The sequence below is a fragment of the Suricata suricatta genome, chromosome 4 (assembly GCF_006229205.1).
Source record: "Suricata suricatta isolate VVHF042 chromosome 4, meerkat_22Aug2017_6uvM2_HiC, whole genome shotgun sequence".
Lineage (NCBI taxonomy): Eukaryota > Metazoa > Chordata > Mammalia > Carnivora > Herpestidae > Suricata > Suricata suricatta.
Genome location: NC_043703.1, coordinates 38,717,301 through 38,861,479, shown reverse-complemented (window position 1 = coordinate 38,861,479; position 144,179 = coordinate 38,717,301).

Here is a 144,179-nt window from a genome sequence, read left to right as displayed (position 1 = left end):
CCAGTAACTTTCTACAGTTGAGTAAACTGCCCTGATTTACATTGACATTCAATAGCTTCCCCCAGGCAAATACCTGCAGACAATCAGCTGTTGATGCCTGTCTATAGGCAGAGGAAATCTCTGTAAAATCAATTATTCCCTTGACTGTTACATGAAGGACACTAGAGAACACAGAAGAATATTAGCTCTCATATATACAGTTCTTTTCAATCCAAAGACTTTTGCAAACATGTCATTGATTTTTAATATAATTTAGAAGACAAACTAGTCAATATATTACTAAACTCTAAGTTGAAAATTCTTCTTCTTGGTATATATGACTTGCTCAGTTCTAGCAAACCAAACTCCATTTATTAGGCACTCAGCATGCACTGAGCACTGTGCTTGGTCCAAAGGGTCTACACAACATACATTTTTATGAATAGCTTTGAAGTTAGAAAGAATTGCAATAGAATCCTATCTGTTTTTTGGCTGCATTCCTTTTGTCAAACAAAGTACATAATCTCTTTAGGAGTTAGATAGTTTAGCATAAAGTGGAGGCATATTGTCTAATTTGTTGAGTGGTTATGACAATTAAATTTTATAATCTATTTTAAGGTCTCAATTCAGTGACCCAGTAATCACTTTAGAAAAGGCACTGAATGAATGTAAGTCATTACTTTTACTGAACTATCAAAAATCTTTTAGTATCAACTGTGAAGATACAATAAGTATTACTATTCTTCTCACCCAGCAGATTCTTAAAATATTTCAAAGGAAAACCTCAGAGAAACGTATCTCAATAGTTCCTTAGTAAATATTAAAATAGATTACAAAATTGGACTGAGATTGATAAAGAATTTATGAATAGATTTTTGTATGATTCCTTTATTAGATGGTATTTATGAGCTATTGAACCATTTATGGAAAAGTATGCTTAAGAGTAGAAGTTTTGAATGAGACAGGAAACTACACACACTTACATTTCTGAAATTAGGACTTTCTTTTAAGGGAGAAAAATATACATATTTTTTAAATGTTTACTTATTTTTGAAAGAGAGGGAGACAGAGTGTTAGCCGGGGAGGGGCAGAGAGAGAGGGAGACATAGAATCAGCACGGAGCCTGACGCAGGTTGGAACCATAAACTGTGAGATCATGATCTAAGCTGAAGACGGATGCTTAACTGATTGAGTCACCCAGAAGTCCCCAAAATATACATATTAAAAAAAGATATTTCACATTCATGATATACCCAGAAAAGGAGAAAATTATTATAGTTATTAAGAGTCACGAAATTAGTAGCACATTATTACCAAAAGCTAGTTTACATCAGACCTAAAGATTCTCCAGGGTGAAAATGATACCATTAGCTATGTGCAATATTGATCCTATACAGTCTCCAGAAACAGACTTGGAAAATGTTTATTAAAAATTAACTGAAGTACTAGATCGAGATACTGGTAAAACTCATAAAAACATACTATATGGTGCTTATAGTATTTAAATTTTGTTTAAGTGTTATTTTCCTTATATACAAATACATTTTTCATCAAAATTATACTATAGTTAATAACAGTAATTTATCAGAAAGTCACAAAATAATTTCTTTAACATGTATAAATTATTTTTACTTTTCCAATACTCCTTGTGAATAATGAAAATAATGAGCCTAATGTACCGTAACATTCAAAAATTTCTACCTGTCAAAAAATTTCCAATAAGATAGACATGCTTCAAAGTAGTTTAACCAGCCTTGAGGGGACATTACTAACAAAATCATCCTTATTAGATACAAAAGTAAAATTTAACATCTTTGGAATATAACATAAGTAACTAACATTGATGAGATTTTAGGAGATAAACATTTACTATTTCTTTCATTCTCAGTTTAGAATTGTGACCAATAAGGTGTGTAGGAGACACATAGAGATGGAGATGTCAACTTTTAACTGATAAGTGCATTTTTTAATGTTTTTTTTATTTATTTTTGGGAGACAAAGAGAGACAGCACGAGCAGGGGAGGGACAGAGAGAGAGGGAGATACAGAATCTGAAGCAGGTTCCAGGCTCTGAGCCAGCACAGAGCCCAATGTGGGGCTCGAACCCATGAACCATGAGATCATGACTTGAGCCGAAGCTGAACATTCATTCAACCGACTGAACCACCTAGGCGCCCCTGATAAGTGCATTTGAACATGCGGCGTTAGACCTATTGCTCAAATGGCTTGATAACAAAACCACGTTCTATAGAAAATACTCTCACCCATTATTCTGCCATTATCCGCTATCTTTTAACAGTTTAACGCCACTAAATCAAGAAATTTAGACCAATATAAAATAAGCATAGAACGCCAGATAGCCTCCACAAAGGCACATTTCTGAAAAGTCATCCTAGTTGTTAGCAAGAGAGATAATACAAAAGAAAGAACCTGCCAGAGGCTGGGGCCAAGGGTCACAGAGACCAGTGGGCAAGGGGCTCTCTCACAGAGAGCAGAATCAGGGCTTAATCAAAGCACCTACCTCCTCCCTTGTGCAATGTTTTCCCAGTGGGATTGAAAAGTTACTACGGATTTATGACTGTGGAATGTTTTCTGTTCTTCCTGAGTGAGAGTTTTCCTTGCAATCTTCCTATCCTTGTTTCACTACTGAATGCTTGGTGTACAAAGGGAGATAAAATGATGGAGCTACATTTGACTTGACGTAGAGACCACTGTGTCTCACCAGAGTTTCTGGACTTCTGAGCCTGATGCAGTGATGGGATGAAACCTTAGAATTATCTCTCATGGGGAGGAGATGAGGGTTTTCATTGATGGTGATAAGGTAGGAAAGGCATATTGAATGGTCACAGTTGTTACTAGTTCTGGCCAATGGATCATGAGTGGAAGTAATAAGTGTCACTTCAGGCTGAAGCAATGAAAAGATGCACCAATGTACCAGGTTCTGTGCTCCTTTCCTTAAACAAGTCTAGACCACTGTGGAAGCACAAGATAGACAAATTCTTTAATTGCAACTAGGAGCCATCCTAGAGAGTCTCAGACTCTTTCAGAATTTCTTTGAATGCAAAACAAATTTTAAAAATTTTAATATTTAAATAAAGTATGCTTACATTTGTGTGAAAGATCCATTAATTTTAAGTTAAAAAAATAGACATGTTTCTATAATTAGTTGGCCGTATAATTTATTCTCTAAACCCTGGCATTTTTTTAATGTTAAGCAAGACATAATTAATAATTATGCCAGAATAATGGATGTAAACTGGGGCTCTTCTGGGAAAACTAGGACATATGGTCACTCTACCTAGAAACTTAATTTCAAAGTCCTACAAGTTCCTTACACCTCCCTCTCCTCTTCCTCCTACTGAGAAACAAAACAAAACAAAAATCTTTCTTCCTTCTCTTAAAATACATTGGCTAAAACGATAGACTGTCATTCCACGAATGGAGTCTAGACCTAAAAAGCAACTATTCTTGGAGACCGTATGGATTAGTACACACATGCTCAGGTGACAGTGGAAGGTTGTCACTGGTAAGACAGAGGGGAATGAGAAAGGGCACAGTGACTTCCCCAGACTAAAACAAAAGGCAATGAGTAATGACTGAATGCACCCAAGATAAACTTCACTTACTTTAGTCCTGTGAAGTGTCAGCCATGTCTGAATATATAGTTCCTAAAACGGAATTATCATTAACCTTGAGATAAATTTCATGGTGCATGTTTTATTGTTCTCATTTTATTCCTAATTTCAAACTGAGATCTACTGCCAAGCAACTTTTCTTTCTCCTTCAATAATTACCTGAAATCCAAACTTCTACATGAAGTTTTCCAGTGATTAAGTCATTTAAAGAAATTAAACAGTCTTGAGCAATAATCAGTCAGAGCAGTTATCCATTTTAGATGAGTCATCTGAATAATAAAGGTTTAAAAAAATTCTCTTCAATTGCACTTTTAGCCTGCATTTTTTCTATAATTGCCTTAGTCCCTCAGCACAATTACTAAATGTCCACACACTTCTTTTATGATTTTACTACCCAAATCACTTGCTCTTTCTCATCAGCTTTGCAAATTAATAGTATATTAAATGCATGAGGGTAGCTTACTTGAAAGGAATGCTAAAGTGAATTTTTCTAAGTGGCTAATAAATGTGACTTAAATGACATTTAGTAAGTTTTAAGATTTCTTATTCTACAGTAAACCGGTATTTCTTTCTAAATTGCATTTTTCTTATGACACTGAAATTCATTAATGCCAACAATTGTATTAATAATGATAACAATAACTACCCATTCATTCAGTCCCAAGTATGAGACAGGTGCTGTGCTAGGTATTTTATGTGCATTATCTCATATTCAGCTCTTAAAATAAGGCTGTACACTATTTTTATCCCTATTTTAACCTTCAGACTTTATACACAAATCAGGAATCTCCTACAATAGTGTACTTTTACATATTTCCTTTCAAAATTCATAACATATACACAACAATCTCTATGGAGGCATAAAACATGTCTGTTCATTGCTCTGTACATTTTCTACCTTGCTCAAGGATTGTAAAGGTGTTATGTATCAGGAAATTTTTTAATCACAAATGTTAAAATTGCAGGAAATTACTTTCTATGAAAAAGCATAAAAAATCAAATGTAGAGCAACAGAGCTAACTCAAAATAAGCAAAATTATGCCTGTTTTAATTTGGTAATAAGTGTTGTGCGACTTCAGTTACTTATATATCTCCATGTTTGTTTTTCCTCATCTGCAAAAACATGAGATTACTACTCAATTTTCATTTCACTCCATATGGGAAAAAAGTAAACTAGAGGAGGATGCACAGACTTACAAATGCAGAAGATAATTCTATGACAGATACTAACATGGACTACCAGCAGACATTTCACACTCCAATTTCTTGCTAATAGTACCCCGGGTTTGTTCTGTAACATTATGACTGGTTGCAAGGAATAAGCCTGCCTGGATATGAGCCAGTCTTAGCAAATAGGTTTTCTTTGACAGCTCTTTACTTTCTCAGTCTCCCTTGCCAGTCCGAATCGCTCTGGGACCCATCCCTAGTGAATTATATGTTGTCATGTGGGAAATCACCTTGATGCAATGGTAGCCTCTACACACACTCCAGGTAGGTTACTCTGGAAGCCTTGGAACCAAAAGATATATAAACCAAGTCAAAATGCTTCAGTCTCAGGGATTATCAAACACGAGCAAAGCAGAGTGACCATATTATCTGAATCCTATATATCCAAAGTTTGTATGTCTTGTCTTTTTCTCTACCACATCAATCTTCTCGGCCGATGGGATAGCTATGAAGACCAGAGTGGAGACTCTAGCAGCTGCACCAAAAGACAGAAGGTGGCCTGAGCCCGGGATACTGGCTCCGTTGGAGATCTAGAGAAAAAGTACACTTGGATACTGGGCCAAAGCAGTAGCTTGACAAACATCCTGAAGAATAGCATAGGTTGTATTTGTGTTTCTTTTAGCAAAGAACTTGTGGGGCTAGGATGAGCTTTACCAGTATAAGGCCAAATAAGACCTCATAAATATTTAGTGTCTGAATAGTTTGAGAAGCTTGTATATCGAGTCACATATGTATTTAGTATATCATAAATATTTAGTCTGCAGGTGCCTCATGAAGATTAGGTATCTCTTGGTCCTTCCATCCTTTTCTATCTATGTTTAACACACACCTGCTGTACTTATTAACTACTTATCTTGTAAGTAACATATCTTATGAATTCTGCCTATGTCTAACAAACTCTGCTTACCAGTTACTTATCTATAATGAAAATGCCTCAAAGAGTTTTACCTATGTTTATAAACTACAGACTTATTCATCTGAGAGAATTGAATATTTTCCAAAGGACATGCATATTTCAGATGTAAGGGAAAATTGCTTGAGGGCATATAGGGAATGTGGTTCCTTCAAAGGATAATATCAGATCTCACTTTTCCCGTCTGCCCACTTCCTTTCTGCTTGGGATGCTGGAATAAAGGCATGATTCTAGGAACTGTGAGGGCCAGGCTGCTTCTATGATGTTGAAAGCCAACATGCTGAAGAACAGTTGTTGCCAGTTGGAAAAACATTTTCTGTGCCCTTAACATGTTTGAGCCATTGAATGAATGAAACTTAGGAGTGCTACCTGTAACATTCTGTAGCATAGCAACACGTGCCCTCGGGATCTAAGACACCTTTAGAGTTTCTGTGTTTGCACTCAAACACGCCAAACTGATTCAAAGGCCCATCATCACCCTTCACACAAAAGTTTATCAGGGAAACCACAGCTATAAGGAACAGTGTTTTGAGCTTAAAAAAAAAGACAAGCAAGCAAGGTGTGAAGGAAAATGCAAAGGTGTTTTTCAAGACATTTCTCATAAATTCATCACTATACATAAAGCTTTTAGAAGCATCCAGTTCATCCTTTCTAATCAAATATAGAAGAAAAGAAAAATTGTTTTACTATTTGGTTTTACATATACACGTGTGTGTGTGTGTGTGTGTGTGTGTGTGTGTGTGTGTGCCCTCATGGCATATTAAAACAATCCCTGTCATTTCTTTGTCATACACATACACACACACACACACACACACACACACACACACACACACCATATTTTTAAAAATAAATAAATATATATTTTTATATAATTTGCAATAAAGATGTAACCTCTCTTCAATTCTTTGGAGATATATACATATATATATATACACATATATATTTGCAATCAAGATGTAACCTCTCTTCAATTCTTTGGAGATATATACAGATATATACAGATATATACAGTGATATATATACACACACTAACACTGTTTCAACTGTTTTTTTCACATATGTATCTATATCTATATCAATATCTATCTCAATTAATATATATTTCATATATTATGTGCATATATCTCTAAAGAACAGTAAATATGTGTCTGAATATATGTGCATGTTTATCCATTTACCACTGGAGATATAGAGATACTGATATAATAAACGCACATACATATACATTCATGTGTGGGTGTGTGTTTGTGTATCTCCTCATGGAAAGCTAATACTATACCAATTATTTATTTCATACATGTATGTATGTGTGTGTAGTGTTAATGAAATAAATAATTAAAGTAGTGTTCACTTACACAAAGGAAATATGCTTTCTTGTCTTTTATCCTGGAACACAGTACTTGATATAGTAGGTATTCAGTTAAGGGCATATTTGAGTGATATCTTTGGGTTTTTAAGGAAATATCAAATTCAATTTAAGTATAATTATTAAGAAAAGGTAACAAAGAATTTGAACCAAAAATAAACCTATATAAAAATTCAGAAAATAAACTATAAAGAAAAGTATCCCCAGTTACCTATAAAAGGTGGTAAATGTTTATTTTAGCTTTTTTTACAAACAGTGCTGTGTAACACTAAAAACATAATATTGAAATAATGACAGCTGGTTCCACAAACAAGTAGCTATAACAGAAGGATATCATCATTGTAGAAACTCAAAGTGGTCTTCCAAATGTTCAAATGTTCTCTTTACTTGTGTTTGAAAATTGTGCCAAAAATTCAGAAATGCCAATGGAGGTAGAAAAAGAACTATTTTTTGTAACCAAAGGAAAGGAAAGAAATAGCCTCAAAAGGCAGAAAACTGGGGCTCCTGGGTAGCTCAGTCAGTTAAAGGTCTGCTCTTGATTTTGCCTCAAGTCATGATCTCACAGTTTGTAAGTTCAAATCCCACATTAGACTCCACACTGAGAGCGCAAAGCCTTTTTGGGATTCTCTCTCTCCTTTCTCTGCCCCCCCCCCTCAAAACAAATACATAAACTTAAAAAAAAAGACAGTAAACGTTCAGACAATACTACTCTGCATTGGCCAATACCACAGAAAAATACTGTGGCCTCAGCCTCACCCATACCAGGAAATTCTGAATGGTTGCCTAGAACTCAATCCTGCAGAGGCTGTAGGGGAGGGATCACAAGCCATCTGCCAGGGTGGTATCAAGAAAGGCTAAGTAGAGTCGGGAAAACTTCCTCCCCTCAAATGTTAACAAGCCCCCTTCCACAATTTAAGGCATGAATGGAGACCACGTGAGAATCTTGGACTTCCAACTTCACCCTTTAGTACTGAGGTAACCCTTCTCCTGCCTGCAGGCATGGTGTCAGAGGAGACCGATTCAAGAGTTAGGACTCTCAGCATCTTAGCAGTAACAGGGCCACATCCTTACCATGGTGTCAGCGGGGTCACATGGAGAGCAGGAGCAGGGCCTTCTTACCTCTCAGAGCCTGAGGCCTCAGAGACACCCGGGTACTTCAGGTATTTCATGCTGTTAAAGCAAATTTTTTTAAGTGCTGAGGTATAATCTAAGGGAACTATCAAATGTAATAGGGCTATTTTTTCTATTCTTCAGAAGTTTTCATCCTTCCTTCAATTCAGTGAACTTCCTATTCATTTTCTGAGTAAATCTTTCTTATGGATGCTACAATGCTCTACATGTCCTAGACACACTAACAGTTATTTTTTTCTCATGTGACCTAAGTTTCACCAAACAGTCATTCACACAGGATGTAAGAGACAAAAATGAGCAAGTTTTAAACCTTCCTTAAGGAAATCAAGGTCAAAGAAATAGGCATTTAGCCATTATATATATGTAAATATACATATCCTTAAACCTGAGTTCAGAATATATATATTCTTTTACGCTCAGGTTCAAGATGTTGTAAAACATTAGTGACATAAGATCCACTGTCAACCTCCTAAGGACATTGGTGTAAAAAGGAGGGCAGATGTCAGTGTAGATGGAAAGATACCTTTCAGAGAGATGCCAAATTCTTTTCTTGCCCAATATGAACGATCCTGTGCTGTGAATGGACATTTATTCTAGGTGTATTATCTTATGTTATCATTCAAATTCTAGCACACGCCTAGAAATTCTGTATGCTGCCTATTATTTTCGTCAAGATTGTATCTTAAGGGAATTCTGTTGCCTACAACTCACAGTGACCAATATAGTAATTGGTGAAAGAAATGGTTGCAAGAAAAATAAACTAAAATAAATGAGACTCTAAAGTATTTTTCTGACCTAGAGTATGAAGGCAATGAAAATCTGGTTAACGTAATCTGAAGAAACACTGATAATCTCTGGCACACAATAATGGTACATTATTTAAATGATTAAATATGGGAACTTGGAATGAAAGTCTATTGAAAGCAAACTTTGTTATAATAGACACACTCTTGAAAGACTATGATGTGAGCTGGCTGCTTCCAAGCTTGATGGAGAGCTTAAAGAAAATGACTCACTTAATTAAATTGTTGAACAAAGCATGGTCAGAGAACCACTGGGCTTCTTCTTGTAGAAGCAGAGTTCAATGGCTGAATATCAGATATTGAATCTGCACTTCAGTGTTACTGAAATACACCCTGAGATATACTCACAGCATTTCCAGCATTTTTATAGGAAAATGGAAACACTGTTTAGGAAGGAGTAGAAACTAAAAGAGACTGGAGATATTCAGTTGCCTCTGAATACACTAAATGAACACATTTACTGAGACTCCCTTCCCTATAGAAATGGCCCTTCTTCAATTATTAGATGATTCTCTTGCTGAAAACTCTGTAATGACCATACCTGTTATTTCACAAAGGGATATAAATTTTTCTCATGTCCCACTTACACCCTTCTGCATAGTCACCAAGCTCATAACCATGCCTGGCTGCACATTAGAATTACCTGTGGCCATTTAAAATATCCTGCTGTCTTGACCATTTAAACCAGATTCTCTGAGGCAAAGTTCATGGATCTGCCTCTTTTAAATGTTCCCCAGAAGAATCTTACTTATCCCTTCCTTCAAAATTTTATATTTAGAACATACACAAATATGTTTTGTGTATTATATATCTGAATATATATTATATACACATATATACATATTATGTACCTATGTATTTTACATGGATATAATATGTATACACACTTCTCTTTATTAATATTGTTAAAACATGAGGAAATGCATGGGCATATATTCTAAGGATGCTGATGTTAAATTAGGAAATAAAGAATGTAAATTTAGATCTGAATGAATTTCTTGATATGAATACACTTCGAGGTTCTGGATTTCACGTATTAAATAGATTATTTGAGAATAGTTTTAACCATTTGCTTAAATGGCTATTTTGTGTAACATGGATGAAAATAAGTCTCGATTTCAGTGTTTTTGGTAGTATTATGAATTCACAATGATCAAAAAAGCAGTACTTAATCACCAGAGCAAAATTAGTAGCAGAACTGGAGTGTTACTGGGGACGGTTGGTTATGTAAAGATCTTGGGTGGTAGCTAACTCCTTACAGTGTCTCTGTATTAAAAATACACGGGCATCCCATTAAGATTTGATTTTCATTGGAAAAAACTATATGACTAGAAAAAAATGACAGCTTTACTTAACCCCCAAAATACAGATACATGGACTTCCATGCAATTACAGTATTTGAGTTTAAACTCATAGAGTATATTAAGTGAAATGACTGTTAAAGTGCCTTGAGGCAGGTGTCAGTAATGACCTCTCAAGAATATCTTATAAATCCCACTTCTAGTTCTCCCAAATAATCTCTAGTGTTATGTTAAGAGTAGCTGTTCATTGGGAAAAGAAAATATCCAGAACTCTGCAAGATGATTGGATACCTGCTCTGATTTTATCCTAATCAATCATGATCACAAATGCCTATGTTGATCTTTTGGTCAGAGTGGGGATTTCTGGATGTCAGGTTACTCACTCAGTTTCACAGGGTCTATAAAACAATATATATATATATATATATATATATATACACACACACATACATATATATGATTTACTATATTTATTGTATATAAATATATATATATGATTTACTATATTTATTGTATATTATCTATATAATCTGTAATAGCAAATGTGTGTATATATATATACAATTTATGTATATGTCACATATAAACACACCCTCAACACTGAAAGAGTCCTCACTTTTACCTCCCTGACCTGTGTGGTAAAAAGAGTAGATTTGAGTCTTCACACTGAACAGTAAACTAAAAGCAATGCAGTAACATTGTTAAGACAATTAAAGTTCATGTCACCCTTGAAGATTTGAAATAAATAGTAGTACTGATTCCTATCACATTTTATATAAAACTTTGTCTTGACTTCTACTAAAGACAAATGAATTTAGAAAATGACAGTGAATTATTATAGGTTTAATCAGGTAGCGACTTCTGATGAAGCTGCCATTAGAGATGTGATTTACTTTTTTTCAGGGGTAAAAACACAGAGTGCCTAGAACCAAAAATTTTCTTCATCTAACAGATTCTATATACTTTATTACAAAAAGAGAAACGTCGAAAGGTGTGTGCTTTCACCTGGAGGACTCAACAATATATCTGTATCATATCTCTGGACCATGTTAGATCTCTGACGCTATGATATAATTCCTTTTGCCAAGATGCTGATCATCTACAATTTCATGGTCCATCAATATGGTTCAATATAGTTGGTATCCTGTTTATAAGATCACATAAGCATGAAGCTGCTGATGATCACGCCTTGCACAAAAAAGATAAACCTTGAAACTTGAAGAGTCTGACATCTTGGGAAAAGTTCTGAGTCAAATAGAGTGTTGCATGTTGGAATGAATACTTTAAAGACTGAAATAAGACAAGTTGTTGCATCATGTAACCCACTTTCCATGAAGATCCCAGAAGTGCAGGTAGAAATGAGATTATAAAGCTTCTGCCTATCTAAAAGTCAGTGTGCCTTTTGAATTCCTAGGTCACATTTTGATTTAAAACTCATGTAAAATGTAATGAATCCTCATCTCATATAAAAGCAGGAATAAATATCCTTCCCTAGCTTCACTCACTATGATCCTTCAAAAATTATCTCAATTCAGTTTGGAAAAAAAAGAATTTTTTTTCTTTTTCTGGCTCTTTACAGGTCCCAGAGTCTTAGAGTTTTGTTCATTTGTTTGTTTTTCTGCTAACTGAGTCCGTGTTACCGCTCTGTGTACAAGCTTAGCCTTCCACTTTCTTTCCTGAAGGTAACCACAGAGAATTCCCAGGCTACCAACTTCTTTCGTTATTCCCCCAAAGTACCACAAAAATAAGAATTTGGGGGAAAATATATTTGATTAAAGACTAAGGGTAATGGCAAATGTGTTACAACTTTATGATGTTAACTCTAATTGTTGTGACAACCTTAATCTCAGTGGTTTTACACAATAAGCCTCACTTCTCTTCACAATTATACGAGTTACGTGCCTCTTCCTAGTGGCTCTCCACCAAGCAGTAACTCTGAAAGTCAAGTTCCATTTACATCATCACTCCATTGTCTCCTGGACCCCCATCCACATCATCAAGCACACAATTCAGGGAACCCTTTGCAGTCAACTGCCAAGAAAGCAAATTAAGTATGGAAGGTGACATAAACCACTTTATAGCCAGGATAAGAAGGGCTATATTTGACTTACAACTACATTATACAACCAGTGACACACCTCATCTTATGTCAAAAGATGACTGGAAAATGTAGTTATCACATGTTCCCAGGAAGAAAAAAAAGATTGATAGGCATCCAACTAGAACATACCCTGGAGAGTAACTATAGTAAATACATGGAAAGAGAGAATGTAATCTTAGATGCATTATTCTATAAAATAAGGCTCTCATTATCCCTGATTGCCCCTCATATATTTGGGACCTTTGTCTTTTTACCTTCTTTTCCTTACAATACCAGCAGGCACTTGCAAAACTCATGTATCTATATTTTACAAATTTTTTAACTCTTATTTTTGCTTAAACATTTCCCATCTACACATGGTTCTCACACCAAGCCTTTGTTAAATAAATAAAATTTTTCTGAGACAAAAAGAGACATTCTCCCACAGAAGTATTTTTTTTCCTAAGCCACCCAGCTCAAAATGTAGATAGCTTTTAAAAGAAACAATTTTTCTTGCTGTCATCGAATTTTTCAAAATCCCTATACCTTCTCTTCATATAGGAAAAGCTGTCATCAACATTAAAAGGTGGCCTGCCAAATGAAAGCTTTTGCTAGAAAGACAAACTCATAACAGTTGTATCTGCTCTTCAGTGATGCTGTGTGAATTATGGGAGAAAATATATGTAAGTGCTATGTCACAAAATATGTGCTCAGTAGATTTTTTTTTTCTCTTCTTTCTTCTCATCCTGTTCTTACCACTTTAGAGCCTTTCCTCTTGGATCTGACCTCCACACCATGCACTTCTATGGTTGGCTTCTTCAACCTCATATTTATTACCTTCTCTGGGATATAAGTGGTCTGAAGTTCTAAGAACACTGCAAATAAATAGGTAAACCTTAGAGGTAATGCTTTACCATGTCTGCTCCTATCTTAGGGAAAGGTGACCACTTTTAAAAGATCTATTCCATATGACGGCTCCTTAAATACATTTGCCTTCCTGACTTAATTTGTCGTTGTTGTTGTTCCTTGAGTGGTAAAAGACACTAGAAACATACCCCAATGTGACTTTTTAGGCAATGAAATAATTTCCTAAGATTAATATGATATATAATATTGAGCAGTCTGATTGCTTTTCATCACATCTTCATACTAGTTGAGAAACAAAAGGTTGAATCTATAATTTAACATTTTACTACTATTATCTATATCTTTAAAAAAACTACTTAAGGGGAACCTGGGTGGCTCAGTCATTTGAAGCATTCAACTCTTGATTTTGGCTCAGGTAATGATCTCACGGTTCATGTGTTCGAGCCCCAAACCAGGCTCTGTGCTGACGGTAAGGAGCCTGCTTAGGATTCTTTTACCTCTCTCTCTCTCTGTCCTTCCCATGCCTTCTCTCTCTCTCAAAAGAAATAAAACCTAATTTTCTAAAATAAAATAATTACTTAAAATAAAGGCCTTAATTTTCTTTAATTGAGTATGGCCTCAGCAGCTTACATAAAAGTGGCTGGCAATGATCACGGATGCCTTTTTTCTTATCTATCCTGCATTTATTTAATACATGTTTACAAAAAAGTAAAATGCTGCAAAATTATACTACAAAGAACATTGGTAGGGGTTGTTAGGGGGTGCTGTCTACAAAGCTCTGCTTATAATTAGTCATGATAGCAATCGCTCAAAATCTGTACGAACAGCTCAAATTGTGCACATACTTCACTTACAGAATTTCTCCCTGAATAGCAAACATTTCCCTTTTCTAGCTTCACAAAAGTGCTTACCTTTTTCTTGAAAGACGATCTCCAGCTGTATTCAAAGATTAAACAAGCACATGTTAAGCCTGCCTACCCAACACCAAATTTCTAAAAATAATTTTTTAAAATGCTGAAACACCTACTTGCATTGGAAAACAACAAGAAAAGTTAGTGTCTCATAAACTACACATAATCCTTCCTACAGAGAATTGGGCAAAATTAATATAAAGAAGATATCCAGAAATTAAAGCATGTGCCAAAGCATTACTTCTGTAAGTAAAGGCTGATGGAGAGTAACTGCAGCAAAGACAGGAGGTGATGCAGTGGCAGCCAGAGTTGTCATTAGCTTGATTACCCCCACAGAGGTGGCCAGGAAGAATCTCCCCTGTCCATTGCTAACTTGTGTCCGGCAATAACCAGAGGCAGACACCTACAGGCAAAAGCACAGGGTTTAGGAATTTAAGCAAAAATGGGGTACTCACTCCCAGATAATTTGGTTCTAATCTACTGTGCCCACAGCCTCTCCCACCCCTCTGCCACACTCTGGGAAAACAGATTAAGCAAAAGCTACAGCCCTTGATTCCAGGTCTTCACCTGCAAGCAGGTGGTATAAAGAATACTACAGGCAAGACAGCCTAATGAATGGATGTCTCACCTCGGAAAATAAGTATACCGGATAGCCAGCCCTGAGAAACAACTCAACCTACATAAGAACTAACACTTGAGGAATCAAAATTAATAGAGCAAGAAGAAAAGACAATGATTTCCTCAAATTATAGTACTTAGAGGAATTAATGATGTTGGGTAGTGGTCTAGTTTTATAAAAGAAACACACAGAATCAGGATTTGGAAATCTCAGGTTATACAATCAATTGTATGGTAAATTTAAATATATATTTAAAAGAAATCGGTTAGCAAGAATAAAATTTAAGTACCCTCCTGTCATGACCTATTAAAAAATGTGCCACTTTCTGAGGAAAGAAAAGTTTCTGTAATTTAATCTGATCCAGTTTTTCTAAATTATAGATGTACAGCCAAGGCCAACAGAGAGTTAGTGTTTAGAGTAAGAACTCTCTCTCTGCAGGCCATTTTCAGAAGGCATCAAGAGGAACCCCTCATGCTAGATGGACTCCTCTCTGCAGAAAACAATATTTCCTTCACATGTCTGTCTACACCAATATTGATAGAAGTCAAGCGGAAGCCTGATCTCTTATTTATTCTGTTAAGAACTTTCCCCAGCTCAGCACTCATACTCCCTTCATCACTGTCTATGTCTCTTTGGTCTAAAGTCATCATACCACTCCTACTTGTTCATGACCATTACACAAGTAGCTCAACACCCTCAGATTTCCCTTCATCTCTCAAACCCTAATTCCCCTACTATCTCTGCACAACTGTCCCTCCCACCTAAAACTCTCACTATATTCTCTGAAACTCGAGGTAAATTGTCACCAAACTCCTCTTTACTTCTCTTCCTTCTCTTTTTCTTCTTCATTTTTTAAAATGTTTATTTTTGACAGAGAGAGAGAGAGAAAGAGAGAGATAAGGTGCGAGTGGGGGAGAGGCAGAGAGAGGGGCAGAAACAGAATCTGGAGCAGGCTCCAGGCTCTGAGCATCAGCAAGAGCCTGATGTGGGGCCTGAACCCATGAACCACAAGATCTGACCTGAGCCAAAGTCAGATGCTTAACTGACTGAGCCGCCCAGGCACCCCTCTTTTTCTTCTTGAAGTAACTGAAGTCTGGCCTACTCTGACACTGCTGTTTTTCCTCAAACCATTCCAAGATAGGACTTATTACTCTCCCAAAGCTTTCCTATAGCCAGATTGGAGGTCAAGTAACTAATGTTCTTATTCTCCATTACAGTATCTAGAATATTTTGGCTTTTGCTTCCTCAAAATATCCAGCCTTAAACCTCACGTAATCAAACTACACCTCCCATTACAGCTTCTTGAATTACCAACTGGGTTACTCCCACACATCCTAGAACATTTTAGCTCCAGGCTTAATGTCACATTCTTCAATACTACTCTTATTTTATAATATGTGGTGATTTCAATCCACAAACATCTTCCTGTTGATGTCTTCACATCTTGATTTCTTGATCTTCTTTCTCTTATTCTATCTTCCATTTAGCCATTCCTTTCTGTGATCCTCTCTCTGACTCTCTTACCACTATCTTAATATCTTTTTAAATGTTTATTTATTTATTTTGAGAGAGAGAGAGAGAGTAGGGGAGGGGAAGAGAGAGGGAGAATCCTAAGCAGGCTCTGTCCTGTCAGAGCAGACCCCAAGATGGGGCTCAGTCTCACAAAATCAAGAGTGGACACTTAACTAAGCCATTCTGGCTCCCCTCAATACTTTTCTAAGAAAAATTTAAAAGATTCAGCTCTTCTGTTGCCATTTCCTGTCTTTCTAGAATATTTTCACTAATACTCTAACACCAACAACTTTGAACCCACTCTCAGTCAACTTATCTGATTTATCCATGATTCCTCACTCTCCACATGACCTGTCTTCTCACCTTACTCACCTTAAATTCCAGAGTAAATCTCTTTTGCATATACCATCCACTTCATCATTCTTCTCGGTCTTTGTCATACTCTTTTGGTGAAACCTCAACCCTAGCGAAATACATCTTTCTCCCTACTCCATGCTGAATGTGGTTGAGGAAAATCACACTTTGGTGCGTGGTCTAAATGTAGCATGTCTTTAGGTCTCTCCAACTGTGTTCCTCTACCATCCTGGTCCAGTTTCACACTTACCCACTGAGACAACTCTTTCATTATTTCTTCTCTCTCAGTTTCCAATATCTTGTTTCTTATTCTCACTTTCAATCAATGATTATATTGAACAATGTCATGCTTCTCTGAAAAACATCCTGGTCCATTTTGTTTGTTTGTTGGCCCATAACTGTAGAGTGTTTCAAGTCACACAACCAGCACCGGGGCTTTTTTTTTTTTTTTTTCTTCAGAGGACTATCTTTGACAAATGGAGCCTGTTTTGTAACAGAAGTACTGGGAATTTGCCACTCCTGGAAAACATTTAAACAATGATTGATGCATATTGTTGTGTGAAAGTCCAACTCATGTGCCTTTGGTCAGGACAAGTCTTAGGCATAATTTACACTCCAGAATTCCCCTATAAGATCAGGCTGAAGATTTATGGGACTATGCCTGAAATTCCTTCTTTTTTTGACTTCTACTCTTTCCCTGGACACTTCCCCACTCTCTCTTAATGGTCTCCCTTGAGAGTACTTCCTTAATAAGTTGCTTTCACAAAAGTCTTCAGCTCAGTCTTTTGGAAAACAATAAACAAACAAACTTAAGACAATGGCTTTGAAAAAGTCAGAAAAGTTCTACAAGGGATCACTCCATCTAGTTATCTATCTACCCACATATTTTAGGATTTCTCTCTTCAAAATGGGAGGATTATCATGTACTCAACCCATGCACTAATTCACATCTCCTCTTACGTCCTCAAGAATATCAATTTAACAAACATCTCCCGTGTCAGCAGTTTTTCCCTTTCTGATGCACCTTTTCTATCAGTATCTGTTGTGGGTTGAATGATGCCATCCAGACAGACATTTCATATCCTAGTACCCAGACACTGAGAATGTTACTTTATTTGGAAAAAGAGTCTATGCTGATGTAATTAAGTTGGGAGTCTTGACTCAAAAGCATCATGGATTATACCCTAATTTAGTTATACCCTAAGTCCAATGGCAAATTTTCTGAAGAGAGGATGGAGATACAGATTGGAATGACAGAACTAAGGAAGCCAAGGAATGCCTAAAACCACCAAAAGCTGGAAGAGGTGGGGTAAGGATTTTCCCCAGAACCCCTCCAAAGTAGCATAATTCTGTTAAAACCTTGATTTTAGATTTTTGGACTCCAGAACCATGAAAGGATAAATTTCTGTATTTTGCATACCACCCTATTGTGGCTATTTTTCCTTAGCAGCTATGAAAAATGAAGATAGTATCCAAATATGGTATTTATCTCTCACATATAAAATTACAAAAATGGCAAACTTTATCTTGGCCCATTTTCTCTTATAGTTACTATGCCAATCTCTTTCCTTTTACTATGAATGTCCTTGAAGGAATTGTCCCTACTGGGTACTTATAATTTCTTTCTTCTCTTTTTCTCATGAACTCATTCCAATCAGATTTTTGTTTTCCCCCTTCCATATCACTACAAAGAAACTGTTCTTATTGAACTTACCAAAGACCTCACTAATAGATTCTAAATCCAGTTTTCATTTCTCAGCCCTTATCTCTCTTGACCTATGAGTAGCCTTTGACATGGAGGATCACTCTCTCTTCCCTTAAATAATTTCTCCACTTAGCTTCCAGGGGATCTCACTCACCTGTTTTCCATCAACGTTATACTTGCTGCTTACCTCCCATCACCCAGCTTCTACAATTTAGGTGTCTCTAAGACTTCCTCTTTGGATTTAATCTTAAATATTAGTATAACCCTTAGGGCAATTTCTTGTTCTTTTAAAAACAGTGATAGGGGTGCCTGGGTGGCTCAGTCGGTTAAGCTTTGGATCAGGTCATGATCTCATGTTTGTGGGTTTGAGCCCTGCATCCGGCTCTCTGCTGATAACTAGTTCAGAGCCTGGAGTCTGTCTTTGGATTCTGTGTCTCCCTCTCTCTCTGTCCCTCCCCTGCCCATGCTCTCTCTCTCTCTCTCTCTCTCTCTCTCTCAAAAATAAATAAAACATTAAAAAATACCTATATGCTGATTTCTAATTTATATCTCTATTTTAGCCCTCTACTCTGTATTTCAAATCTATATATTAAAACTTTTTACTTATTATCTGTACTAAGAAGTGTAATAATTATGCTAACTGTAACATGTCCAAAACTGAGTTCTAATATGCCTTCTTAATTACTTCTTACTTCCTGATAGTCTACATCTTAGATGATGGCAACCTTATTTTTCCAGTTATGTACACCAAAATATTTAAGTCATTTTTGACTCACCTTTTACTTGCTCCTCAAACCCAGGAACTAATAGCACATAACAGTTCTTCAAAAATGAACTCAAGGTAAGCTCACTTTTCACATCATCACTTCCAACATTCTGATGCAAGCTGCTTCTCTTACGTGGATTCTTGAGATAGCCTTCTAAATTGTCTTTCATCTTCTGTCTTTTTCAGTGTCCTCTCAAAATGGCAGTCACTGTGATACCATTTAAATATAAGACAGCTAATGTTATGTCTCCTCAAAGCCATCCAATGTCTGACCAGATCACTCAAAGGAAAAAACAGATTTCTTCAATGACTTTGGAGTACCTACATGATTTTTCTGCCTCCTCTTATTTCTGGGGTTCCATCTCCTATTACTCTCCCCCTGGCTTACTCCCCTAAACTGTGATGTTTTCACAGTTTATCAAACAAGTCATGCATTCTCCAGCCACTGGGAGTTTTGTCCCTTCCCTTCCCTTCTCTTCCCTTCCCTTCCCTTCCCTTCCCTTCCCTTCCCTTCCCTCTCTCCTCTCCCTTCCTCTCTTGCTTCTCCTCTCCTCTCCTCTCCTCTTTTCTTCTCTTCTTTCTCCTCAGTTGTTCTTCTCCATATCAGTTCTTTATAAAAGGCACTTTCTCATATAGAGTTACTGTGGGGTCCTTGTCTAAAATTCCAGTTCTCCTTCCTGCACTATTCTTCCTCCTTAGCACATATCAGCATCTAACATTCTATGTATTTTAAATTTTTAAGTCATTTATTGTATGTCTTTCTCATAGTTTTTAGAATTCAGGAGGTCAGTGATATCGGCCATTTGTTTTGGTGTTTTTGTTGTTGTTGTTGTTTTGATGTTTTTACTTTTGTATCCCTATTACATGGATATTGTAGGGACATAATTAATAGGTATTGAATAGGTATTGAATGACTAAATACAATGATAGAAAACATTAGCTGTGAGAGGTGAAAATATCACAGATTGAAACATCAAAACAAAAATACCTGATTTATACCCTATTTGTAATTTTTAACAATAATAGGAGATTCTCAAATGATACAAATAATCACAGAAAACATTTGAGTAATTCAACTGATATTTTGTTTAAGCATTTAATGCCATAAACTATTTAGATCCCTAGTATTCACTTATAACAATCTACTGCATTTTGACTTAGGATTTCCTATTTTTCCATAAAAATTACTATTAACTCCTTGCCAAAATACCTTATAGTGTATGGTAGAGAACTGAAATATTTCCAATAAAATTTTGTAATGTTTTGTCACATTTTTGAACTGCTAAACTTATTATGATAATGCTTATTACTTTCTATAAGAAAATATATATTTATTTTTCTTTAAACTAACAAAAGTACAAACAATGTACCCATGTTCACGATTTTACCTATATCATGTTTCAAGACAAGGATATATTTCTTTTAAATATTTTAGGGGGAAAATAGAGCCTCCTGATGATCAATATGTTTTAATTTTAGCATTAGTTTTCTGTATCTTTAACAACTGCTTCTGGTGTCAACTGAGGTCTCTTTCTAAGAGCTATACCTGAATTGCTTTATCAAGTAATAATTTATATAAAATATTTCATTAGATATCACCACCTTCTTATTATATAATATAACTAATTCTAAAGAAGAAGTACTGTTATAGAACTGGAGAAAATCACTGAATGTCAATATACCTTGATTCTGTTTTAGATTATTTCAGTAAATACTTATGAAGGAATCTATTAACTTTTGGGGGGTTTTTGCACTCATTTGTATAAAAAATGATTTTTAAACATGTTCCTTGATCACATTTTTTAGACATGGTAGGGCTATTGAGAAAGAACAGGGAAAAAATATCTAAAGGCAAATACAATTATCTAGAGAAAGTAGTCATTTACAGATTCAATGTACCTACTGTAGAGATAGTCACCATCAGTTTTTCATTGTTTATTAATTTTATTTATAATTACTTAGTTTTTCATGGGACAAGTATGCGAGGAAAGCTTGGATACTTGAGGTTCATGAAGCATTCTGTTTGGCCTCAAAAGTACAACAATGGAATGGACAGACATGGTCAGGACTTCAAATATTTCAGTCTCTCTACAACATGCAATTATTAAAAAAAATAAAACAGCAAGAAAGAGAAAGAAAAAATATTTCTCATTCTCTCTATTACTACTGGATTTTTCTTAGATTAAGGAGAAAATAAATTATCCACCATTAAAGAGTTAAGAGCTTGAATCTATATAGAAATTAAGCAGTTTCTTCAGGAAAACAATACTATCTTAGCCTGTGGGCCACCTAGATCTGACTTCTGTTCCTGATGTTTCTTTAATAATTTTTTATTTTAAATTTTTTTCTGTTTTTTAATTTATTTTTGAGAGACAGAGAGAGACAGCATGAGCAGGGGAGGGTCAGAGAGAGAGGGAGATACAGAATCTGATACAGGCTCCAGGCTCTGAGCTGGCTGTCAGCACAGAGCCCCACACGGGGCTCGAGCCTGACATGGGGCTCAAACCCACAAACTGTGAGATCATAACCTGAGCCGAAATCAGATGCTTAACAGACTGAGCCACGCAGGTGCCCCTTTAATGGATTTTTAAATAAATGTTTTTTGTTTTAGAATAGCTGTGGACTTATGAAAAGATTGCAAAGATGACACAAAGAAATACCATGTACTCCATATTCAGTTTCCCTATTATCAACATTTATATTAGTATGGTATATATGGTACATTTCTCATAATTAATGAACCAAAATTGATACTATACACTCTCACATTTATGAAAATTAACATTGAGTATTCTTACCAGTTCATGACTTCAGCAGCTTCTGCTCCTGGCGGTCAGATCTTGACAGTGACTCCAAAGATTTGCCTGTCTCTCCAAATTTCAGGGTGTCAGTTTTCTCTGCAACCTCAATTTTCATATGGGTCAAGGAGAAGGTATTGATTTTTTAGCTTGTAAGAATGGAAGTGACAACGTCTCAAATGTTTACTTGACATGGCTGATATCATGAGCCTTTGATTTTATGCAATATCAAGGCTGCACATGTTTTGCTGATTTTTACAGTTCTTAAAGATACATCCTAGAGGTGATGGTTATATGAAACACTTAAACTTTAGCTTCCTTCTTGTAGGAACACTTACATTTTCAGAAATCTTTCCTACTGTTTAAAGCAGAATTTGCTTCTTAAAAACTCTGCTAAGGATAGTCATTCTATTAGCAGCTATTAATGAAAAGTCATATCTAGATTGATGATACACATATATAGTAAACGAAGAGAAGAATGCTCTAGTCTTTTTAAAAAAATAAGCAAAGAGTATTTTATTAGTATATAGGGGAAATGGAGTATGGAAATGCTTTTTATTTTTCCTTTTAGAACCATTCTTTCATTGAGAAGATGAATCTGGAAGGACAAGAAGGATTCTAATTTTGCTGAAGGTGCACAGACTTTAGAATCCTGCAGCTTAACTTTACCAATTTCATGTATGAGACCAATGTTTCAGCTTTATCCTCTGTACACTGTGGATGATAGTTGTACCCACGGTCTTCTTGTGATTAGATTAGGGAATGGGCATATAGCACAAAATCAGTACACATAGCTGATGCTCAACAATCATTAGATTCTCCTCTTTGTTTTTTTAAATTCAATTGTCTACCCTTTCCATCGTATTTCACATTTTTCTGAAGAGACATGAGTTGTTACCATCTCATTTGGCCTTTAATTTGCCCTTGTGAAGAAGACAAAGCCTGCCAATAGGGAAATAATATTATTCTGTGTTGTTTATATAGTCTGACAACTATGCTACTTACTTAGTATACATCATCTTATTACTCACAAAATTCCATGTTTATTTTTGCAGCTTTTGGTCTAAAGACCAAGAAATGTTAACTGTTCACCCAAGATCACACATCTAAAATGTGGCTAAACTAGAATTCCAATCAAGTTCTATCAGAAAACTATAATTATAGTCTCATAAACAATCTAGAATTTCCTAAAATAGATCTTTCATATATTAATAATGTCCATTTTCAGGAAATGGACAAAGAAAGCCAGACCTGCATGAAACATGAAGACATAGAACTGTATTTTCTGAGTCCAGATAACAGGTAAATGCAAATTCAAGAGCAAATTTGACCGAAGTATGTTTGTCTAATACAATTGTGAACAAGTGAAGAAGAAAAAAAATGAAAGTTGAAAGAGAAGAAGCTGATTGCATTTTCTCATCAGTGATCTTGATAAGCAACTGAACAGAATTATTTTCAATGGCATCTGGGGAAATAGATTTCTGAAAAAATATTGTAGAGTCTCCATATAGTATGATCTTCCAAAATGTCCAACCTTCCCTCAGCTAACATGGAGACTAAGCCTCATCACCCTTAGGCTCCTGATTGGGTAAGCCTGTTTAAAATAACAGAATAACTAAAATGACAGCTTAAAACTATCTATATATACAATGACTATGAGAATAGCAGATTTCTTCTAATAGGTTAATTTTAGTTGGATTTGACATATTTATCTAATACCTCTTCTTTCATCCAACTGTCATTAACACTTAATCTGTCCTGTTAATACATGAACCACAGATGCCACAAGGCCAGAGTGGGACTTTTTAGATTGATAGATGATCTGCCAATGGAATGTGTCATTTTAATGCTGATAGGTCTAAGTAAGCATTCTTTATCCAGTCTTACTGGACCTACTGGGGTATGTAATTTGCCACTTGGATACATTGAAATCCAAATTCTCCTACCTAGAGGTATTATATCTTTAAGCCAGTTATTTAATCTCTTTAAATTCCATAGATTTGTGAAGATTGAGTAAGATAACATTTTCATGTATATTAGAATATAATAAGACTTGATTTTCTCTTTATAAGGGACCTGTGCTTTTCATTGGATTGCAGAAATTTTCTTTGGAAAACCCTAAGTTATGTGACACAGATGAGATTAATGTCATAAGCACTATTAGCACACAGACTCCACATAGACTCCAAAGTGTTTAAATAGAGGTCTGCCCCTTATAAACTCTATGTCAGTAAAAAGTTGTTCTAACCTCAATGAATTTCAATTTCTTCACCTGTAAAATATAGATCAAAGCATCTTTCTTATGTAGTTATTGTGAGAAATATGTTTTGGGTTTTTTTTTAAACATCTATAAATCATCTGTACTTATTAAATCATGACCAGTATTATTATTCAATTAAAATAAAACAGGTTTCTTCTATCCTTGCTATTGCTAAGAACAGCAGTGTAATTCTAGTATTCTGTTACCACATGAGGAAGAATGCAGTATTTCTGATTTCAAATATCTACAGAGGCAAGCAATATAAATTGGGTGAATCTGAAGAGCAAAATGATATAAACAGAGATGAAGAATGCATAAACTGGAAAGTGTATGCCCACTGAGAATCTTTTCAAATTGAAAAAGTTTTAAATGCTACTTTGACCAAACAAATGAAATCTGTAGGATTAATCTGGCCCATTGTTCCCATTGTAAGTGGCTTAACATGTTGCATAAGGGAATTAGAGTGTAAAACAAATAACTCTGTCCTCTATAGCTTTTTTTTTTCTTGTTTGTGGCCCAGGGAAAATGTTTTCATGTGTTAGGACTTATATTGTATATTCTTCAAAGATGTGTGGCCCTGGAGGTTGTAAAATAATTTCAGAAATCACACATATGGTGATTCGAAATCCACATAATAACTTTTAGAATAACTGTTGTTGGTATGTGGCTTATACCACTTTTTTTCTGCAGTGGGAATTCAAAACAAAACAAACATATAAGAAGTCTTATACTTGTGACCTCAAAGAATTATTTGGAAGCTTCTTGGCGGTCAGTCCTAATCCAAGACCAAAGAAAGAGTGTGGAAAGCAGCAGAAATACATGCTTACCCTGTGATGAGGATACATCTTGCTCCATATACTCTTCAAATGTCAAAAGTATGTTACTAAAATACAATTTTTGATGTTGCCTTTATAATAGGAAAATGAGTTTGCTTTTAGTATTTTCTTAAACTGATCCATTTCTAATTTAATCATTTCCCAGGTAACTTTTCCTTCCACTGGAGAGACCTGGAAATTTTTTAATCCTCAATCAATCTATTGTTGTGTACAGTGGGAAAGTTGAGAGTTGTGGGGGTGATTTTCCAACTCAAATGCTGGCCCCTCACTCTGGCCCAGGAGTTCTTCTCTATGTCCATAGTCTGTTTCTTTCCCATTATATCCAAAAGTCTTTTCAAAACCTCTCTGCTCTCATCAAATCTCCAAACCCATTCCTCTACTCTGATGTAAGATTCTCACTTTCTACTTCACAATGAAAGAAGAGGTACTAAGAATAATCAGTTCCATTCACCATAATTAGGAGAATTCATGGAACCCCTTCTTCCCACCCAACATACCCTCCAACTCACCTCATGACATAAACTACCCAACAACAACTAATGATAAAGAAGGGTTACAGTTTCTAAATAAACTGTCATATTTGCAAATTGTGTAAGATACCTCTTATTAGAAATTACCCTTGTTCTTTCTGTTCCTTGAGGTTGACGAGTATTTCATTTTGCTTCCTTAATATCCTCTGTGCTTCTTTTAATCATGGTGCCTCATAAATACTTGACTGAAATGATTACTATTGAAATATAAACACCAGAAATACTTAGGTACATTTTGAAGGATGAAAATTTACAAGAATCTTTAGTTGATATATAATTCTCTGATAATGATTTGAAAAAGAATGTTCTGAAGTTTAAATCTAAACTGGGTAGTCTAGAAGTAAAGCATAGAATGTCCCCTTAGAAATAAAATAGACACAACAGTTACTCAATTGTAGAAAAGATTGTACTAAAGCTCAAAAGAATTGAATTAGGTTGTCTGTCTTTGTCCAATTGAGTTACTTTTTTTTTTTTTACTTTTGTTTTTCTCTTTCTCAATTACATGGAGATTTACATGAAGTAACAGAAGCTTCATTTCCACGAGTTCCTTCTGAATTTTGCCATATTTGCTATGGGTAACAACCAGATTAAAAAAAAAATACTAAGCAAATCTCCCAGTAGGAAAATTCTCATTCAAGACTTACTTAAAGGGTGGCAGAGGGGGTGAGAGAGGAAGGAGAGGAAAGAAATAAGTCAAGGGAAAATGGAAAAGGAAATTAAAAGGAAGTAGAGGAAATAAAGGAACATAGAAATGCTGGAATAATGAGAGTCAGCCTGGAAGTAAGTTGGGGAAAGGGGAAATTTATGCCTAAACTTGTTTTCAGACGGATCTTGTATCCTTGAGGAGCAGCGGCAGATGCCGTCTCCCTTTGTCATTCTAGAAGCCTCCACTCTGTTCCATTTAGTGTGGTCACTGACAAATTATATTTACTTACCAACTAAGTAATCCAGCAGCATACGTAGAGGTCTTCTCTCACTGAATTGCCTTAAGGTATGAATTAAAATGTAAACCTGTAAAATATCAATAAAGCTGACATAAAACTTTTTGTTCCCAAAGATAGAAAGCAAAAAGAGCATGGCCTTAGGGTAATATACTATGCCTAAAGGCTAACCAACTCTCCTGCCACACATTATATTGGAGTGTTATTACATTTTGTCTATTAAAGGCATAGTGCCCTTGGGATTTTACAGGGTTTTGAACATAAATCCTTCTGCAGCTTGAATTTAGTTGATGCAGAAGTATATACCACGGCTCTAGTGCTCATGAGTGGGACAAAATACCAAATCATATCTTGAGATGCCTAATGTGAGTGTCAAATTACCAGCCTTCACCAAGCAAAAGGGAATGCTAATTAAAAGGGTAGGACATGTTCCAGTTGTTCTAATCAAAGAGAGCTTAATCCTTCCATAAGCTGGCTGGCTTTGTTGGAGGAAATTCTGAACAACCTTGTTACTTTTGATAACTGTAAGCCACTGACTCATGGCCCCTTGACAGCTAGCTGAGCATGTAATAACATTTCTCTGTATTTGGGGACTGGCTTAGCTGGCTTTATAATAGATTATTGTGGATGTTAAAGTGAAATGTTAGTCTTTCTTTAAAGCTCTGTATTCCCCAGTAATTAAGGTTATAAAAAGGGCACTGAGCACAATACAGCTTCAAGGTCGCCAAACACAGATATAACAGCCTTCAGTTTGTGTCAATAAGGTATTAACCATAGGTTTATTCTGCAATTGTGTCGTGAAAAGTAGGTTTTTCAAGAGCAGTTTGATGGGAAAGTATTTTGAGGTGAATGTAAAAATGTCTTTTCCCCCCTTTTCGTTCCAAAGAAATTAATGAATAGAAGGAAAAGCAAGTGACATAACAGAAAGGTAAGAAAAAGAAAAGAAAAAAAAATATATATACATATAATTTTAATAATTGAATACTATCAGTTAAAGAGAAAAACCAGATACCAGAGCAGATTTTTATCCCAAAGCACTGAGGTTATTGGGTATAATAAGAACCTTGGAGAAATCACCACCTTTGGCATGAAATGTCTACAGAGACCACACAAACAAGGATTTCACTTTAACTTTCAAGGCAGTGACAGTTATTGGCTATTTGTGTTTCCAATTCATTGTAAATGGAAAAAGTTAAAGAAAAAGTTCACCCAAGAGATCCATTTAACCACTTATTTCAAAGGAAGCAATTGATATAGTTTCACTCAACTTTAGAGTTTTGATATTCATTCACCGTTTGAATCAGATTCTTATGTTCATCACTACAATAAGGAGCAATATTACATTGTGTTTCATAAGAAATACTTCTTTGTGGTGTTCAACTGCCATATAAGTTGAGACGGAAAAATAAAAGAAGAAAGGTTTTCTATTTAAGTACTGTAAAGGTAAAACAACTTCCTATAGAGCCAAAAAGTCACACTAATGGTGTAGATTTCTATTGCAGAAGGGTCCTCGAGTTGGGAAAGCATAATTTATAGTGTCAGTAAGGCAATCATATTTTCATCCTACCGGATAAGATCAGGGCAGGTACTCCCCAAGGAGCGAGCCTCTTTACTTCAATTTTAAACTGATGAAAGGGAGGATGTGCAATGCTTTATAGTGCAGACAAAAATGTCACATCAGTAATTGCTATGCAGGTGCGTAAGTACATGCCAAATAAAACCATAAATTATATTTCTCATGCATTAGGTGTTAATTGTGTCAGTAGTTAAAAGAACAATTACCACATAATATGTACCTTTTTAAAAGATAGAAATACTCAAGAAAATCATTCAGATAACCTTTTGTGAAGAATTAAGACTTCCTTTGAAGGTATTTTACATTTTCGTGCCTATCTTCTAAGCAGAAATCTTTATTTTAGTCAAATTCCTGCGATTAAATGCCACACATAATATATTGAAGGCTTCCAAAATGTATCAAATAAAACTATAATTAGGGACATAATGAATTCATTTAAAGTTACATGATAGAATAAAATGAAGCTTGCATAATTTTCAGGAATTTAAAACCATTGTAGACATCACCAGCCCCTTTCTCTCTCTCCACACAAATTTACTCAGTTTCTCCTCTGTAAGAAACAAGAATTTTAATAGCTGTGTACCTCACACCTGTAAACCCAGTAACCTTGTTTGGGTTGCTCCTTTCATCTGCTCTTTCTTAGGCATAATTTTTATTCCACATTCACCCAGCCTTTGCCAACCAGAGCCTTTTTCTGGTATTGTTCAAACACAACTTAGGGAGAAAAAGTGTTTTTTCCTCTCTGGCCATAAGGCAATGAGGATACAAGCACTGGGCTGACGTTGCTGAGGTTCAAGTATTGCTGAGAAATGAATGCACAGAGGAAAGCAAAGACAATAGGAAAAGATGGAGATCTGATCATATTCAAGTTTCCAACATCCTTAAGGCCATATCTACCATTGACATTTCTGAAGTTCAGTTAGGTGCACTAATTACTAACTCCTTCTGGTCTATGATACTTTGGGATTTTTATACCCATAAACAAAGGAAATGTGCGGAATGCACCTGTGTTCCCACTGGACTTTGTTATTGTTGTTAAGCTATTTTATATTAATTGCCTAAGATGGCCAGAACTTCCATTTGACTATGACTCAACTATTTCCCAGATAGATCTTAGTCAAGTGTCTAAACCTCTCTGTGATTCAGTCCCCTTATATTAAATTAGGTAATCAGTATACCTGACTCAGGGGAATGTTATGAAGATTAAATGAGTTAATATATATAAAGAACTTAGACCAGTAGCTGGCACAAGATAATTACAATAATAAAATAATATTAGGTTTATCAAAGCCACTTAAATTGATTATGAGTTTAATCATAACAAAAATCCATATAAGTTGCTTTTAGTCTTCTGATTTTACAGATAAGAACACTGAATTAAAGTCATAGTCCCGGCATTGAATTCCAGTTTTCCTTGAATCTGATTATTGTGGTCTTTCCCTTTTATGAGCCTACCTCTCATAATGTTTATATGAAACTTATGTCATTATATTATTGTTTATTGCATAAGAGTCCATTTCTTCTGCTAGATGATGAATTTTGTGAGGATGGTAACTACATTAAATTCATTTTGCTAAACTAAGTACTTAGCAATGTACTTGTCCTTCCTCCCTCTCCTTCAAAACTTTCCCTTCCTTCTCTTCTGTCTTCCCTATCCCAGGTCAAAGGGGCCATACAGTCTACTGGAAATGATATGGACTCGATTCCCTGGCTCCCAAAGTTGCCCTGCCTCCACAGAATTCTGTCACCCAAACAAATAACATATTTGCTTATTTTCCTGTGACCTGCAAACTGTCCCTGACTTCACTCTTGCAGGTGCTGTTTCATAAAGGTTATCTCTTCTCATGGGTTAGATTTTGTTTGGAGTCTCTGGTATAACCCAACTTTGTATCTAGAGCCCATTTGCCTCCAATCTTCACTGCCCTTGATATGTTCTGCAAAAATTACCTTGCCTTTGATTCTAAATTTCCAATCTATAGAACTCCTGTAGATCTCTACAGTGGACCTGTTATACTTGATTTCTAGTGACTGATCACTTCCACTGTCAATCTGTATTCTTTTTTTGTTAGCTCCAAGATAACATTTCCTGCTCCAGAGAGCAATTCCTCTCCTTAGCACACAGCACTACACATACCTCAGAAGGCCATGCATTTGTCACAAAGCCATGAATTTATAATACGTGTAAAGCCAGAAGTGTTGAGGTCAAAGATGGCTAGGAAATATCAGGCCACCATGTTTCTCAAAGGCTGAAGAAAACCTAGAAAGTTGCTAGTCACAAGTTATGCCAACAAATCACTTACCATTGTACTCAGTAAAGGTGGCTTATATTATAGGACAGTCTCCTTTACTTTTAGGAATATCTCTTCCCCAAACTGACTAGTGTTTGCAACATCTTTCCAGTTAGCATGCATGTTGTGTGAAAACATCTATTATCTAGGACTCTGAAATAGTACTAAATTTTTGTTAGTAAAGTCATATATGTATTTGAAAAATATTTATAAAATATAAATATATATTTACTTATAATAAAAAAAAACCTAAAATACCTACTGGACAGGGGTACCTGGGTGGCTCTGTTGGTTGAACGTCTGACTTTGGCTCTGGTCATGATCTCACAATTCCTGGGCTCGAACCCCATGTTGGGCTCTGTGCTGACAGCTTGGAGTCTGGACCTGCCTCAGATTCTGTGTCTCCCTCTCTCTCTGCCCCTCCCCTTGCTCTCTCTCTCTCTCTCTCTCAAAAATAAACATTAAAAATGTTTAAAAAGTAAAATACAATATCTGCTAGATAGTAACAGACCATACCAAATAGCTTCAGAGTGTCAAGAAAACTACCTAATTCATTTTAATTTGGAAATAACTTTGTTTAAGAGTTTAACACATTTTTTTCACTGTAACATTGTGACTATCGTCACAGACAAATACTCCAAAAGTGGTAGGTTAGAAACACGTAAATGGAAACAATGTCCCCTTTCTCAATGCATTTTAAGTGATAAGAAGTAAACCCAAATAACATCTACGTTAGTTAGCTTGCTATAGGACTTCGTGATGAAGAAATAACAGAGTACCACTTAGAGACTGCTGGTAAGCCTGTAAATCAGCATCACCACTTTGAAACACTATTTAGCATTACCACTAAAGATACATTTCTATAACCTGTGAAACAACAATTCTAGTTCCGGCTACACAACAACAACATGAACACATATGCAAAGATTTGGTAAAAGAATGTCAATAGAAGCCTTGTAATAGCTCCAAACTGGAAACAACCACAATGGGTTATCAGAGTAAAATTAAAAATAAATAAATAAATTGGGACATAGTGTACTAGAAAATACTATAAAGTAATGATAATGAAAAATAAATATAACAGGCAAAAATATAAAAAAGCTTCACTTATTTAATATTGAAGGAAAAAACACAGGTCTAAGAAAGAGTATGTACCGTATACATCTATTTATTTAAAGTTCAGACAAAACCAATACATTTTGTTAAAAGCCAGGATAATGATTATCCTTTGGTGGCATGTAGATATTGAAATTTGTTACAAAAAATTCTTCTAGATGACTGAAAATGGTTACACAGTATATTTGCTTTCTGGAAATAAATTGAGCTTTGCAATGATCTTATGTTCACCTTTCAGGTTGTGTGTCATCCTTCAATGAATAGTTTACCAAACCAGAAAAACAATCCCAAAGTGAAGTCTTAAAAATGGCAACTTCTCAGGGCGCCTGGGTGGTTCAGTTGGTTAAGTGACCGACTTTTCGTATTGGCTCAGATCATGATCCATCATCATGGGTTTAAGCCTTGTGTCAGGATTCAAGTTGAAGGTGGAGCCTGCCTGGATTCTTTCTCACCCTCTCTCTATGCCCCTCCCCCACTTGTGTGCATGCACTCTACCTCAAAATAGATAAATAATCTTAAAAAGTTTTTTTAATGGCAACTTCTATACGAGTCTACAGAAGGATTCAGTTAATCCCAGAGCCGTTGAGCAAAGGCTTGTGGAAAATATGATTAAATAGAGTCTTGAAAAAAGTATAGGAGTAATTCTTTATAATTCATCTTGGTAGCAGTATCTATTAGAATGCAGTTTAACTAAAAATAGCAAAGCAGACATTTTTTAAAATGAAAGAGACAAGAAAGAGCAAATGAATCAGTGTAGCTTAAGCAAGATAAAAATGTATTTCTCTCTCATTAAAGAATAAATTTAGAGAGTTGTTCAAGTGAGGTAAGGGAGAGCCAACGTATTCACCAGACAGCAACTCCCATTTTGGTTTTATCATGGTGTGTGATGTTGGTGTATGGCTCAATTTTCAGATTCTGCACATACTCCAATATGACTGCTGGAAATACAACTACCAGAGTCATGTTGCTAAGTGGGAAAAGGATGCAAAACAAAAGGAAAAAAATGGGCCCTTTTGTTGAATAATTTCCCTTTAAATTATTGTCTAATAGGAGCTACATCCCCATTTATATCTCATTAGTCACATGGCCACAATTATCCTAGGAGATAGTTGGAAAATGCAGTCTTTTCATTCTGAGATGTAAAGTACTGAGTTAAAAATGAATCTGTTATTAATTAAAACAGGATAAAAGAGTTTGTCATAGGCAGATAAAGTTCTCTGCCACCTCTGTAGAAAACAGTAAAGTGGTATCACTATAGACCTACATTTTAAAACACCAGTTTAGAGGTATAGAACTAATTTTGCAGTAAACAAATGACTATCTCTGTGACCTTAGAGGAGAATAAAATGTGGTACTTGTCTGTGGAAATATAAGAATGGCAGTATTTTAGGTTTTATTTCATATTTTCTCATTTTCATTTATATAACCTCATCCAAAGAAAAGGAGAAATGGTTAGAACAAAATATATTCTCTTTGGTAATTTCATATTTAAACATTTGAAAGAAGCTTTTTCAAATGCTTTGAACTATCTCTGAGTCCAAAGTTACCCCTATGCGAGGAGGGGACCAGTATAAATGATAAGATTCTTTGTTTTTGAAATTCTTGCCACATCTTTCTTTTTAAATTTCTATAATGACTATTTATTTTAGAGAGAGACAGAGCATGAGTGGGGGAGGGACAAAGAGAGAAGGAGACACAGAATCTGAAACAGGTTCCAGGCTCCCAGCTCTTAGCACAGAACCGGACGCCAGGCTTGAACCCAAAAACTGTGAGATCATGACCTGAGCCGAAGTCGGATGCTTAATTGACTGAGCCACCCAAGCACCCCCACATCTTTCTACCAGATATACTAATTAGGGCATTTTGCCTTATAGGTTTTCCCTGAAGTGCACTTAGAGATAACTATAAACGGTATTGGTTGCAGTAAGATTGAGCTTCTCTAACAAAAATACCATAGACTGGGTGGCTTATTAACAACAGGAATTTATTTCTCATGGTTCTGGAGGCTGCCAGCATGGTCAAGCTCTGGCGAGAAACCCCTTCCAGGTTGAAGATTGTTGACTTCTTATAAGATCTCCATATAGCAGAGTAGAGAGAAGAAGGAATCTCTTGTGTGTGACTCTAATAAAGATACTAATCCCACTCATGAGTCTCCACTGGCATGACCTCATCAGATCCTAATTACATTCCAAAGGCCCCACCTCCTAACATCTGAAGGTAGGGTTTCAACATAACATCATGGAGGGGACAATACCCCTCAGTCCATAGCAAGCACTGAGAAAACGTTTACACTAAGCAAGCTATAGAAATATTTCAAGGCGCTCTGCCGAGTTTCTTCAAGTACAAGACTTTAGTTCACAGGCATTACCTGAGATGGTTCAAAGCCCCCTCCAAGTCAAGACCATTCGTATTTGTGTGTCTCTAGTATCTAGCAGAGTGCCCAGCACTTAATAGGCTTTTAAAGTCTGTTTATAGAATAAGTGAATTGGATTTTGGTAACAAAAGTCAGCTGAACACACACAAAATGTATTCTCTCCCCGTATAAAGGGAAACTAATGTATATGAGGTGAAACATGGCTGCTCAGTGCCTCCTGAAGCCAGGTGTAGGGAAGCGACCACTTCTCGCCCACGGAGTGTGAACAGAAAATGGTGAGTAAATCCCTGCTCCAGGGCTTTTGAAAAGCAAGTGCATTGTGCTCTCGCCTTCTGCAAGTTTGAAGCAGAGATTTTGAGATATGAGAGATGGTGCAGCCATAAAATGGAGCAAAGCTAAGTCATTGGATCACCACATGGAGTGGGGCTACTACGAAGTAAGAAAAGTCACACTGGATTCTTGGCTGAACAAAAATTATTCTATAGAATTAAGCCATTGGGATTTGGGGATTTATTTGTTAAATTAACAAACATTACCATAACAAAGGCAAAAATCACTCCCTAAAAGATAGAATATGTAAGTTTGTGTTCTAAAATAATGTTGTCACATCTGAATAAGGGAAAAAATATAGACTGAAATCCTGTCATGTACCAGCATCTGCACTTGTAATGAGCCATGCTGCATTTTTTTAACAAAGATATACATATGTAAAATCCTCTTCCTTAGTCACAACCATCAGTACCTATGAAAAAGAACTATTAAAACTCTATTGAATACAAATTCTTATATTCCCTATTTTGAGGTCCCAAATCATGTGAATGCTCCTGCTAATTCAGGATTTCTCATCCTCAGTATTATTGACATTTGGGGTCAGATAATTCTTGTTGTAGGGGATTGTCTTGCATTTGGTAAGATATTTAACAGTATCTTTGACCTCTAGTCAGTAGATGCCCTGCTATCTGTGACAACCAAAAATGTCTTCAGACAGGAGGTATTGCCAGATGACGTCTTGTGCGCAGTCTCCCTCCTGGTTGAGAATCACTCGTAACCTGAACCTTCATGTGCCATTTCAAACCTTCATGTGTATTATCAGAAATGGAAACTTGCTGGATTATTATGCAGCGTGTCTCATTTATTCAAATTAAGTAACCTCATGTTAAGATATCTTTGTTGCTTTCTAGTTAAAAAAAACTACAAAGTGCAAACATCAATAATAGTGAATCAGTTTAATCTATTTTGGGAATTGATGAGAACATATCTCTATGTTATATCAAGGTATGGCACATAGTATATGTTCAAAAAACACCTGTTGATAATATTCTACCTTTTCCTGAGCCAAAAATTCTACTAAAATGCATGTTTGATATGGAGAGATATAGTTCATTCATTTATTTAAGAAATAATAAGTTACTAAAGACAAGTTTGTGCTAAGTATGGAGTCACATAGAAAATTTGATAATTATAGTAGTCTCCTGAGACGTTTTTCAGAAAGACTTCATTGGTGCATTAAAGCCCTAAAAGGTGTGCAATGCATATTATATACACAGTTTAGATCTATAAAAATAAAGGTCTACAGTGCACCTGGGTGGCTCAATAGGTTAAACTTCCAACTTCAGCTCAGGTCATAATCTCATGTTTGTGGGTTCAAGCCCTGTGTCAAGTTCTGTGTCTCCCTTTTGCTCTGCTCCTCCTCCTCTCATGTTCTGTCCCTTTCTGTATCAAAATTAAATAAAATATTTAAAAAATTAAAAAAATAAAGGTCTGTAGTTGCTTTTCCCTAAAAGTCTATATAATATAATGCAGCAGAAAAACTTTGACTTTTGCAGTTTAATTTAATTAAAAATGTAAACATGAGTATTAAATCAAATGTCTGAAATACACATATTTGCATAATGGTATAATCATCACAATGTTTGTAATAAAGATTAAAATGTAAAGCTTTTTTAAGTTTATGTATTTATTTTGAGAAAGAGAGAGAGTGAGAGAAAGAGAGAATAAGCAGGGGAGGGGCAGAGAGAGAGGGAGAGAGAGAAAGAATCCCAAGCAGGCCTTGAGCTGTCAGCACAGAGTCTGATGTGGGGCTAGAACTTACAAACTGTGAGATCATGACCTGAGCCGAAACCAAGAGTAGGATATTTAACTGACTGAGCCACCAAATTGCCCCTAAAATGTAAAACTTTTTATAGGATTTCATACCTTATATTTGTTACTTACATCATGATATTTTAAGAGTAATTTTATCAATCAATTTGTGAGGCTTTGCCTCCTCTTTTTATTCTTTAAGCTAAAATGATTATTAATGAACCTATGCTCCAATATTTCAAAATAAGAAAAGTGAAAGAAAACTTAGATCAATATAGATATGTTTGAAGTCTTTGAAATGTCCCTTTCCTAAGATTTTGAGAAAATTTTTAAAAGATTGATTCTGCCTGTTTGTTTTACTTGTTTTTAAAATGGATTGAAAATAAATTTCAGGTCAAGGCTTAATCATCACAACTCATAGCCTCTTTAGAAAAGAACTTGCATTTCTTTTGTACCAACGCATTATCTAACTAACACTTGTCACTTTCTCCAATGTATTTAAAGCTAACCCAACAAATTTCCTATTTGTGAAGGTAGTGATGAGAGCTTCCAGTTGAGCTGAGTTGTTAATATCTAGGCAATCTCTAGAGGGGTGAAACCATATGGGCGTTTGCTCCAAATGCTCCTGTCCACTCCCAGAGTCCTTCATAGGACACAAGTACCATGACAATCAGCTGCAGTGGAGGAGAAGCAGTCAAACCCACATAATGAAATCCGCCTAGGAGGCAGCTTAGAAAGCAGGTCTGGGAGTGACAACAACATCCAGAATTTAGTAGATCCTCAACTAACATTTGTTGATGGATGAATGAATGCTTGAATATTAGAACGGAACCTTTCTAAAGTGGATTCTGTGGACTCTATTAGTACTTGGCCCAGCTAGACACGTTTTGAAAGAGATAGACACATGTGGTAGCTTCAGAGCCTGCTTTGCTCATGAGTGATGTCTGGAGAATGTAGGACTGCCTTTAGAAATCATACTGCTAGTGGCAAAATATAAAACTACAAGTTAGAAACGAGTTCTTAATTGTCACTAGAAATAGAGCTCTCCCTTTAGAGCAACATGTTCCAAAACAGCTTTTGAAACATTTACCTAAAACATAAGCAAATAAATAGATTTTACAACCTCTGGGGCATTTTCAGTCTGTTTATATTTTTAGCCATTCCTCTCTCTTTTAGAATATGAACACTGCTTCCCACCATTGCATAACTGCAATATTTACTCTGGGACTTAGAGTTGCAAACAGTCCCTTTAGCTGCTGGCAGTTTTGTTGGTAGATAACCTCTACCAGCTTGGAAGCTTCAGTGTTCCTGCACTTGAGAGCTTGGTGAGACTCTGCCTCCTTCCACTACACCCGAAATTGTTAATTAGCTGATCATCCTAACACCTTAGCTAACGCTCTTATCTGGGAACACCTTCTGCTTACACTGGCATGACACAAGGGACAGTACCTTGCTCATGGCTTCTCCCTGCCAAGCCTTCATCCTTCAATCCTTCTCCTTCCAGATAAAGCAGACATGATGGAGAGCAGGGGTAGAAAAGATGAAAGATCTCCTTACTCTATAGTTTGAGTAAGCCTGAACCAACTTTATGGTTTTGCCCTACTAATCATGATCAGATTATAACATCAACAGTGTGGGAAAAAAGCTGTTTTTTTTCCTCTCCTTTTAGGAAGAGGGGGAAGTAACCAGCGAGTTCATCCCTTCAACAGAGCAGGTAATTTCAATCAATGTTACTTTGATTATTTTCCTCTTCTAATGTGATTCTCTTCCACTGATCTTTTCAAACCTATCTCTAACACAAACATGTATTTCTGTGTATACATATGCAAATATATGCATATGCTGACAAATCCTGAAAAATGAACAGTGAAGTTTTCTCTTCAAGCACTGGCTAACTCACAACTTCTCTTTCTTAGAAATGCCTCAGGCATTAAAATGACATCAATGAGGCAATTACATGGCATTTACCACATAAATACTAATCTGGGGGAAATAAAGAACTACTTAGAGTCTATATTTGGAATCTTGAACCTTCATTTTATCAAGTTAAGATGCAAGGACTTTTAAAAGAATGATTTATGTTTTTATTGGACAACTTAGCATTCGTTTTGAAGAGAAAAAAATGTATTGTCCTTAACATATCTACAAGAGCTAAAGTTTAAGTCAACTTTATATAGCTTGTCAAGGTCAGTTATTTGATAAGTGGTAACTGCTTCATCTTTGAAAATTCTGCTTTTGATAAGTAATCTCTAGGTAATAATTATTACTTCCACTACCTTATAAAGAATTTTTTTTTCTGAGTGTGGGGCCAAACTAACGTTTCACTAAATCAAAGCAGTGAACCAGATGCTTGGAATAAGGATGATAATTAAGCATGGACTGTAAGAACAAAGGCTCATTTGAAGAAGACATTTATATGCTGGAGTCATTTCTTTTGTTCTTGTTTTGCATCTCATGGTAATTTAATTCATAAGAGTTTTGAGAAACATATTGATAATATCTATTATGTGACAGCATATCAACATTTCAGAAAATCTTCCTGAACCTTGGAGTTCAATTTACCTTTGTTTCTAGTTTTGTGGTAAAGTTAAATGTACTTAAATTTTCAATCTTATCAAAGGTGAATAATAACTCTAAGTAGGTTTCATCAATTTACAAATGATGGTTAGTAAGTGTTTCCCTGTAAAGATATTAAAGATAATGATTGATGTGAGTTTGGATAAATATGATTAGATCAAAATATAAAATTCCCACACTCATTTATTTATGTTATTAGAGCCAAGCTTTAATCATCATTTAATATTTCTGTATAGTTTTGTGTATAAGAAAGGAAAATACATTTTTGTGATATGTTCTCCTTTTTTGAAGATACTTATAGTTCTGCTTATATTCTTTTACTCCTACAGGACAAAGAAAGAAAATAAAGCATAGCATATCAAAATAGTCTGAAAAGCAGTTTCTCCTATACTTCAAAGAAAAAAACTCATCTCTAAAGTATAACCTTAAGCCATAAAAATTTTCTGAACCAGATTGGCATTGCACACAGTGAATCCTAACAGACGAAAATAATCTTTATTTAATTATTCAACAAATATTTGCCATGGACTTTCCAGATGCGAGGCACTGTGCTAGTTAATGTAAATATAACAATAGATTTTCTATTTTGGAAATGAAAATGTCAATGAAAATTCCAAAGAAAAGTATTCTTAGAACCATTTACAGAATGCACAGAATGCATAATCCACAAAGGAAATTGGGAAATAATCAAAAAGAAGGAAGACAAATAACTCATCATATAAAAAGTATCCAGCAATTACAGATATTACCAATAGGTCAAATGAAAATAACATTAATTTTTCTCTATTGGAAATAAGAAGAGTGGGGGAATTTACTGAACGAAATTTTACTGAAATAGTGTGGCAATGATGGAATTGTGGTTTGAATGAGGGACATAAGGAAATGGAGAAAGACACAGTGTTGCAAACTCTTGAGATGCTGTGAAGAGAAGAAAACTATGGTAAGACTAGAAAGTCAGCAGATTGAGGGCATTTAGTGGGATAACTTGGTTAACTCAATATTTATAAGTTAATGGAAAAGAATCAGCAGGGAGGGCAAGAATGAACATATGAAGAATAGAGAAAAAAGGGCATAAAACTGAGCAGTAGTATTGTGTCCTTTGGCATAGGAGAGTTAAAGAACAGTCTACGTGCATATTAGTATATTAGTCTGGCAGCAGAAATAGAGACTGGTCTATTAAATGTGAAGACTTTCACATAATTCAATAATTATGTCAGCTACACTATTGTAGATATTACTGAATGTAGGAGAAAAGGAAAGGGGGATTTTAGAATTTCAGGAGATTTATGCAAAAATTTTAATAGCTGTTTTTTTAAGAATGGGAGCAAGACGTGAAGAAGGAATTGTGAAAAGATTATAAGTTGTGATTAAGATTCAAGGTGAGCTTAGGTGTCACAAATCCTTAGTATCACAAATCTACCTCATTTTGCAAGCATGTCTAGGAGTGCTTATGCTAGCTAGGTGTGCGTGTAGAGAAGGTGGGCGCACTTCCCCCAGGCACTGTGATTATAACACCATAGAGAAAAGGAACTGGTAAAATAATAATAATAATAATAATCAGAGAATGTTAGACATGATGGGTGAGGAATCTTAGATGAGGAAGAAAAAGATTATGAGAAGGGAAAGAAGGGAAAAATAGAGAGTTTGAGCAACAGAAGGACTTCATAAAGGTGAAGAAAACGTATCTTGATACTCACTGGGATGAATGAGCTGATTTGTGATTTGGGAAAGGAACGTTTTAACTCAAGTTTTAATTGGTTAGGAGTTTCTAGGTGATGATAAGATGGAGTGTAGAAGAACATTAAGTGAAGATAAAAGTCACTAAAGATGAAAAAACCCCACAGAACTGAAAAGGTAGGGCACTGAGTCTTGAAATCAACTATAAAAAATTTACATTGTTTCTCAGTGTGTGAAGTGCTCCAAATAAAGTGGATAATCAAGGGAAGTATTATAACTCACCTCACAGAAGTGACAGTCAAGAAAACACCCAAGAAAATAACTGAATAACACTTCAAAGTGGATAGAAAAGAATAAGGAAATATTTTGTAATGGAAAGTGTGTGGAATTTGGAATTTGCTAGACCAGCATTCTTACCCAGTTCTACCATTTACTAGTCCTGTGGCATTGTCTAGCTGAGCATGGCCTTTATTAATAGTAAAAAAGGGATTCACTTCATATATATTTGTTGGTCTATTTCTCCAAGCCAGAGAATGGGTTAAGTGGTAAAATAACTATATCCTGCTCTTAAGATTATTGTCAGGGTGAAATAAGGGAATGAGTAGAATCAAATGTGTTTTTTTGAAAATATTTAATTAATTTATTTAAATAAATTATAAAATTTATTTATTAAATAAAATAGTACTATTGTCTCAGTATTGTTCTAATTTCTAAGATCTTTTAAAAAGCATGTTTCATAACAGTAATCATGTATATGTCTATTGCTGTCATGTGAAGACTCTTAGAGGTTATTTGAACAACAATATTTTTATCTTTGAATAAAGTATGCATTTCTAATTCTCTTGAGCTTTTCTGACAATTGGATTTTTACCTACTGTTTGGAGGGTAACATGTCCTAGGATTTTACTTAATTAAGTGATTTATTTGTAAGAAATAAATTTGCAATTTTGACACTATATGATAATAGCATGTCAGTTTCTTTGCTACTGAAGCATAATATAATGAGTTCTACCCTATGATTTTTAAAAAGTGAGTAATTAAATATTATTATATATATTGTTAATTTTATCTTAATATAAACTGTTATATGCTTATATAACTACAAGTTTCAATTTTATATATGTAACTCTTTGCAAAGATTGCAATTGAGAATACTGTGTGCATCTGATGTATCTATAAAAATGCTTTCTGATTACTTTGAAATTTAAAATAATTTATGTTTATGTGGGAAAACATGCACATGCTTAATATTTACAGAAATTAAACAATTCAAGTGAGTTCATCATCTATGTTCAAAACAATTAACATTGTGATGGTGGTGACTATAATATTGTTAAATCCTACTACATCCCAATGGTATCTTGTAATGGAAAACTGGCCAAAATTTTTAGATTTTTGTCTAGCTGGATAGGTTGACTACTGAAAACAAAAAAGAAAAACATAAAAATACTAAAATACTTCTAAGAATTATCTCCTTCTTACTAAAGCAATTTTTAATTATTGCTGCATTCAAGCCATCTACCCATGCTTTCTAGTCTAATTGGAGTGATAAGGATTCCTTTTCAGTGTTTTGAAAAGTCCTTTTAATCATAATTGGTCCTGTGACCTCTGGTCTAGACCACCACTGTGTGGAAGCTGACTCTTCCTTCTCTGACTAAGCACCAGCAGGCCTTTTGATTGCTTGGTGCAGATGGCTAAGAATCACAGGAGGTAATAGAGGCTGTAGAATTTATAATCACTTCTTTTCTTCTTTTAACCAACATACCTTTCCACATTTATTCAAAAACTATTTCCTCCAATGTGGAGACTATGCGGCTACTATGAGAATAGATTATCACACTTTGGGTATGGTCTCCTTAATTATTCTCAAATTTCTTTACTAAATCACCTACTTTAGGGTTTACTAAGAGTTACAAAATTCAGAGTGCGGATTAGCATTTTAATTTTACTAAAGAGCACTGGCAGTTTAACACTGGGATTCATAATACTCCTTTTCACAAAGAGCCTGTTTTTAAGCCTAACATCAATCTATAAAACATAACAAGCAGGATTATAGGAAAACACACACGCAGAACATTTTCATCATACCAGATGAGTGGCTCTCAGACCAGACAAGAACCCATAGGGTATTTGTTGCCATGACTCACTTGTCTTTTCAAAATCCCGTCTCTACTCTACATGTACAATTTTAGATCTCACTGCTTCCCAGCATGAGCTGAGATAGAGCCCCTTTCTCTTTTTAAATATACTATGCTCACTTTCTATTCTAAGCTCTTTTTTGTACCATTGCCCCAAATTTATGGGACCATATTTCTCTTCCCACTCTCTTTTCACATCTTAACTTTAACTTAACAGAAAAATTTAATATATTTAAACTGCATATCATGGTGATTTGAGATTGTGAAAGGACTCTCCCCATCAAGTGAATTAACACATCTATCAGCTCACAAATATTCTGTTCCTTTCTTTTTTTTCTTTTCAGTGAGAATATTTAAGTTCTACTCTCTTAGCAACTTCAAACACAATGCAACTATAGTCACCATATTTTACTTTATATCCTCAGACTGTTTCCATTTTTTTAAAGCTTTTTATTTATTTTGAAAGAAGGAAGGGATGGGCAAAGAGAGAGACAGAATCCCAGACAAGGTTCTGTTCTCACAGCGGAGCTCGAACTCAACGTACCATGAGATCATGACCTGAACTGAAGTCAGACGCTTAACCGACTGAGCTACCCAGGAATCCTAATCTTACTTATCTTATAGCTGAAAGTTTGTACCCTTTTAACCAATCACTCCCTGTGTTCTACCCTTCTGTCCCTGGCAGCTACTTATCTACTCTCTGTTTCTATGAGTTTACATTTTTTAAAGATTATATATAAAAATTACAGCATGCAGTATTTGTCTTTCTTTATCTGGCTTATTTCACTTAGTATATTGCTTTCATGATCCATCCATGTTGTTGCAAATGACAGGATTTCTCTCTCATGGCAATATTCCATTGCATATGGATACCACATCTTCTTTTATCCACACATTCATTGAGGAACACTTAGGTTGTTTGCATACCTTGACTATTTTTAAAGAACTTTTTGAGGTACCACTTCGACCTTTGTTTCACCAATGAGACCTTTTTTTTTTTCCAGTAGTAGTAAGAACTATTATCTTCCAGGGTGAGGGGAATCCTTGGCTAATGCAGAACTAGGCAAATAATATATTCTCAGTTTTAAGAAGGAGGTGGATATTTCTACCCCTGTATTCTTTTTTTTCCAACATAACTAGCAGGAATGAGATAGATGCATCCTTTCAAGCTTTTACCTCTCTTTACCTCCATCGTAATGCTGTCGCAGAGAGCTGCAGTTCTAAGTAAATCTCAGCATTTCAACAGTTCGATCCCAATTTTACAAGAAGAAATTCAGCATTTAAGGATGATACCATTCTGTGAGCCAGCTCATTTTCATTTTCTGTGGCAAAGAATGTAAAATATTCTGGCTTCTCTGGACAAATGTAGGCCATACATAACCACTTTATCTCCTGGTCCTGGAGGAGATGGCTTTTATATTCCACCATGGAAGTACCGCCGGATTATACCTGGTCGCATTGGCCTGACTTGTCAGTTCAGTTCCTCGCCTGTATTCCCTTCTTGCTGAGGTAGACTGGAGTCTTCTTCCTTTGAGGGAGAAGGGGAAAATATGAAAGAGAGGAATAAACAGATCAACTAAGCCTCCCATCCTAAGTTCATACTCAACATCAAAAGCCAGAGAAACTCAAAGTTCAGTGAATGTCATTGGGTCTTCATATAGTTCTTAACAAATAAATAACTTCTTTTTATATTGTTCTTTTTTCACAGATACCTCTTCAGAGATCTCTGAAAAGGAAGAAGTCATGGGGTGCAAGCAACAGTCATATTCAAAGGGAATAACACCCTAACTTCTTAAAATTATACATTTAAATATTACAATAAAAAGGGCATAAAATACTTTCTACAGGTTATTTTGAATTAAAAAATAATTCAGGCCACAGAGACAACCATTACAGTAAAAATGCAATACTGCTTTAATACCTAAATGTGGACATGGAAAAGAGCTCAAGAGAGAATTTAACAATGATTTTCAGCTTTTATTGGCCACTATTTATCTTGATTTCTTTTCTGTTCTTCCTATTTTGTATCAAAATATTAGATGCCCATGGTGAAAAAAATGATAATTTTGTAATGAAAAGGTTTCTCATTTCAAATAATATCTTACACCCAGTCTAGTGTCCTGTGTAAGCACTATTTCCATGTTCATTTTGTTTTGTTTCACTGTGTTGTGTTGTGCTTTTAAGGGTAGATAGGGTTATAGCTCTAAAGACATTAATTACTATAGCAATGATTGTGGATTTAACTATTGGTGCTTTATGAAGAAAACACCTAACTTCTGACTCACCCAAGTAATAGTCTTCATTGATTTTATATTTGTGACAACCATGTTATTATTCTATGGTATGATTTTTAAATGTTTTATTGATTACTTCTGTAATAATACACAATATTCTTAAAATTCAGTTTCTTTTTCCATGAAGTTTATATAACTCTTTTATTTCAGATTATCTGGCTTTTTTTTTTTAGTCAACAAATATTTCTTGAGCATCCACCTTATCCCAGAACCTGTTTCAGCCACAGAGGATTCAGCAGAGAGCAAGGTAAGTCAACAAAGAAACAAAAATACTCTTGTCCTCAAAGGCTTACATTCTAATATAATAGCTCAAAATTTCAATGTCATGAGCACCGTGTGCCTGACAAATATTTCTAGCAGTAAGGTCAAATATAATCCCATTTCCTGTTCCCCATCAATTGCTCAAAAATTTGCTATACTCTAATTTATTAATACTGATTTTTTTCTTCAGTTATTTGTTTTGGTGGAAGTGTCTATTTTTTATTGGTGATAAAAGAATAATGTGCCTTCAACAAGTATGAAATTTAGGAACCTCACAGTCATACCTTATACAAGATGAAAGGCCTTCCCCCCATCAGCTCCTTTTAGAACACCTTTCTAAGGATGAACTCATTACTGTATAAGGTTGTTGCTCAAATATTGTATTTTTAGAGTCAGTATTTCCTGAATTCTCATATATTTAGAGTCAGTTTTTTCTGATCCTGCAATATGTGTCCTTTCAAAAAGTAAATAGGTCTTTTGTCAGCTTTTTTATAAACATAAACTATGTATACATACATGTTATAGATATTGAGAGTTATATGTCATATTACTTGATTAAAAGATTAATGTAATGTTAGTTAACAATTGTGTTATTACACACACACACACACACACACACACGTATACACATGTATATATAATTTGTCCAAGAAATACCAACTCATTAGACTTATACATGTTTAATTAGAACATATAGGTGGGTTTACATAGATTTCACTATTCACACTTTACTCGAAGTAATTTCATATACTTTATATTAGTCATGTTTTGTTGTTAACAACCTGTATCAGCATTAGCTAGTTGTTCATAAAAATTTTGATTTGTCTGTGGCGGTAGTATTATCGTAGCAGGAAACAAAAAAATAAGGAAATGATACCTATCTTCATGTCAGGAGGTAGTTTTGCAACCTGTCCTGAGCTACTCAGGAAGTTAGGCTCCTAATCTTCCACAGAAACTGGACGTTAGAGATGTGAGCTTCCTTGATGTTTACATTTCAAAGAGATGGCTCTCAGTTCCCTGAGAGCAACATTTCTGGGTCATAAAGCTGACAAAAGGCCAATCTAGTTTTTAACGGGACAGGTAGATATCTCACGGAGAGAAGAAAGTACTTACACATTTTCTACAGTACGTACCCTAAGTCTCTTCCTTATTTCTCAACAGAGAAGTGAGCCTCTTTATCTTATTTTATTTTACTTTAGTTTATTTTAAATTGTGTTTATTTTTAAGAGACAGAAATAGACAGAGCATGAGCAGGAGAGAGGCAGGAAAGAGGGAAACCCAGAATCAGAAGCAGGTTCCAGGCTCAGAGCTGTCAGCACAGAGCCCTACGTGAGGGCTCAAATCTACAAACCTTGAGATCACGACGTGAGCCAAAGTCAGACTCTTAACCAACTGAGCCCCCCAGGTACCCGTGACTCTTATTTTAAATTTGTACTCGTCCTTACAACATTTATATGAATTGTCTGTTTCTATATCCTCTTAAAGAGACCTCTGAAGTTGTATGAACTTGAAGCAATTTGCAGCCCTCAAGATTGTCTCACTGCTTCTTATTCTTAAATGACTATAGGAACCGTCCAAGTGTTCATAGAGAATATCTTTTAATAAATGACAAGAGAGGAAACACAGTTTCCTTCTGTTTTTATCTCTTTATTAAAATAAAGCCTCCAGCAAAAGACTGTGTCGATTTTATAAAACAAAGACTAAAATGTTAGCTGTAAGTGTTTTCTTTTGGAAAAGAGAAGAACCTTAGCTATAAGGTTTATTCCAGGAAGTATGAACCTCAAATGAAAGGAAATAAATGGTTTAAATAGCAAGGGAAGTAAAACACTGATTAGAAATGAGAAACCCTGTAAATGAAAATGGGAGGTTTAATGATTTTTGCCTTAGTTACTAAACCCCTTATAATGCATGTCATTAGAAAACGATTTAAATATCTGGCGAAGACACACAAGGGGGCAAATTCCAAAGGTGGTTATGGACCCTTATTAAAAATGCAAGGAAATCGCAACTCCGCATTATAAGAGTAATTAACTATGGTTAAAGGCACCCTGAAGAGAGGCAATTACCTTTAAAATAATTCTGCAATTTAAGATGTATATTTAATGCATTTATTTTTCAGTTAATTGATAATTTGCCAGTTTAATTAATGTGAAATCCCCCACCACAAGATATAGTGAACATTTTTCATTCATTTCAGAATATCATATTGCTATTTCTTGCAAATAATACTTACGATGACCATCTTCCTCGGTACAGCTAAATATAGTATCTTTAGAAAGTAGATGAGAATAAAGCAGATACTACAGGGCATGTTCATTTATTGAGTCATTTAAATTTGCAATAGTTCATAAGAACAATAATAATTCTCTTTGAAACAAAATAATTATTTCCACATTTTTTAAATAAATTGACTGTAGTTACTTTATAATGGGTTGGAATGTCAGAAAATAGAAATTTATAACAAATACTAAACATACTTATATTTCTAAGTGGCTTACCCCAGGCTCTATTAACAGATTAGAAACATTTCACGATTGTTTAATGGAGGGTGGATTTCTATTAATCAAATCCTGCTTTATACCAATTCCTATCATTAAAAGAGAGGCTCATTTTGTCAAAAGTAAAAATCGCTGCTGGAAAATTTAAATGATAAAATTAAGGGTAGAAAATTTAAATATGTATTAGAGAGAAAATGATAATTATACATTTAAAATCTTAATAGCAAAGCCATTTACAAAATAAATCTCAGAGTAAGCACATGCTTCAATATTTGAATTATTTACAGTAGGATTACTTGTTTTCAGTGATTTGAAAATTGTAGAGCATGTAATCCCTAACACTTCATTGACTTGGGTAAGTTTTTCACTAGCCTCAAACTTTTATTACTTCTACCTTTGTATTTTGAGTGACAATATTGCTCTTCTTCTCTCTTCCTCTGTCACATGAACTTACTGACCTCTTTCGGAAACATTTTCACCTAATAACATCCACAGAGTCTGTCACAGTAATATTGGACAGAAAGTCCTAAAATAGACCACAAACCATTTCAATTATTTGACAATGGAGTGTAGCTTGAAGGCTCATGTTTACCTGGATCACACAAGAGTAGCATGCTCTGTAGCTATAATAATAAACTATCAGAGACTGTTAAAAGAACTGTAATCTTAGTTTAAAGGGATAATTACTTACCATAAACACCTGATTCAATTGTCTAATTACTTAAATACAGTTTTTTGTTTTTGTTTTTAATCCAGCATTTAAGTTCCGTAGACAGATGGAAAGGAAGAGGTTTCTGGGATGCTAACCTCATTCTCTACTTCTTCCAAAGATTCTAAGAGCTGCAAGAAATTATTTTAAAATTATTTTTGGTAGATATTGTCAAGACAGGCACAACAGAGGAAGGAGGTTTAGGGAATAAAAATGTGATTATGTAGTGGAAGTCTGTATTGTCAATGGTGCTATCAATTTAATGTCAATTCTCAAATTGAGAGATAAACTAAAGGATGTTTGTTCCAAACAGAATCTGAACAGTTTGCTTGTGAAATTAAACAAATTGTTGTAAGATTTATATGGAAATTCACACAGTCAAAAAGAATCAAGACTTATTATGGAAGAAGAAAAAAGTGAAGAGACTTCCTATCAAATATTACAATGTATTACAAAACTATTTAGTCAAACCTTAACATTGGCACAGAAATAGAGTAATAAACCAACAAAATAGAATACACATAAGATAGAAATGGGTTTACAGATATATGGACCCTAGACTTACAATGGACTTGTGTTTACAGCACAAAGGGAAATGAATAAATTAATAGAGAATAACTTTATGACATTTGTGTTGTGAAAAATGTTTTAAACTAACAGAAAAAGCAGAAACTATAAAGAAAATAACCAATACTTTTAATGCAATAAAACTAAGAACTTCTGCTCATAAAGAAGAGCTATTAAGAGTTTATAAACTTAGCTACAGGAAGATTGAGTTGACATTTCCAACTACTGACGAGAAGCTTGTATCCAAATTATATACAGAACCCCTCAAAATCAATAAATGGAAGACACATAAGCCAATAAGTGAAAAATGACTTAAATGCACACTTTAAAGAAATGAGAATTCAAAAGACCCATAAACATGTAGAAAAGGGACACCTCTCATTAGTTTTTAAGAAAAACGAAAAATAAAATCACAGTGGTATTCAATTATATATCCACAAGTCTGGTTACTACTGAAAAGTGTAACTGTTGACAAGTTTGTTGAGCAAAATAAATTCTCCTACACTATTGCAGAGGAGGTTTTTTTTTAATGTTTAGTTACTTTTGAGAGAGAGAGAGAGAGAGAGAGAGAGAGAGAGACAAAGCTAGAACATGAGCAGGGGAGGGGCAGAGGGAGACACAGAACTGGAGGTGGACTCTAGGCTCTAAGCTCTGTGCTGACAGCCCTACGTGGGGCTCAAACTCACGAGATGTGAGATCATGACTTGAGCCAAAGTTGGACACTTAATCTACTGAGCCATTCTGGTGCTCTGTAGAAGAGTGTTAATTGGTAACATTCACTTTGGGAAAGAGTTTATCATTATCTGATGACAAAAACTCTCTCTTTGATCAAATTTTAGTCAGGATTTTTTGAGCCCAGTTCAGGACTAGTCCTAGAACTTGACCTGCAAGTATCCTGTTAAATAATTTTCATGGGCATCTCCTCACCCATGATATATGACCATCCTTGATATCTGAGCAAGTTCTTCATTCTCCACATTTAGTATTTAAGTCCCTGGTCAGCCCTTACCAAGAATCCTGATAGGTCAGTTTAGCAAGAATTCCCCTCTGCTTGATGTCTCTTGTTAGAAAATTTTCATTCACTGATCCCTTCACCCTGTTTTCTGGTTATAAATTCCCACATGTGCTTGTTGTATTTTGAATTAAACTCAAGCTTTATTCCCTATTGCAATAGAGTTGACTCCTATTATGGTAGTCTTGGATAAAGCCTTGCTGTTTTAACAAGTATTATAGTAATTATTCTTTAACATTGGTCAGGCAAATGATCTGCACACCCTGTGACCTTGGTCCTTTCTTTTTAGTTGTATACCTTGTAGAAATGAGTTCTTAAATGTGCCATGATACTAATATCCAGGAACACTCATGGAGGCTTTGTTTGTGATTACTCCAAATAGAAAGCTATTCAAAAATTCATTAAACATAGAATAAAGAAATGCAATATTTTCAAATAAGCATCAACTACAAGCAATAACATGGATGAATCTTGAACAGCAATATTGTGTGGGAGATCATATAGCCATATCCTTGGGTTAGGAGATTATAGAGAATGCATTGCAAAGCAGAGCACTGCTTTTTGGCCTTGCTGAAAACAGCAGTCATGCTTCACTTATCTAAGAGTCAAGTCCTGACTGTGCTCATAAATTCCTTAGACCATGTTATCCTGTGGATAGCTTACCCTGTTCTCCACCCTGTTTTCTACATGTGCTCTTATGTAGTCTTGGGAATGCCTTAACTTGTTTTTCTGCATGTTTTCAATATCTTCTTACTGGCATGTAGCCCACTGACATATTGCACATTGTTTCTCTAAATGTATGCTTAATAAATATGGGACCTTGAAAGCAGCTCAGGGAGGCTTCTCCTAGTCTCCCTCTCACCTCTCTTGACTTGCATAGAGTCTGGAGTAACTTTGCAGGACAAAGCCAAGAGCCAAACCCACAATACTGAGCAAGAGAAGGTAAATTGAAAATAATGTTTCTGCAAAAATAAATTTAAATAAAGCTATAAAATAAGTAAGACTAAACCACAGCAGGGTTACCTACTGTGACGGTCCTTTGAAATGTCAACTTGCTTAGGCAACAGTCTCCAGTCATTCATTCAAACACCAAATATTTTACAGATGTAGTTAAATCCATAATCAGTTGATTTTCAATAAGAGATTATCCTAGGTAATCTTTGTGCCCTGGCTCAATCAGTTGCACTGTCTTAAGGGCAGAATGGAGGTTTCTCTGAAAAAGAAGAAATTATACTTGTGGCTCACAGTTTCAGCTCATCCACCTTGCCCTTCCTAATGGCCAACCCTATACGTTTTAGACTTACCTACTCAGCTCCCACAATTGCATAAGCCAGTTTCTTGCAATTAATCTTTTAATACATCTTATATTGGTTCTGTTTCTGTTTGAATCGTGACTACTCCTACATACATATATTATGCAGGCATAATTAGGTAAAAAAAAAACTACATAGAAGTATAGAAGAGTAGAGAATTGATAAAGTTGAAGGCCAGTATGAATTTATTATGATTAAGAAGAGATTCACAAAAGGATCGCTGAGTGATGGAAATATGCATTTTTTTAAGTTTGAGTTGTGGTAACAAGTTTTCATTACAATCATTTATTCACCTATGTATGTAGTTTCATCTATTTTTCTAAGTTCCCAGTTTTAATAATTTCAAAACTCCAACCTTTGTGTATCAAATTTATGCTGATACTCTATGGGAAGCCATATTTCTCATTTAATTTTCTATTGGGCATAAATCTGTGGGATAATATTTTATGATTTTCTTTATTTCTCCACAGATTTTTAAGTGTTTTTTACAGGGTACATTATACTTTTTTTCCCTCCATCTTGCAAACTAATCACTCTGTTATAAGTACATGCTGTGAGTCTGAGCTATTATATCTCTATGATGTGTATGAAAAGTTATTAGTGAAGATTGTGTTTCAATGTTCTGAGATATAGTGACCAGTTTGTCAGTTTAGTTTGCTGTATTTATCATTTTAAGAAATGTTGAAGCTGTTTCTCAGGAAAAAAATTTTTGAATAAAAAATTGGTACTTTTATTCTTATCGCCCCATATCCTACAAAGCTGATCTGCATTTCAACGCTCTTTGAAGTTAGCATTTACTTTTGTCATATGCATATGTATTCTGAGGGAAAGGGCAGGAGGGAACAAGGGGTGGGAAGGAGATACCCTGAAAATGAAGAGCATACAGATTTTAAAACTCATTTGAAGTTTCAAAAATATTTTAAATAGTTCTAAGATAGCACACTTTGTATAAGGTATATTTTGAAGTAATTAACAATAAAATATAGAATACATATTTGTATGCTGCTTTTAACATAGACTAAAGGAATAATCTCAGAAATATTGAAAATAGACTATACCAGAATGTCATTTTGAAGTTTCCAAAAAATTCACTCACTATATACTAAAGATAATGTTTATAACAACTTATTATTAGAACTAATGTATTGAGTAACATTTATATTCAGATTCCAAACATTCGGGAAATCATTCAAATTCCAGGTGTATATCTCACATCTATCACTAGATTCTTAGTGTCATACTGTCAAATTCAGAAAGGCAGTCCTTGAATTAAATACTCCAGTTCAAGCTTTAACATAGGGATGAAAGTTGATCTAACTTGACAGTTCTCTAGAAATAATCATTCTGACATGTCAAAGCTGGTACATGTCCAGATCTCTACATTATTCAAAAATGATGGGATCTAGGGGAAGGGAAAGAAATGACACAAAGGCCTACACCCAAGAATTAAATACTTCAAAGGCAAAAAATAGTATAATTCATATAGAGTTGGCTTGGGAATGGAGGATGAGAATATAAAAGTATACATCATTATACTTATTCAATCTTTTTCTAAACCTTTCCCACATTCCATAAACTTTACAGACTTGAGAAATCATGGGCAAAAGTGGATATGACAAACTTTTGACATTTAACTTCTATAGTCATTTGGTGTAAATTTGTTGGTAATTAGTAAATAAGCTATGGTACAAACAGAATGCTAATCATCTTGTATCTAAAGTTTTGACTTAATTGTCCTTTTAAGAAAATTTGTCTTTGTAATTTGGTCCAAGATATTTTGAGGAACTCCTGATTACACTCTATTGTCTATCTGCCTTGTCTCTTTGGTTATTTATGTCATGGATCTATTGGACCTACTGGTTATTTCCTCCATTTGCCCCATTTATAACAGCAATGACTAAATCCCATTTTGGAATTTGATACTATAAAATATCAGGTCAAAGGTTTTTATTTCTATTCACAGATGAAGTTAATGATTTCTCCAACTCCAACATTTGAATTAAGACCTTATCTGCAACAATCACCTCTAGAGTTGACATGATCGTTCGGATACGTTTGCCCACTGAGCCTTACATGTCTGTGATGAGTCCACCATAACAGCACTGCAGTCAGCCCATGAATAACAAACTAGCTGAGCTGAGTCAGCTGGGTCATCTACTGCTCTCTGCTCACAGAGGAGAGCTGGAAGTGATAGATAGTTCCATTAACTCTGCCTGACTAATGCACACTTGGGGAACACCAAATTGGGAACATTTTTTCTATCTTTCTGAGACAAACTGCAGGGATGCAGTTGGTTCATTCTCCGCTTGTAATAAGGATGATATTTGGGAAAATGAATAATAGCAACAGAAAGCAGTAAAAATAATATTTGGTATTAGGAAGTAACATTTGATTTTTAATGAATACGTTCCAGTCTACACTATCAAAATATTTTCTCAGCATTATTTACAAGTAGCTGAGGAAACTTTGATGTGCCATGTCTCATTTCAAATATTAAATAGTTTTACCTTTAATAGAATGATAATTCTATAATATTAATATGTATATTATAGCTCCCATCTTATAATGGTACAATACTTATATGAGGTTGTCATACTGATCAGGGACTAAATAAAGGCTTACAGCAGAATCTCATTTCTTTCCTAATTTCCATTATTAAACATACAAAGGTATCATTTCTTTTTAGGGTCTAAGAGAAAAATTAAAATGTGAAGGTTAAATACACTAGTTCCTTAAATTATTTATAATGATTTTATTAGGATTGGTGTTAATAAATAGGCTAATGAGCATACAAAGCAAAGCTGCTTCCTTATCACTTGCCAGTTTGAAATGAATTATTTACAAGAGTCAAAAACCAGAAATTTACAAGATTTCTGCGTGGCACTTCCTTCTTTTATTCGCATCACCACCCTTATGTAAGTTATTTAAATTGCTTCAGTAATTAAAAATGGTAATGGAAAATAAATTAAAGTAGAAGGCACTTGTAAAAACAAAGGGAAAAAGGAATCATTTCAATTCAGTGTTGTTCTATTAGATGTCATTGTAATTATAATAAACAATTAACATTTTCTGAAGGATTTACAATAACTCTATCTCATCTTCCCCAATATATGATTCCGTTACATTTCCAACCTACTCTCCTTTATGAAAAAAATTCATTTTTTATTAATAGATTTGAGGACCTGTTTAAGGTACTGAGAATTCTAAGATGAATAATTTCATTATCTCTGACCTTAAGGGAGGAAAAGAGAAAGAAATATAAATTAAAAAATTGAAAATAATATTCATTCAACAGATGGGATTGATTACCTACTATATTTTAAGCACTATGCTCCTTGCACTTGATAGAGAATAAAGTTAGATATAATCTACAGCTTCGTGGAGATTAGGGTATATAGAAAGAAACAGACATAAATGATCACACAGAAAAATATAAAATACCAAACGTGTAAGAACTTTGAAAAAAAGAGACGTATAGTAGCCTCCCCTTATCTCCTGGGGACATGTTCCAAGGCCTCCCAGTGGAGGCCTGAAATCAGTGCAGATAGTACTGAACTCTACATATATTGTGTTTTCCCCATACATATAAACCTATGACAAAGTTTAATTTGCAAATTAGGCATGCTAAGAGATTAACAATAATAAGTAATAATTAAATAGAATAATTATAACAATATACTGTAATAACAGTTATGTGAATGTGGTCTCTCTTTTAAAAAATTTTAGAGTACTGTAATCACCCTTCTTGTGATGTGAGATAATAAAATGTCTAGATGATGAGATGAATGAGGTGAATGATGTAGGCACTGTTACATAGTGTTAGGCTACTACTGACCTTCTGGCAATAAGTCAGAAGGAGGAGGATCATTTGCTTCCAGACCATGGTTGACCACACGGTTGACCACATAACTGAAGCCACAGGGAAAAAAAAACACAGATAAGTGGGGGACTACTGGACTGCCAAAGAGACTTACTAATCATGGTAAGGATTGACTTTCATTAAGACAAAGGAATTGAATTGATATTTGTGAGATGAATGGGGTTTACTGAACGAAGGGTGGAAGAAATACGCTCAGGCCAAAAGAAAGCATGTGATAAAAGGAGACATGACACGTGTGATGAACAGAAAGATTCCAGTGTGACAAGAGCCCTGACCAACTGGAGGAGAGTGGTCCAAAACAAAGATGGAGAAATCAGGATAAGGCAACTCACATAATGCAGTGTTGTGTACTTATAAACTTGTTAAGAGGAGAGGTCTCATATTAAGTGTTCTTACCCCCCCCAACACACACACACGCTCACACACACATGCATGGACACAAGAAATGTTTTGAAGATGATGAATATGTTTATGACTTTGATTGTGGTGATGGTATCACAAGAGTATACATATGTCCAATTTCAACAAAATGTATACATTAAATACATACAGTTTTTTGTACTTTAAATATACCTCCATAAAGCTAGGAGAAAAAAAAAGACAAGATAGATTAAAAAAGAAATGATGAAAAAAAAAGTCCTACCTCCCACAAAGCAGAATATACCAGTTTCAAATATTGGGCATTTTCCTGGCTCATAGAAAGCAGAAAGATTTTAAGTATGGACTAACATGGTTAGATTATCAGGTTGTAAAAAATATCATTGTGTCTAAAATATGTTGATAAGATAAAAGACAATCAAAACCCAATGAAAAGGCTACAGTAATCTGGATGGTAAATGATGGTAGGTTAAACTACTGAACGGGAATGAGATGGAGGGAAGTGCATGAATGAAGAGATATTTGTTATGTAAAAATCATAAGATTGGTGATGGATTAAAATAGAGAAGGACATAGAGAGTGAGAAATCAAGGTTAGCTTTCAAAGAACAACAAACAAATAAATCCTTATACAGTGAAATTTGATGAGCATCTGGGTGGTGAGTACATCCAAGTGCTGGGAAGGTGGCACGTGCCAATTTTAAAGGGACAGAGACTCCTGCAGTCATGACACCCCAGGGCCCTTCCTGACTCACCTTCTTCATCTGGCTGTTCATTCGTGACTTTTGTAATAAACTTGGTATATATAAAAAGGAAAATTAAGTTTCAAATTTCTGGCTTATGAGATGAAATGAACAGTGACTCTGTTTATTAAAAGGAAAATAATTGGAGAGAAGCCATGTTGGGGAGATTGACAAGGAAAAGTGAGATTATTAGTTTCTCTTTGGACTTGCTTGGTTTGTGATACTTTCAAAATATGCACGTGGAAATGTCAAGAAAGTAGTTATTATCTCATAGATAAGACCAGGAGCAATTTGATAAATAACAAAAAGGGCAAAGAAGAAATTATGATAGGATTTAGAAGGGAGTCTAGAACAGAATTTTGGGTATTTCCAATATCTACCAGCTGCCTACAGACTTACAAACCTATAAAGGAGATCAAGAATTTATTGCCAAAAAAGACATTAGAAGAATAAGAGGAGTATGACTTCTTAGTCATAAAAGCCTATGGAAAGGGGATCTTTCAAGATAAAGGAATGTTGAAAAATACTGAAAACTTTTCAGAGGTCAAATTATATGATGACAAAAATACATATGTGAGCATAGTGACTAGCACAATTGGTATCTTTGGAACAGCATATTTGACTGATGGCAAGTCTGATCCAGGTAAGAGGAAAAGCTGAATTCAAAGGAGAAAAAGAAGTGATAGTATAGGGTTCTTGAGACCAGATAGATCTGAGGTATTGGTATGGACTGACCTTACAGAGGTCAAAGTACAGGTCCTCAATTTCACATAACACAGGAAAAAGTTGGGTGTGTTTCTAGACAGGTTGATTTATATAGTGGCAGGAGATTTAAAGCACTCTAATGTAATAATATCTAATTTCTCTGCGAAATACATGTCAAGTCATTTTGGGGAGGAAGTGGAACTTGAAGAATATTTGTTTGGAAAGAAGCAGGTAGATTCACAGGTTTGAATTAGATGAAGAATATTTTACACTGCATGGAAAAGGAAGGACAAAATGAATGTAATAAGAAGTTGACCAAAGGATTATGAAAGCACAGTTAAGGGACACAGTTAACTCAGCTAAAAATTTGTGAAACTGTTGGAAGCCGCCACGTTTCCTGGCTGCCTCAGGCAAGGATTATCACTCTCCGGGGAGTGAACCAGTAAACAAGATCTGCATCTGGAGGCTGGAGATTGCCATTTCCTGGTCAAAATAATTTTGGCGTCGGTCATGCTGGGCCAGACGTAGAGTGGCCAAGGTGCACAAAAGATCAAAACTGCAATTTGGATTATTTAGGGCTAGCTCCTCCTCCCCAGCATTGCTGAGGCAAGTCTGGGCGCTTCTTTTGATATGCATTTGACTCTGTTTACCTGGTAACCCACCAGGTCAGTTTCCCCACCCCAAATCGCTATTTAAAGAGACAATGTTTTCTGGAAAGAGAGTAGAAGAAGAATAAAGAAGCTAGAGGCTTGATCAGAAATGGTGTGTGCTGTCTTCACTCTCTGCGTCTCTCCCTCCTGCCCTGTTTTTGTCTCCCTCCCTCAGGAAAAGAACCCACGAGGATTTTCTGCCCTGCTGGCTGGGGTGGGACACGACATGACATGAAACTTTCATAAAAATGATTTATGGGCTGAGTCTAGAAAGACTGATAGGAAATTATCAGGGAAGGGAGAAACATTATTAGAAAAGGAAGCATCATTTAGAGAAGCAAGCATTAGAGTACCTTCAAGAATTTCAGTGTGGGGGCACCTGGGTGGCTCAGTGGATTAAGCATTCAACTTTGGCTCAGGTCATGATCTTATGTTAGTGAGTTTGAGTCCTGCATCAGGCTCTCTGCTGACAGCTCAGAGCTTGGAGCCGGCTCCAGATTCTGTCTCCCTCTCTTTTCTGCCCTTCCCCTGCTTTCTCTCTCAAAAATAAATAAACATTAAAAAAGGGAAGGGGATTTCAATGTGACTAAAGTCAGCAGCATGCCAGAATGGTTCTGCCGTGCTCCTAGTAAAGCAGGCAGCTGCTCTGCCGCTGAGTTTTAGGTGCTCTGACGGTGGTGGCTCTTTTCTTCCCCACCAAAAATGTCCTGGCAAAGACCCAAATTTAGCTGAGAGAATCAGTAAAGAAAAGGTACTTACCACACTTTTCTTGCAGGTTGACTAACCCACCCTCTTTCCAAAATACAAATTAAGACAGTAATTCTCTCAGAACAGTTACTTAACTGAGCTTTCTCATGGCGGTTCATGAAAATGAGTTTAAAGTGAAAATAAAATATGGGCATTCTTTTCTATCACGTTTTGTTTTTCTCATTTTTACTACCATGGGTTCCGTGAGTGATGACTTCTGAAGAAGTAAAAAAATACCATCTATTTTAGCCCTGCAATTAATGACATTAGAAAATTGATATTAATTACTAAAGTGAATTATACTAATAATAATCTAATCTTCTCATATGTAATATCCAATGAAAGGATTAATGGCTATTGTTTAATTCATTTTTTGCTATTAAGCTTAATGTTTTTATGTCAATTTTTATTACTGTGTTTATTATTCTTAGGAGTTTTCATACATCAACAATGTGTTCATGGGTATGTTCTAGAGCATATATTTTCTGATGATTGGAATAAAGGATTTGAAATGATTTGAAAGTGCTATCATTTCTCACAGCATAAGTGCTTTGTTGTATCCCACACTCACAGATATGTATCATGTTGACACTGTGTGTTCAAACATTGAATTGCATAATGATACAATTCTGAAATGGCATTAATACTCTGTCAAGCTTTTGATACAAGACTAATAATGAAATAGGTTTGCTATTCATTTCATTATAGCAGCCATAATATTTAAAATTACTAAAACCATACAATTCCTAACTATTTAAGATATCATTTTTGCCGTCTTTTAATTTTCTAAGTACTTGATTTTGCTGCTGAGTTTTGTTTCTTTACTATGTCAGTATATATCTAAGTGCATCTTCTATATAGTGCAAATTACTATCTAAATGCATATATTGTTTTATTTTTTAATTAATTAATTTATTCATTTTGAGAGAGAACATGCTGGGGAGTTAGGGAGAGGGGCAGAGAGGGGGAGAGAGAGAACCCCAAGCAGGCTCCATGCTATCAGAACAGGGCCCAAGGAGGGGCTCCATCCCTTGAACTGCAAGATCATGACCGCAGCCGAAATCAAGAGTTGGATGCTTAACCAACTGAACCACCCAGGTGCCCCAAAATACATATATTGTTCTAAATTATTTTTTATCTCTTTTTTTGTTTGGTACTCTATGTTGACTAGACATTAAAGAACCCGGCTCAAAGTGGTTACTTCATGAATTATATATGGTTAAATGTGAAATTTGTCAATGGCTTTTAATCAGCTTAAGGCAAATTTCAAATTGTTCACTTTAAATTATTTTATGTTGTCTTCTTCACAGTATTGCATTTTAGAAAGGTTCTTTTCAAAAATTTTTTTTCATAAGAGCCAGAAAACACACACTTATTTTTTAAATACAATGCAAATATAACTATTATGTACATCATCTGGAGCATTTGGCTACCAATGAAGGACTACATATAATTGGCTCAAATCTTAAAAACGCATATGATTTGGTTAATTTCCAACATCAATGGTCCACTTGTTGATTCTGTGATGGGAGAAGCCACCTGTTTCCCAGTATGTCCCATTCTTCCACTAGGCATCAGGATTATGTGAGCGATGTCCTACTCACAGTTGCAAGATGGCTACCTGCAGGTCACAGCGTCTTTCCCACTCAGCTTCCCACTCAAGGGAAGCAGCAGCAAATAGAAAGAAAGAGAGGGGCCCCTGTGTGGTTCAGATGCTTGAGTGACTGATTTTTGGTTTCTGTTCAGGTCACGGTCTCACAGTCATGGGTTAGAGCCATGCATTGACAGCATGGAACTCCTTGGGATTCTCTCTCTCCCTCTATCCCTTCCCTGCTTTCACTTTCTCTGTCTCACTCTTTCTCAAAACATATAAATAAACTTAAAAATATTAAAAGACAAAGAAAGAGAGAGAGAAAGAGAAAACATTTTTTGTGTCATTTCGGAATGGGTTAGTATAGTAAGAATATATTTAATTTTTTATGATACTTATTCATGGAGTACCCATGACATGCTTAAAATATTGCTTCTTAGGTTCTTACTAATCACCTTGTTTCATTATATTTCATATACCTCAGGAGTTCATTCTTCTTTCCTTTCTTTCCCTCAGAATTATTTCATGCTGTCCTCAAATTCTGTGCTTCAAAGTCAAAACCCAATCCATATATTTTCCATTATCAAAAAGTTGGCAGTTATTTTCTGTGACCACAGACCAAAAAAACCCAAAAAACAAATTTTTGTACTTGTACTATGGTGAAATATGCATTTTAGAAAATATTTCAGCTCAAATAAATTTTTACCTTTTAACTCCTACCTTCTGGAAAGTCATCTTCTTCATAGGAAACTTTTTTCTGTCTTTTATTTTAATATTTTAATGATTATTTATTTGTTTTAAGAGGGAGAGATAGAGAGAGAGAGAGGAAGCAGGGGAAAGGCAGAGAAAGATAGAGAGAGAGAATCTCAAGCATGCTCCATGCTATCAGCACAGAGCCCTATGTGGGGCTTGAATTCACAAACCGTGAGATCATTACCCGAGCCAAAATCAAGAGTAGAACACTTCACCAACTGGGCCACCCAGGTGCCCCAAAAACTTTTCCTTGATCTTTTTAAAATGCCTAACATTTTCTAATATTACAAAAAACAAAAAGTTTAATTGCTGCATGATACTACTTTCTTACAGTAACTTCTTTTTTTATTTCTAATTTCCAAATGATCTCTTTTTCATTAATACTTCTGTCATTATCTATTCCTACTATTTCTGACACAACATCTAACTACATGTTCTTCTCTCAATGTTCCCAAGCATGAATGCCTCAATTATTTTTTGATTCAGTAGCTTTATTTACTCACTCATCTAACATTTACTGTACATCAACCACATGCCAAGTGTGAGCTATAGTAGTATGTGATATGCATTGTTTTTTAACTAAGAATTATGCTTTTTAAATATAAAGACTTTAAGTTTACCCTTTTTTGCTATCTATATTCTTACAGTATTTTTATCTAGTCATATGTCTTTCAGTTGAGATTTGTTTATATTTTTTAAGTTACACTTTGCTAATCTTTATGAATTTTATTTTCTACATCATCTGTAAAAAATTATAATATAATTATAAATAAAATATACGTAGCTCATTTTGTCCTTAGTAATATATAAAACTATATTTAAGTAGAATTTATTTTCCGGTTTACATGTGTAAAAATGAATTTTCATAACTTTCTGTCAAGAGTCAAGCTTCAAATAACAATGTGAGTCTAGGTCAAAGTTGGGTAATATTTTCATTCTTGGAAAATGGATTTGCTTCATGAAAATCTAAATTTATGTTTATATATGCTGTATTTTAGTCTTTAGTTGGAATATCTCCAAGATAGATTATTTCATATTATAGCATTAAACATATATTTCTATCTTGTAAACTGTTACAAGTAATTTAATAAAATATGTGGGATCCAACAGACTTATTTGAGTTTAAAGCTTACCAGGGTTAAATTGATAGCTTTTTACATTTTATAATTGTTATTCAACACATAAAGGCAATAAGGTTCAGTAAATGTATCCATACTAACATAAATGCACACACACAGACATGTAATGTTAATATAACATTTTCTTGAAACACATCCAATGCTTCACAGCCTCTTAGGTTTAAATTTAGAATCTAATGGTATAATTAAATAAATGACTTGGTCTTTTACTTGAATATCACACTCTACTAATTAGTACCCCAATTCAAGAGGAGTACTATACATATATTAATATTTCACTTTAACTTACTTTGTAATGGAAATTGTTGGGGGGATAAACCTTGACAATTAGAATCCATTAAATATTTCACTTGTCAACTGACCGATGTTTGGAGGATGAAGACATCGGGCGTGGGGTGGAAGGGATGGCAGTAAATGACATAACAAAACGGGATCAAGCCAAGTGCCTCTCTGTACCAGAGTAAAATCTAATTATAAGACATTCTCTTACCAAAGACAGAAATATCATTTTTCTAGTTATCTATCCTACACTATACATTTAAGGTACAGGATAGACATGATTACTGTGATCCTGCAGAATAGCAGGATAAATGAAATAGCACAGCAATTTATACAGATAATGATAGATGTTTTCTATATCACATATGACTTGCTTCATTAATCTGGGGTAAAATATAGCCACATTTCTTGTTTTTCCAAATAATCATTTTTACCATTACCTGCCTTATTAATGGGAAGTATGTTATTTCCTTCATCAGGGCTGTCCCTACCCAATAGTTTTTTTTAATCTTAATTGAGTTATTAATTCTAAATTAATTATTCTGCATTACTACAGCAGTGAGAGAGGAGAGAGAGAGAGAGAGAGAGAGAGAGATTTGTTTTCTGATAAGTCCTCTTCTGCTGTTTCCTTTCCAATCTCACAGTATTGTTGAGAAGCATACTCTCACGGATGCTTTGTCTACTGCAGGCATGGACTACCAGTCCATTTTCTTGAGCAGAACTATTGAAACCCTTCAGGACTCACAAAATTGAAATTCTCTGATATCTTACGAGGGCAGTCACTTTTCCCTAAAGGTCAAATATCACCTGGCAGGTGTGTCCAGCACCACTCAGGTTGTGGCATTAGTCCAGCATTTTCCCATAAACAAGACTCTACCAAAAATCACTTAAAACATTTTTAAAACTAATTCTTCAACCTAGACTTGCATTTACTATTATTTTTGTTTGTTTCCTATGCCTTCCTGGCACTGGATATTCATTGGGATGCCAAAATGCCATTCAGTTCTCCAACTTTAAATATGAAAGGATGTTTGTTGATGCCATCCCAATGTTCCCATAAGATCCTGGGCTCTATATGGAAAAATTATATGCCCGCCATTTCCCAAAAGTGGCTTTACAGACCGAAGAGGTAATAACTTTTGTGAAGATAATCAGTGTCTTAAGAGTTATTAAACTTTTACCTGCCAAGATTCTACCTGCATAAATTTAAAAAAAAAAGTAAAGAAGAGCCATTTTAATCCAATCATGTAACCAAGAAGACAGTCTTAGTTTGCCAGTTACTTATGTAGTTTATTTATGTACTTAGTTTTCATTACTTATGTGGTAAATGGAGAGGAATATATGCAAACATTTCTTTAAAATTATGTTTTAGTGGCATCCATAACTCAAATTCCTCTATTAGACAAAATACCTCTCATCTGATATATTGAGGAGGATGGAGGAATCTGAAGGAAGATGCATGATAGCTATGTCCAGACTCTTGTGATGGCATTCTTGCATTTTCCTGACTTAGTCTTGAATTGTCAATGGTTTTGTCATTCACTATCCACTTTAACCTATTCTCTGGATCTTGAAGTGAATAGAATATGAAAATGGGAAATTTTCATGAGAATACTAAATCAGGAAACCGAAAAATCTCTGGATAAATGCTTTAATCTATTTACAGGGCTACAGAATCTGTGTGTGTACTTGGTGCCCTGCTCAAATGTGCAAAGTAGGGCTCAAGTGGGTACATGAAGCCCGCCCTTGCTCAGCTGCACAAGTCTCTGCATAGGTTTGCATTTAGCCTGGAAGCACAGATGCCCTTTTGTAATTAGTTTTCCCATAAAGGACACTTTTTATTTTCAATTAGTCTACCTGGGAGACAGATATTTTTAATAATTTGTACAAGACCCCTTATGTATTAACAAAAATTTGATTAGTGTCTTTTGTGATGATAATAAAAATATCATAATAACCTTTGGCTACATTATTCATCAGTGACGTAGAATTGTCTTCCCCAAATATCTCTAACCAGCCTTATCTGAGATTCAAATAATTTCCATGAACCACTTATCAAATAAGAAAGAACACAAGTGGATTAGTTCAAGTATTATATAGAGTATTCGCTAGGCCTTGACAAGGTCAAAATGAAATGTGTAACTAAGGAACTCACCCAGCCAACTTAGGGCTTTCTAGTATTAAATTTGCTCATTGAGGAGTAAAAACGTATAGCATATTCCTGAGAGTTTATTCATTCCTCCATCCTCCATCTTCAATTTGCCTGTTTAGACAATACTTACACTTCTCCTACTTGGGCAACAACACATCCAGTCTTGCTGCCAAAAAGACAGAACATCTGAAATCTGTTTTTAAGCAGTGTCAGTTTTTCAAAGTAATAGGCACAACAAGAAGAAAAGAAACATCTGCTATCTGCAGATTTTTTTTCCTTTTCCTCCCAACATCAATCTAGCAAGTCTTTGGCAAGCAGTTCCTTGCACTCTAAGTCACAGAAATGTCAAAGGAGAGTGGAAATGAGAGTGGATACCTCTGTTGAAATGTCACTTTGAAAGTAAATAAAATCAATTGAAAAAAAGGCCATCTGAAAACAAGAAAGTTATGGTCAGGAGATGAGCCGTGCTGTATTCACCTCCCGTTGAAGGAGCCACATACGGAAATGACACTTTTTCCCTAAAGCTTGCTGTATGATTATTGATTGAAATAGTAAAACACAGTAAACTTGAATACAAATGTAAAACTTACTGGCACTTACTGCCTTGAAATTATAAAACTACTTTCTAGTGAGTCTAAACTAGTATTTTATTATATATATATATATATTTTTTTTTTTTTTGAGAGAAAGAGAGACAGACAGACAGAGCCTGAGTGGAGAAGGGACCAAGAGAGAAGGAAACACAGAATTCAAAGCAGGCTCCAGGCTCTGAGCTATCAGCACAGAGCCCAACACGGGGCTCAAACACATGAACTGCAAGACCATGACCTGAGCAGAAGTAAAATGTCCAACTGACTGAGCCACCCAGGTTCTCCATAAGCTTGTATTTTAAATGAAAACATTGATTATATGTAAAAATCTTAAGGTTTTTCTTTTCATAAAAGCGTCTTCAGAATAATAGTGATAAGTGTCAGAGAATTTTACTATGCAGCTAAGTAGAACACTTGTAGATTCAGAATGTCTAGGTTTAACTTTTCACTTCATTACTTAGCTGTGTGACTCTGAGCAAGTTACTTAAACTCCTTGTGATGAATTCCCAGTTTGTAAATTTTGATAATAATAGTAACTGACTGAGTACTAAAAACAAAGCACATAGAATTGCACCAAGGATGCATGATCACTAGGGTGCTTACTATCATTATTAATTAAAGAATCCCTCATGCTTCAGCACCATTTCTTCTATCATAAACCTACACATAAGAAGCCAGATCTCGTGTCTTTCTCATTTACTGCACTGTGGGTATGACCGAAGGTGCTGACTGCTAATCAACCAAAGGTGTGCAGACATGCTCCTTAGAGAGCTATTAGTAAATTTCTGTTGGTTTGATAAAATGCAGCAGAGAAGTTCCATTTACTGAGTATTTAATATCAGATTTAGGAGTGCATGTGCAAAAACAGTAGTGTCTTTATTGGGGAGACTTACAGTCTCCTTTTTAGGATTTTTTTAGCTGCAACACCTTTTAAACTAAAAGAAAGAGCAATAAATATGATATATCAAGACAATTTTGTGTGTTAACGTACTGCTTTTTTTCAGGAAGCCTGACAATTAAGGAGAGAAGGAAAAAGAGAAAGTCAAATTCAAGATGGCTTATTGAATACCTTTAGATAAGCAACTAATTTTCTATTCATTTTCTACTTTTTCTGCTACACACATTAAGGATGTTAAATTCATTGATTCTATAGTCTTTCCTTTTTAAATTTTTTAAAATATTTATTTACTTCTGAGACAGAGAGAGAGAGACAGAGACACAGAATCTGAAACAGGCTCCAGGCTCTGAGTTGTCAGCACAGAGCCCAATGAGGGGTTCAAACTCACAAACTGTGAGATCATGACCTGAGCTGAAATTGAATGCTCAATCAACCGAGCCACCCAGGAACCCCTATAGTCTTTCTTTATTGATCAATTAACACAAATCCATGTTATTAATCATTACTAAAATTTTAATAGTAAAAATATAATATTTTTATCGTGGCATCTCACATAATTATAATTTTTCTAATGTTATTTTGTATTAAAAGGCTATTATCCTCTAGGCCTATCAGATTACTTACCACTGTATAAACATGCCTTGCAATTTTATCCTATTTGCACAGAATCCTTGACCTTAATTGCTCTTGACCATTTTTCCACTTTTGAAATCTTATTCATTCTTCAGAGCCCTGTTCAAATATAATTGTTTATATAAAGAGCTTTTCTTGATGCTCTTATTCAAATATAATTCCCTCCTCTGTGTTTCCATAATATTTATTGTATATTAAGTATAGTATTTGGTCTAGTTTTTCTTGTATTTTAAATATCTGAGGAATAAACTAATGTACTTCTTAATACATTTTAATAAAATTTTATGATGAAATTAACAGAGCAAGATTTAAAAATTTTTTAATGCTTTTTAATTTATTTTTGAGAGACAGAGAGAGACAGTGTGAACAGGGGAGGATCAGAGAGAGAGGGAGACACAGAATCTGAAGCAGGCTCCAGGCTCCAAGCTGTCAGCACAGAGCCCGACACAGGACTTGAACTCACGAACTGTGAGATCATGACCTGAGACAAAGCCGGATGCTTAACGGACTGAGCCACACAGGTGCCTCAATCTAAAAGTAACATTCAACATCACAAGAATGAAATGAGATGACTCCATAATTACCTGCTGGAAAAAACATTAGGATATCTAAGCAAAATATTTCCCAATCAAAACTCAGAGCTGGGTGTCAAGTGGCACCATGTTGATCAACAGTGGTCTGATATTTAAAACATAACACTGTATAGGAGTAAAATGAAGGCTGAAACCATTCCTGAAGCACTCATGGGTGAAGCTTATGCTGATATCCTACAAATATCTGAGTCCCATTGATGAGGAAATGTCTGTGGTAAAATGGATGTATTTGGCTATTATAGTTATTAAATTTTCAAATAGTCTCATGCAGTTTTGAGATTTCATGTTCATCAAGAAATCTTTTTATTGTGACTTGTCTTCCTGTAAAGGTTTCCTAAAGAGAAAATACATTCATCATGTCGTGATTGAGTCTTGCGGTCTGTGTGGCAAGAATGTTTTATTGCAAAGAAACACATTAACATTCTGCTTGTACATCAGACTCATGAATTTGGTTAATAATATATGTGTGGATCTACACAAGGTTGAGAAGAGGTGCATGGATCACAGCAAACGTATCTTTGATTCTTCTTGGAGGTGAGCCAATCTTGGAGAAGATCTCTGATATTGACATTGAGAATTCAAGAATATTCAAGAATATTAGAAATATATATATAAATTTTGCATTTCTTCCTATAATTTTTTAGCACATTAGAGCAGGTTGCAGGTTCTGTCTCATAAGTTTGTTATCCCAGTGCCTAACACAAATCTTGGTCTACAGTCCTCCAGTAAGTATTTACTAAATTGATTCTGTGATTCTGGCATGCCCTGTTACTGTCATTTTGAACCCAGTCTTTGATGACTTAGCCATTCACTCATTCATTCATTCAAGATGTATTTGTATGCCTTCCATGCAGTAGTAGACATTTATTTGAAGTTCATTTCTAAATATCCCTTTAACTCCTCAGAAGTAGAACAATATATCTAATATCTATCTATAATATTTAGTTTTCTTTGGCAAATCAGAAACTGGTTTTCCCACAATATCCTTCTTTATTTTTTAGTAATAAAGACACTGAATTGTATCTGCATACATGGCCAGCTAAAAACTATGTTTGTTAGGCTGAATTTCAGAATTATTGAGCCATGTGGCTATCCCCAAGCTAACAGGATTGAGCAGGAGGTGGTGAGTTCGACTTGAAGATCATACCAGTAGAGGCCAGGAGCATGCCACCCAAGGTCTCTTCTATCCTTTCTTCTGGTTGAATAGAGATTTGAGAAATGGAACTTTGGTCCCTTTTTGACATGAAGTGGAAACAGTGCGTTGAAGGCCTCAGATTAATAAGGTAGAAAAATATTGGATAACTAATATCATGGATCCACTGTCATTTCAGGACTGAACTATTAATTGAAAGAGAAATTACACTTTCACATTTATTGCTACTGCTCTTTGGCCTTTGCAATAGCAGCTTATCCAGGATACTAATAATTACAACTAGATTTCATTTGGACTTTAAAATTGCATTTTGAAAAATATTCAGCTTTGCCTGTGCACCTTGCTGCTGCAGATGTAGACCTAGGAGCCAAAACAAATAACAAACAAACAAAAAGTGTACACTGATGGGTGGAAAAATGGAAGAGCTGAGCCGCTATATCTGCTCCGTCTCTCAGGCTTCTCTCCTTGCCTCCATTCCTACCACCACCTTTGAGCACACCAGACTGTTTGCCCTCATTTCCTAATAGCAGAGCAGGAACCTTAGGCAGAGACAAAATGAACTTTTCTGAAAATCATTTTATGAAGATGTAATCAATATTATAAAATAAAATAGTTTGAAGAAATAAGTGGGATTGTTGAATTGGTATACAGGTTTACTTATCTCCTATGAAATTAAGGTTTTTTAAATTTTTTCTGGTCCCCCCACCCCCAGAAATAAAACCACATTCCTTTCTTTGTGCATTACTTAGGATTCCTTCCAGTAAAAATTACAAATGTTTTCCAATTCCAGCTATGGGACCTGGACTTAGCTACCTTGATTTATTTAGGGCTTTAATAAATATTGCATTGTTTTTGCCTATCAAGTAATTTATACCCATTTTTCTGGAAAAATCATCCTTTTTGTTTTTTGGTTTTTTACTGTCAAACTTAACTGAATTTCTTACTGACTCTCCGGATTCCCACTCCACCATAATAGACACCTTTGCTAGCCTCAAGTTGACTAGTCAGAGTTCTAAATCACACTTAGTCACAGTGATTAGATAAATGTTGGATGTGCGGTGCAAGAAAGAAAAATCAGAGGATCAGACTGTTATTACCAGACAAGGCTGGTCCAAATATAATAAGTAAAAGATATCTGTGGCCTTCATAATGATAGTTTTCTATCTCTAATGAATAATCATGATTTTTTATGGATCAAATCATGTATATCATAATTCATAAAGAAAAAACTACCAAAAATATAGAAAAATACAAATGTAATACAGGACTATAGTCAACCCCTCTTGGGAAATGAAGATAAAGTATATAAAAAATGATTGCACCAGATCATCAGTGGCAACAAATGTACCACCTTGGTGGGAGATGTTGAAAATGGGGGAGAATTATGCATGTGTGGAGACAGGGGATATATGGAAAATCTTTGTACTTTGCCCTAAATTTTGCTGTGAACTAAAACTGCTCACAAAAAATAAAGTTTTAATTAAAAATAAGCACATGCACATATATGCACTCACTTTTCTCCACCTACCCTTAGTATTTCTAAGATACATATCGCCACATAGTTTTTTTCCCTCAAAAACTTAGCCTAAACTCTACAGCTGCATGGATCAAGTGGATAAAAGAGAAAAATAGAAGTTGGAGATGCTGAAACTGTAGCATGTAGCATTAAATTTTATTTCTACCAAGTTACTCATTACATGGAACATTTTGTAAGAAAATAAAAACCAACCTCTTATGAACTGTAGAAGTCAATTTTGTTTGTATTCCAGAAAATATAATAAGATATTGCTCTAAAAAAAAGTGAGCTTATAAAAGTCTACATATTGTCATAGCTTAGGAGATGAATTTACTACAGATGTATTAAGAGCAGTTCTCTCTGAAAAGACTAATAGCTCTGGATAATTTATAAAATTATAATTACAGTTTAGGTGACAAAACCTCAATAATTAATAAATTATTATGAATTGAATAAAAATTATGTCTAAATAAAACAGAAAAATAATAAAAATAAATATTTCAGTTATAAAGATCAAAAAGGAAAAAATAAACCTAAGAAATATTTGTGTTGACATCCATTTTCATAAAGATGGCATTGTAAATGGCTTAATATCATGTAAAAACATCTCTTTATATAATCATGAGCTATCAAAAAATATAAAGAATCCTCAGATAAAGATTACATGAAGACAAAAACTCAGAGTAGTAAGTAGAGAACTATCGTCAATTTTTCCTTGAGGGAATTTTCCAAACTTAGTGTATATAATCATCAGTTATTTAGATTTGTAAGCTTATGGAAAAATATAGCTCAACATAGACCAGGAGATAACACCTCAAATATCCACCCCTTAGCTTAAGAGCAAACTAATAATAAAAGTAATGTTATCACCTCCAACCAGTACCAATAAATAAAATGCAAGGTGACAATTTGTAATAAGGAGCTAAACTTTACAAGGATAATTCTCAAATTCACTGTGACTGAGTGGCCAGAGAAATCTCAACCCCAAAATGTTGTCCAAAGCCTCAAAATGTTATTTCTCTTGTGTGCCTTATAGAAGTAAACATAAATTCTTCCTAAAGTAGCCCAACTTCATCCCACATCTTGTATATTTCCACAGTTAAAAATTTCTAGAAAATAAACTATACCTGGTAAATAAATAAATATCACTAAAAACACATGAACTAATAAAGTGTTATACACCAATTACATCTCATTAAAACTGGAAAAGAAATAATAAAATAAAATACTGGCTAAAAAAAACCACTGACACATGCACAAGTAAGGTAATATGAATTGAAATGAATAGAAAACAAGACACAAAAGTAGATCCACAAAAAATTCATATATTGGCACAATCAGATTATATGATTAATCTTTCAATAAATACAAGACAGATGTAAAGTATCAGTAGATAGCAAGTAAGTTTGACAAAAGGAGAACTCTAGGAATAAAAAGTAGAATTACTAAAATTAAAAAATTAAGACAATTTTGAACTAAAGACACTAGAAACAAAGAACACATTTTCATGACTCCCTTTAAATAAATTTACAATCAGACAAAACAAGTCTATAGTATTAAGAGTCAGGAAGTTGGTTATTCTTGGATATTATCAGTCTAATACAGGTAAGGGGCAGCTGCAGAGGAATGTCTAGGGTGCTTCTTCCAGTTCAGGTTACACGGGTGTGTTATTTGTAAAAGTCACTGAGCTATATACTAAAGATTTGTGTACATTCTGTGTTTAGATTATGCATATATATGCTAGTCAAAAGGGTCAAAATTCTCAAGCCACTGCTACTAAATAGCAAGGGGACAAATAGTTTTCAAACTCTTCTATGAAAATACATAAAAAGTGATTTTTAGGTAGCTGGTTGTATATTTACTTTTAAAAAATCCATTAACTATGAAGTTTTAAAAATATATACAAAATAGAACAGTCCAATAATTCATCATTTACTTATAACCTATTTTAACAATGAACTCATATTCAATTTTGTTTCATTTGTACTCTTACTAATTATCCTCCAAGAAGTTATCTCTAAAGAGATACTGACTGAAAAATTCCAGAACTGATAAAAGACACCAAAATACATATTTAAGAAGTATAAATAATCCCCAAAAGGATAAAGTACAATAAATCTACACACAGAAACAAGTTAAAGGAAAAGCACAAAAATGAAAGTACAAAATAAGGTGGTATACATAATACATATTAGTAATTAAAATAAATGTAAATTGGGGCACCTGGGTGGCTCAGTCAGTTAAGCATCTAACTCTTGGTTTCAGCTCAGGTCATGATGTCACAGTTCACGAGTTTAAGCATGACAACGTGGAGCCTTCTTGGGATTCTCCCTCCTGCTCTTTCTGTGTGTGTATGTGTGTGTATGTGTGTATGTGTGTATCTGCACATGCACACATGCTCTCTGTCTCTCTCAAAAATAAATAATAAAACAAAACTTAGAAAAATACTAAAGCAAATGTAAATACTTAAGTAAAGAAATACTGAAATAGTTAGAGAATGGATAAAAGAACAGAGCCTAGTTATATGCTATTTCTGGAGGAAAAAATCAAACACAAGAACGCAGTGAGGTTAAATGTTAAAAGGAATAAAGTAATGCAAAACAATGCTAAAAACAATGACAAAAGGTGTTGTAATATTAATACCAGGCAAAGGCCAAAAGCAAACAAAAACAAAACAAATATCATAGCAAATTTTATAATATTATAATAGCATTACGTTATGATAAAAATTTGAATTGATCATTAAAAACAAATTTAATTTACATACAAACATAGCATAGCTTCAAACTTTACAGAAATTACAAAAAGAAACAGACGGTATCATTAAAATGGGAGATTTTAAAGCACCTATTTAAGGGATTGGTAGAACAAATAGTGAAATATTTAGGTAATAGTATAGAAAATTTGATTGAGACAATTTTAAAGATATTCTAAATGTTCCATAGAACATCTGAACCCAAAAACTAAAAATTGTGGTTTCTTTTCAAACAAACATTGAATATTCATTGGCTCTGAAGCATGCCTCGGCAAGTTTCAAAAGTTTGGAAGTCATGACATAGAATGTGAATAAGTTAGAAAGTAAAAATAAAATAATTCTCAGAAAAAGAATGTAAAAAGTTAATAAAAAATAGCCTAAAGCCTCATGATTCAAAGTCACAATGACCCTGCAAATTGGCAAATATTTATAAATTGTTATAAAAACTTCATAAATTGTTAACCAAACTTATTAGTTTACCCTATAATATTACCTAGAGGGAAACTTATGACAAACCAGTTGTTGATTAGTTATGGCTTATCTCTTTTATACAACAGATACATTTTTTAAATTTTGATATTAAAATCAACACTTTTAAAGGTTGAGAAAAATACATAGATATTGAACAGACTCCATATGTGGCCACATAAAATATTCACTATATGCTCATTTTCAAGAAAAATTTTGTTGGACCCTGGCTTAAATGCCTATGTAGAAAAAAAAATAATGAGCTCAGTAGATATACTTCCTAAAAAATTGATAAAAGACCAGTAAGACAAACTTAAAGAAATTAGAGAAAAGCAGTCAAGATAAAAGTAGAGTGTAATAAAACAGAAATCAAACATATGGTTGCTATCAACAAAGCCAAAGTTGTTTCCTTGAAAGTCTAATAAAACTGACGAGCTTCTGGCAAAACTGATCAAGGAAAAAAGAGAATAGGCACACAGAAACAATGCTGGGAATGAAATAGGAGATACACTCTGATTCTTTAGAACTTAAAACTTTATTAAGAGAATACAATGAGCAAAAGAGATATTACTAGATGCCTCAGAATGTTGAAAGATAATATGAAAATACTATGAAAAAACATGCCATTAACTTAAAACACTTATGATACTAGATATAAAAATTCTAAATAAAATATAAGCAAATAAATCCAACCATGCATGCAAAAAATAATACATCATAACCTAGTTGAAATTATTCCAGAAATGCAGGTTGACTAGATAAACACTGGAAAATCACTGAATGTAATTCACCACAACAAATAAACATAATTGTATCAATACATGCTGAAGAAAACCTTCAGGAGAAATACACATATATGTATTCATTGTTTTAAAAAATATTTTTATCAAAATAGAATTAGAAGGGAACTTTCTCATGTGTAAAAAGTCTCATTAAGGTTATGTACCAAAAAAGTATATAATATATACTGATGTTAATTCTGTTTAACATCGGTAGTAAGCTGAAGCAGACTATTATTACTACGGTTACTATTATCAGAACTTCTATTCAACACTGTTCTGCCAAGCCTAGCCAGCAAAATAAGGTGAGGAATAGAAGTGAAAGGGAGAAGCATTGGAAAGAAATAGGCAAAAACTGTCATTATTTTCAAATAGTATTATAGTTTACATAGAAATTCCAAAGTAGTTTCATATAAAATTTTTAGAATTAAAGTAAAAATCAATAACATTTCTATATAGGAAGAACACAAATTGGATACTGACATAAAATATAGCATATTATTTAGGGTAAGTAATGTTAGCTTCTATAATAATCAACCTCCCAGTCTCACTAGCTTAACACAATACTGACTTATTTTTCACTCATGACAACAATTCAAACAAGTATTCCAAAGAGAGTCTTGCAAGTTGCATTCATGGACCCTCCCCCTTTTTAAATCGCGCTCCATCATCTTCTAGGACTTCTTCAAGTTTCTCTGCTAAGTCTCTACAGGCAATGAGTAAAGAGCAACAATTGCTGTGATTATTTAAGAATAAACCCACACTTATAGGTAATTTCAAGGGAGTCCTGGAATTGTAGCTTCTTATGTATGCCCAGAAAGATTAAAGATATTCCTGGTTATCTAATATATTTTCCTACAATAATTGTGGTGGGGATCTGGCGGGGAGATTGATTGATTGACTGACTGATTGATTGATTGATTCGATTTCTTCTACATGTAGAACTCAGCAAATTTCTTCTTAAGGAAAAAAACTCCAAATTGTACTGAAGGCAATGCACTATTTCAGTGTTTAGAATCTCCATGGATGTGGATTTTTCTCTTTCAAGTTTAGATTGTGGCTCAGAAATCTATCAAATAAAACATTTTTTTGACTCTATGATTACACTACCCCTCCCTACTCCCTATAATAAAATAAATTAATATTTTATTATATTAATTATAATATCTAATAAATTAGGGACAAGATACTCACAGTAAATCCTCTTTTGTTGTGGCAGAGTGAAGAATAGATCCCCAAAGTTGCTCATGTCCAGATTTCTGAAACCTGTGAGTATGTTACCATCCTTGATAAAAGACCCTATGCTGATGTAATTAAGTTAGGGACCTTGAGATGAATGGGCTCAAAATAATCACAAGACGACTTACAAGAAGGATACAGAAGGCAGAAAAGAAGAAATGTGTTGTAATGATGGAAACCAAGAGGGAAAAGACGTTGCTTCACTGTTGGCTTTGAAGAAAAGATAAGAACCAACATATTAGTACAATTGAAAATGTCAAAAGATGATTTAACAGGAAGTCATAGTAACTGAAAATCTTAGAAACTCCACCTCCAGGTATAGAACCTAAAGATACATCACCCAAATATACAAAGACACATTTAGAAGGAGGATCTTTGCAACATTTTTTGGAAAAGCAAACAACAGAAAGAAAGTTAACTTCCATTGATAAAGGTGCCTGGGTGGCTCAGTCAGTTAAGCATCAGCCTCTTGATTTTGGCTCAGATCATGATCTCATGGTTCATGGGATCAAACTCTACATGGGTCTCTGTGCTGACAGTGCAGAGCCTGCTTGGTATTCTCTCTTTCTGCCCCTCCATTGGCTGGTATTTGCAGACATGTTTTCTTTTTCTCTCAAAATAAATAAATTAACATTTAAAAAAAAAGATAAGGGACTGAATATATTGCTATCCCAACCATATAAGACAAAATTATTCAGTTGATTAAAAGAAAAAAAGCTTTATTGAGAGAGAGAAAGAGAGAGAGATTATAATTTAAAAATCATAATCAGGCAGATATAGACAAATAGACAATGAATGAATGGATGGATGGATGGGTGGATGGATGGATGGATAACTAGATAGAGCTACAGAGAGAGAGAGAGAGAGAGAGGCAAACCAGGAAAGAGGCTCTTACTATAGAGAATAAACTGATGGTTACCAAAGAGGAGGTGGGTGGGAATGGGTTAAATAGGTGATAGGGATTAAGGGGTGCACCTTGTGATGGGTGTGGGTATTGTATGAAAGTGCTGAATCACTGTGCTGTACACATGAAACTAATATTACAGTTTATGTTGACTAACTGGAGTTTAAATAAAAACTCATAAACATTTTATCAAAATATATTGGTGTGGAGTAATCTCCAGATACATTCTTAATCATAAAGGAATAAGAAATATATGTAAATACAATATGCATTCATTTGGGGGATAAAGAAAGTTTTGTTTTTATGAGGTTAGAAAATTTTTTTGAACTATTGATACATAGGAAAACTTCTATGGTGTTTTGGAAAAAGGATTAAAGTGGAGTAGTGATGGAATAAGACATAAGGTTATGTTGTATCTCATTTAGAATTCTTTGCAATTTTCACTATATTTGTTTCCTACTCTTTAATTTAAAAATCATAATTTAAAAGTCATAATCAGATATAGACAAATAGACAATGGATGAATTGATGGATGGATGGATGGATAACTAGATAGAGCTACAGACGGACAGATAAATGGACAGGCAGAACAAAATACAGCAAAACCTTTTGGAAGATGAGCCTATGAAAATAATCTCATTCAACAACAACTTCATTTTTCTTCTACTCAATCTATTTATTTTCCAGAAGGAACCAGGGACTTTTCTCGTTTATCCAGACTTTTCAGATCACTACGCTCACAGATACACAATACTTCTAGCAAACTATCAAAGGTACCTTGAATACTCAGTCTTCTATTTATTGAGTAGTCAATTTGTCCAAAAGTATACATTTGGCCTAAGTTAAAAGAAATTCCACTTTAGCCTACACAGCTACTCTTGCTGTCACAGTCCAGGTGCTGTTTCACCTATGCATTACAATCCCTTGGGCATTTCGTATATATCCATTGCCGGTACAAAATTTTAATTATTAGCAAAACACATAGATTAGTAAGAATTTGATGCCAACTTAACTTGGCCATTCACCAAATATTTATTGAGAGCTTACAATACATGCAAGGCATTCTGCTGAAGAAATAAAGATTATTTTTTAAAGTTCATGCTCTCAAAAAATGCATGTATTTAAGTAGGGTAATAAACAGAATCACAAAATAGGCTAATAAACACATACACAAAGATTATAGTGCAATGAGTGCTATAAAGAAGACACATACAGAGTATTAATAGGCTCACAAAACAAAGGCCTAACTCTGCCTATAAAGTGGTCATGGAGAGTTCTCTGAGAGTTGACCTTTGGGGACAGCACTGAAGAATACTTTGGAATTTATGTGATGTACAGGAAAAAAAAATCCAGCAAAGGCACTGAGGTTTAGAGATATGACATGTTGGGCAAATAGTATGTAGTTTATCCTGGCTGGAATAGGGCACATGAAATAGTGGAAAAATGGTAAATCTTTAAGTTGAATCCTTAATAGTGAATCTTTGTCAGGCAGGCATCAAAGTGTGCATTTGTGCTTTAACCAGGGAAAGAGTAGAATGTGAACATTTGGAAGATAGAGGAAAGGTCATGACATAATCAAATTAATGTCTTGGAAAGATTATCCTGGCAGCAACATGGAGAGTAACATGCAAAATGGACCGAAGTAATGACAAGACTGGAGTGGAGATATATGTTTTCCTGCTTTTGAGGGAATTCATTATAAAGGCTGGAGGGTAGAGTTACATGCAGTCGGGGCAGCGTTGCATATAAGAACGTTGAGGCTTTTAAGATCATCTGGTTCCACTACTTAAACTTAAATTCCCCACATATTATCCTCCATAAGTGTTTAACTAGCCTATGTAGAAAGACCAAAAAAGCCAGAGAATTAACTCAATACTTTCCCTGATATTCAATTACATTTTTTAAAAAAGTTTTGAACAGTTTTGACTTTTGCTGAAATAGCATTGCAGTCAAAGTCAGCATATTCATGCTGTCACTTACTGCTTTTAACTTCTTTGGTGACTAACATCCAATTTCTCCCTTTCCATCTCAGCTCCGCAAACCCCTCAAATAGTACATTGCCTATCAATTTCTCCTTGTATAGAATATATGAACAAATACTCTACACAGAATAAAGTTGATTAGGGCTGACTTGTGATGTCATAATGAAGAATACCCATTTCTTAGATTAAATATAATTTTGTACCATCTTAAGAAATGTGTTAAATAAAACTAGGAGATGATCCTCTTACAGACAATGCAAGACTTGAATGATATATACATTTTTAAAGCAGAAGAATAATATCATATATGTAAGGAAATAAGGAAAAGTCAAAAATAACTAAGGCCAATTAAAAATATAATTTTTAAATTGTTATAAAATGTCCTTATTTAATTTGTGGATTTTTTTAAGTTTAATTTTTTATTATAGTCACATGCATAAATTGGGAAAAGTACTATTTGAGGTATTAAAACGTACTTGTGTAACGTGAATAAGTTTTCACCGACAAGAAGACACTAGTAGTCATTTTTTAAACATTTTTAATGTTTTTTATTTATTTTTGAGAGACAAAGAGAGACAGCACGAGCAGGGGAGGGTCCGAGAGAGAGGGAGATACAGAATCCGAAGCAGGCTCCAGGCTCTGAGCTAGCTGTCAGCACAGAGCCTGATGCGGGGCTCGAACCCATGAACCATGAGATCATGACCTGAGCCGAAGCCTGACGCTTAACTAATTGAGCTACCCAGGCGCCCCAGTCATTTTTTTTTTTTTAATGAACACTTAGCTCTGAAATCAAACATGTAAAATGACAGATAAATTGGTAATTTCTTTGGAAACCTGAAGCTTTGAACTATGAGCTATTATATACATATATTTATTTATCATATATCATCATAGTATATATCAATTGAAATTTTAAAAATACAGAAATTGAAGTTTCCAGAAGTTCAAAGTATTGAAGGTAAACTATTAACAGCACAACACAAACTCAAATCCATTTCTTTCAATTTCAAGCCCCATGCTTTTAACCACAATGCTGTATTTCCTGAGTTAATAGGAAGTAAAGAATCGGTGATAGCCTTCTACAGCTTTTTTATTGGCTATCGTTTTGCTTTCCAGGCATAGAGTCATTTTTACTGAGCAGGGGAAACTAGAGTCCACAGCCTTCAATTTTGAGGGGGCTTTTCCTGTACCTAGGAAATATTTTTTAGTAACAATGATATCAGGCTTCATTGGTAAAGATTACCAATGAATTTCTGAATACACTGTTAATATAAAAATGTTATTCAATGTATTATGTAGTATACCAAGTATATACAAATTCCCACCATTAAAATTTGTTTTATGAAAAAATCTCTTTTGAGATGGACTTCAATGCTGGAAAAAGTAATTATATGATAGGATTACATTGTTCATTTTGTTATCAAGAATCATAACACCAAATTTTGTTTATTTGAGAAAAGAATGCTTGCCTGTAAAAATCTGCATATTTGTGTTCTGTTTTCTAGCTTCATTATCTGATTTCTATTTTTTATAATTTTTTGTATAAGTAGATTTTAAGTCATATAAATAGTTACTTGAGTAAATGTGCTTAGAATAGGTTATCACCTGTGTAAATACATATCTGAATGGGTATTTAAAAAGGAAGAAATCCAGGGCAGCTGGGTGGCCCAGTCAGTTAAATTTTCAACTCTTGATTTTGGTTCAGGTCATTATCTCATGGTTCCTGAGATCAAGTCCTACATGGGGTTCTGAGCTCACAGCACAGAGCTTGCTTGAGATTTTCTCTTTACCTCACTCTCTGCTCACCCCTACCCCACACTTACAGGTGTGCATGTATGTGCACTTGCCCTGTCTCTCTCAAAAATTAATAACCTTAAAAAAAGAAAAAGAAAAAGAAAAAATATAAACCAAGGAAATTATAATATGTAAATTAAAATATAATATTCAGGGCGGCCTGAGTGGTTTAACTGATGAGAAGTCTGACTCTTGATTTCAGGTCAGGTCATGATCCCACAGTTGGTTTGTGGAATCAAGCCCTGTGTCAATCTCCATGCAGAACCTGCTTGGGGTTCTCTCTCTGCCCCTGCATGCACGTGTTTCTCTCTCTCTCTCTCTCTCAATATATATTTTTAAAAATTAAAACAAATGTTCTCAATTATATGTTTATATTTCCAAACAATTTAAAATGTTGATATATCTGCTAATAAATAGCATCTCACGATCTTGAAAACATGCCTTGTAGTTGCATCCATAATGATCAGAAACCTGTGGTATTCAGGGAGATTGACATTATTTTAGTGTGTTATTCAAGGACAAAGTTTAATATAAAGTAAATTCATTCATATGGGCATAATTAAAGGCCTATACATACAAAGCTAAAAAAAGTTTTAGCTGAGAAATAAAGAGTGTTTAAAGCCATGTAAACTGGAAATTTCTATATAAATTACTTGGCATCCAGTTTTTGTTAAATATTTAATGTTTCTAAAGTGGGTTTCTGCTTATACATCTGTCTTTTTGCTTTTCTCTATAGAAAACGTGGAGCAGATGGGGACAGTGAGACAATATAAAGATAATTCTTCTTCCTGAATGTGAATTCACTAAATATTTAGGATCTTGGCAGAGACAGTAATGTGCCATACACAGAATGACAGTCCTATAATCTCTCCATCTATAGACAACAGCTGTTTTATATATTGACATATTTTTTCCAACTCTTTTACATCCACACATTACAAACTTAAAGCACACATGTACATGTGTATGTAAATATATGTATATATATTTATACACATATGTATGTATCCATACTTTCTCAATAACGTTCTTTCACAAGTATCTTCCATATATAATATTCGATTATATTTACATCCATAATGTATTTAACTATAAATTGTTAAAAATTCTTTATTTTTTTCTGCTATATAACTCTGAGATAAATACTAATCTTTGCCTCATACCTAACAACATTCTTAACATAAATAGCTAATGGTAAATTAACTGAGGCCATGAAAAAATAAAAATTTTAAGGGTCATAACTCTTATTGAAATTTGGTGAATTTGTGTATGCATACATAAAGAAAAGGAGGAAAATCAACATGTCACAGAACAAGACTATTTCGGTGGCCTTCTTTTAGATGGTAAGACTAAAATAGGTTGGGTAATTGCATATAGCATTTATACCACTCCAATAAATTTATTAGCACATCAGTAAATGAAAATGCCTTAAAAGCTTAAAATGGATCTCAAGCCAGAACACAAGCAATAATTAAGGCAAATTGCATCCACTTCAGAGGGGTTTCTATTTTTACAGTGGAATCCAATTTTCTTGCATATAACTTGTTGCTGATTTTAGAGACTCCTCAGGTGACATTACAAGCTACATTATAAATTTAAGACTTTAAAAATGAAACTTTAACTTGTATATTCAAAAAATGTTATACAATGAAATAGCAATAAAGAATGGTGATGTGTAACTACAACTGCACCAATACAATGATGAACAATTTGGGCACAACTAGAAGACATTGGAAGAATCCTTGTCCTTGTTTTCTCCCATGTTTTCTAAGTAAAGAGACATATTCTACTTCTGAATATCTATGTATATAGATTCATTATAAAATAGGTTTAATAGTGTCCATCAGGATGTGGATACTGCAAATTTCGGAATACCTGCACACTATGATGTTACTTACCACCTGTGGCTTCTTGACTCAGGAATCAGTGAAGAACACGTTTTGCCTTGTTGGGAAGAGATTCAACTCATTCTTCTAACCCTATAAATGACCATCTTTATCAAAAGGTATAGACGCCCACCGATAGGGGACATAAATTGCACTAAATGTTATCTAGGGGTCACTAATACTATCTAGTGACTACTTAAGAAATCTATGGCATTCTAATTATCCAAGCTTCAAATTCATTTTTTTTGACCATTGGTGAATTCATTTCAGAATTGTCAAATTACATTAAGATATATATTCAATAAATAATTATTAATTACTTATTTTGTGGGCCTTTTATGTGAACACAAAGATTATTAAACCACTGCTCCTTCCCTCAAGGAACTCAGTATAGAGCTGGATGAAACAGAAAACCAACAACTACCAAAAAAGAAATGTTTTTTGTACCTATTAGTGAACTTAGCAGATAAGAACTGTATCTGGCCAGCCCAGAACATATGCCCCTTTAGGTATCTACCACCAACAAAGCAATTATTTTGATCAAAAATTACTTGATCTATTTTTGACAAAACTTCACTGAATACAGAACATTTTGATGTTTATTACCCCATTGGATTCCCTGACTTTAGAAATATCTCTATGTAAATGGTGTGCTGGGAAATGTACTTTACTCTCTATTCACTCTGAAGTAGTCATTCATGGTTCATTTGACCACTCTAGGGTTCAAGTTCTCTTATCTGAAAATGAGAATGCAAATTACTTCACAGATATAAAGCCTGGCATCAATGCTATTTTTAAAAACCTCATGATTCATTAAAACTCTTGATAGTCTCTGTACCCCAAACCTCTATTAGGTGCTTAAGTGCCACCAGAGCTTTATCAATAAGTGCTCACATTCCACTCACAGGAAAGACGCACACTTTGAAGGACATGTGTTCACGTAGCAAATGCCAAATGTACAGAGCTTTAAATAATTACGATACGCACACTTAAAACAGATCCCCACTGTCAGATGAATGTGTCACTTGAATGTGCACTTAACATCTATGCACATATTTTACCTGCAAAACTGACAGACTTTCTAAACAGTATTAAAAGATTTTTTTTCCAACTAAAATAAATTTTCACCGAGTGGTAACTAAATAGGAAATACATAGTAAAGTAAAAAAAAAAAATGCAAAGCATAAAAGAATTATTCATTTTAATACTGAAAGTGATATATATGATATCACTTTAATACTGAAAGTGCTATATATGATATCATATATACCAGTAGAAATATATGTGGTTGTTTTAATTAATATGCTGAGTATTTAAACAAAGGAAGGATCTTAGTAAAGACATCTAGTGTGGTACAAAACCATTGTGAGATGTTGAAACAAAACTTACAATGAAACTAATTGGACTATATGGAGTATGTAAGAAAAGATTGACCAAACTTTGTCAAAACTGTAAATACCACCTCAAGACCATGAACTTTTCATGATATAATGCACATGGATTCCAAATTCTCCTATAAAGCTTTTCTGATCCCTAATCTAGATGATTTTACTTTTAAGCTTATAATGAACTAAAGTAGGAGAACTACTTAAATGGGAATCGATACGTTTCTGTAGTTATACAAGTAGTTCTGGTGCTCTTTCCAAATATAAACATCTACTAAAGAAGCACAATGCATTGAACTTTTTTCTTTGGGTAATAAGAGATTCAGGTAGTCTCATTCTTCTGCCATTAGAGGACAGAGTGTCCACATATTATTAATGTCCACTTAATGAGCTATTTTCATCTCAGGCATGTTGTTCCTATGGGGGGGGGGAGATTGAAATAGATTTACAAGTAATTGAGAAACCAATATGTAAAGCATTTTTTTAAAATTTTATTTATTTTTGAGAGAGGGAGACACAGAGTGTGAGGTGGGGAGGGTCAGAGAGAGACACAGAATCAGAAACAGGCTCCAGGTTGTGAGCTGTCAGCACAAAGCCTGATGCGGGGCTTGAACCCACGAACCATGAGATCATGACCTGAGCTAAAGTCGGCCGCTTAACCAACTGAGCCACCCAGGTGCCCCTGTAAAGCATTTTAAAATCTAGATTTTATTAATATATATGGAAGTGAATTTTCCAAAGTATAAACATGTATAGATGATATTTTTAAGGTCTGAGCTATATAATACTTTTACCAAATATTCTGGTCCAACATAAATCACCTTATTTCTAACAAATTCAAAACATCTATTCAGGTCTGCATTACAACTGGTTTCACACAACACTAATCACTTCATTACTTATCTGCTTTTTTGCATTTCTCACAATCATCTCGTTACATGAAACATAAAAATGTAATTTTATAACATTTGAAATTGAATTGGTAGGTTAATTGGTAAGTTTAGAATTTAAGAAAAATATGTTTGAACAATTATTGCATATTACTTAAATATGCATTCTCTTTCTTTTTTTGTTTAAATTCCCTTTCCTGAAACAGGACTATAGATAGACTCTTCAGTCTTCAATTAAAGTTTTCAATTCTAATTTTTTAGAGTTTTTGGTAATTAGTTAAATTACCATTAAGAAGAGAAGCTGATGAAAAACTGAAGAAAAAGATTCTGCAAAATACTAGATATTCTTCCACACATAAAACTTTATTTACTGTTTTATTTTTTAACATTTATTTATTTTTTGAGAGACAGAGAGAGACAGAGCAAGACCAGAGTGGTAGTAGAGATAAAGGTAGTCACAGAATCTAAAGCAGGATTTAGGCTCTGAACTGCCAGCACAGAGCCCAACATGGGGCTCAAACTCATGAACCATGAGATCATGACCCGAGCTTGAAGTTGGACACTTAATCGACTGACACACCAGGCACCCCAATAAAACTTTATTTTTTAAAAATATTGTGTCACATATGATTCTTCTAATGTTTGTAATCATGAAGTGTTTTGTTTTGTTCTATTTGGGGCTCAGTGATGTCTTATTTTCTAGTGCATTGTAAAACCAACAGAAGAACACGGATTTCCATTCTATACTCAGGACTCTTCTGACTTTTTTCTCTCTGCACACTGCTTACAATGGTTACATTTATTTATACACTATCACCTAAGATATTGTTCATTTATATAGGTTATTCTCCATAAGGGTGGATATGGGTTGCTGTATAATTTAATATCTTCCACATTTCCTATCTCATCCCCATATTCTAAAATAAACCTTAGGTAGAACTGGCTGAATCTTATCTCCTTTAAATCTTACTTCACAAAGAATGGATCAGGGACCATGTTGTTCCTAGCATATGTGGATTCTATGCTCTTACTCAAATCTGTTTAATCACTAGGATTAAATGTTAATATTCTCTGGTCAAATCAACTATGGATAGTATTCCAGGATCAAATGAAACAAAGTATGCCTAAGTGTTCCCAATGAAATATCTCTGGCTGTTTATTTCCTAAGAAATTTTGTGCATTTGGCGATAAGGACTTGGAGTTTCATGGGCCCCTCAAATACAGCAAATGACTATAATATATGACAGAACATCATAAATTGTTTCAGAGAATGGTTTATATTTGTCATGATACTGAGAAGAAGAAAATATTTCTATTTGAAATATAGCCTTTCTTGGGAACTTTTTGAAAATATTAACAAATTACATTGAACAAATCACTTTTCTCATAGATGAATGTTTTTCATAATGTAGCAACTGCTTAATTATACAGGTAAAAATAGATTTTTAAAAAAGATTGGTGGAAGTCTTGGTTGCTTGCAATATGTGATTTGTTGTCCTTAATTGGTTATTAAATTTGTCAAATATAAGTGTGCCAAAATTAATCAGTTTGAGAAGCCAGTTGAATTTCTCATCCCTTTATAGTCAATGTCCATTTTCTGTTAATCATTTGTTGATTAACTATATAACTTTTTCTCTGAAGTCCATATATAAGGAGAGATAACTGTTTATTGTGTTGACAATAAAGGAAACAACGGAATAAATTTCACACCCAAGATCTTCCATGAGAGGATCTAAAACTACTCCAGTTCCCCTTACATTCTATTTCCACACATGGCATTTGCCATTATTTAGATGGACCTTTCGATCCATTGTTTAGATTCTTTCCTATCTCCTTGTCTTTGTCTATACTGGATGCTCTGCCAAGAATATCTTCCTCCTGGCTTCTTCCTTCTTATCTCCAAATTTGGAAATCTCTTGATCATCTTTTAAGATATAAATCAAATAAATTTCTCATCTTTTCACACAAGTCAAGGCCACCATATACTGTGTTGTAGAATTTGGTATATATTATTACTATAGCATTTATCTTATTATATTTTCATAATATTTGACATGCGTGTTTCTCCCACTAGACCAGGCACTTCTCCAGAACAAACACAATACAGCATCCATTCTGGAACTCCATTACCACAGTACTTCATACACAGTGTGCACTTAACAATGCTTTTTGAATGAAGGAATGAATTTTTCATTGATTAGGCATTAAGATAAATTCATCTATGTAACATCTCCCTTTTATTTTTTTATTGCATGCCTTGTAGCAATGACAATTGCAACAAAACAACAGACAATTATTGAGGCTTTGTCTAGTGCTAGGCACTGTGCTAATAGATTTACATCCATTATTTATCACATTTAATGTTCAAAACAATCCTCTGAAGTGAGTACAATTATCATTCCCATTTCAAGAGAAAGAAACTGAACAAAGAGAGATTACACATTTGGCAAAAGGTAGTGTCAAGATAAAAACAGGTCATATGACGCTAGCACTTACCATTTTGAACAAATACAAAAAGCAACCTCTTACATGATTGATATAAGAGCTAATAAAATGCTTTAGCCAGTGGCATAACTAACCAAACATCTGAAAACAACCCCCTATTAACTTAAAAAAAAAATGACTCTTCATAAGAAAGTCTCCACTGCTTTCATTTTCCCACACTGCACTGTATTTGTTAATGCACTGTGGTTGTGATATAAAGAGATTTCATTATTTACTCTGGTAATATTCAATTTACATATGCCTACTTTACCACTATGTAGTCTTAATTTATCAACTATCCTACCATTAAATATTTCTTTCAATGAACAATTCCCATTTTGCTTCTAAAAACTTTGCATTTATTGTGTAAGAACATGGAATATAAAAACCATCAAGGGGCACCTGGGTGGCTCAGTTGGTTAAGCCTCCAACTTTGACTCAGGTCATGATCTCATGGTTGGTGGGCTCAAGCCTCACATCAGGCTCTGTGCTGACAGCTCAGAGCCTGGAGCCTGCTTCAAATTCTGTGTCTTCCTCTCTGTCTTCCCATCTTCTGTTCATGCTCTGTCTTTTTAAAAAATAAACATTAAAAAAATTTTAAAACATCAAAAAATTAAATTTAATCCTTGAATAAAAATATTTTAATTTTTTAAATTTTTTTACATTTATTTATTTTTGAAACAGAGCATGAATGTGGGAGGGGGAGAGAGGGAAGAAGCCACAGAATTTGAAGCAGGCTAGGCTCTGAGCAAGCGTTCAGCACAGTCCCTGATACAGGTTTCAAACCCACAAACAGTGAGATCATGACCTGAGCTGAAGTCAGACACTTAACTGAGTCACCCAAACACCCCAAAGATTTTTAGACAGTACTTTGATTAATTGTCCTAATTGTTTAAAGTTTACATAGTGTTGATTTTTACACACACACACAAACCCCTATGCAGAAAAAAAAATCTACCATATCATAAAATTTCCTTTTATTTACATTAACACATACAAAATTCAGTTATACTAGCATTATGGTTTCAGTATTTCTAAATCAATAGGAGAGAGGTAAATTGAGCTAAAATTCAATCATTTATAGAGATCACAATGCCATGCACCTAAATAGACATAGAGATTGACTTAGATAAAAAATGAAGAAGTATTTAAGAACAGGTTCTATATCTTGATTGGTTCTTTGATCATCCAAAAATATGTCTTTTCAACCTAATTTTTCCTTCTGTTATTGATTGTCCTTTATTTTCCATTTAATCATTCTTGACTGTTTTTACAGGCTATTTTCCAAATATTAATATATATATATATAATATATATATTTAAAGGATTTCAGTTTTAACTTTTTTTCAAGCAATCAATTCTCTCCCATCTCATATGAGTGAAACATCATTATCTAAAATTATATTGAGATAAAATGGATTGTTAACTTGTAATTCAGAATGTGACATGTCTGGTCTCATTTTAATACTATGTCTAATTATTCAAGTGTTTTTAGATTGTTAAAATGGACTCTGTCCATTCTGGCATGAATCCTGGTACTCCTACAGTAAGCCAAGCAACAGTTTACTGGTCAAGATGTACTCCTGCATGTGGCCCTGTCACATCATATTTTTTTCTAAATTTTTAGTGAAAACCAATAAGAGGGAAAAAAATTCTCTTGAAATCAGTCATCTTGAATATCCCAACTCTCAGGAGTTATTCAAATATCCTAGCTGATTGGATTTGAATTTTGGATGCTTCTTTGTTCTATTTTCTTTATTGCCATTGAAATGTATTCATTTTCTTAATCTGATGTTTTTATGGATTAAACTATTTATTTGGAACACAGAATCCAAAACACAGCAGTGTTTATCAGTTAGCTCAGTTTATTCCAATTCCAACTAAAGAAAATGAAAGTAGGTATTCTACAAGAGTTGTGGGAAAGCATGAGGTGGTGTTTCTGCAGTACAATTCCCAATTCCCCGCCCCGCCCCGTTAGGATATTAGGACATATTCCTCTAGGCCATGGGAATGTTGCTGGCAGACGTCTCTCTCAGCTGACAGTTCTCCTCTGAACAGCTTTGCCTAAACTGCATCACTCTCAAAGTCATGGGTGCCTTCCCAGGACTGCCTGCAGCCAACGAATGATTCATGTGCAGAGATAGCCACCCACCCACTTTGCTCCTATTCAGAACAACCATTGGAGCTCCTCATGGATCAACTGAGGTCACTGAGACTGCTCACCTCCATCCTCTCTCCATTCCTGATTCCTTTCCTTCCCATCTTCCAGTGTTGATCTCTAGAATGCATTCTAAAATTCCTCCTGCTTGCTAAGCTTCTTCTCAGAATCTGTTTCTGGGAAATGCTGAGATGAGCCCTGCCCAGCAAACTCTAAAAGAAGATCAATTGACTTTAATCTTATCTGTAAAAAGAAAGGACTTGCTTTATGACTGACTGTCTTGATGAGGCAACAAGCAGTGTTTTCTGCCAAAAATTTAACATAATCTAGTACTTACATAAACATACGAAGAAAGTTGGTTTCTCTCTCCACTTACAGATTTTGCTTAATCAAAAAATCCAAGAGGGATTTACTTAGCAGATTTACTTTTGTCTAAAATGACAATATAGGAAAACATGTGACAACCAATCAAGAGACCAATAGCCTCATAGAGATTAGTTGAATTAGGGATCCTGTAATAGGATCACTGAAGATCCACAGAATATTCTTTTGTAAACTGGGCAAAACAGTCACTTTCTCCATGCTTCTTTCTTCTCCTCTTTAAAATATGAACTTCATTTTAATGTATCTCTTATTTTAAAGATGAAGGACTTGATAACCTGTAGGTTTTAGGGAAGGTATTAGAAGTCTTTTTCCTTTTTTTTGAAATTGTGCTACGTTTTCACCAAATTTTTTTGTACACCAAATATTCATATTGCACAAACTGCCCTCAATTGTTATATCCTGAGTTTGGTGGGGGAAGACACAAATAAGTAAACAATTATGTAGCAGTTTGATAAATTCTGTATTAGAAGTCAGTTCAGATATGTACTTTTACAGTCATAACCAAAATCTAGAATAAAAAATTATATATGTGCCTGAACGTGTGTGTGTGTGTGTGTGTGTGTGTGTGTGTGCTGTATTTCTGCTTTAAATACTAATACTTTTACTATTTCACTTTCGATTTTTGCCTTGACTGCAGGGAATGCACACTACCAGTTAAAATTTTTGAATTGTGTAACTGATAATAGAATGCTCTATCATAGGTAAATATATGCAAATATCTAATAATATATTTAACTGCACATTTTAAGGTGTTGCGTATGGTTTTATCAATGAGAATACAAACATTATTATTAATATTTCTGAAATATTAATAATAGCAAATCATTTTAGAATTGCAACAAGGCATAGCAAGCCATGAAGTAAAGCTGATTAATGCCCTTCTGATGCAGACTGGAAGCATCAAAGAAGTAAATTAATCAGAACTACTGCATTGTTTGTCATGTTCTATTGCTTAAGTAGTCCACATATTACTCAAGCCACTAAATTTTAAGTGGATCTAAATAACAGATTGGATTAAATTAATTTACTCCCTAAGGAACCAATTCTGTAGATATTAATTTTACATCTTAGAATTAAAAATATATTTGCCTCAGAGTTGTATAACCACTTACAACTCAAGTCAAATTTACATTGCCTTGATGTTGGCCTATTACAAATCACACAACCCACTCCCATTCAGAATATATGCCTCTTCTCTGAGAAGATTGTATACAACATTTAAGCCTCAGAGAAGGAAACACAGTTCATCTTCCAAATGACTAGTGAAGTAGCTTTGTAATGTGCGGACCTGCTCTGCAGACTTTCAACTCCAATATCAGATGTGAAGACAACTTCACAGAGACTGCTGAGCCAAACAACACAATTGCCTGAGGTCAAATATCTTACTAAGGCCTGTTTCTGTTTTTGGGTGTGTTTATACACACATATACATGCCATCTGCTTCTCTGACTGAAGTACTGATGTACTTATCCTAAGCAAGCCTAGCAAGAGAAATTTTGAGTCCAAGAAAATAAAGAAAAAGATGATAAAAACAACAACAAAAGCCCTCCACTCTTCCTTTGTCTTGAAACTACTCAAAGAATTGTCCTGATGAACCATCCTAAGCTCTACTGATAATCCTGAGGTTGTGCTCATTATTGGGTAAAACTTAATAGATATTTGCTTTGCCAAAGCAAGGATCTTCAAACATTATTTCATTGCATTATTTTATTTTATTGCCAGCCACCATCAGTAAAGGTGAGGATATATGAAAGTATATGCGTATTTGATTGCTTTATCAATCACTCACATGTAACTATACTAATCTGTATATCAATATTGTAAAGATTTTTTTCTCTTCATTTAAGGGTACAAGTGAATAGAAATCGAAATTCCGGAATTTTCTCTGTATATCAACTTTCATCTTGACCATCCACTAGCACTGGGATAAATTTAGGGTAAGGTGAATTATCATTGTACAGAATGTCATGTAAACTAGTATCCCCCATTCTCCACTGAATCCCAGTAGTTCCCCTACCTAGTCACTGAGACACCACCACCAATCCCAATGCCTACATGCTCCCTGGGTTAGCAATATTTCATCTGGTTGAGATGCCAACAGTGGTTTAGATGGTCCATAGAACCACACTTGGCTTATGGTTATTTTCCCAAATGTACAAATATTGAGTTGATGGGATCATTCCAGTTAATAAGATTTACATTTTCTTTCATTTGCCAACATCATCTATAAACTCAAAAAAGAGTTGAAGAGGGGTTTATAAAAAAGAAATATAAAATGTTGAGATTTGACACTGTAAAATATAGATAAAATTTCCCATAAAACAAACACAATCTTCATTTTCCAATCCACTGTTATAAGATTATGTGGAGAAAAACAACTTCATTTCCAGTATTTTAAGTATGCTAATTATTTTCACACCTTAGCCTTTGCCTAAGGGTGCTTTGGTGAAATTCCAATGCAAATGACTTTTGTAACAGCCCACATTCAGATCCCAAAGCTTAGTATGGTCCAAATTCTGGGTTAAGAACATATAAAAAATTGCAACTGTTTTTAAAATTATGTTTGTAAAATTAACTGGCAGTTTCTTGTTTAATATAAACAAAATCCAAATAATGATTACAATCACTTCTTCATGTAGATAGGAACACTGTATATAATTATCCTGCATAAATCATCAACTTTAAAAACCACTGTATTTGCAGGCTTAAAAGGCGATTATATTTTATAGTTTCCTATGATGTAATTGACTTAAATTACTCTTACATATATCTCATTGCAAATGAGATTTTACTAGTTTATTGAGAAGAGGTGGTGACAAGATTTCTAAACTTGTGGCTAAGAGTGATTTCCAAGATATATTTCTACTGTTAGGGTTTATCACCAATTTCCATAATTGATGTTGCATCTATAATACCACAACTTTTTTATACAATATAGATAATTAACCAGTCCTCACTTCCAGCTGATTATTTCTATCCTCCAAGGAGCCTCATAGTATAATGGACAAAATGTCAAGAATAATTAGGAATAATGATGGTGGCAACTCTGCCGTCAGACAATGGGCACCTCAGACTGGTTCTTTTATGCCTTGCCTTTGAGGAAATTGAGATGATTTAAAACTCTCTTTCAGACCTTAATTTTCTTGGTACAAAAAAACTAAGATTCTGAAAAATAAAAACAGAGTGTCTTTATGTTCATATATATGTGCACAAAGCCTGGGTTTATACATTTATTTTCATACTTTCGGTAGTAAGATCAACTGAGCCCCAAGCACCCCACATCTTGTGACGATACTGTATCTCTGCATATGTAATCATTTGGTAATTTTCACATGATAAATTTGGAAAGCTAATGGAAATATTTATCATGCTGTATGAAGTCAGCAGAAATAATGTTTTCTTTTACTTTGTCTGGGACTTGATACATTTATCTTTGATGATACCAATACACATACATTTACTTCTTAGATGACCTAATATGTGCTCATTCAGTACATTCGCCAACAGTGGTTCCCTGGGCTAATTGAGCTGAGGAGAAGAAGAAGGCAGTATGTATTTCATGTTATCACATGCAGTGTAATTAACAAGTGTCAGTTTTGTCAAATTACATAGAAATTATTTATACTAATCATGCTATACATGGCCGACCACGAGGAAACTGGTACCTTCATTTCAACTATTTATTTAAAGTTTATTTACTTATTTTGAGAGAGAGAGAGAGAAAGACAGAGCTCATGAATGGGAGAGGGGCTAAGAGAGAGAATCCCAAGCAGGCTCTGCACTGTCAGCACAGATCCAGACTAAGGCTCGATCTCTGGAACTGTGAGATTGTGACCTGAGCCGAAATCAAGAGTCAGATGCTTAAGCGACTGACTCACCCAGGCATCCCTGGTGTTTTCATTTCAAACTGCAAAATATTCTAAAAATATAAGCGCATTTCGTAATATAACACGTATCAGGTCTCATAGCATCTGGCATATTAACACTTTTATCGGCACTTCCCTGCAGTTTTGAAAGTACTTATTTTGTTATATTACTAATACAGTATCCTCTTTTTTCCACTCACTGGGCCTGTGAGATAATGCAAAGATTTATGTCTAATATTATAGATGAAAGCTGTGAGTCTCAGGACATAAGTGATTTATCCAAGGTCACACAATTGATAAATACATGTCATTAGAAAAAGAAGCAGTCTTTCCTGAATTTTGATTATAGTAACCAAACTCTTCTCTAACTCTTCTAACATCACATTATTTGTACAAGAGAGTCAGATTGATAAAAATTTCAAATTGTACTAGTTCAAATTGTTAAAAGGATCTCTCGAAATATAAATATTTAATTTCATAAAACAAATACCTACATTTTACTTAGTGCATTGGAACATGAAGCTGACAATCCCAGTGTTAGAGGGATCTAGTTATACAGTGCAAAGAATGCTGAAGCTCAGAGAAAGCATATTTAATTCTTATATGTAACCTTTCGCTCCCAATGTCCTGTGTGTATCACTTCACCTGTCAACCAAAGTCAAGTCAAACTGAATTTATAAAGTCAATATTCACTTTCACATCCAGAAAAGAGCAAGAAATGCAACAGGAAAATATGTAATAATCCATTATGGGTCTCTTGAGTTCTTCAAAGATTTGTCATAAAATAATTTAAAAAAAAACACAAAAAACCTTACATAAGGGAGATGCTGCACAGCAATGCTCACTCCTGGGACCATGCTCTTGAAAATTACACAAAAGTGTAATGTCCCTGAAGACAAAGTAATTCTTTGCCACCATCTAAATCCATGCTAATCAAGTAAAGAAGAGAGTGAGTCTGGGAAGAAGCGACTCCAACGCTGCATTTAATGAGGAACTCTTTATTCTTCCCAATTGGGCCATTTCATGCCTTATAAAAGGAAGGCTGGTATTGGATTATGTCTAATGCTACAAAACAGGTTGAAGACATAAGTAAAATCCTTAGGGACCCAGAAGCATTCACAGAAGTAGAAGGCTAATAAAGAGTCCTTCTCATCTGGAGGTCTGGAAAAAAATTCACATCACCGTACATTCCACACTTTACTGCCCAAATTGCATATACTTATGATGTGATAGTTAGGAATCTTTGGGGATGGGATTTTTACCTCTGCTGAGTATAAAGCCTTTTTTGATTTTGCCAATTTAAGCCATGAATAAAGCTGAAAATTATTCCAGCAACGTGACAGGTGCCCCCCGTTACCTGTAACGAATGTTTCTACTGGTAAATGATTCTAAATTAGAAAAGCTCAAAATGGTTTGCAGCCTGTTAAGATAATATTTAAGGTATTTTTTATATATTTTAAATAATTCCTTGACTGATTAATATTTATGATTTTATATAGAAACCAACTTGATGCTGCTGTTGGAAAGTTAATAATTTACAAAGGCTGCTTTGTAGTCTAATGGCAGCGCTTGACTTTTGCTACTGCTTGAGGGCCTGCAACTTTGATGTTTCTGTCTTAAATTAAGAGAAAAGAAAGATTCAGGTATCAGCTCCTCTTCAGTTACTTTTTCTGAGGGGTTCTTTTAACTGAGTTCCATGAAGCCATAAATGTCTTTTAACAACAATATTGATTGCAAAATAAAGCCTCTTTCCATTATCTTCTTAGAGGAATCACAGATAAAGGTGTTTTAAAAGTTTGAGTAACATTACTTCCTTCCAGAATCTAAGTGTATTGTAAGCCCTCTGGAGCAAATAAAAGGAAAGTTTCCAGAGAAGTTTGTGCTATACGTAAATTCTTTCTACTGTTCCAATTCAAAATAAATCTAGAAAGCCACAGAATTCATTTCCTCTGACAGTGAATGTATGTGTGTTTTAATTTAGAGAAACTCTCTAGACTTCTAGACAGTACTTACTAGTTTGATACCAGCTATGTATGTGAAACAGTATTGCCTGCTACCTTGAGACCTAGGAATTGACAGGTAATGGTTCTTAAGGTAACCAGCAGTGCCAATTAGCCAGCCCCGGTGTCCAGTGAGGCTGATAGACTACAGCTCACCAAGTTGAACCATTGCATACTGAGTGTGTTTAGCAAAAACTCGGAGGAGCTCCTTATCCAGTGGACACGATTTTTTGTTATTCATCCTCGCTGTAGTGAGTTATTCCCAAATTCCAAGCATACTATTAGAATTCAGCAACCCTGCCATTCTATATTATAACAAAGCATGTAGCAAAAGCTAAACATAAACCTTGAAAAGTACTTATTTTAATGGTCTGTCAAATAGTAAGTGAAAAATTTGTTCCATCCAAATAATGAAAAGTTGTTTATTGAAATATGAAACACCGATTCATGGGAAACATGTATTGCTTGATTCCCAAACAAACATGAACCAGAACTAATGTAAATGTTTTGAACTTATTAGCTGAGGGTTTCTATTTTGCGGACTACATTAGGGTTCAACCACGTAAGAAAGAGAAAACATGGCAATGGAAAAATTTCTGATAGCAGGAGGAAGAAAAATCTGAACCTATGCACTAAATTAAATAGGTTTATGTAGTTGGTAAAAGCTTGGAAAACCCACATAACTTTTAATTAGTCAAATAATTAGTTTGTAATATTTTTGTTGGTACGTGGTGAGAATTCCGGAAATACAAAAGATGATTATCTTTTCCCTGACTCAATGACTTACCCATCAGTAATATATAGGAAATAAAAAATAAACATTCATTGAGAGAATGCTTTTTAAATTTATCTCACAATTATATCACACTAGATATAAAAATGATTCAAAGTAACTTAAGTGACTCTATATTACTAAGTAAAAACACTGCTGAGAAATTTATGAGGTACTTTACTATTGATGGGGTTCCAAATATTTATTTAATTCCAGAAGGTTTTTGAACATTTCAATATGTGGTTTTTCTAACTGGTCCCTTTCAAAGAGAATTTAACATTAGTTCCTATTTCCCATTTTTAAACATTTTTCACTAGCTGAAATAAGCCATATCTTAAGATAACTCACATATTTTTTGCTTCCAGAAAAGACATTGGACCTTTTGTGAATTTCTCCTTAGCTTTTTAAAAAAATTTTATTTTACAAATTAGATTACAAAACAATTTCACGCAAATTTTTCTAAACCCTGTATATATGTTCCTAACATTCTATCAAATTATTTTTCTTTCTTCTTACAGTTTTTGCATAACATGATTTTTAAAAATCTATCATCTATCTATCTATCTATCTATCTATCTATCTACTATCTATCATCTTCTATCTACAGTAATCCTCCATTATGGGAGGCATGGGAAGATGTTCCAAAATGCCCAGTGGATACCATAAGCCACTGATAGATAGTACCAAACCTTGAATATGCTGTTTTTTTCATATGTACACATCTATGATAAAGTTTAATTTATAAATTAGGCACAATAAAGATTAATGACAAAAACTAACAATAAAATATAAGAATTACAACTATATACTGCAATAAAGTTATGTGAATGTATGCTCTCTTTCTCTCAAAATATCTTATTGTACTCACCCTTCTTGTGGTGATGTAAGATGAGAAAACCACACATGGTGAGATGAAGTGAGGTGCCTGATGTAGGTACTGTGATATAGCATCAGGCCACTACTGACTTCCTGATGACACAGAAGGAGGATTACCTATTTCCTTATTGCACAGCAACTGTTTCTTTACCAGGGGTAATGAAACCAATAAAAGTTAAACCACACATATACATACTGTATATGTTTGTAAGTTTCACCCACTTGTATTGATTTCATCTCACTGAAACTTTATAATAATGTGAGAACTTCTGAAAGAGCTTGCTTTAGGCTCACCTGGGTGACTCAGTTGGTTAAGTTTCCAACTTCGGCTCAGGTCATGATCTCGCGGTTCATGATTCAAGCCCCGTCTTGGGCTCTGTGGTGACATTTTGGAGCCTGGAGCCTGCATTGGATTTTGTGTCTCCCTCTTTCTCTGCTCCTCCCCCTCTCAAAAATAAATAAACATTTTAAAAAGATTTTAAAGAGCTTACTTAATTTCTTGACACTTGTTTATCGACTTGTGCTACAGGTAAATCAGTAATAGGCCAGTGATGCACCTCAGGATCTTTAACACATGATGGAAATATGTTATTACCCAACCCCTTTATCAGCATTAGTTAATTTGTAAGTTAGTAATAAATAAGAATATCAGTGAGAAACCTACCGGCAATATGAATAAGTCAAAATAGATTGAAAAAAGATACTAGTTTTTCCTAGAATTGTATTGTCTGGATTTTCAAGGAAATTAACTTGGACGAAGATTTGTAAATTACATAGGGTTTTTACTCTTACCACTGACCTAATGAAAAAATACTTTTCAAACACTAAATTTTAACAAATATTTATTTTGTTGTATTTTCTTATGGCCACACACATAAAAATAAAATTGTTAAATTGAAGTTTTGTACAATCGGCACAAAATTTCTTTCTCATGTCCACAAATAATCCTGTGCTTTCATTTTGTCTGGTTTGGCCTTTAAGAAGTATAGATTATACATCTAGAAAAGGGCAAAACAATTTATACTTAGGTTGTGTTTCATAAGCAATTTTAGAGAATTGCACCATTCAAGCAGAGCTGGTTTGAAGTTACAGGATGCAGATTACATAATAGTGTGATGCTTGAGCAGAGTACTCCTGGAATTTTATTTCTAGTATTAGCTCCTATTCTAATTACACATGTAAACTCAAACTCGTCACATTGTCACTTGGTCTCACTTTCCTTATCTATTAGTTGAGACATTTGGCCTTAATGATGTCAATTTTTATTTCATCTAATACCTTATGTTTATCTCGGTTTTCACTAATTTCCAAATTACAGTCTAGAAATTCCTGAATTTTTCATTCCTTTTAAAGTGCTTGCATATTTACAAAATGCCAAGAAATTTAACAGATCTACGTTAAATATATATATATATATATATTATCTTTGGGCAGAGTTTCCAATTAAAAGTATATAGAAGGGGCATCTGGGGGGCTCAGTCAGTTGAGCATCCGACTTCAGCTCAGGTCATGATCTTACGGTTTGTGGGTTGGAGCCCCACATCGGGCTCTATGCTGATAGCTCAGAGCCTGGAGCCTGCTTCAGATTTGTTCATGCTCTGCTTCTCTTTTTCTCTCAAAAATAAATAAATGTAAAAAACAAAGATTAAAAAATGTATATATAAAAAGTTAGAAATTTATTTTAATACTTATTTAAAAAACGGAATGAAAGCCATACTCCCTTGATAGAAAATGGTTTTGAAGTCTAAACATGAACCAACTTTTAAGTGGGTGAAATGAGAAAGTAATTTTTAAACAGGGGTAATCTATACATTTGATGTTCTGTTGTGAGAAGTAAATTCTTATTCTAATGCATTTAAGCAAGCACTATCAATGATTAATGACATTTTTGATTCTGTAACTAGACCTGCAAATTCTTGAATAATTAATGAGGTACTCAATACTGCGTAGGATACCCATCTGTTAAGAATTTGTGTGTGTGTGTTCAAGCTATTAATATTGAAAGGCTTGCAAAAAACCTTGAGGAAGAGACGAAATTGAAGTAATAACGTCTATTAAAATATGCAAGTATTTTTATTTATTGTTTTTAATGTTAAATGGTTATACACTGTTCATTAAAAAGGTAATTATGATCTAATAGCAGAAATGACATTGATAATTTTTCTCAATTATGTCATCTGCTATAATAACAATAAATAGCTATTGAAATATTTCAAATTGTAGATATTGTGCTGAATTTTAGAAATAGTATGAAGTAGAAGAAATGTCAGATGGAAAAGCAGTCATAATTTTTCATACTATTTAGTCTGTTAGGTTGAGAGAAAATTATTTTAATGGGCCATCCTTTAAGGCATTATTTGTGCATTCAATGGAGACACAATTTTTGAGACATAAAATGAGAAAATAAGTGTTAGTCTGGATGCCATTACCATGTCATCCTAAATTCTAAAAAAAATCTCATTCTTCATATTTCATACCATGTTCTTATTTTCGGGTTGAGTTCTTAAAAAAAGAACTTATAATCCTATGATGATCTCAGAATTATAGACTTAGAATTGAATGAGATCTTTAAGACCATTTAGCTCAATGTCCTTAGTTTAAAAGTAAGGAAACTGAAGCTCAGACATATTAAAATGTTCCAGAATTCCCTCTACATCTGTGATGTTTCATCCTGTCTCTCTTAAATGAAGCTTTCATTTGGAAGTAACCTGTAATAAAGCAGCTCTGTGGTCTAAAGTAGATACCTGGAAAACCTAGAAATATAATACTTCCCTTCACTTTGGAAATGTGTCACAGTTCCATAGATGGTAGAGAAGTGGAGGATATGGGAATATGTAAATTACAACTGAGTTCAGCTATAAATTATTCTTATTTCATTATTAGGTAAAAACTGAGTGATGAATCATGGGAATCTATCCCCAAAACCATGAGCATACTATATATACACTGTATGTTAGCTAACTTGACAATAACTTTATATATATATATATACACACACACATATGTAAGTGAAATAATAGAAACCTATAAAAAAGTTAATATAAAACACAAACTATGACAAAAATATTTTAAAAACTAGTAATATAATTATTTGCAATTTTGACAGTATTGCCAATACAGTCCTGCTAGTTTTAATATATATGAACTTAGTGTCATAAAGACTACCTTTTTCACTCAGCTAAGAATATGATATACTAACACACATTCATGCATAATAGATAGATATACATACAGTTGTATAGTCACAATACTGTAATTATTTCATTCTTCTGGATATCAGAGACCTAGGAAGTTAAGTTGCAGGACATTTATAGTGCCCACATTTTTAAATAAATTTATGAAAGCTCAAATATTTTAAGCTTATCAACAAAAATATAATTCTGAGGATCTTATATATTTTCCCTCTAAATTATTTTTGAACATGAATCACGGGTCACTCACTAGGGATACAATGGTAAACAAGATAAACATAGCCTCTGGTCTCTAAACATAAAAAAGATAAAATAATTACAGTATAATAAAATACATTTTGACATGGAAAAACTGTGATCAGAGTAGAAAATAATTAAACTACAAATTAAATTAATTCATATGAAATTGTGTTTTTAAGTCATTTTACTGGACTATCATTTACATATTCACCCATTTTTAATGTACAACTTGATGAGTTTTGACAGATTCATAGACATGTACCAGACATCCCAAGCATTGTATTTCTATCACCCAAAAAGTTTCCTCATGCCCTTTCACAATCTTCCACAAAACCTTTCCCTAGGTAACCATGGTTCTGATTTAAATGTATTTAAATACATTTTGCTTGTTATAAAACTTCATATAATAGAATCATATTATATCATTTTGTTCTCATATCAAATTTGAGTTTAATTTCTTAGGCTAAAATCTTTATAAAGAAGGATACAAGTAAAATATCAAGCCAGGCCTTGCATTGACGGATGCTCTAATAAACAATACCATCAAATTTGGCAGTGCGCCTGGGGATATCATTCATGCCTAACATCAACATTTTGTTACCTTTTTATATTTCATTCTGTATTGCATTTTAGTCTATGTTTATGAATTCTACAAACAGAATATACTCAGTGTTAAGATAATTTACTTTATTGTATCACTTTCTAAGTTTCTTTTATTAATCAGAAACATCTGTGTATTTTCTAAACAACTGTTCTGTATGTATCTTAAGAATATTGTAGATTGTATAAATAACTAGATTTCTCTTTTCATGTCCACTGATTAATAACAAAACTTTAACTCACGTTTGGCAAAGATATAGGATTTATGGTACCTATTTTTATAATAACCTCATTTCTAGCTTCATTTTATGTCCTTACATCTTTATCTCTTTGTTGAATTTCTTTAGTCTATTTTCTTCAGGTTATCCAGTTCTACACAACATATGTCAATGTGTGCTGAGTTCAATTAATTAAATCAGTTAAGCTAAAGACTTAATTTACTTTTCATTAAACTTTTGATCATTTAAGAATTAGTTTAGAGGACTACCCAAATTATTGTCTTTAAGTCAAATTTCCTCTTCTTTTTAAGAATTGTCATTTGATATATAATTTTGGTGTGGAACAATCTCCTTTAGAAACCCATAGGCAATCTAAGAGGTATTGAAATACAATGAATTTGATACATGCTGGATACATATGGCCCTTTGGTGTTAGTGTTTATGTGCTCTGCACTTCCCAGAAGCAAAGTCCAAACCCTACCAGATGTTAAAGCAACTCCATCTAAGCCCATTACTCTAATTAATCTAGACTTATTATCAAGTCTTCCATCTTGCAAATACAAAGTCAAAGAAAATGTAGAATCAGTGAACTTTCTGAGATTAATTAGGAGGAAAATAAGCCTCTAAACATTTCCAATATAGTAAATTCTTTTATCTATAACAATACCACAAACATCCTCAACACACATTTGAGAGAAAAGCTTGAAGGCATAAAGAATATGCTCATAATAGAAATTGTTGCTGAAGCTAGCCAGATGCCTTTTCATTCATAATAAATTGTTGTTATACTATATACATATGGCTTTTAGTTATCCAAATATTAAGATATAAAAATTACAACTCCTACCTCTATTGAAAATAAAAACACTAATAAGTTTCTTCCCATAAGGAAAAACAAACAAACTCCTAAGATCCAAAATATAAATATTTTACATCTGTAGTTTAATCACCTTAAAGGTAGGAAGAATGTGGCTGAAAGTTGCTATAGGTACTACTTCAGAGTAAACACTGCTTCATAACATGAATGCAAACTCATACATATATTTTAATGTTTTATTTATTTATTTTGGGGAGGGGGGGGCAGAAAGAGAGAGAGTGAGAGAAAATCCCAAGCAGGCTCCATACCATCAGTGCAGAGCCAGATGCAGGGTTCAATCTTGCAAACCATTGAGATCATGATCTGAGCTGAAATCCAGAGTCAGACGCTTAGCCAACTGAGCTACCCAGGCACCCCACAAATTCATTTATTTACAAGAAATATAAAAAGACTATAAAACTAAGCTGACATTGTGCATTATTGCACCTAGGATAATTATCCTTTTGGCCTTAATTTGCAAATCTTTAAACACATAAAGTAAAAACCTCTGAAATTCAATTAGACTTATATTTAAAGACAAAAACAAGAGTATTGCATATATTTTATTGTTTCTGACCCTCTGTGTAGAAAACTGTCTTCAATGCTTACATTAAATAAATCAAAGAAATCCTATCTAATGTGGGTTGGTTAACACAAGAGTTATGATTCCTAAATAGTCATGCCCATTAGAGCTAACTTCCAGGGAGTTCAATTAAGGATAAGCTCCAGACATGGCAAACGCTTGGTAAGGATGTTTTCCATACCCAGTTAGTTCTACAACATACTGGAAGTCTGGCTGGCTTTCAGGATATTTTATTCTACTGAGCAGCTAAACTCAAAGTTTACATATGAGTCATATACTGGAATCTGTTTCTTATACCTGTTCCACAAACTCATTTCAGGCCAATCATTCAACTTCATTCTAATTTATTGTTTTGGAAATGAAAAGAACTTTACTGGCATTTGTGAAATTGTGTACAGATCTCTTCAATACTAGTCATCTGGGGTGTTGTTAAAAATGCATATTCCTGAATGCCACCATATCTCTATCACATCCGAATATAAATTATAGAGGCCAAGGAGATGGCATTTTTAATGTACTTTGTATTTAATATATATGCAACAAACTTTGAGAGCAACTAAATTAGGCTGATAATACAGGATATAAGAACAAGAAAAACAGGATCTGATGAAAATTCCAGATCTTTTTGCCTTCCAGGAATGAAGAAGTAACTGCCCTCTTCCTGAGCCTTCACAATGGCATGGGCAGGAGGCAAGGGGGAGCTGAGGGACTCTGGTACTCTGGGTGGGACTTCTGTCTTATTTTGTTGTTGTTGTAGTTATGAGGTAGATACATACAAACAATATGTATCTTCTTATCACTCTCACTAACATTTATGTGTGGAAGCAGAGAGAACAGTTTGTCATTAAGTATTTTATAAATGAGCAAATGAATTAAATATCTGTATATAACATTACCCTTTATATATCTGTGAAGTTGCAATGAATTTATGATGAATTGTAAGCCCCCTGACTGTGAGGGTGACTACACCTGAGGGGATGGATTCCAGCTTTAAAGAAACAGAGGAAATACTGTTTTTCGCAGTCTCTATTGTTGGAATGCCCTCCCTACCAGCTCTTACTCCTAGTTTAATAAATGACAATCTTATAAATAATCTCTCAGCCTTCAATCATCTTCTCATCTGTGAAAAGTTCTATGAAAAGTCTGTTAAGACACCATTCATAAAATTGTAGCAGTCATTCTTAATAAAAATCTCATAATTAAAATAAAAAATAATAATGATTTACATATGATAATCTAACAATAATATTCAGATTGTTAATGTTTGATCATTGGTTTTAAACTCAAGAACCTAGTCACTAACACTAATTATTTGGTTTTTTTTTTCTCTCAATGTCGTTTCTTTACTAACCCCCATCTCTCTCAAAGGCAGGTGCAATGCCAAGAGATGTGCACTTGAAGATACTGCTCTGATTGAAGGTCGGGCTGAAAGAAGTCTCTGGGACCTGTTGATCGAGCCATACCAGGGTTCAGACAGCTGTGATGTTAGCCAGTGTCACGTGTTCTCCACCAAAAAGTTTTCATTTTCAAGTGAGCATCCAGCAGCACCAGAATTCACCACACCTCCTCATTTCTCTGCTCTGTAGCCTGCTTGTTGTCGTGCATGATGCCCAAGGTGGGCAGGTGGTGGCTGGTACAGTCTGTTGCTCTCAGCAAAGTTCACCCATTGTGCCACCTGTTTCTTCTAGAGTGCATCTCTGCCACTCCTCATGACTCACATGGTAAGCAATGACATAGCTCTCAAATACACAGGACCCACTGTCCCCCTGAAGTGCTGGGAACTTGCTGGCAGGAAATTTATGGAGAAGCTTAGGGTGTAGTTGGTTTGAATAAAGTGGAAGTAGGGTGGAACAGACAGCTTGCCAACTTGAACCCCACTGTACTGAGCTACAATGAGGGTCTTAAAGGTCTTCCGGTTTTCAGGATATGTGTACAGGATTCCAGCCACCATGGTGATTTCACAGAAAAGGGGTCACTGATTCTTTAGCAGCATTTGCATTTATCCTGACATCTTCATTCCAAAGCCATCACTGCCACTCCATTTCCTTATTCAATTGACAGCACCTTTGTAAGTGATGTCTAATTGATCACCCATCTCGCCCATCTTTAATCTTGTCTCATGCATTGCCAGAAGGCTCTTTCAAAAATGCATATGTAAACATAACATATATCCACTTAAAACATTTCTAAGTTTGCATATCACTCATGGGATAAAATGCGTAAGCATTTCATTGATGTAGAAGGCCTCCATTATCTGGCCCTTAACTATTCATGCAAATGTTTGCTGGCAAATTTCCAACCTTTACCTCCTCTACCAGACAAAATTGTTTATGTTTTCCCAAATATATGAGTGTTTTCTGTCTATGTGCTTTGGTATGTATTCTCTCATTTTGAAAAGCTCCTCCTGGAGCACCTGGGTAGCTTAGACAGTTGAGCGACCAGCTTTAGCCCAGGTCATGACCTGGAGGTTCATGAGTTAGAGCCCCACATGCAGCTCACTGCTGTCAGCCTGTCAGCACAGAGCTCACTTCAGATCCTCTGTCCCTGTCTCTCTACCCCTCTCCAGCTTGTGCTCTCTCAAAAATAAATAAACATAAAAAGAAAATAAAAGAAAGAAAGAAAGAAAGAAAGAAAGAGAAAGAAAGTAAGAATGAACAAATGAACAAAAGAAAGAAAGAAAGAAAAAGGAAGGAAGGAAGGAAGGAAGGAAGGAAGGAAGGAAGGGATTCCTCCACTTACTTAAAGACCTGGAAAATGGATGGCTCCTAAACTCTAACTCAAGTATAATGTCTATAGGAAAATGTCTCTGACTTCTCAGTATTTGTCGTTCATTATTTTTGTGTTTCCCTTCTGTGTTTTACAAGATCTTATCATTGGCACTCTTTACAGTGCTGTGAAATTATTCCTTTATGTGAAACAAGTCAATTATTTTGAGCTTCTTTACTATTAACTTCTGAAGAAAAGTCTAAACACCTATATTTTTAATCTGACTCCCCAGTCTCTAAACTCCAGAAAAATCAAACAATGGATGAGTTCCAAATCCGTGGTTTCCTGGTCAATAGACTGAAAAGAAAACACAGATCAACTAGGTGATTGTATTTTATCTTCCAGGAATTTAAACTGTAAAATGTAGGGACAGTAATGTAACTTTCAGCAGAAGATAAATGTAGAAAGACCCACATAAGGAAACACTGAAGGAATTTATGTCAGGTAAGGAAGAACCAGATTCATGTTGAAATTATGAGGAAAAATCATTGAGTAAACAGGGGCTATATGGCAAATCCAATAGCTGCGCGCATTGGAGAGCAAAGCAAACTTGTAGCAAAAGGGGGAAATGACAGAAATTTGGAGTGTCATGAGTCATTTTGTAGCAGACCACATAATCATTAATAATTCTCTCTAATCTTCTACAGCTAATGCCCTTAGTGTACTGCCTTAGATCCCTCTAAAAAACTTAGGCTTCTACATTTTCTCATTGGTCTGCAATATTATAATTTATATTTGCCTATGGTCTAATTATGTATTTTTTCTTGGATGAACAGTTATTCTTAAAATAAATTCTTCATTAATAGAAGTAATTTAAGGGACTTTTCTTTTTAACCACGGAGTCCTAACTGGAGCATCTTTTCCCACAATAGTATGAATTGCATACAGGCTGGAATAGTCTCATCTTTCTCATTATGTCTCTGATATGTAGGAAGCACTTTCTCTTTCCACATTGTTAGATACCATTAAGATGTCCCAGTCTCTCCCCAAAATCCTTTCACCCTACCCTCCAAGTGGCCAATTTATTGTAACCAGGAGAGTTACAGTTTATAATGTCTTACAGTAATTAGCATGAGGGAGTAGTGAGAGGACAGCTGGCCAAGCTAAATTATCTGGAAAAAAAAGTGGAAGATCAAACTTCCTAATTCACATATGAACAAGTAATTCAAGATGCATCATATCCCACAGTGACCACAATGGGGGACACTAAAGATAGTAAAGTAGCAGCTCACTGAGTCCAGAGAAAAATAGAAATCCAGAACATCTGATACAGTTCCTGAGAAGAGCACTTTTATAAGCTTTATTTGCAAAACATTCTCATTTTCTCAAAACTCCCTCATTTGAGGCTCTCAACTGGCCTTTAAATCCTGCAGAGTGATTTGTGCAGGTGATACCATTTCTTGTATCCAAATTTTCAGTTAACTCCACATGCCCTCATGTTCTGCTGTCTCTTCCCAGGTGTGGAAGCCTCTCATTTTAGACTTTCATATAACACAAAGTCACATGTAATAGGAGAACTCACCCATCATCCTGAGATCTTCTCTCAGTACTTTAAATGAGTCTGTATATCACCCTCCACCCTAGAGCAAAGCTACCTTTGGTAACTCAAAGACAATTTATTCCCTTTTGGGTGATAAAGATATCTTTAAAGTAATGTCTCTTTTGCTAGACACCTTGATAAAATATGGGGAAAAAATCCTCACCAAACATAGGCAAAATTAGATTTTTGGCAGAACATGCTAAAATTGTAATGATCAATGAATCAATGGATGATAATTGCACTAAAGACAAGAGGCTAACTATGGTCTTATAATGTTTTTACACCTAAAAAGAGTATGTGAAATAGTACTATCACCAAGGCTGGTAATCACAGCAGAAACAAAGTAAGCACACTGATATAATCAGACCTCAAGGCCCATCATCATTAAACTGAGTACTCAAGTAATCTGGCTTCTCTGTTCTTTCCATATTAGGAAGAAAGACCTTAGTACCTTTGTTGGGTAGCATTTATGTACTTAACAGATCGAGAAAATATTCATGCCTTAAGTCATATACATGAAGTTATGCCAATTTTTCTGGAACAGTAAGTTTAGACATTTTTAATATGTAAATGTACAATAGTTACAAATAATATATTTTAAATGTATAGCATTCTATGAAAGAGTAGGAGTAGATTGATGTGTAGAATGTTCTGTTTTAGAATACAAAATATCTTAATTGGATTAAAACTACTAGTTCCTCTTATTCTGAGTTAGTTCATATTCTTCAAATTAGAATAATTTATGTGATAAGATGACTAGAGAAAAATACAGGAGTCCCTTAGAATAGTATCAGAGAACGATAGGAGAGCTATTTTTATAGTGTACCAAGGTATAATTAGAAGTATATACACTTTAAAAAGTTATGGAAATCTAAATATATTCATACTATTTTGTATTATGCAAAGATTATCAAGTAATCTGTGGATTCCCTAACTTTTCTTTCCCAAACTGGACAATTATTAGAATTACACTTTATCTGTACCTGGATTAATGGGGAAAATTAATGGGCAGTCTTGAAAAGCCTTCCTATACAGATGTGATATCATGAAATATCCAGTCATTGTTCCTTGTTTCTGTCACAGAACTCCTAAAACTCTTGGAATTTCCTGAGGGATAAGGGTGACAGGATTGTGTCTTTCGTTTTGAGGAGGCAATTCTTGACAGCTCCTAGATAGTCTTAGGATGAGACTGGTTGCCAGAAATGCCTAATATTGATTAGATACTTGGGATTCTCAGCCCTACTCTCTGGCCTTCAGAGAAGGGAGAAGGGCTGGAAATTGCACTAATCACCAATGGACAATAATTTCATCAGCCATGCCTATTAGATGATACCTTCATTAAAACCCTTAAATGATGGGATGCAGAGACTGGCTGGGTCAGTGAATATGATGTAAGCATTAGGAGAGTGGTATTAGGAGGCTGGAGAGGGCCTGGAAACTCCATACTCCTTCCCCCAAAACTTGGCCTGTGTTCATTTTCTGTTTGGCAAATCCTGAATTATACCCTTTATAACAAATTAGTAATGGTAAGTAAACTGCTTTCCTGAGTTTGGTAAATCTTCCTAGCAAATTGTCAAATCTAAGGGGAGATTATGGGCACCCCTGCTTTATAGCCAGTTCTCCAAACACCCCAGGTAATGAAGGCAGCAGCAAGCCAAAAAGACCAGTGGAAGAAAGAGGCCATAGAATACAAACCTAGATTCAACAAGTTTAGTTGTTTTGGAAAAATGTCTTGGTATGACCCTGTATTCACAAGAGCATAAAATATCTTGATTGCATGTAAAACCAGGAAATTATATACACAAACCCTGAGAGACTACTGCGAAAAAGCCAAAGCTTGAATTCAGGTATTGTAAGATTTAGAGAACAATCTCCATATTCAGAATAACTATAAAGTCCTGAGTTTTTCAGGAGAGTGTTTTCAGGTGGAATATTTTCCTTAGAGAATATTTTTCTAATTCTATGGGAAAGAAGGATATCCCAGCATCACTTCTAATGTATATGGGAATTTTGCCTATTTTTGGTCACTTCTGTACTCTCAAAGTCTAGAAAATCGCCTATAACATATTAGGTGTCAAATAAACAATCAGAATATTTTTAATTAATTAGCATAAACAAATTTGAAGCTAAACAGAAAAGATCCAAGATCTAGGTAAGCTTCTCTATGTTACAGATGATGAAACTGGGCCCTAGAAAAATGGGCTTCTCAGAATCATAAATTTGGTGAATAGTAGAATTAAAGTCAGAAACCTAATTGCCAAGAACAGTATTGGTTTCATGATATCAGATATAGCCACTGTACTTCTAATCAAATTTCTATAGCAACTAGTATGTGATGTGTTGCAGGATTTTTTTACAATACCTGAGATTCATTGTCTTGTCTCTTGGAAGAATGAAGAGGTAGACACAAAATGAGCAGCAGGCAAAAGTTCATTAGAATAGAAGATTAGAAAGAAAGGATAATAGGAAAGCTCTCTTTACAGAGAGGGAACCTTCTAAAGTGAATGCCTGAGGACTATACACAAACATCCTTGTTTTGTACAGTTCTGGTCAGCCCTCCCCCTTCCATTCCCTCTAGTTCCTCCTCAGCTTCTACCCTTATTGGCTTGATAGCTCTGGGCATTGGGTTGCCCATTCCTGATTGACTCATTTCCATCGTGTGAGGGGTGGTCTATGGCCATACTTAGGTCTTTTGTCGAATTCCCGAGGGAAACTTGAGGAGGAGTAGGTGGGGTCTGTTACATTCTCAAGAGGAACCTTATGGCTGAGGGGGCTTGCTATGTCAGACACTCCCAGCATTGTTTCAAAACAAGTGTTTTTCCCCATCCAGGTACCTCAGGCCCTAATCTTTCCCTCTCTGACTACTGAATCTTATTTTCTCCTATCATAATTGGACAATGAAATTGTCTTTTCTGTTGGTCAAAACTAGCCAAATACCAGCAATTTCACATGGTTAAACATGTATACATTTACAAAGATAGGTACATAGATGAACAGATATAGATAATAGATAGCTATACCTGTCTAAATAGATTATGTCTAAATATATGCCTATATATCTATATACACAGATCTACCTCTATGTAGCTATATAAATTTACACATACAAATACATACATCGACTATATGTATAAAGATGTATATGTTATAGACAAATACGTATATGCACATATGTATATGTGTGTATATATTATATACATATATATCTTCCCATCCAAGTTATGGAAATTTAGAGAAGAAAGACATAGACATTACTTCTTTGCAATTCTTGTACAGTTTGTGCTAATGCAGTAAAAAAAAAATTATTATTTAGTAGCCGATTTGAGTAAAACCAGGTTGCATGCACTATATTAAGTGTCTACCTGTGATAAACTTCCTCTCTTCTAAATGATTCCTTTTTTAGTTCTTCCAAAATCCTTATTCCTCAAGAAATTAATTCCTTCCTTAAAAATTTTCTTCTCCTATTATAATGGCCATATTTTGAATTTTTTTAAGAAGACACATTTGAAAATATTAATTTACATTTTTTCATATAAGATAGTTTTATGAACTATTGTAAGACCCTATCCCCTCGGGTTAAACTGGACACTAAAATACCAACCATTGTTCCACTCACCCACTCCCATTCTGGTAAATAATTAAAGGTTGAGCAACTGGGCCCTGAAAAGACCCTAAGAATGTAACTCCATAACGAACATTGTGACCTAAAGTTTAATTTGTTTTTCAAAATTCTGTTAAGGACCCCACCCCTTCTCTAAGACCTGGCCCAGACAAGGTCAGCGGGTGAAAGTCACCTAGTCACTGCAGTATCTTAGGTGTTCTAACTATGACTGGTCATTTTAAAAGACTCAGAACTTTAAAATAATAGGTTCCCTCCAAAACTAATGTCTGTATATTACATATAATTGGCTACGATGAAATGCTATAAATTGTAATTGGTTAACTACATGATGACCCATTTTTCCCTCCAAAACCCTTAAAAACCCTGAGCTCCTGCTCAGGTGGGGCTGTCTTCCGAGGACTTCCAGCTACTCAGGATGGGCCTTTCACTAAAGTAACCCTATTAACCAATTCCGTTTGTGTTCCTGGATTCCACTCTCCATGACTTGCACTGGAAAAAAAAAAAGTTCTAACACAATTTCCCATTCCTAGGGAGAAAGTCTCAGCTTAGTAGAAGAAAAGGTTAAGAAATTATGTGAGTATTTTTAGGCTTCCTATCCAATTCAGGCAGCAAATGAGGGTATCTTTGTCTTGGAGAGTTCCTCAATTGCTGTGAGAAATGGAGAAAAAGACAGTTCATGTTAACATAATTATTAAAATCAATATGGAAACTCCCCCTCATTTTTATGATAGTACTTGAATCAACTGGGAAACTCCACTTTGCTTTCTTTCAGTCTCCTGACAGGTAAGGATCAAGGAAGCCTATTAGACTTAAGGAGAATTTTCTGGCAGATAACTATAACATGTATTTCAAAGGTCATTAGCAATATGAGTTTTGGGAGGAGCAGGATTTTATTAAACATGGAATAGAGATACTGGATGATATTGACAAGTTGATGATAGTGGAAGATGTTAGGGATTTCCTAAGAAAATTATAAAATAAAGAAGAGCATATAGGTTTTATTAGAACTTTTAATTTATGATTTCAAAAAGAATGGAAAATTCCTAGCAAATTTCTATGCAAGCTGTTTAGAATAGAGAGTATACAACAGTCATAATATTAAATTATGGCAGAAAGGGCATATCCATAACAAACATACTTTTTGAATTATTATCTATATTTGCATATATCAATGCAAAAAGCTCAATAAGTCCACAGATTACTAACTACTAATTTACAATATATTCACTTGTAGGTGGTAATTCCTTCAGGTCAGCAACCTGAAATATCTGTAACTTAATTTTCTATAATAACCACATTACCTCATAGGAGTGTTATGAAGTATGACTAATTAATGATTATAGCATTTTGAAAATTCAGTGTGTTATATACTAATGCTAAGTAATATGATAACAATAATGCCAGGTGTGTAGTACATCCATGGACATTTAAAAATGATAAACAAATTAAACATACATATAATTGTCTATTATCCATCCAAACATGGAATAGTTTATATTTATATTTGTCTAATCTAAAGACATACAGTATTAACTTAATTAATACTCCAGTTCTATCCTAAGAAATATACTAGGAAATATTTCATAAGTTGGAATATAAGGAAACTAAACACCAAACTGTGATTTTTGCATTCGAAGCTTAAAATCTTTTTAAGATTAAAAAGTTACATACCCGATTTCCACTCATGTAACCATGCATTTGCTTAATTCATAGAGTATGTAAACTATTGGAAATATCAGGATCATTGCTATGTTCTCAGCTTCTGACACTCTGTTAAAAATTTCTAAAATAAATTTATATTTAGTATATGATAAGATCTGATTTTGAAAACATGGGGATCTATTGATCATTAGAGTTAACAACAGAGGTCATATTCATATTCTCTGGATAATAAGGAGAACCTATAAGGTAACTCATAGCTGATAGGATATTAATATAGGCAGAAAATCCTCAGTAATACATCAGGACATGGAAAGTTTGCTATATTTGACCACTATATTCACTTCTTCTTAACACTCTCCATGTTTTTTGGATATGGATAAGTCTAGAACTGAGCCCTTGTGTTTCATGAACAAACCCACCAGAAGAAAGAATTGAGGAGGTGGATGTCTAGAGTAAGAGCAGTTGGTTAAAACAACCAACCAACCAACCAACAGATTCCATTTCTCTAGCCAAAATCACTAGTTCAACTGTGAGAAAATTATAGGGCTATCCTTTGAATGGCTAGGTAAAAAGCATTTTTCCCCTGCCTATGGGAGAATGAAGAAGCAGTTATTTCTAATTACCTTTAACTGTGAGGAAATCAGTCAAAGGACAAAGTAAGAGAATGAAAATAAAGAAATCTTAAAGACTGAGATGAATCCCTATCAGACTAAACCTCAAACCTTTCTTACTTCTATACTGTTCACATGCATGAGCCCATGCACCTGTTCTACAGTGGTATGAATTATAAAATGATATGAATAATACAATCTACCTCTTCCACAATAGTATGAATTATCTACATGGAAGTCCTAGCTTATAAATATGTGTGAGTGCACACACACATGTATATATTCCAAGTGCCAAGTATGTTTGGTTGTAAAAAATTCATAACATATTTTTATTTTAAAAATATTTTTCTTTGTTGGTTGATTCTAAATAATCCCCTAGTTTGCCTGTTTGGCTAGCTCTTAGATAATGCCTTTTATAGGTCTTTCAATATAGACTCTCCAGTCTAGAGAATCTTTCTTGCTCCTGATCTCCTTCACAAATGCTCTTCTTTTTCCTTTCCATGGTGCTATTTCTTTTCAGTTTATCTTACTGCTTCTGCAATATTATTGACTTAAGAAAGTTTCGTGGGATGGTTTAAAAACTCACAGCCTAGGGACACCTGGGTGGCTCAGTTGGTTTAGCATCTGACGTCAGTTCAGGTCATGATTTCATGGTTCAAGAGTTAGAGCCCCGCATTGGGCTCTCTGCTGTCAGCACAAAACCTGCTTCAGATCCTCTGCCTCCCTCTCTTTCTGATACTCTCCTGCTTGTGCTCTCTGTCTCTCAAAAATAAATAAACTTTTATTTGTCTATTTATTTTTTAAAGCTGAATGTTTTTTTTTTAATGTTTTATTTATTTTGGATACAGAGAATGACAGAGCATGAGAGGGGGAGGGGCAGAGAGAGAAGGAGACACAAAACTGGAAACAGGTTCCAGGCTCTGAGCTAGCTGTCAGCACAGAGCCTGACGCTGGGCTTGAACCCACGAATGTGAGATCTGACCTGAGCTGAAGCCGGAGGCTTAACCGACTCAGCCACCCAGGCGCCCCAATAAACTTTTAAAAATAAAGACCTCGAAGGCAAGTAACCTTTTTTTTATATCTCTCTGGGTCTCTAGAATTCAACCTTTACCAATGAAGTGCACAAAACTTAGAAAATAATAGTTTTTAGATAGATAGTAGATAGATAGATTGATAGATAGATAGATAAAATGGATAAATAGATTGATGATTGAACATACATATTATATGTCTATGGAGATATGCCTATATTATCATTACCTCATTTTACTGTATACCAAATAAGGGTTCTATTCTGATACCTACCACTGTTAAAACTCTGTATAGAACTCCCCACTCCTTAAGTATGGGATGCATAGTGGCTTGTTTCCAAAGCATACACTTTGGAAAGAGTGAAAAAAAACAATAACTTCACGGTGGAGAGATCTGCCAAATACTACCTAGGCCAGGTAATCATGATTAACATCAATAAGTCATGTTGATTTATGTACCTTTGGTACAATGTGATCCGAACAGAAGTTATCTCTGTAGTCTTCCAACCAAAAACCCAAAACCCCAGTCCAATTATAAGAAACAAATCAGACAAATCCCAATTGAGGGACATTCTACAAATATGTGAGCAGTTCTCAAAACTGTCAAAGTCATCTAAAACAAGAGAAGTCTGAGAGATTTTATGGCCAAAAGGAACCTAAGAAGACATGATGTCTAACTGCAATGTGGTATCCTATATAGGATTTTAGAATAGAAAAAGATATTAGGTAAAAACTAAAGAAGTATGAACAAAAGTATGAGCTTTAGTTAATAATAATGTATCAATACCACCTCATTAATTATGACAATATGCTATTGTACGATGCTAATAATATGCAAAACCAGGTGTAGATATAAGAAAATTCTGTTCTATAGTCACTTTTATATAGTTCATAAAGTATTCTAAAATTTAAAAAGTTTCAAAAAATAAACTATATTTTAGGTCCTCGAACTGGTTTAGGTCACGTATTTTCTACCTTTGAGCTACTAAACTAAGGCCTAAACAAGTAGCAGTCTGAGTGAAGACTTTAGGCCATTTTTCCCACGTCCATACCATTGAGGTCTTACATCATTGAGTTCCTACATTTATGTAGAGGCAAAATTCACACATACACATAAAAAGTAAATAAGTAAGTAAGTAAATAATCAAATAAATAAAAAGGAGAAAAGAAATAAGAGAAAAGCAGCCCTTCTCCCAATGTGGATCCAACTCTCAACTTGGTGGGCTTATCAAGGGCAGCAGAGCTCTGCCAGTATAAGGGGTAAAAAATTCTGAGGATAGACATCAACACTAAGAGAAGTCTTGCCTAGTCTGTTTCTATTTACAGCCCCTTCATTACTTTCCTTATGGTCTCTTACATCTACCAAAGAATCATTGGTGTCTTTCATCCACATCATAACTTCTCTCCCTGTGGGTTGATGAGGGAAATACTAAAATATCAACACAACAATTATTGTGTACCACTAAAGCAACAAATAAATCTTAAATAGCATAGATATTAAAAATGATAAATTTTAAAGACCCAATAGAGTGTGGTCATGAATTTTGGACATATAGTTACATATAACAAAATCTTTGGCAATAGCTTTTATTTTAATTTTAAGGAAAATTACAATGAAAACCACATGAGATACATTTGCTCTTTGTTTATAATTTCATTTCCCTCATATGTTGGCATTTCATGCAAGAATGACTGCATTATACTAGTTTGTATTTAGAAGGTATATTTTGTGACAATATAACATGTGTTTTGCTATATTGCTTACTACAAATTAATGTCTCTTGTTAATACTTTTCTCTCACATTAATCCACATTCATCTTCATTTTGCACTTTGGTCCAGTCTCACTATTTTTTTTACTTTGCCATGACTTTATTATTTTTATAATTTTTTCCAATGTTTTATCTATTTTTGATAGAGAGAGAGACAGGGTGAGCAGGGGAGGGTCAGAGAGAAAGGGAGATACAGAATTTGAAGCAGGCTCCAGGCTCTGAGCTAGCTGTCAGCACAGAACCCGATGTGGGTCTTGAACCCACAAATGTGAGATCTTGACCTGAGCTAAAGCTGGATGCTCAACCAACTGAGCCACACAGGTGTCCCAACATTGTCAAGACTTTAAATATGAATTTATGGATGTATAGTTATTCACTACTGTGTAACAAATGTACCACAAACTTAGAAGCTTAAAACAACATTGATTCTGTTACAGTTAATGTGGGTCAGAAATTCAGGAATGGCTTAGCTAAGCCCTCTGATGAGGGTCTTACAAGGCTGTAATCCAGATGTTTACCAGGCTATGTCCTCATTGATAGTCTGATTAGGGAAGACATTACTTCTAGATTCTTCCATCTTTCCTTCAGATTGTTGGTAGTATTTATTTTCTTGAGGCTATATCGTTGATGGCTTGGTTTCTTGATGGCTGTTGCATTGGACAGTGTCCTCAACTCCGAGAGGATGCCTAGAGGCTGCCCACAGATTTTGTCTATGTGATCTTTCCCAATATAGCTACTCTCCTCATGGAACTGGCAAAGAGAGTTTCCAGAGCAAGTCAGCTAATGAGAAGGATTCTTACGTTGTGATGTAACATGCCATCAGCTTTTATACATGCACGTGTCTAGAAGCAAATCACAGCTCCCTCCCACACTCAAAGACAGAAAGTTACACGTAAGTGTGAATATTAGAAAATGAGGAACATGACCAGTCACCTTAAAAGCTATCCATTACAATGATACCATTGATACAACATAGTTCAAAGGTTTAACATTGCAGTACCTTTCAAAATATGCCAGAAAGATGTGTTTTTATACAAATTGTCAATATATTAGTAACAATCATATGAATATCACAAATTCAAAGTACAAAACAGGTTTTATATAATGGCACTTTTTATGTAAAAACAGCTGACTTTATCTATTTATTTATTTATATGCTTATTAATTCACAAAGTATCTTTACTTAGAAGGTCATCCATGAAAACATAATACATGTAGTTTTTTATGAGGAAGACAACTGAGTAAATTTTTATTTTGTTCTATTTATATATTAGAGCCCTATTAATGATTATTTATCCAATAATTTAGCTTAAAAAATAAAAAATCTATATGGAGCATTGCAAATAACCACAAAATCTAAGCAATATCACAAAGTATTAAAGCTGAGAGACATCCTTATTATTTTTGAAATTATTAGTGATGATGTATTAAATAGAAACTTTTAGCTGAAGAGCTAGTAAAAGCATGTATTAAAAAGGTATTAAAAAGATAACATGTATTAGACACTCTGGTAGTTAATAGTATTGGACTCTCCCATTCTTTTGTGTTGGCCCACCAAAGAGCTGAAGGAAAAAAGAGTGCAAAACAATACATTGAACCTGAGGGATGTTAGCAATTAGGGAAGTTTACTGGCAGACTTGAGACAAACATAGTGATCTTCATAGCATCAACACAAAATTTTGACATCTACTATTTTTTAAGTCTATTTATTTATTTTGAGAGAGAATGCACATGAGCAGGGAAGAGGCAGAGAAAGAAGGAGAGAGAAAATTCCAGGCAGGCTCTGAGCCATCAGTGCAGAGCCCAACAAGGGGCTTGAATTCAGGAACCATAAGCTTATGACCTCAGCCTGAGCCAAAACTAAGAGTCGGATGCTTAACTGACTGAGCCACCCAGGCACTCCAACATCTACTTTTTTAAAGACAGACATACTCGTATTTAATGATTTTGGCTCCTGGATATCAAAGTAGGATTCGAGGTCTACGCTGATCACAAAGGCCAGTCTTGCTCACTTTGATTTTTCCTTGTTAAAACTAACAACATAGAACTGAAAAAAAAAAAAAAGAAGAAGAAGAAGAAGAAATAGAACAATGTTTATGAGCTTACAATTTTTGAGATGAGTGCCTTTTAAGAGTCTTCAGGATGAAGTGACTGAGCAATATTACAACCATATTTTGAAAACCTTGTAAATGAGCTGTTTGCAACGCTCTCATAAATGCCCTCTTCCAAGCTCAACCATTTCTGTTTTGTTTCTGCCCATGCATTTGAATGTTGCCCTAGAGGCTAAGGATATCAGTCATAAGCACTAGAATCAGACTACGACCAGAGTAGATACAGATGTACAAATCCATCTCTCTCCATTTGAGCAGTCTGCTAAATTCTGCATGCAGCTGCTGGCTCTGAAAGGTTTTTAACACTTCCATAAAACATATTATGAGAATTTTAAGTATATATTATTTTTTATCTACTATCCTTTATTTCTCTATTCTGTCATTTGGATTTACAATTTTGATATAATAAATCTGATGATTACCTCAAATCTCTATCAAGTGAGTGTCTCTATCAATATCATGGTCCCAGGACATTTTTGTCTATTCTTTGATTATATGAAGAACATACAATGAAACAAAGCAAGAAAACAAACAATATATCATTAATTTTATTTTAAAATTTTTTAACATTTATTTATTTTTGAGAGACAGAACAACAGTGGGGGAGGGGCAAGAGAGAGAGGGAGACACAGAATCTGAAGCAGACTCCAGGCTCTGAGCTGTCAGCACAGAGCCCGATGCGGCGCTCAAACTCATGGACCATGAGATCATGACCTGAGCCAAAATCTGACACTTAACTGACTGAGCCTCCCAGGAACCCCTATATTTTAAAATAAACCCCCTTTATTTTAAAATAAAGCTATTGGTCAAGTTTCTTCCCAATACTTTCCAAGTTTCTTTCAATTTTAAAGCTATTCAATAAGTAGTTTTAAAATGAACGGGAGTAATAAGGAGAATAAACATACAAGGTATGCTTAGAATAGATCTAGTGTAGAAATAAAATTCTGTCAAAGTTTCAAAAAACGATAAGAAAAATACAAAATGATATGGGTGAAAATTTCCCTACTTTTCCTCACTGTTTGGAAGGTCTAGTTGCTTTCAACTGAATGTGTTTCGTCACCCTTCTGTACACTCTTAACTATTTCAGAGGCTTGAATCTAGTTATTGTAAATGAGCACACCCAGCAGACTCAGTTTTTAACAGAAAACCAAAATTGGGCAATTTTCCCACTCACGTCCACCCACCAGTGTTAAGTGAATATATCAGCAAAGTAAATCATGTGTAAACTCCCCCTTGCTGTAAATGAACATCTTCTAGAAATATGTTGCCAAAGGCAGTTCAGTTTTATTCTTTAAAAGAGAAACCTATTCCGCTCATGAATGTAGACATCTATTCTTGCTCATATCAGAATGCAGGCCATTAGCACTGAATAAGCTTGGAGCCAGTGCCACGCTCAGAAAATGAAAACAGTGATAGTTTTTCTAGTAAGAAACTGATTACACAATACAGATTCATTCACATTATACGGTTCTGGCCTGCGCCATCTGTAGCACACAAGCAAATTCCCCTAATTACTGGTATCTCTCTAGGATGGCCTGTGTTCTCTGTGTGTGTGTTGCACTTTCCTTTTCATCAGCTCCCTTGTGGACTAAAAGCAACAATTCTGCCAGGTGAGCTTAACAGATGCCATTTTCTGACCTAGCCAGGGAAAGGTCTGTTGCTTTGGGTTTTTTGCTGGAAATATTTCTTGTTGAATTGTATAAGGTTTGTGCTTTTTCAAACTGAGCCACCAGCTTGTAGACCATGTTCCAGTTTATAATTCTTAACAAAATGAAAAAAAAATTATTCCCACTGCACTTATGGCACACCAATAAAAGCTTATAATGCATGCCAAAACTCTAATCCATAAAGTTAGTGATGAGTGAGGAACATGATAGGGTCAGGTACAGAGAAATCAGAGCAAAGAGAACTCAGTCCGTGTAAGCATGCAGAATCCAAATCTATACATACAAATCCAAGGTTGAGGTGAGCTAGCATGCTGTAGAAAGCAAAGTAGGTGAACTTGGAGGATACAAAACATTTTTCTACATTATAGTCATTTCTTGAAAATTTCTGTGACAATTCTAGACTCCGCCCGAGTGTTTATCTCTCTTTTTTAAAGGTCCTAACTTCTGGGATGACTGTTTCTGTCATATAGACTCTTTTCCTCCATCTATTTTCCCAGCTATTTGACATCAGCTATCTTCTTACTGGCATCGCTTTCCTGCACTTAAATATTCACTGATTTCCTTCATTTCTACAATACTATTGTGCCTCTAATCTTTATGTTGTGAGGTTAAACTTTATTCAGTCATTCCACAAATATTTATAAATTTTTCATTGTATCCCAGTGTTTTTGACTTATATTTATATATTTTTTTATTTCTACCTAGACATAAGAACCTTAAGGATAGGTATTTGGTGATATAAACTTGTTTTTATACCCCCTGTATCATTTAGCATAGTACAGGATACAAAGTGATAATTTCATAAGAACTTTTTAATAATAAAAAAAGATAATATAAGCAGATAAAGTGAAGATATATATTATAATTTAAATTAAATTTAAGTATATTTGTTTTGTATATTGGAAATATGTCGGTAAAATTACCAATACATTCCTCAGGCAAATTGCAAATTAGATCCAGAACCAGGGCTCTAGGATTTGACATGATGGAGAAGGGGGCACAATTAGAGTGAGGGTAGAATTGTCAGAATCAAACTGATTGGTTATGAGATAAATTAAGAGAAGGTTTAATGGGATGACTTCTAAGTTTAGGGATAAATGATACAAAAGTATCCCTAGTCAAAAGTTTTTGTGTGTGTTTTGCTCTTTTTCTCAGACTGAACTTTCTTTTAGCATTGGTAGCTGAGCCACATTTCCTGTCAACTTCACTATCCAAGATAGATAAAACATTTCATTCAGCATTTATTTATCAACTATTTCTTGAATGAATAATAAGACACTAAACAGGCACAAAGATGCATAAAACCTAGCTAATGATTTAATCAAGACACAGGTTATTTATCCATTTATATATGTATGTATTTATTTTTTTAATTTATTTGGAAAGAGAGAGCATGCATGCATGCACACATGCACGAGAAGGGGAGGAGCAGAGAGAGAGAGAGAGAAAGAGAGAGAGAATCTCAGCAGGCTCCACGAAGACAGATGGTATTTAGACCAGGGAAATTGACACACTCTCCACATACACAGAGTGCTATGGAAACACATATAATCTGGCCTTGGAATGTCGAGAAAGGTTTTATGAAAGGAGAAGTGACATTTGAATTGAGTATAGAAAATAATAGCATTGAATTGAGTAGTAGGCATTCTAGCTAAAGGAAACTGTGTTTGCAAGCCCATAGAGACCGAAAGAGCATGTTTTAGGAAAATTTCCACATCCCAGCCTTCCTTAACTCTTTCCTTAACTCTTCTGTAAGCAAATGGCAATGCTCAACTTGTTCTTAAAACCTGATGTGCTCTGTAGAAGAAAATCTGAGGAATACAGATTTTGTTTTCCTAGAGTAAAACATAAATTTTAATTAATACTAAAACTGTAATTTAATGTTATTAATATAAGTTAATAATTTATATACTGTATATTAAATATGTATGAATTGTTAATTTAAAATCTAATTTTCATGTGGCTGGAATAAACCACTGGAAATTGTTGTTAAAAAAGACATATTTTCTGAATGTAGCACAATAATAAGCACATGATAACAATGGAGGTGAGTCCAAAGAAATGAAGACAAGCAGAGCTCATGGTGGTTTTTTTGTTTGGTCATTTGTTTTAAATCAACTCGAGATACTTAAAGTCCAAAGGTCAAAAAGATAAGCCTTGATTTGAGATTGCATTTTGGCTTCATTTTTCCATTTTACATCATGTCTATAAATAAAATTATAACAATGACATAGAAATTTCACTTTTTCAATGTCCTTTGAGAAAGTCTGCCATGAACCAGGTCAGAGCAGTTGGACAAAGATGATTTAGAACTTTAAAAAGTATCGTTTACTACTTCCCAAGGGTGGTATTTTAATACTTTTTTTTTCCATATATGATAGTCCCATGTCATCACGGTGACATTCTAATAGTGAAGCTTGTTTTGAATGTTTGCCTCCAACCTATGGATTTACATGGACAATGATGAAATTGATATATATGACAAATCAAGATCTCTATTTTACAGATATATTGCATTATATTTTTGCAGATATGGTTTAAAGTAAAAAAAAAAAAAAAACCTTTCTAAAGCCAAATTTTAACTTCTTGCTAGATTTCTGCTTAACATTCTTCCATATGAAATGAAGTTGGGGGAGTGACTAGCTTAAACTTAAACTGCACTGCCTTGAATTCTTCAAATTGTGCAAGGAGTCTTAAGATAAAAAGAGAAGGAAATCACATTGCCTTTCCCGTCTCCATAGAGGACAGAACTCTTTCTATTCATAGGGAAGTTGTAGCGCCATAATCTTCGCGCCTACATGTTGAATTGCATGGTAACCGATTGAGAGAGAATTGAGAAAACTGAAAATTAAACAATCAAAGATGTCACTTTCTTTCTTCTCTCCAAAAAATGGAATGTACAGAAAATTTTCTTAAGCTTGGTGATTTCCTCTCCTTTTACATTTTCTCCATGACAGCTTTCTACTCTTCTTGCAATAGGACTTTCAGAGTGATTTTACGTGAACAAATAAAATCCCAAGCAAGCAGGAAGAGTCAAGCAGAATACCGGGGCTTGACTTCCCGTCTCCCACCAGACTCTGCCTATTATCCACCTTTGTTTCAATGTCTTACCAGCGGTGCAGGTAGCGGAAAGATTGGACCCCCAGGGTCACTGACCCAGCTTAGCACAATGTGGCAATGTCTCCCTAACCTGCTGCTGCAAGACTGGGCTCTCTGGCAACAATTCCGGCTCGGCCACGGCTTGCGCGACAAGAATCAGTATGGCTGTCAGACACGTCTGTGACAAGTTTTTTCTTATGCACACTCCCCATGTGCACACGGTTGGTCGTGTCTACTTGGGCCTGTCTATCTATCATTTTAGTCACACTTGAACAGAGTCTTTTAAAAAATTAGTTCCATGACAGCCATCAAAACAGTCACTGAAAAATGAAACTACATATTCTGTATGTGGATATTACCGATAAGCTTGGCGATTGTGAATTGTACTTAACAATCATTTCCAAAGCAATGAGGTTCTAAATCTTTTGCAGTTAAAGAAAATATGTCAATACTGACACCAGTTGTCTGGTTTGCACCATCCTATTCTCTTTGTGCTCTCCAGTTATCTTCCAATGAAATAGAAAGAATTCAGTAGTAGGCCACCTTTGGGGCTTTATCTGAGCCATCTGCAATCACTTAAATCCGAAATGCACTCTCTAACAAACAAATTTTCTCCCCAACTGAGGTAACTAATGCTGGTAATGTTTTCTGTGCTTTTTACCTGCCTATATTTGATTGGAAAATGTCCCTCCCCGGCACTTTTGGTTGCATGCTTGATCTATCCTGTGCTACGCCCAAGGCTGCAGCCCCATGGTCTTTTTGATTGCATCATCCTTGCAAGCTTGCTGACTGCAGTGCTCTGTGGACCTATGTCCTAAGCAGTCTCTCATCTCTCTGGACCCCACAGTCTCAAGGATCACTCTGCTTTCTGCCCTGAGCACATCATGAACAGATACTTGTTCTGCTGTCATCATTTTGAGTATGGATTAGAGTAATGGCTGTAATTTTTTTTAGTGCTTCCTATATGCTAGATAGTTTGATGAGCACTTGACACATATTATCTAATGTAATCCTCAAAAATAAAAACGTATGAAGGAGGTACTCACATTAGCCTCTTTTAAAGGTGACAAAACAATATCAGAGGAAATTTTTATATTAAATACAGTCACAGAGCTAATAAATGACTCAAGCCAGTCTGACGCCAGAGTCTATACTCATGTCCATTAATCTCAACTGTGTGAGAAATAGTTCTGAGGCCATCCTATTCCATATCTAAAGAAATATTAGTTAATGTCTGTCTGTAATACATAGCATGGCTACCACAGACATTTTAACCTAACTCATAATAGTATCTCTTTTGCCAATTCCTTTGAAAAGCTTTTACCTTACATTAACTCTGAATTCACATTTCTTTAATTGAAATAAATGTTAATGACAAAAGTTACTTAAAAAGTCAACAAAAAAAGAAATACTAGTCTGCTTAATAAGCTCTCAAATTATTAATATTGGCAGGAAAGTAAAGATTTTATTTTAGTATTTTAAAATATTATGCCTCCTCCCTCCAATCAGTGGGTTCATCATCCTTGTATAGCTAATTTTCTCAAACAAACAAACATCAAATTGGGTTCCCCTAATTGAAGTTGTAAAAGGCCCATAACCAACACCGCTTTTAGAGTTTGGACTGTTCAAGAGAAACAAAGGCATTACACAAATAGAAATTAAAGTATCAACTTTGTTACTGATGGAGTTACTGTAAAATTTGGCTCAGGTTAATTAGAATTACACTGAGTCACCCATCCAATTAGGCAGTGCTCCCTGTGAAGGGAAGAAGGCAAGCCTCAAACCAGTGGCTCTCCCTTGGAAGTGATTCTGCTCCCCGCCCACCCTTCCAGGGACATTTGGTGATATCTGAGAAAGGTTTGGTTGTTACAGATGGACAGGTGCTACAGGCATCTAGTCGTTGTAAGCCGGAGATGCTGCCAAACATCCTGCAAACCACAAGACAATCCACAAAAACAAAGGATCATCTGGGCTAACATGTCAGAGGTGCCGCCCAGGGGTGGCAAATCCTGAGCTAAGCTCATGGAAGGGACTAGCAAGCATTTTCTCTGAAAGTAGACAGATTCCCTAAGAGAAGGAAGAGAAATGATGCTGACTACATTTACTCAGTTCCTGCATCAAACTTATCAATCAGATAATTTGCTCATCTTGCCCCGGTCAGGAAATAAGGAAGAAGCAAAGAAGGCCAAGGTTGTGTTGCAGTAATTACTGTCCCTCAACAGAGAAATGCAAGGTGAGGAGAAAGGTGACTCTCCATGCTAACACTTATTTACATAATGTGATTTGTTCAGATTTTCTAAATCGATTCTCATGGCATAGGACCAAGATAATTTGAAGGTACTTTGACTTTGTATCATACATACATATTTGTTTAATTCATGCTCAGAAGAATAATGAACCTTTTATTTGCATTTAGGTCTAACACACAGAGGGAGTGACCAGTTGCAATGGGTATTTTTATCTGTGCTATCTTTTAAGCTCTACTTGAGTACATACATCGACTTTTCTTCAATGGAGGTAAAAAGCAAAACTAATATAGTTTGCAGAAGGCATATTTGCTTTATTGATTAAACAATTCAAACTGGGTTTGACTAGTTACTTCATTGTCCCAGGAGCACTTAATTAGCCCTACGGTTAAATCTAAATGGAGAAAGAGTCAGAGAAGAAAGGCAAATAGGCAGAACCATTTGCATCGCCATAAAAATTGGGGTTCAGGCTGCTGGAGCAAAGCTAAAGATGGGTCACAAAAGAGTCCCCCGAATTTACTCCTTTCTTTTATCTTCTGATTCTTCTTGATATTTTTATATTCTGAAACATGTCAGCTTTCCCTTTTCTGATGTTTTTCTTCTTTGAACCTGAAGAGAGAGTAATATCATGCCAATAATCTGCAGTCAAATTCCAGGCTAATGCCATTCTCTATTGTTTTGATGTCTATGTAAAATAATCTAAAAGACTAGCTAGAGCTAATAGCATTACAGTGGGAATCTATCCTCCTTGATACCACTAGGCCATTCACTGAGAAAACATGTACTATTCTTAAAAACCGAACGTAACAGCCTAGTCCTCATTTTAAAATTATACCAGAGAGAAAAGCAGAGGCAATTTCTGATAATAACAGGATAATCTTTAATACTTATTTAACTTCTACCCTGAACCAGACACTCCATAGAGCAAATTATGTGCATTATGTCACTTTATCCTCACATGTATCTCTGAATAAGGCTCTATAATTGTCACCATTTTATAGGTAAAGAAACTTGCCCAACATCAAACAGTGTTTGCTTTAGTAGGCTGAGGTCCAGGGTCAGGCCTGTTGACTCCATACTCTATTATCTTAACCACTATGTGAAAATGACTTGTAAGAGAGCAATCACAGCACTAAATATTTGTAGGATTTTTTGGTTCCTAAATGCAAGAAAACCATTAATATCATGACTGTGTTTAAAAACCTCAAAAATCTTCCTTGTCTGTGTTATAAGCCTTAACTACATCTAAATATTTTTCTTCAAATGCTTTTAAATATAAATTACTTTTCATGAATAACTCTCAGATGAACTGCTTGGGCAATAGGACAAAACGGGGGGAGGTCACTGATTAAAAAATAATATAGAAAAGTAGAAATGGATTTTAGGGAAAGGTCAGTTTCATTTAGAAATGTTAACTCTGAATACATTTTATATAAATGTTGTTTTGAGGGTAGGGGACACTCTCCCTTCTCTGAAAAACAGAACTTTTTTTCCAAAGTGAACATCAGACAGTGTAGTTTTAGGGGGATCACCCCTACTAAGATGGTGGACAAACGAGGGAGGCATCACCAAGCAAAGTACAACATCTGTCTGCTCATAGTGATTTGTTGAGGATAGTAGATAATGTAACAGGGCTAGTTGAAGTTCTCCCCATAATTTTTGCTGGTACTGAGAAGAGTGAATAATAGAAGAACATACCACACAGACCCTCAACTTACCAAAATTATCTTTGCCACCATGTTAGAAAACTTTCCTGCTCTTGGCAATTTCACACAGCAAAGAAGAGGGAGAGAAACTGACTCATCACCTCAACACCTGTACTAAGATATGCCCAAAGGCAGATTTTTCAATTATGAGAGCCAAACTATTCCCTTTAAAAAAAAGTTAATTTGAATCGTATGCCTGTAACTTGCAACTAAGAGTGCCAAAACCTCTGATTTTGGTATGGCACAAGAGTGGCAATATTATTGTCTCCCACTCTCTTCCACTCAACTGAAGATGGGATGGTACCCACTTTGCCCATATGCTGTGATCCAAACTCCAGAATATTGATCTGCTGCCACCTCACATTGAAATGTTAGTGCTCCTGCTTCCAACTTAGTTATCACCATTTATTTGAAGTTGTGCCATTTCACTTTGCATCTTTCCCAAATGATCAATGCAATCCTTCCATCTTCCTGGGTGATTTCAACACCTGGCTCATTTGCTTCCTCTCTTCATGTTTAATCATTTATAGCTTCTTTAATAACAATGTCAATGATTTATTGAACTTCTCAATGCAGTCGCCATTATCACTCAATTCTGTTCTTTCTAATCAACTTATTTGTAACTTTACCTGACTCCACTTTCCTTTGAGGACTTTCACATTCATCTTGGTCATTCCGTAATGCTGTTCAAACAGCAAAAGCCAAAACAGGACTTTTCCTTTTATAATAACCTCTGAAAATTATCATTCTTCATTTCTTTCAACACTTACTATAAACTCCCTTTCATCAACCCTCTTCAAATCATACTTGATTTCATTTTTCAAGTTCAAATTTCTATTCAAATATTTCAATATTATTTTTGTTACTTGTATCATTCACTTACTGATTCCTTTGTTTCTTTCCCAGTCTTACTAGAAAATGGCCCACTATCTGTCCTATTGACTTAGTAAAACTTTCTCTTGCAACATCCCATCTCTCATTAAATCTTATTGATTTCACTTTCACCTCCTTCTATCCATTTCATCGTCTCCATGTGTATTATCTTTACCCTCATCTGGCTACTTCATCTCTTGCTTGGACTCCTAGTTTCTTCATATTTTGTCTGTCCTCATTATATTCCATTCCTCACACTTAAGTTCTTTTTCAAATGAAATATTATGATGTCATCTCTTGTTTAAGACCTATTGTTTGTTTCTCATTGCTTCTAAAAAAAATCCTCAAATTTTATTATAGCTCACAGGCCTGAAGGGCTTCATCCCTACTTTCTTACCTTTTCCCTTTAATCTCACACCACATGTATGTTTGCTTGCTCTTTAAGATTCAAACATACAGTCCTTTATTTTATTCCTTGATTAAACTATAATTCTCACTACTGATTCTTGGCATACTCCTGTTCATCTCTTTGGAATGCCCTCCCCTCCACCCAACTTCACCCAGTTAATGCCAATTCAACATTTATGTCTTTCTCCCACTTAAATCTTCAGGGAAAACACACCTGCTGCCCCAGCATTTAGGTCAGGTTTTGTGTGATATGAACCCCTATGATATTATTCTCTCCACTTGTTTGCTTATTTCAGGTTGTAATATTACAAGCACTGTGTTGGTAATTCTTTAATATTTATCATTCTTGCTCAAAAGAAGGTCCTAGATGCATACTTACTAAATGAATAAATAGAAGAATTAAAAAAATGAAAAATACTATGTCCCAGGTACACTGTACTGTATATTAAAAATTCAAAAACAAAACAAAAAACCTACAGGGAAATGAGGTATATAGACATAAATATGTGCATATGTACTATAATGTGATAGTTTAGGATTAGCCCAGTAAGTTCAGGTCAATGTAAGTGTCCAAAAGGAGGCATAGTACACTGGAGGCATAGTAACAGCCTGAGGACAAGCCTGGAGATGGAGATACCACTGGGGAAGTTGAGAGGTATTGCCCTACTAATACCCCAGACTTGTAAGTATCCATTCTTGTCTCCCTGGGATGAATCACTTGGATGGAAAAGGTCAAAAAAGCCACTCAGTGCTGCTCCACAATCAATTATTGTTTAATTCATTTAGCAGATTTTCACTGACTGCCACGCAGTGTGCAACCTGACAATGTAGAAATGAATGAAACGATCCATGTCTTCAAATATTTCCCCATCCAGTTTGGCAGAGAGACGTTTATGGTACACTATGACAAATTTGCAGAAGACAGTGACAGAGAAAATGGGAGCACCATGGAGGGCCATCAAAGCCACCCTATGTGTCTGGGAAAGTTTTCCTCATTTGGTGAAACCTGACATGAGTCTAAAAATGTAAGATTAAGCAAATTGAACAAAACTATTCCAAGCAGAAGAATGATCAAGGGATGAATTTGGGGAAATAGAACTTGTGCTGTTTGGCTTGTGGTACAGGGTATTTAAGGAGTATTTAGAGATGGGTTTGTGGATATGGGCAGAAGAAAACCGTGGAGAGTCTTATGAGCCATGAAAGAAGTTTAGACTTTGCCAGGAAAGCAGTAGGAAGGATTTCAATTTGAAAAGTAACATGAGATTCATTTTTAGGAAAAATAATTTTAGCAAGCCTAAAAATATATTGCAAGACTGAGAGACTCAAGGCAGAGGTGGTAATCTTTCTAATCATGCATTATCCATTCAGATGTTCCCCAAGTAGAGTGCCCCTCACATTTGCTCCCACAGCACCGTGTGCACACCTCCGTATCAGAGAGTTTACTCAGAAGTACCAAGCTCATTTGTATAAACAGGTAGCATCTAGCATAATCCTGTGTATGTAGTTGGAGTAGGTGAGAATGAGATAACGATTCAATCAGTCTTTGAGAGAGATGTGAAGATTCCTAACAGTGATTGATAAGGTTTACATATTTACCTTTCATATGATACCAAATCACAATGAAATTGCTTTCTTTTATCTGCACACATATTTAATATTCCTCTGGAAACTTTTATATCATCTCACTGTGTTCTCTATGGAATAAAGTCAGCTATTTGAAGAAAATAGGAACTCTAACAAATGTTGAATCAGTCTTTTTTTTTTTTATTAATTGTGCACATATCATATATCAGAGAGACTATATGTTCCAATGAAGTGAGCAAGTATTAGGTGAATGCAGCATTTTTGGTAAGAAAGGGTTAAACTATTAAGTTAAATCATTCATGGGGCCAAAAGATTTCTCAGTGGTTTGTGTTTGTAAAAAAGTAATAAATATATCTTTAGTTATATAATGTCATTTTCAAAGGTATGCTAGAAAATGTTGAGATGTTTGTTTTTAAACACCCTTATTTTTGTTATTCTAGCTTAATAAAATCTCTTCCTACTAATTTATTCAATCTATCATAGTTAATTTAAATAGCACATGAAAATTTAAACAGATGTTATATCATAAATATCCAAAGTATAAATATCAAAATTCTGCTTACAAGTATAGAAAGATGTATTTTTATTTTTAAGTAATTAACACATTTTTAGAATGTTTTTACAAATAATTTTCAACTACCAGAAAGCAGCCGCATGGATTATCCAAAACTATGAATAATCCAGAAGGCATTTGTGTCCAATTTGGGGATGTATTTTTTTGGTAACTGAACATCATTATGTGTTACTTAAGCAAAAACTCAAATTAGTTTAGCATTTCCTGTGTACGTAAGAAATGGTTTACCAGCTGAGCCATGAGGTTAGTCGATAGGAAATATGTTAGGCTTTGGAGGAAGGAAAAGCTGATCCACAGGTAATAGAAATGTCATAGTACTTTTATTATCTCCTTTTATTAGATGCATTCTTATTTCCTTGATTTTGAACAAATTTTCTTTTCACAGACATTTAGATAATTTGCTCTCTTCTATATTATTTTCGTTGGAGCTAAGAATATTGAAAGTAGTCAATGGTAGTAATTAGTTGAATGTACAATGTATTTTTCAGCATTAGTAAAAAGTACATTTCCTGTAGACAAGCTGAACTTGTGTCTATAACCTGGAATGCTCAAGGATAAATCGTAAACTATACTCAACATACACTGTTAATAATAACTTTCTTTGAGGGATAGCAAACCCATTAATTCCTGTTTGTATTCATATAAAATTATTAAATGTGTGGCTACCTCATATAAAGGATTATATTGAGATCTGGAGGCATAGTAACTGCTAAAATAGAATATCTATCCCCCTGGAGGTTACTTTTCTAGAGGTAAGCTTCTTTGTCAAAATGAAATAAAAGAACTTTATGGAAAGAATTTTGGTTATTATAAATATTTCATAGTTTGGTTATTTATATTTGATATCACATATTCTTTTTTTTTGCTTTAGAACAGAATATATACCCACCTATAAGAAGATGGAGCTGTTTGTGAGGATGTAGTGGGGGCACAAAACTAGACAAATGCTGTTTCAGAAAGGAAGATGAGGATTTCATAGTAGGGCACAAGAGAGGGGAGTATTAGCTGTGTCATTCCTAATTAGTTCTGTAAATAGCTGTTTCCAGTGGATGATGCATAGTATTAGTGGGCAGGGATGGTTTTCAGGGTATCTATTCAGAGTGTGGCACTGGAGAATCCCTGAGGAGAATGAATATGAAGGTTTATAGGAAGTAGTAGTAAGCATTATGATTAGCCTATACAAATGTTGAAGAATCCAGCTAGTAGACTCAAAGATATAAGGGAAGGAGCTCCCCAAAAGACATGGAACTGGCCAAGACTGGGAAGGTAAGTAGAACATTTGGTACATGGGACTCTGCTCTATGAACAAAACTAGAAATAGGGAGAAGAGAAAGAATCAAAAAGGGGCAAACTGGATATTTGTTTTCTTTTTTTAAGATTGCTCTTGGCTCAGGAGGAAGAGTGGTTTACTTCTGGAAGAATGAATTTCAAATGTGATTGACTTTGAGATAAGTCCTGGTGAGATGAAGAGAGTGAGGGTTTGTGAGTAGTGTGAAATTATTAATAAGCCGATCTGCATTTCCTTAGGTCCTTAGCCAGAGAGAAGTCCAAATTTTTGATGTAGGGAATTTTTAATATGTCATCCTTTATGAAAATGTGAAAGTAGTCATTATGGGAAAATCAGAATATTTGGAGATGATTAACAGACTTTTGAAATTATACATAAAAAGGAGATTTGTTTTACCAGATTTGTGCATTTTTTTCTTTTCTTTTTTTTTTTTTAATGCTTATTTTTTGAGAGAGAGACAGAATGAGTAAGGTAGGGGCAAAGAGACAGGGAGACACAGAATCTAAAGAGGTTCCAGGCTCTGAGCTGTCAGCACAGACGTGGGGCCCAAACCCACCAACTCTGAGATCATGACCTGAGTTGAAGTCAGACGCTTAACTGAGCCACCCAGGCACCCCAAGACTTGTGCACTTTTAATGATGTTATACTATCTGTGACTGCATCTGAGGGTGTGTTTTGAGAAAGAGTACCTGTTGTACAAAATATGCTTCTGCTGTTAACTGACCTGAACCTATAAATAGAAAAAGTTGAATACTGATAGGTTTATTATTTTATTTTTTTCTACATAAGTTCACTTCTGTTGCCCAGGAAATTCAAAAAGTGAGAGAGACAAGGACAGTTATTAGTGTATTGTAGGTGGTCAATAATCAGCAGAAAACTTCCTCTTCTCTCCCCTTTTCTTTTCAATGTCCCTCTTTTCTTACCCCTTTTTCCACCTTCATTCCTATCATCAATAACACTGTAGTCAAACCTTTAAGCCTTGTATATATATCACTCGAAGTTCAGTGCAGAAAATAGAAGCCCTTCTACTTATTTCAATCAGAAATGAATTTAATGTAGAGAATTAAGAGCTAGATAAATCCTTGGGAGGCATGGAGACTCCACAGTCAGGAGGCCATCATTCCACTAGTGATTTGAAATACTACCATCTAGCTCCAATCAGGAATATAAGAATATGCTATTGAAACTGCAGCCACCAAGACTGTCCAATAGTGCTTCTCAGTGCCCAGAAAGCTGGAAACTAGAGGTTATGTCTGGTCCCCACAATTTCTCACTTGTCATGATCTTGCTTGCAAGAGAAAACAGCAGCAGGAGACAGCTTTTGCCTCGTGTCTGTCTTCCAAAACTTTTATGTGTGCAACTCTTAGGATACCTTACTTGCATCCAGACCCTATATGTAAGAGAGTGTGAGGAAGGCTGTTTTCAGCTTTCTATCATCTCCAAATTGAAGGAAGCTAGACTGGAGTTTGGGAGAACCAAATCAAATGTCTATGACAAGCTGCTATAGTGATTTATGTTGACCTCCCAACTGTTTTCTATATTTGTCATTATTCATGGCTCTTATTAAATCTATGTCTTATATTCTGCTTACCTCTCCCCCGACTGTGGTAAATCTCATTTCTACCCTTTTGTGTAAGCAGATTAGCCAATACTGTACTTTTATAAGGTTGGCATTACCTAGAATATTTGTTACATCATTAACTCAACATCTGGAGCACTTTTCTATGATTTAGGGAAGAAACACACTACAAGGTTAACTTATATACATAAACAATTATGTATTTGCTATGGGTCTCAAGATAATTATCCTTTTATCTCATCAGAATATGTCTTAAACAAGTGTTGTTTCTATTATTCATGCATTGAATCAAAATGTACAATCATTGAATGATTAATATGATCTAATGTGAGTATAAAGAAAGTGTCTTGAATTTCAACTGTTCCTAAATTGACTTTGTAAATTAAGAGATAAGATATTTATTACTCAGGCAAATATTTTCTCATATATTTAGCACCAAGGACCTTAAGTTTGTGCTGTTTCAATTTTAGACAAACTAGCACAAATGATAACACAAAATCAACAGACAAGAACCATTTACATTATAAAACCAATATCGTTCATACACCTAGTCATTTCTACTAGAATTTTACTTCCTCTGTGTACACTTGAGCTGTACATAGATATTATCCCATCTCAGTGTCAGAGTTAAACTTGATTTCAAAATAAGAAATAAGATTCCATCCATCCTAATTATAATTCTAAAACAACTTTTCCCTTATCTCTTAAGCTAAAAGTGAGATTACTCTTCCATATTATTATTTTGCTAAGTTTGTCACCTCTATCAACTATCACAATTCTTTTTCCATTTGCTATCATTGTCTCTAAAGTAAAATGGTCTTATAAAACTAGTTTTTAATCAGGTAATCTATTAAAATGTCTGCTTTTCCTTTTGGATGAGTGTTTTTGCTCTGCTCAAAGCATGTCCTGTTATCAGAGACTGTGAAACTGTATTGTCCCTTGGTTCAGAATGCTGGACCCAAGAGTCTGATGTTGTGTTTACTGCATGCACAACAACTTAATTAAGTGTTGCTTTAGAAACGTCACCAGAGCTTTGTTTCCGGTATTGCACTCTGGCATGTATCACATTGTTTTGACACATGCATTGGGAGATTTGCTTTGTAGTTAGTCATGTTTTTGGAACACTACTAGTAAGAACAGAAGAAAAGAACAATTTTATTGGTAAAACAAGGAAAATGCTCTCAAGATCCAAAGAATGACGATAAAAGACAGGATCAAGACCAATTTTTCTTCTGAGAACCCTCACAGTAAAACCAAATTTCTTCTTTTGACATTTAGCCACTTAAAAGCAAGTGTTTTTATGCTTTTGTTAAGATTAAGAAAATCAAATGTACAAAGATTTCTTCCTTTTCTATATCCATATTTATCTCCCTAAGGAACATATTTTATATACCTAAATAAATTCAATATTTTAATTTCAGTTTGTTTATCATGACAAAAGATCTTTTAAATCATATTTTTCTATTAAGAATGAAGAAGGGCTTGGGAAAAAATGATAATGTGTGAATACATTTTCACACACTCTTCTGGAAAGGAGTAAACAAATTTTCCTTCCTGAGAAGGAGAGAAATCAAATGTGTCAGCTTCAAAGCACTGGAATGTATAACTCCACTATCATTGGCCTCATATTGGGGCTTATAAGATGAATACGGTTGTTCAAAAAAGGTCCCATAACTTGTATAAAGTAAGCTACCAACTAAAAATAAATGAGTGATTTCTTCAAAGACGGCGCAGCCTGGATTTTCCAGACAAAATGGCCCAAATGATGAGTGAGGGAAAGTGCCCCAGAGGGAACACAGAACTTTAAAGATCTATGAGATAAAGAACAGAAACTAGTTATTTTCAACAGTTTTCTTATGTTCTTTTTTATCATAATAATTGTCCCTATTTTAGTCTAGTGATAAATGGCAATGGCTAGACTCGATTTACCTCAAAGGCAGGTTAACACCTGTTCTCAAATCTTACAGTGACTGACTTAAGCCAGGTTTTTAAAAATTGTTTTTTATGTTTTTTATTTATTTTTGAGAGACAGACACAGTGCGAGCAGGGGAGGGGCAGAGAGAGAGGGAGACACAGAATCTGAAGACAGGCTATCAGCTAGCTGTCAGCACAGAGCCCGACGTGGCGCTCGAACCCATGAACCATGAGATCATGACCTGAGCTGAAGCTGGACGCTTAAGTGACTGAGCCACCCAGGCATCCCTTGAGCCAGTTTTATAGGCACCTGCATGAGAGGGACCTACACACAAAACCCGTATTAAACTGTTTTCTATGATTTAATGTTCAATCAGTTCTATTCCAAAGTTCCATATATATTTGAGAAAAGCCTTATGTTGTTTTTTTAATTCAAAATGTGATTATTTGTGTAAATTTATTAAAATGTTGGCATGTGTGTTTGTCTGTGTTTGTATTTGCTATTGCATCATGAAATATCCCTGTGTAGTAGATTAACACGTTGTCACATAATTTCAAAGATCAGTATCACACTGTATATATATATATATATATATATATATATATATATATATATGGCAATGTTTTGACAAAGTAGGATGAGCACAAGTAAGAGGAGCAACAGAAAGTTTTTCCAGAATGTCAGAAAGTGACTAAGAATTAAGCGACGGTAGAAAACATATACTTATTAGTAACCACAGCTGAAATCATATAAGTTGTCCAAAATCTCCTCCCGAATGGCCACCATCCCAGAGAGTTTATTTAAATTGCTGATTTAAATATGTTTTCAATTGACAGAAAATTCTCATGTTATATAAACTATTCCAGAGCAGAGAAAATATGTTTACTTCTCTTATTTTATAGACCTAGTTAGTATACCAATAATTCCACACAAACAATACTTAAAAAAGAATTAAAAAAAAACAACAACCAGTGTATGTATAGAGGGCCTTTCCATGTGGGAAGCTCAGTAGGCTGAGTCCAACTCTTCACTTTGGCTCAGGTCATGATCTCATGGTTCATGATATGGAAACCTAGGTTGGGATTCTCTCTATCCCTCTCTCTTTGTCTCTCTCCACCCTCCCAAAATAAGTAAACATAAAAAAAAAAAAGAAATTAGACACCAATTCCCATGAATTATTTATTAAACTATTGTCCCTCAATCTGAAAGCCACCTTGCTACACACATTTGCTGTTGTTGAAGCCACGCCTCTGAAAACGACATGCAGGAGGGAGACTGAGCAAGCTTCACTCCGGTTTGCTTGCTGTCCATCAGCGTCACCTCACCAATAGTTTCTCACATTAGCAGGAACAGATACTCCAAATTCCATGTTTTTATTTTCTCCACTATTCCAGAACCAGAGCCAGTTACAATTGTACCCCTCAGAGGTACTAAGACCAGATGTCCAGTGCCCCCTCCTCAGGGCTCCAGCTCTTTGGGGCGCCTCCTCCAAGCTCCTGAGGTACAAGCAATTCCTCAGAGGTCTTGTCCCAGCTACGTGGGGCCTCTCCTACTATATTCCAGGTTCTGATAACACCCATCTCTTCTATTTCTTCCTACTGTCCTGAGAGTGAGCTACTTCCTTACTTGCTATCCATTTGGGACCCTCTCTCCTTCTCCCTCCTTTTTCCCTCCTCTCTTCCTCCTGCATTTTCTCTAGTGCCTGCATTATCACAGGTCCTTAAAATTAATTATGTTTTTCTAATATCTTGTATATTTTGCATGTTTTCTATTTTCCAGATCAGACCAGAATGAATTCACTTAGGCAAACACTAATACAACAATTGTAAATGCTAACAAATTAAATTTATAGAATAGGATATGAAAAAATGGCTAGAAAAAGAGCTAAAGGAGGAAGAGCTGCTAACAAGAAAGAGAGAAAGAAATCATTATCAAATATACAGTGTGTTTAAGAAGGCCAGAGTGATATTCTGATTTGTGACAAGATATACATATTTGGTCTTGGTCCCTGCTTCTGGCACAGAGCTCTTAAAACCCTCTATCCTGGAATTTCCTAAGTGATAAAAGCAACAAAGACATCTTTCATTATGTTAATGAGGTGGCTTTTGGACGGCACCTAAGGATGGGCCAGATAATGTGATTAGACATTGCAGCTTTCAGTCCCCGTCCCCTGACCTCTGCATCTCTTCAATCTGGTTGGTTTTGAATTAGATCTTATTATACTAACCCAGAAATCTAGTAAATAAAATGTTTCTGAGTTCTGTGAGCTGCTGTATCTAGCAAATTAGTCAAAAGAAGGTAAGAGTTGTTGGAACCTCCAATTTATAGCCAGTTTATCAAAAGCACAGGTAACAACCTAAGTTTGCAATTGGCTTCTGAAGCAGGGTGGAGGGTGACGGTCTCACAGGCCTGAACCCTTAGACTGTAGAATCGGATGCTATCTTTGGGTAGATAGTGTCAGAATTGAATTGAATAGTTGGACACCAGCAGGACACTAGCAGGTGTCTGAGAATTGCCTACTGTCATGTGGGAAGCCCCTCCTCACACACACTTTGTAAGTGGGTCCACCAACCCCAAAGAGTAAGATGGGTTAAAAAAAAAAAAAGATATTTATTTATGCAATTAATCAACAACAAAATGAAAAAAAAAATCCTATCTAGTTCTTTTAATAGACCCCAAAAGGTTTTGGTAGAAATCAACATCCATGCCCAATAAAATTTCCTATTGTAAGAAAAACTTCACTATGAGTATTTTCTCATGCTAGTAGCCAATCTACAAAAAAAGATACCTATGTACCATTCTGATAAGCTCAAGAACAAGGCAAATGATACATATTTTTGTCACTATTCTTTATCATTATTCAGAATATAATGGGTGCAAATACCTGTATGACTTGCTTTGCCCAATGAAATAAGAGTAAGTCACATAGTTAACTTACATGCTTACATGTTCTGCTATAAGCCGGTTCTCTATAAAGGAAGCAATATTGGACACTGCTTTACATTTTCTTTTTAATCACATTTGATCAGAATCAAGTCAACTTCAAAAAGAAGTAAAGCAGCTATATTTTTCCTTTCCTTTAGGTCAATTTAATTATACAAATAGATACAAGAGGACAGAAGAAAGAAGATATCTTACCACCATTGAAAGCAGATAAAAATAATATAACTGACATTAATGTTAATTTAATTTAATAATAATTTAGGCAGAAATTAGTTATAGAACATATCCAGTCAGGACTATTTGAAATTCACTCCAAATAAAAGGTTATGTGACAAAGTAAAGCATGGAAAATTTTACATATCTGATTTGTTAAACTTGGATTTGCAAACTAATGCTTTAATGTTCTTTAAGAAATCATATACAATCTATTTATAAAATCATAAATATTAGGTAGAAAAAGATTTTGCTTGATTACAAATGAGATTATTTTTAACAGATTGCTCTGAAGGGTTAGTTCACAAGTGATTATCATTACTTATAAAAGACTGTCATTCAAGATTTTTACCTGATTAAAAGAACATGAGTCTACATCTTTTGAATTCTTTCTCTGAAGTGTGGAAACATTTGGGGAAATAACCTTTCCTGATAAAAGTCTCTATGTTCAATACCTACAAAATTTTGCAATGGTTTTCTTCTTTTATGGCTGTGTCAGGATAGAATAGGTCATGTTATAGTAACAAACAACCTAAAAATCTCAGTGGATGAAAACAACAAAGTTTTGTTTTTGGTTTTTCTTTTGTTTTGTTTTGTTTTGTTTTGTTTTGTTTTGTTTTTTTGTGCAGCCTGCTGCTAGTTTTTGCAACTGTCAAGTGCAGCCGTTTTTCATATGCTGGATATTTTGCCTGCATATCTACATGTATCTCTATACCCACACAGCAGAAGAAAATACATCTTGAAGGGTTGATCTTTGACAAATATTTCCACCAGAACTGATCCATGCAATTTTCACTCAAATGCCATTGGCTCCAGTAAGTTATATAGTCTCACCTCTCTTCAAGGAGATGAGCAAGATGAGAAAGAAGAAGAAAATGAGATATCACCAAATTGTAGGGGTGTCTACCACAAGAATGCTTTGAAAATATTTTTATTGTAAGTAATCTCAATTAGAAACTCATTCATTTTGCTGCTCATAGCACTCAATATATCATATCTTCACGTCACTCACATACCTATGCACACATATACTCATTCGATAGCCAAATTATGTAAATTACCCAGGAAGAGGGCAATGCAGGGCTTCAGTTAACTGAACTTGAGTATAAATTTAAAAGAACAGGATAAACAATTTTTTGATGAGATTACTTAATAATGTGCAGAAAAAAAACCCATTTAATTCTAAATAAGAGCCATCTAAAGAAAGGAGCTCAGCATAAAAGGAAAGTAGATTAATTCACTCTGAGTGATGGGTATTTCTCTTGCACCTGAAAGCACAGGATTTTCATTTTTCATTTCCAAAAACATTAATCCATCAACTTGAGAAGAAAAATTTCCATGTAAGTCACCCATATGTAAAGCAGTTTCATCAATTGCTTCCAGAATTCCATAGAATCACAGAATTATATGATACAGTATTTCTTTCACTCATCCAATCCCAAACTCAGAACCCTCTCAGATCTGTTCTATCAGCAGCAGGTGTTTGGAGAACTTTATTTTGGAATTCACACTTTCCGTGTTTCCACAGTCCCTGCTCCTATGAACAAACCCCAGTAAGCTCTAGGTGCTGGCTATGAACAAGCAACCTCAACTTTTAACATGTCTTGTGATTTCTGACTCCTCATCACTTCTGATTTCAGTTTGCTTGTGAGTTCTGATGATTCATAGCTTTAGTTTACTCATAGCTTCTGCTAACTCACTTCCTCTATCATCTCAAGGTCTCTGTGAGTCTCCTCAGGTGCCATTTCCATAGTAATATCCAGATGCTTTTCTCGGAAAAGATCTGATTTAACCAGTAGCTACATTAAACCCATGTGGGTAGAACCTTCATTTTAAGTCTCTTCATGCAAAACATTGACCCATATTGGTTTCCTTTGAATCAGTTTGTCACATCAGGCCCATGGGATTTTTCTCAGAAAAATGGTCACATAAAAACAAACATGATTCTCTATACTTCAAGGATTCCTTGGACTCACTCCTGAGTGGAGATCTTAATCAGTGATGGTCTCAAAAGAAAATAGTGGTCATAGCTATTTGCAGCCATAGATGGCCTTATAAGACTTAATATAAGCAAGGTAATATATATTATGCATTTCAGATTATAAATATTAGAAATAAATGTAAGGGGATTTTCAAGAGATAAATACACAATTAGAGCAATCACATGTTATATAATATCCTTAGGAAAAAGAACCTGAATAAATAATGTCAAAAATTTTTATACGATGTTTATTATATTCACGTTTCTTTCCAATCTCTCCTAAATTTATCATTTATTGCTCTGATGCTCCACCTCACTGTGAATATGGCCTCAGACTTTTCAATTGACAACCACTTTTGTCTTGTTCTTATAACCTGAAGAGATCCTTGGAGGCCATAGATTATGTTGGATCCAGGAATAAAATCCCACTGGGTAACGCATGTTTATAAGTTCTAAAGTACACTTTATTAGCATATAAATTGAAAATAGCAACTTTGATCAGGTTGTTTAATGAAAAACACCTCTTAGTACAAGTGAAAAACTATTTCCTTAATCCAGGTTGCTTAGAAAACAACAACAAAAACTACTTTTGTGATTACTGCAAAAAAGTGACAGGAGACAGAAAATCAAAGTGATAGCTGAAACCAATCAACCTTTACAAAAAATCTCATGTTAACTCTGGACAAGTAAATAGCTGGATACATGTGTAGACAAAAACCCTTCCAATAATGTTCCTAAAGTCAAGGTCTCTGGGGCAATAAAGACTTTCCTGTGATGAAGTCCATTAGGCAGCAACCTTATTAAACATGGCACACACAATTAGCTCTGGGTGACTACCTCCAGGCCTCTCTCCTGTGACAAGGCAACAGATCTTCATTTTTCCAATAAAGAGTGACATGGCTTTGATCAAACCTTCTAACTTCAATTTCCCTGGGTTAAAATATTTTTAAAAATATTTTTTGGGCCCTAACATCATATAAACTCCTTTTATTTTTCTTCTCATATGTGACATTTTTAGTCTGTGTGCAAATATCATAATTAAAGAATGAACCATTTTATGAAGTGTTATCACTGAGCTCTACAATTTTTATAATTATATCACCCAAATATTATGCCAAGTTACAGAAAAAGTATTGAACAAATTCATAATGCTACACCTACACCTTCTTATTCATATATTTTGTGGGTACAAATTAAATAATAAAGCTATTTTAATTGAAAAGGACATCTGGCTATTACAGGCAATTGCATGACCAAGAAGAGAGAATAAAAACATGTTACTGAATATGAAAAGATGGACGATCAGAGGGTATTGGTTTATGTATGAGTGTCCTCTACAACACTAAAGTTTAAATCTACCAATGGAAGTAATACTATATAATAATCTAAAGAGTTTTTATGACTGAAAAACAAAATGGAGAGTTTGAGATAAAATATGTACTATTATTTAAACACTAGAAGATAAAATTATGCCTAGTAGCAATAAATGTTTCCATAGATGGTCGTAATCTCGTCTGTGGATAAGAATGAGCTATATAGAAAGGTATAAAAATGTAGAAAATATGACTGCTTCTTTTAATAAATTCAGTTTGGAAGTCTAAACACAGGTCCTCAAAAATACTATTCTACCCTCCTAGTGTGGCTTTAACAAATTACAACAAATTTCGTGGCTTAAACAGCATAAATATATTACCTCACAGTTCTTCTTAAAAATCATTGTTCAGGGCACTAAATATTTCATGGAAATAAATGGAATAGCAAATTCTAAACCTAAAGGTGTTGTGTTTAGTATAAATGATACATATTATTTTATTTTCTAAATGCATTATACAATTTTTTATAAATATTAAATTATATTAAATTAAATGATATTGAATAACATTAAAATATATTTAAAATTTTAATATACATAAAGATACAATATATATTATATATATTTGAGGGACTTTATATATATGTTAGTGTTAATTTATATATTTTTATATAAACCTATAAATCTATATATAGAAACATTGAAGTGCTTTCAGGCAGGGCACTGTCCATATCTGCACAGGGCCAGCTGTCTCAAAGTTAGCTGCTTGAGCGTTTATGTTACCGAGTTGGCTCTCAAAAGCATTTGCGTTTTCTTTCCTTTGTCTGCTATTTTTCTAAATATTATTTCTCACATTGAATTTTTCTCAGCACTTGGAACTACTAAAACTTTGTCTTTTATAAGGAGCTGGTATTTTTTCCCTGTATGTACCTTCCAAATGGTTACTGTATCATTCAAATTCTTTTCTTAAACATGCCTAACCATTTATATTCATCTTTCATTAATACTGTGTTAATATATTATATATATCATAGAGGATGCACAAAAATGGACATTAAAATATAGATGAGTTAAAATACAGTTAGAAATGCCAATATTTCACAGCATCCTACTATGAAGATCATTATACTACATACTACCATTTTATTTCCTGCACATGTCTGGTGAAAAGCCTGGAGTCTGTGGTGATGCCCAGTAAAAGAAAGCTTATTGACTTGATGTTGACAGTATTGGTCTTTTGCCTTAATCCTCATTTTCTCAAGTCCTATTTTTTTATTTATAAAATACTCCTTTTTTATGTGTTTGCATATCCTCTTTGGAAAAAAGTACTATAAAATAATTATCCAATCTATTAGATAGAGAATCAACATATCATGAAATATTGGAGCTCAAAGAGCAATTAGATAAACACTAATTGAACAGATAAGTAAGTTAAGGCTTATGAATTTTAAATTGTGTTCTCAAGGTCACAATCTTTTCTATGTACATCACATCAAATTTGGTATAATATGTTTCAATTCCTTTAGAGTTTCCAACTGGACCTTTATTCTTCAAATTGGGTGATAGGTTAAGAGTACTTTTTTTGAATGAACTCAAATTTGAAAAGATTGCACACCTTCCAAACTTTAATGGAATTTTTTTAAGTATCCACTGAGAAAACACGAAGTTGCTCTGGCCATTACTTTTCAGGCCAAGATGCACTGTAGTATAATCATGCAACTTAGTGGCTCTTCAGCAGGGTCACGGATCCGAACCATCATCTCAGGAGGACTTTTTCAAACTTAAAATGCTAGAGCTAATTCCAAGATAAGAATCCTTTGTTGCAGGCTTTTGATATGTGAAAATAAATGGTAAAAAAAGGAAAGCGTCTCCAAGTAATGTGTGGACATTTCTACTTAAGAATTGATTGCATATAAAGACCTGAGGTAAGGACTAAAAAGATAAAATTTAAATTAGTGAAATTTAAAACCTCATCCTTAATTAAAGCAACTATAAAAATTGGCAGGCTTAGGTGTGTGGTCTTCATACATAATGAGGCCTCTATTTTTGTTCATTTCTGAACACTTAAATGGCCTTGCTTTGATTGTACCATATCAAGTCTTTGGTTGAATAGTAAATTAGAAAGCAAATATGTCTACCATGATCACTTTAAACAAGCCAAGATTTTATGAAATCTAAAATGTGATAGTAATATTGGCTTAAGGCCTAATAAAACTCTAATTAATATATGGGCAATCACAACTGGTCTTCTTTGCATTTCTAAACCTAGGTGATATGTTTGTTTGTTTATCTAAGACTGAGAACTTGGGCTAGGGAGCTAAACTAATAAGCCCTGAGTGACCCTAATACCTAAACAAATTAATTGCTGTGATTCACAAAATGACATACAGAAATGGAAATGAATAACAATAAATTTTTGTTCTGTTCTTTTCATTTTCTAATCACTGTCAAACCAATGAAGTATAACTGCACTTATATGGATAAATAAATAAGAGATAAATTGATAAATTTGGATTACGATGCCATTGCAAAAATTACTAAAATGATGGAAATTCATTTTCTTTGTTTGGACAAATCTGGTAGTTATATTAAAATATGTACTAGGGAACATTTTCAAAGCTTTTATGGTGTCTTTTATGCTGCTACACATTCTGGTTTTGAGAGGGAGAATTGCCCTGGAGAAGAAATCCTTCCGAAAGAAGAAGAGAGGGAACACAAGGACTCAGAAAAAAAAAAAAAAAAAAAGTTTGCAACTGCAGAGAATGATTAGTACAAGGAAAAGGAGGAGGAGACATCTGTTGGTGAAATGATTTTTAGAGATAATTAAGTGCATTCATCCAGAAATAACACATATTATACATCGTTTGCAGGCACACATGGCTTTACTAAAAACAAGAGAGACTTTGAAAGGCCCACAAAAAGAATCAGCAGCTTTGAACCGATGTCACCAGAATGTCAGCCCTCCCTGTGTGCCCCACCTCAGCCTTCCTAAATGCCTCTAGGCTCCATATAGATTTTATTGCAGGGAATGCGTACTACTTATGGAGGTAAGCTTTTCAGGAAATACTGTCAGAGAAGTGTAGCTTGGTCCTCAAGTTGCTTAAGAAGCTTAGATTAATATCCCGTTTCAATCTCCTGGAATTTAATTGGATTTCTGGGCATCTCAGAGGTCCATGTATAAAGAACATTAGTGTTCCAATCCAATAAATGGATGCAGATTTTTTTAAAGCACAGAGTAAAGCAATTGATCTGGCAGTAATGACTATTTCAAGGACTTAATAAAAATTAACCTCAGAAAAAAAGTTTAGAGTTTGCTTGATATTTGCATGTGCTGCCTTCTTGTGAGTTTTAGATACATTTTTTAAAGCACTAAATGATGGGCTTTGAAATGTAATTAATGAAATAAGAAAGAGGTAAAAGACTTTTTTTATGAGTTTACATTTATAAACTCATAAGACATAAAAATATGCTCAGTTTTTAAATAGAAATGAATTGGAAAGTTTTAGATCAAAAAGGAAATATATATAACAGATGATATTTCTACATAAATCATTTGACATTTAAACTGAGGCACATTAGTGGCTCAGTCAGTTGAGCATCCAACTCTTGATTTTTGGCACAGGTCATGATCCCAGGGTCATGGTTTTTAGCCCCACATCAGGCTCCGCCCTGAGTGTAGAGCCTGCTTTAGATTCTCTCTCCCTCCCTCTCTCTCTCTCTCTCTCTCTCTCTCTCTCTCTCTCTCTCTCTCTCTCTCCCTCACCTCTGCCCTTCTCCCCAACTCATGCTCTCTTGTCTCTCGCTCAAGAAAAAAAAAGCAATATAAGACAAAATATTGAACCTATGTCAGCTCCTCTGCCATACTATATTACCAACCACTTCAACATTTAATAAACCTGAAGTTTTATTAATTAGAACAGCATTTAATTAAAATTGAAGAATTCTTTAAG